The sequence below is a fragment of the Colossoma macropomum genome, unplaced genomic scaffold (assembly GCF_904425465.1).
Source record: "Colossoma macropomum unplaced genomic scaffold, Colossoma_macropomum, whole genome shotgun sequence".
Taxonomy (NCBI): Eukaryota; Metazoa; Chordata; class Actinopteri; order Characiformes; family Serrasalmidae; genus Colossoma; species Colossoma macropomum.
In genome coordinates, this window is record NW_023494798.1 from 34,334,087 (window position 1) to 34,478,265 (window position 144,179).

Genomic DNA, 144,179 nt, shown 5'->3' on the forward strand with positions numbered 1-144,179 from the left:
CTATATTTAAGATAATTTTACTTCACAAGACACCATTTTGCAGTGAAATTTTCTCACTGTATTGGCAGATAATTTTGCTCATTTTAAGAAATATGCTTGAAACAAGAAAAATATCTGCCAATGTCTTGAAATAATTTCACTTAATGAAACTACGTGAAGTAAAATTGCCTGGAAATGTTATAAAAATCTTATAACAGTGTCATAATGAGGAATATTAGCTATGTTCACTACATTCAAGACAATTTCACTTGGTAAGATATTCATTTCAGTTCAGCAACCATCAACACTTAAAAAGATGATTCCTTTGGTGGTTCTGTTTTCTACACAGAACATTTCACGCTTAAAAGGTTCTTTGCATGGTGAAATGGTTGTTCAGACTGGTTGTAGACTGTGTTGTATAATAAAGTAATAAGCCATGCGAGGCTGTGTTACTGTGAAAACTAAAACTCGCCATCTTGTGATAAAATCACTGTAACGCACGGCCTCAAGTGGCTTATTGCTTTAATAAAACGGCAGCCAACGTAAACTATGATCAAGTGCACAATTTTTCAGAAAATAATTTAGTATTCATAATAATCCACATAAACAAGTATTCCACCAAGAAATGTAGTTCCTTTAGAGTATGGTATTGTTGCTAAGCAACCACTGACCGCTGAATGAGGAGAAGAATGTTCGGTCGCCCATCACTGTAAACTGCGGTCATGTCATTAACTTTTTAAGGTTTTGTCGTATAACAATGAACATATGATAACACAGCACTGTTTAATGCAGAAACCTTCGCTTTATAAGTACTTTTTGGTCACCAAATTACAACCGTGAGTCTTATTTAGCACCAATCCAGCGGCGCCTTCTCCTCACGCTGGGGCTGAATCTCAAACAGCTCCCTGCTCCCTACATAGTGCACTACATAGGAGTTTAAATACTGGATCCTGCAGCCCAACAGTGCAAAATATGAGAAGTGTCTGGCTGCAGACATGCACTCTTAGCCTGATGGGCACTGCCAGCCTATTGATGACGTCAGTGCCGCTCTGCCACGACTGTTTCTGTCGGTTTTATGAGGAAAAACAGTGAACCACGTACTGCTGGGCAACAAGAGTTACACTGAATGTATATTAACGTTGTCATACTGATAATAAGGTAATTAAATATGGAAACTTTCAAAACAAAACCACAATGATAAAACATAACATCGGGTTTATTCGCAGAATAAACAAACAGGCTACTGAAACTCATGAAAGCCAAGCTGAAAATCGTTAGGAACAAAACCTGATGGTTTTGTTTCCGAACGGGAATTGGCTTGATGTTTGCCATTAGAGACCATTAGGAAACAGTTAAATGTATGTGGAATTAGTCCAGAACACCTGATTAAATGATCAGAATCCTTTACACTGTGATATCAACCCATCAGGAAAACACAGAATACCATTAGCGACTATTAAAAACCCACAGGAACCAACAGACACTTTTAATGGGTTCTATGACTTTTTTCGACAGGGTGGTACAGTGAATGGAATTCTCTCACTGTGTTATGGACGAAAAATGGATTAAACATCGACATCGCTAAGCAAAAGCAGCCAAATGTTTTTGTGCCGTTAGGCTGCTTCTGCCGTTGTGGCAGAGAGTCCATGTGCATGTGATGTCACTAGAGCGTGCATCTGTCTGTGAGTGCCAGACTCTAGTGCAAAATACAGCTAAGAAACAGTCATTTGGGACTCAGACACATCCACACTCGATACATGATGCACTGTTTGACTGTAGAGGCTAGAATTTCTAAACTTTCATAGCTAGAACACTATTTAGGGAGTACAGAGCCGTTTAGGATTCAGCCTGGGTTTGACGCGACTTCTGACTGAAACACAGATATTTGAAGTGTGTAAAACATTCAAGTGACATTTTTAGAGTTTTATACTGCAGTTTTACAGTTAATCACACTGTAAGGACTTTAATTCAAGCCTGTGATATTAATGATGGAGTTTTTTAGCATGTTTGCTATCTTTTAGCCTGTTACACAAACAAAAAACAGGTTCTTACTTCATCAGTACACTCGGTGCTCCATGCGAGCAGCATGAGAGGCAAAGATTATTCCATTAACAGCTCAAGGTGTTTTTTCATGCGCAGTAATACACAATTCAGTTGCTGTGAGGCGTCATAGGTGTGTGTATAACGTGGATTTTACTCAGCCAGTCAGATTTCAGGACCTTCGCTGATTGAGTACATTAAAGTGTAAACTGTCTGAATCTGATTCTCAGGGCTGCCAGGCTAACCAGCCCCCCCGACGCTCCTCTCTCCCCTCAGACAGCCCACTCTCAGCATCAGCCTCCTGAGCCCTGAGCTGAGGGAGTGATTCGCTTTGACTGTGTTTTGTTCTTATTGCCAATAACGGCAGCCCCCCTAACCCCGCCCACCCCCCCCCACCCCCGTCCTCCCATCCTCCCATCCTCCCATCCTCTCCTCTTCTCATCCTCTCATCCGCCCCTGTCTGCAGAGAGCTGTGGAGGAGCTTTAACACCTCTCCATTCCTCCACACTAAAGCTTCGTGAAGAGATCGCTCTTCACTTCCAATTTACTCCCAGCCTGTTTATCTCCCCAAAATCAACCTCCCACCAAGAGAGAGAGAGAGAGAGAGAAGGGAAGAGAGAGAGAGAGGGGGGGGGGAGTAAGAGAGAGGGAGGGAGAAAGAGACAAAGAAATAGAGGAGGTAGAGAGAGAGCAAGAGAAGGAGAGAGAGCAAGAGAGAGAAGGAAAGAGAGAAAAACAGAGACGGAGACAGAGAGAGAGGGAGAAAGAGAGAGAGAGAAATGGAGAGAGAGAGAGGGAGAAAGAAAGAGAGAGAAATGGAGAGAGAAAAAGAAAGACGGAGAGATAAAAAAACATAGAGGAGGTAGAGAAAGAGACAGAGACAGAGAGATAAGAGAAATAGAGAGAGAGAGAATGAAAGAAAAAGAGAAAAAGAAGAGTGCTAAAAGATAAAGGAGGTAGAGAGAAAAAGAGAGGGAGAGAGAGGGAGAGAGAGAGTAAAAAAGAGAAGGTAGAGAGAGAAAGAGGGACGGAAGGATGGAGATATATATATATATATATATATATATATATATATATATATATATATATATATATATATATATATATACATATATATATATATATATATATGTATAGAGAGAGAGAGAGATCTCAGATGTCATTACCTCCTCTCAGCGATGGTGCAGTCTAAAGATAAAATCTCATATCCCTCCTCGTCTCTCTAACACAGATCCGATCGTGAGTGGAGAGCGCAGTGCAGGTGTGAACGGAGGCACAAGTATGTTAGACACTATGTTGGATTTAGATGTCAGCTTTAGTTTAAATACAGACATTTTAAGCTTGTAACATAAACACAAGCAACATTTTCTTTATTTTGTAAGTTTCAGCTTTAGAGTAACTCGATCTTTAAATCCTTGAACTCAAAGTCTGTATTTTATTACTAAAGTGTTACTAAAGCCTGTTAGTCAGGTAGCTCACTACTCAGCCTAAGGAGGCCAGAACATACCTGGTTAAATCACTGCAGCCATCACATAGATTTGTTCAATTCAGTTGCAGTGTTGGAAGCTTACACTCTGCAAAAATAGTATCTTGTCAAGTAAAATTATATCAAATCTAGCCGATTTATCCAATATTTCTCCTGTTGGGCTTGTCGTAAGCTTAAGTTAAGATTATTTAACTTTTTTCCGAACATTTTTTACTTGTTTTAAGTAATTTTACACAGTACAATTATCTCACTATAATGGCAGATAATTGTGCTTGAAACCAGCAAAATTATCTGTTTATATAGTGACACAGTTAGACTTAGTAAAATTACTTAAAACAGGTGAAAAAAGACTAAAAATAGTCTTAAATTAAGTGCACAACCACCTCAAAATAAGAAATATTAGATATATCAACTACAATTACGATAATTTGACAAGATTCTATTTTTTGCAGTGCAATAGACAACAATAAAACAGTAGACCTGAAACTGCAATATCTTTATAAAAGTTAATATCATAATAAAAGTTCAAGGTCAATATCCTTACATAAAGTTACAGGATGGGTCTTACAGCTCTCTTTTCTCAATCTCATGGATTCTGTTCAAACATTTTTGGCTAGTTTAGCCTTATTTTTATTATTTTGATAAAAGTGGTGGGCTTAACCACAGTGATTTTATTCAGAGAAGATGATGATTTCTGTCATTTTTAGTTGATTTTTATATTCATGTTTGTTGTATATCATCATAATGCTCTTCTTCTATGGTTACAATAGATAACAACGAAAGTAGATGACAACAAAAGGAAAAAAATGAACAAAAAAGAAAGTAAATTTCTTAAAATGCTCAACAGAGAATTGGCCAAACAGCGTTGTTTTACCTGTGGTGTCTAGGTAGATACAGCCAAGTGAACTGAAGGCCTTAAACGTCAGAGTCTGTTTAAGGGAAGTCTGGCCTCTTCCTATTTCCCCTATTATATCAAAAGGACTGCAAAACGCCAGAGGGCGCCCACGAGCGAGTAGTGAATGAATGGGGGTGAATGGAGCTAAACAGCTAAAAATGAAGTTATAATAGACCACTGTAGTTGTGTCATCATTTTGTAGTCGGCGTCATGCTCTTATGCCCATGTAGCGTGTAAGCTAAAGCTACTGAGCACTGAATTCAGGTCATTAGATCGGCAGCACGCTTTGTCAATATGGTAGCATATTTCCATGTTCAGACTGAGGGCAGATGACAAGAAATCAGAACAAAAGCTGGTTTTCCTGCAGGTCTCTGTTCTTCATTTGATCCTTACTGAAACACGATAGATCTTTCCTTTTAGCTTGATTTGAAAAGATCTACAAACTGACCTGCACTCAGGCTGATCCAGTACAGACTCAGATGGTGCAGCAGATGCATTCTGAACTGCTGCGCCATTTAAGGTAGAACGGGGAAAATTCGAACAAGCAGCCGGCGAAAAAGAAGCTGACTTCAGCTTCATGGAGGGTTGAAAGGCCTGAGATGAGCAGGTTGCTCTGCTTCTGCTAAACAGCTGAGTTACATTAACTTTTTGCTGTTCCACAGAACCGACAGGTCAGTATTTTGTCTTGTTTGCTAATGTTTGTGATAGCAAATCACAACTGCTGCACCATTTAAGGTGGAATCGCAACATTCAAACAAGCATCTGGCGAAAAAGAAGCTCAATTCAGCCTCGTAGTTTTAACACGGGTAGTATTGTTGATAAGGAGGTTTAGCCTTCATCAAAATATCCCACCTAGAGGTTTTATTTACGGGTTTACCTGTATTTATGCGCTACAGTAGACTATTTCAGTAAGGCAGCACAGCTCATCAGAGCACTGCCACAGCCCACCATAGTTTTGTGTAGCTTAGTGACGTCAAATTGATGTGCAGTAGCTTTAGCTCACATGTAGCAATATTAGAATTATGACTCTTTAACAACCTCATACTTCAGAGGATCCAGTGGTATTAGAAAGAAGAATGTTCACAGGACAGAACGTGTCGGGTTCTGAACGTTTTTATTTAACACAGGGGGCGATAGAGGGGATTTTCCTAAAGCCTTGTTCATTCTGGCCATAGAGAAATCCAGCTTAGACCTTCCTAATATGGGCATAATCCAAACTACAGAATGACCAGGACTACAGAGGTCTATAGTTTCTAATCACTCACCCAGAGCTTTCCTTTAATTTTAGAAAGTAGAAGGATATATTTCACTAAAAAATCAAAGAAAACTCACCTGTATGTTATATTTTTCTGAAGAAAATGGGTTTTGGGGAGCAGGACGCCAACATTACTGCTACTGAGTGCTGATTGGTTGGGGAGCGGAGCAGCTCATTGGCTGTTCGCGCTCACTGACGTCATGAACTTACAAGAGGCGCCATATTAAACTCCTATAACTCGAGTTTAAAAGCTCTTAAAAATATAACAGCGGTGTTAAAAGGTTTTATGCTGTTCTGTGTTCAGGAAATGAATGTATTTAACATTAAAATGTTTAAGCATTTGTAAACTATGATTTTGCTCAAATGCTCTATCTTAACCCATTCATTTTGGACTCACTCAGGAGCGCCCTCTAGCGGTTGAGAAACCCAGAAGACATTATAGAGTGGCAAGTTCTCTGTTAAACATTAGTTTAACAACCAATGTGATAGATAGATAGATAGATAGATAGATAGATAGATAGATAGATAGATAGATAGATACTTTATTGATCCCGAAGGACGTTTAGCAGGAATTAATTAATTAGGAAGTGACAGAGGAATCAACCAATCACGCTTTGATTTACAGTGGGACCATTTTGTGAGAAATAAGTCACTGACTGAATACGAGCCAGGATTTAATCAGATTTCGGCTAGTTGTTAGGAATGGAAAAGAGCGGCAGCAGCTCTATGCCATTAACACATGCATTCCATTAGAATACAGTGGGTGACGCTAGCAGAAATTAGCATCATTGTTGAGGTTGTTTTTCTCTTTTTTCAGCTGTGTTTTGTCTTTCATGGCCCGAATGCGAGGCTTGTGGCCCGATGTGTCTGACTAGGTGCTCTGTACATATTTTAAATAAAACCTCCATTTAAAAGAAAGTGTTTACTGGTAATCAAACCGCAATTAAAAACACATTAAACCTATAAAGCAATGAAAATGATTTGTTCTCTCTATTCAAGTGGAGTGAGAGGAGGGAGTTTAATGCGGGCTCTGAATGCTTTAAAACCCATCGTGGAGGACGTTTGAGGACAGAGGGGTGCAGCCACCTGCCAGAAACACAGAGGGGGAAAAAAAATGAAACCTAAAAGCCTCAGTCTTCTCATCATCTATTCAGTCTAATCTTTCTGATGGAGCTGACAGAGTCCCCTCTGTCTGTGTCCTCAAAAGACACCGGCCCGAGTTAAAGCGATAGCTCGGCAAATCAGATTTACACAACTCTTAGCCCAAACGTAGTCCATCATCCAAGACATGCTTGGTCTCTGAAGTTTGCCACTGTAGTTTTAGTCCTGGAGCTACGAGGCTAATGTAGCTAAGAAAGCAAACAGAGCCCCCACCAATAAGCATGGTGCTAACTGCAGGCCTAAATCATCAAACACTCACCTCAAACCATGAGGAGGTGTTCAGGATGTCTAAAAGGCTTGATTATGTGGTTTCTGACACTGTAAGACTCACTGTTTTCAATAAACATGAACAAAAGCAGACTAGCATTGATTATTGATAACCGTGTCAGAAACCACATAATCAAGTCTATTAGAGGTTACCAAACAACTCCACATGGTTTACTTCTTGTTTGACGTGGCAGGTTAAAAAACTATTTATAAAATGGACAGTTCCGGTCCTAAAATCTGATTGGCTGAGCCGCATTCAAAGCCATAGTAAAATCCACAATATACGCACATCTATGACGCCTCACAACAACTGTGTAATACTGCACTACGGAATAAAAAACACCCTCGTGCTGTTAGTGGAATAATCTTTGACTCTCATGCTGCTCGCATGGAGCATCGAGTGTACTGATGAAGTAAGAACCCACTTTTTCGTTTGAACTGAGGGCTGGTGACTTATGTTCTTAACTAGAACCAGGCTGGTCAGCTAGCTAACAGGCTAAAAGAGCCAACAGCCTAAACAGCTCCATCATTAATATCACAGACTTGAATTAAAGTCCTTATGGTTTGATTACCTGTATAACAGCAGTATAAAAGTCTAAAAATGTCATTTGAATGTTTTACACACTTCAAATGTTCATGTTTCAGTCAGAAGTCACGTCAAACCCAGACTGAATCCCAAACGGCTCTGTACTCCCTAAATAGTGTTCTAGCTATGAAAGTTTAGAAATTCTAGCCTCTACAGCCAAACAGTGCATCATTTATCCAGTGTGGATGAGTCTGAATCCCAAATGACTGTTTCTTAGCTCTATTCTGCTCTGTTGGGCTGCAGGATCCAGTATTTAAATTCCTACGTAGTGCACTGTGTAGGGAGCAGGGAGGCGTTTGAGATTCAGCCCCAGAAGAGGGCGCCACTGAATTGGTGCGAAATAAGACTCAGTGGTAATTTGGTGACCAAAAAGTACTATAAAGCGAAGGTTTTGCATTAAACAATGCTTTGTTATAATATGTTCATTGTTATATGACAAAAGTTTAAAAGTTCATGAAATGACTGCAGTGTACAGCGATGGGTGACCGAACGTTCTCCTCATTCAGTGGTCCATGGTTGCTTGCCAATGATACTGTACTTTAAAGGAACTACATTTCTTGGCGGAATACTTGTTTATTTTGATTATTATCCATAATTACGTAAATTATTTTCTGAAAAATTGTGTATTTTATCATACTTTATGTTGGCCGCCATTTTATAAAAGCAATAAGCCACTAGAGGCCATGTGTTACTGTGATTTTATCACAGGGAAGGGAGTTTTAGGCACTGACTGCTAGGGGTCTCGAGTTGCCAACCTCTACAAGGCCTGGGGGCTCAAATTCTTAGAACAGTCCACTGCAAATGTAAACATTATATGAATGAACAGCCCTTGAATATGTACAAATGACTAAATAAATGAAATAAATGAAGAAATCCCAAGTTTTACATTATTATTGAGTCACTGGATTTTGTTGTTGCTATTCAAATTGGCTGTTTGAGATGGTGAGTGATAGCGGTCTTAGTGTTTAGCCTTCCATTTGTGTATGACAACTTATGTTGTTGCATTATGTTTTGGTTTGACTCCGAAGAAAAAGAGAAGAAATTATGGTTCAAGATGAGCTTTTACATACAAATCTTACTTAAAAGGCACAAACTGTCACCATGTAGACACATAGAATAGAATATTCTACACAATAGACTGATTCTGTTTATTTACATTAACAACAAACTTGGATTGCTCATAGTCAACACAAATGTGAAAAATTAGTATAGTTTAATATAAATTAATATAAATAGTTTAATTCCACTTTCAGGACCTGTCTGGTCACACCGTTAAAAACCCAAAAGTTATATTTCTGTGAAATGAGTTATTAAGTTAAGTATGAAAGTGCTGTCTTTTGTTTCTTGGTGTATTTTTTCAGTTGGTTGAGTAAAATTACTGGGATAAATGAATTTTTTTGTGAAACGTTTCCCCCCACTGAGAGCACACCTGACACTGATACTGCACCACCTCGTCTCCCTCAATATTAGCATCACCTGTTCCTCCTCTCCACCAATTATCTCCACAAATAGACCCTTTCATTTGGTTTTAATTTTGTAATTCAGTGCCATTCAATGGATGTGTGAAGTATTTGTATTGTGACAAATTGTTGATTTTCAAGGACAAGAAAGAACAGGAAGGCTTAGGTCGCCATAAAACTAATGAGTTCAGCTCTATTCTTCTAATTTTGGGTCCTTCTGTTCTCCAGAGTGAGAGGAGTGATCAGCGGTAAAGCAGAACAGGAGCTGAACCAACACAACAGAATGAAGTGAAACCCAACAAAAGAAAGAATTTATATATATAATAATTTTAAATTTCTATTGATATTAGCCTTTCTCACAATGCACTACAACCCCCAGCATGCACTGCAATGTAATGTGCACTCTGACCCTCTCACAGCGGTTACACTACAAACAGAAAAGGTGCAGGGTGTCTAGTAAGTCAAGCAAATAGTACATTTGAAGAGGTTTAGCAGTTATCTGCAGCAAATGTAGCCTATTGTTATTATATAACATTTAAATAATATATAAATATTGCAGTTTTGGCCTATTTAACATAAACAATGGCCAGTTTGATTAGATTAAGTGACCCTTATTAGTCCCACAACCGGAAAATTTCACTTATGCATTCTGACCCACCCGTGCAGTGAAACACCACATACACACTACTGAACACACACACTAGGGGGCAGTGAGCACACTTGCCCGGAGCGGTGGGCAGCCCTATCCACGGTGCCCGGAGAGCAGCTGGGGGTTAGGTGTCTTGCTCAAGGGCACCTTAGTCATGTACTGTCAGCTGGGGGGATCAAACCGGCGACCTTCTAGTCACAAGGCTGGGTCCATAACCTCCGGCCCATGAAAATTGAGTAAAAAGGTTGGAGTTCTCTGGTTCATAGATTTGTTGAGATTTTTAGTGTGGCCCTTTCAGTGGTTGAGTTTGACACTCCTGCTCTAGAGAGTTTACAGCCTCTCAAACATAAATCACTGTGACTGTAGGTTTGGTGTTCTGCTGGGTGATAAGACTGCAGGGAAAAGCAGGACTGACATCTGTTATAAATGTATTTCTGCTATTTCATGTATTTGAAGGCCTGGGGTTGAGCAAAAACAACCTGCTAATCTTTATTTAAATACATAACAAAAAGCCCGCAGACCTCTGAAAGAAACAATATGAGAATGAAATGATAATAAACGTCAGGTTCTGAATGTCAATTAAACCCACAGTGACAGTCATAGCTTTGGACAGACTCCTGAAGTGACTCATCATTACCACTTTTAAACTAAAGACACACAAAACGGTTTTGGAAATGTACAAAAACAAACTTTTACTAAGTTATTATAGAGCTGCCAGATATTTGAAGTTATTCTCAAATATTCTGAAACTGATTAAACCCAAAAAAGATTGTTTTGTTTTGTTTAGATACAGTTATTACGTGTATGTTACAATTGTAATTGTTTTAATTGATCATTTATTGACTGTTTGCTCAATGGTTCTTGGTAGGTTTTTGCCTTACTTATCATCACATTCATCACTACTGAGGCCTTTTGCTAGAACATTCATAGCAACAAGCAAATCACATTACGAAATTCAGTGACAGAGTGGAAATAAAAGCCTTCACTGTAACAGGCAGTAAAATCTAATCTCTGTACTGAACACATATCAGAACAAAACATGACATTATTATTACTATTACTGATATTGTTTGACAGTCATATCTTGACAAAAATGACGGATGCTTTTACCCAGAGCCACTTAGAAAAGTGATTTAGAATTCACTCAAAGTATCTTTGTCTTAGTTTGTGCACCTACCTGATATAGCGATCACATAACAAAGGAGTTTCCATTAAACTGGTAAGTGGGAGCACAAGGTAGGTGTTTCCATTATAGTGGCCAGTAAATGGAAGCACAAGGGAGGTGTTGCCATTAAAGTGACCAGTTAGTGGAAGCACACTGTAGGTGTTTCTAATAAAGTGGCCAGTGAGTGGAAGCACAAGATTGGTGTTTCTGATAAAGTGGCCAGTTAGTGGAAGCACAAGGTAGGTGTTTCCAATAAAGTGGCCAGTGAGTGGAAGCACAAGGTAGGTGTTGCCATTAAAGTGGCCAGTGAGTGGAAGCACACTGTAGGTGTTTCTAATAAAGTGGCCAGTGAGTGGAAGCACAAGGGATGTGTTGCCATTAAAGTGACCAGTGAGTGGAAGCACAAGATTGGTGTTTCTGATAAAGTGGCCAGTTAGTGGAAGCACAAGGTAGGTGTTGCCATTAAAGTGGCCAGTGAGTGGAAGCACACTGTAGGTGTTTCTAATAAAGTGGTCAGTGAGTGGAAGCACAAGGGATGTGTTGCCATTAAAGTGACCAGTGAGTGGAAGCACAAGGGAGGTGTTTCTGATAAAGTGGCCGGTTAGTGGAAGCACAAGGTAGATGTTTCTAATAAAGTGGCCAGTGAGCGGAAGCACAAAGTAGGTGTTTCTATTAAAGTGGCCAGTGAGTGGAAGCACAAGGGATGTGTTGCCATTAAAGTGACCAGTAAGGGGAAGCACAAGGGAGGTGTTTCCGATAAAGTGGCCAGTGAGTGGAAGCACAAGGTAGGTGTTTCTAATAAAGTGGCCAGTGAGCGGAAGCACAAGGTAGGTGTTTCTAATAAAGTGGCCAGTGAGTGGAAGCACAAGGGAGGTGTTTCCATTAAAGTGGCCAGTGAGTGGAAGCACAAGGTAGATGTTTCTAATAAAGTGGCCAGTGAGCGGAAGCACACTGTAGGTGTTTCTAATAAAGTGGCCAGTGAGTGGAAGCACAAGATTGGTGTTTCTGATAAAGCGGCCAGTTAGTGGAAGCACACTGTAGGTGTTGCCATTAAAGTGGCCAGTGAGTGGAAGCACACTGTAGGTGTTTCTAATAAAGTGGTCAGTGAGTGGAAGCACACTGTAGGTGTTTCTAATAAAGTGGTCAGTGAGTGGAAGCACAAGGGATGTGTTGCCATTAAAGTGGCCAGTGAGTGGAAGCACAAGGTAGGTGTTGCCATTAAAGTGGCCAGTGAGTTGAAGCACACTGTAGGTGTTTCTGATAAAGTGGCCAGTGAGTGGAAGCACACTGTAGGTGTTTCTAATAAAGTGGTCAGTGAGTGGAAGCACAAGGGATGTGTTGCCATTAAAGTGACCAGTGAGTGGAAGCACAAGGGAGGTGTTTCTGATAAAGTGGCCAGTGAGTGGAAGCACAAGGTAGATGTTTCTAATAAAGTGGCCAGTTAGTGGAAGCACACTGTAGGTGTTTCTAATAAAGTGGCCAGTGAGTGGAAGCACAAGGTAGGTGTTTCTGATAAAGTGGCCAGTGAGTGGAAGCACAAGGTAGGTGTTTCCAATAAAGTGGCCAGTGAGTGGAAGCACAAGGTAGGTGTTGCCATTAAAGTGGCCAGTGAGTGGAAGCACACTGTAGGTGTTTCTGATAAAGTGGCCAGTGAGTGGAAGCACAAGGGATGTGTTGCCATTAAAGTGACCAGTGAGTGGAAGCACAAGGGAGGTGTTTCTGATAAAGTGGCCAGTGAGTGGAAGCACAAGGTAGATGTTTCTAATAAAGTGGCCAGTGAGCGGAAGCACAAGGTAGGTGTTTCTATTAAAGTGGCCAGTGAGTGGAAGCACAAGGGATGTGTTGCCATTAAAGTGACCAGTGAGGGGAAGCATAAGGTAGGTGTTTCTAAAAAAGTGGCCAGTTAGTGGAAGCACAAGATTGGTGTTTCTGATAAAGCGGCCAGTGAGCTGAAGCGCAGAGGTGTTTCCATTATGGTGGCCAGTGAGCAGAAGCACAAGGGAGGTATTTCCATTAAAGTGGCCAGTTAGTGGAAGCACACTGTAGGTGTTTCTAATAAAGTAGCCAACTATTGGAAGCACAAGGTCGGTGTTTCTATTAAAATGAGTATTAAATGTAAAAAAAATTACTGAATGTTGATTTAAATGGACAAGTTAGTCTGAAACATCACATGAGCTCCTTGGTGAACAATATTCTAACCAACCACGTGACGTGAGTACAGAAAATGGGAGCAAACTGCACCCGGCAAGGCCGCGAGCGAAAGGGGGAAAATCTTTTCTTAGTTAGACAAAATGCAAATGCAGCTTTTCTCTTTTCCATATCCATGTGAGTGTTTTTTTCCTTGCAGTGCAATCTGCATAAATTTGAGTCCCCTCAGCTTTCCTTTTCTGATTTAAACTGAAATTCAATTAAATATTTTTTTTTTCCTTCTTTCTCGTCATCCCAGATAAAATTGCTTAATAATAACAACAATAATAGCATCTTATCACCCTTCACTAAGAAGGGGGAGTGGTGGGGGGATCAAAGACTATCTTTGATGCCTGGTTAATGTCGGGCCAGTGTGGAAAACCATTAGGCTTTAGTGGGGGAAATTTTAGCTACATTTATTTATCTCTGAGGATATGGGTGCCTCATTTGGGCTTTGCTGAGATTTAGCGCTCGAGCGGCAGCCGGCAGGAGGAATCATGGGCCAGTTTTGAAGAGATGTTTGTTTATTTGTTTATAATTAAATGCTCAAAGTGGACTCACATACTCGGTTTAAACATCATAACTGCTCCGGCTTCAGCTTTCTGTCAGAAAGCCAAATAAAGGGGACTCCTATGCATGTAGGATGCTGTGAAAAAGTACTGGCCCCCTCCCGATTTCCTCTATTTTTTGCATGTTTGTCACTCTGATTGATTTCAGGTCCTCATATAGAATGTAGGACATGGAAAAAAGTACAACAAAAAATATTAAATGTGCCATAACTCTTGCACAGGGCACTTTTTTGTGTGTTTGTGTATTAAAATGTGTAGAAGTGTGCTCTCTGTAGAGGATGTGTTAACTTACTTTTACTTAGAAAATCAACATGACAGAAAATGACAAAAAATGACAGATAAACAATAAAATATAACAAAACTAAATCTCTTAATCACATCAACAGGTTCTCTGTGCTTCACCAACAACACGGCCATATCTACACAAACATCACACAGACAATACACATCACACTGGATCACTGCGTTCCCTCCGTTATATAATCCTATCCCACTTTCTGAGTGCAATATTATTGAAATAGTGTAATTTTGGACAGTATCTTTCTTAAACTGCCGCTCTGTAATGGTACTGAATGCTGTCCAGCAGCGATGTTGACCTCCCCAAGATGGCGGCGCCATTGACGTGCCTGGCTGGACCCAACACGGCATCTAAGTATGTATATCTATGAGCACCACCATGTTCAGCCATAAATGTGAGTTCCGTTCAAAAATCGGCAAGCAGTGGCGAACATTTGTGGTAAACCTGTTCTCTATGAACAGTTAATGTGCCACTTTTGTGTAAACATTCCATTTCAACAGTAAATCTTCGTCCAGCTGCCCTATATGTTCGCAGAGAACTGCCTCCTGAAACTGCAAGTGGTGGAAAACAGTCAGAGAACTCAAGACAAACAGAAAACTGTTGCAACTGTTTGCAAACGCTTTCCTATGTTCGGCGAATTTGAACGCACAGTTGGCCTCGACGTTAAGACAACGATGCAATGTTTAAAACTTCAAACGTTATTTGGAAAGTGAACAGGGTCGCTGTAAATAATAGTTACTTGCTTCTTCGTTCCAACTTCATCCTTCTGGACCATTTTGACCACTACCTCACCTTCACCTTCATGAACTGACCCTCCTGATGCTGCTGCTGCATAAACTCAAACTATCTAATTAACCATTGCTCCACCTGTTTCTCCCTGTTTTGCACTATAATATTTTATACTAGTGCTGTTTGATATCCGGTGTCGACCAGAGGAGGATGGGTTCCCCTTTTGAGTCTAGTCGAACTGTCTCAAAAGCACAGGAACGTTATGTTCTGTCCAATGGTGTCACAACAGCTCTCTAATGCTTAAAACGATGTTGGAAAATAAATGCTACGAACACAAAGGCAAGCACAGATCAGAATGTCAGTGTCCGAGGAAGACGAGGCCAAAAGAGCACGGCTAACGTCACTGAATTAAAAAAATCCCCCCCGAAATATTCATGTTTTCTCCTTCCATTTTGTGATAAAACATAATAAATGCATAAGAGATACATTCTGATGAACAAAGCGAATGAAGAACGCACACCTGATGGTATTTTAGTCGGTCTACGAAATACTTTGCTACTGCAGTGCTAAACTAATAAACCATTATGCAGTAAATGCATCTTAGCCAGCTATGTATTCTAGTTTCATTTAAAATCCCTAACCTACCTTCCACAAAACAGCAGCGACGTGGCTACAAGATCTGCCCGGACCAGCGATGCAAGACCATCCTGCTGTCTCTACTACACCGTTGTTTTGAACCAGAACCCCTGCTGAGTAGTCAGGTTTCCCGACGCTCTGGCCTGGCTGAACCTCAGCTTTGAGAAATGTGAATTGTTCACAATTGTAACACAGAACTTTTCCAATTTTATTGCCATGTAGATAATAATCATAAACTTCTGTGCTTTTATAATTTCTCAGCTCCTCATCGTCAACACCTTCAGAAAACACAAGGTAGCTGATAATGTCAACATACGTGACATCAGGCCAGAGTTTCATATCGTCAACCCAGACTTGGGGTAGGTTCAGTGGATGAGGAACAGACTGGGTGACACCATTTACAGTTCTTGTTGAACATTCTTGTCCAGGATGCCGCCGCGACACAACTGCCATCTTCTTGTATCCAAAAAACAAAACCTAGCTAGCTACACAGTTTTTTAACTGGCTAATGATAAATCTCTTTGAAGATAATCTGTACACTATGGGTGGTCAACAACAAACGCATACCGGAAGTCGTGCCCATTCTTGTTCCAAAGCTGCGCAAAGCGTAATGGTAATTGTTGCTGTCTAGGAAAACCATAGATGCTGCCCCCAGTGTCGTGGAGAGGCAATTGCCTGCTCCTCATTTGACAGTGTTATTAATGTCATTCAAAAGATGTGGAAGTCAGAAGTTGTTTTGGATTCTGCGTGGTCAGTAAGGGACACAGCTGTTCACATAACCAGTTTAGACTGGCTAGATCTGTCCAAGTGACACACAACAGCTACCAAACGCATCAAGCAGCGTTACGTAATGTTTGTTTGAGATCGAGCTGTTTTTGACTTCAGCTGAAGCTGACGCTACTGAGAAACAGTCAGACTGACAGCAACTCAGCTTAGCCAATTATTTACTCTTCCTGATGAGGACCAGCACCAGTACATCAATACTGAGTGGAAACTAGAGCTGTATGGATGACTTCTATTTTTAGACTGATCAAAGGGTTCGCTCAGTGTGGCAGGTTTGTTATTAGTGTGTATGCAACATACTGTAATACTTCAACATATATTTATACTTTTGGAAAAGGCAAGTTTATTTGTAGACCACCTTTCATATGCAATTCAAAGCACTTCACACAAACACAGAGAAACAAAAGCATTAAATGATACTGAATAGTAAACGTATGACGTCCTGAGATTTAGCGCCTCAAAACACATTTGCAAAGACAGTTACACTACAAAAAATAGCATCTTGTCAAGTGAAATGATCTTAAATCTAGTCAATATATCCAATACTTCTCCTGCTGAGATTGTTGTAAGCTTATTTTAAGATTATGTAAATTTTACCAAACATTTTTTAGTTTTAATTAATAATAAATAATTTAATAAATAATTTAATTAATTTAATTTTAAAATTATTTCACTATGTTGGCAGATAATTTTGCTTGTTTTAAGAAATGTGCTCAAACCCAGCTAAATTATCTGGCAGTATAGGGAGATAATAAATAAACTTAATAAACTTACTTAAAACAGGTAAAAAAATCTCTAGAAATAAGCTAAATAATTTTATAATAAGTGCACAACCATCTCAAAATAAGAAATATATTGACTAGAATTACATTTACAGCATTTGGCAGACGCTCTTATCCAGAGCGATTTACAATTTTAATCATTTTACACAGGTAGGTGAAGGAAGTGTTAGGAGTCTCGCCCAAGGACTCTTATTGGTGTAGTGTAGAGTGTTTACCCAGGTGGGGATTGAACCCCAGTCTACCCACTACACTATACCAACCACTTTAACCAACCAAGATCACTTCACTTTACAAGATACTATTTATTCAGTGAACAAGAAATAAAATCAAAGTGCGAAAATAAAACAGAGGATTAAACGAAATTAAACGTCTTAAAAAAAAAAAAATGACTTTTTAGTCACGTCGAAAATATTAAACAACAAATAAAGTTCTGACTCTACCTTTCCAGGAGAAAACAAGCAACTTTAGTGTCACTCTGAAATCTTCTGTCCTTTCCAGCTTGAAAACGTGACTCCAATGTTTATTCTGCTTTTTTGCTGATGCCGATCTTTTTTTCCTTCACTTATTTGCATTTTTCATGCGGCCTATCATTTCGGCTTGGAAAGAGTAGCGATGATCCTCCATGATGAAGTATTATAAAATGGTTCTTTTAAATGTATAGTTCTGATGCCAAAATCTGACTGGATGAGCCGCGTTTCAAGCCATAGTAAAATCCATGATATACACACACCTATGACACCTCACAACGACTGAACTCTGTATCACTTCACCATGGAACGAAACAATCCTTGAGCTGTTAATGGAATAATCTTTGGCTCTAATGCTGATCGCATGGACCTGCGAGTGTACTGATGAAGTAAGAACCCGTTTTTTGTTTAAACTGAGGGGCTGACAACTTATGTTCTTAACCAGAACCAGGCTGGTCAGCTGGCTAACAGGCTAAAAGATAGCAAACATGCTAAACAACTCCATCATTAATATCACAGGCTTGAATTAAAGTTCTTGATTAACTGTAAAACAGCAGTGTAAAAAGCTAAAAATGTGACTTGAATAACTTATGTAGTTCAAATGTCCGTGTTTCAGTCAGAAGTCACGTCAAACCCAGGCTGAATCCCAAACAGCTCCATACTCTCTAAATAGTGTTCTAGCTATGAAAGTTTAGAAATTCTAGCCTCTACAGCCAAACAGTGCATCATTTATCCAGTGTGGATGAGTCCGAGACCTAATTTCTAAGCTGTATTCTGCTCTGTTGGGCTGCAGGATCCAGTATTTAAACTCCTATGTAGTGCACTATGTTGGGAGCAGGGAGCTGTTTGAGATTCAGCCCCAGTGTGAGAAGAGGGCGCCGCTGGATTGGTGCTAAATAAGACTCACAGTGCTAATCTGGTGACCAAAAAGTACTTAGAAAGTGGAGGTTTTGCATTAAACAGTGATGTTATCATACGTTCATTCTTATATAACAAAAAAAAAATCATGAAATGACTGCAGTGTACAGCGATAGGCAACCAAACGTTCTCCTCATTCAGTGGTCCATGGTTGCTTGGCAGTGATACCATACTCATTCTTGGTGGAATACTTGTTTATGTCGAAAATTATTAATAATAAATTATTTTCTGAAAAATTGTGTATTTTATTTGGCCGCCATTTCATAAAAGTAATAAGCCACTTGAGGCCATACATTTCAGTGATTTTATCATGTATTTGGGGTCATAAACGTTGCTTATTGCCCCTTTAAATACTGTGGAAAAAATATGAAACAAAGTATGAAATCCACTGGTACATACCTGTATACTTTTCATTAAAAAAAAAAAAAATAAAATACGTAAAAATTATATTTTGTGTGTCTCTTGTCAGACATCAGCCCATCATAATTACACTATATTGCCAAAAGTATTCGCTCGTCTGCCTTCACACGCATATGAAATTGAGTGGCATCCCATTCTTAATCCATAGGGTTTAATATGATGTCGGCCCACCCTTTGCCGCTATAACAGCTGCAGCTCTTCTGGGAAGACTTTCCTCAAGGTTTAGGAGTGTTTGTGGGACTTTCTGACCATTCTTCCAGAAGCGCATTTGTGAGGTCAGACGCTGATGTTGGACGAGAAGGCCTGGCTCTCAGTCTCCGCTCTAATTCATCCCAAAGGTGTTCTGTCGGGTTGAGGTCAGGACTGTGTGCAGGCCAGTCAAGTTCTTCCCACCAAACTCGCTCATCCATGTCTTTATGTTCCAACATGACTGTGCACCACTGCACTGGTGCGCAGTCATGTTGGAACAGGAAGGGGCCGTCCCCAAACTGTTCCCACAAAGTTGGGAGCATGAAACTGTCCAAAATCTCTTGGTGCTGAAGCATTAAGAGCCCCTTTCACTGGAACTAAGGGGCCGAGCCCAACTCCTGAAAAACACCCCCACACCATCATCCCCCCTCCACCAAACTTTACACTCGGCACAATGCAGTCAGACAAGTACCGTTCTCCTGGCAACCGCCGAACCCAGACTCGTCCATCGGATTGCCAGATGGAGAAGCGTGATTGGTCACTCCAGAGAACACGTCTCCACTGCTCTAGAGTCCAGTGGCGGCGCTTTACGCCACTGCATTCGACGCTTTGCATTGCGCTTGGTGATGTAAGGCTTGGATGCAGCTGCTCGGCCATGGAAACCCATTCCATGAAGCTCTATCCGCTGTTCTTGAGCTGATCTAAAGGCCACATGAAGTTTGGAGGTCTGTAGCGATTGACTCTGCAGAAAGTTGGCGACCTCTGCGCACTATGCGCCTCAGCATCCGCTGACCCCGCTCTGTCATTTTACGTGGCCGACCACTTCGTGGCTGAGTTGCTGTCGTTCCCAATCGCTTCCACTTTGTTACGATACCCCTGACAGCTGACTGTGGAATATTTAGTAGTGAGGAAATTTCACAACTGGACTTGTTGCACAGGTGGCGTCCTATCACGATACCATGCTGGAGTTCACTGAGCTCCTGAGAGCGACCCATTCTTTCACTAATGTCTGTAGAAGCAGTCTGCAGGCCTAAGTGCTTGGTTTTACACACCTGTGGCCATGGAAGTGATTGGAACACCTGAATTCAGTGACTTGGATGGGTGAGTGAACACTTTTGGCAATATAGTGTACCTTAATGACAATCTAAACAGCTCATAAATCTCCTAGATTTGACTTAGCTAGGCAAGCTGTGCTCACTCCTGTCAAATCAGCTTTACTGACAGCACTTTTCATTGTTTTATACCTAAAATTGAGCTGAAGAAGAGCAAAGTAGACTGTCTAGCTCACAAACATCCAACCTGTACTTCTTCCCAGCTCATTGCATTTTACTTCATAATCATAATTGCAATGTGAACATAAAAGGGATGTTCACATAACACTTCAGCTTGTAGTAGAGAGTAGTGGAGGCAGTAATGTGAGCTCAGAAAAGGAGCTCTACCAGCGGCTCTAAAGGCTTTTAAGGTTAGCAGTAACGCTCCTTTGTAGCATGAGTATCAGCAGAACAGTCGGGCTATTTGCACCAACCCCGCCTGGTAAATCATGTGACTATTGAACACCAAAATGCTTATTTTTACTGTAATTTTCATACTTTCTATGAACAAAAACGAGGCAGCATTAGGAGAAGCTGTGTTCTAAAGAGAATTGGAGGGTAAAGGTATTTATTATGAACCAGAACATATGTGAGTGCAATTTTCCATTCACTTGACATAAGTATTATATAAATAAACAAGATTGCATGTTTGTGTCCTCGTGTTTCTAAATGATTATGCACTCTCCATTATTATTGACTTATATAAAAATAAAAAATACTCCTTCAGATCAACTTAAATTGTTGCAATTAAAATGAAAATGTACTTGTAATAGTTATATGGACCGGTTAGATTTTTAAGAACGCACATACACCGATCAGGCATAACATTATGACCATTATGATCCTAGTTTCTACGTCCATTGTCCATTTTATCAGCTCCACTTACTATATAGGTGCACTTTGTAGTTCTACAGTTACAGACTGTAGTCCATCTGTTTCTCTGATACTTTGTTAGCCCCCTTTTACCCTGTTCTTCAGTGGTCAGGACCTCCATGGACCCTCACAGAGCAGGTACTATTTGGGTGGTGGATCATTCTCAGCACTGCAGTAACACTGACGTGGTGGTGGTGTGTTAGTGTGTGTTGTGCTGGTCTGAGTGGATCAGACACAGCAGTGCCGCTGGAGTGTCCACTCACTGTCCACTCTATTAGACACTCCTACCTTGTCAGTCCACCTTGTAGATGTAAAGTCAGAGACGATAGCTCATCTGCTGCTGCACAGTTTGTGTTGGTCGTCCTCTAGTCCTTCATCAGTGGTCACAGGACGCTGCCCACAGGACGCTGTTGGCTGGATGTTTTTGGTTGCTGGACTATTCTCAGTCCAGCAGTGACACTGAGGTGTTTAAAAACTCCAGCAGCACTGCTGTGTCTGATCCACTCAGACCAGCGCAACGCACATTAACACACCACCACCACGTCAGTGTTACTGCAGTGCTGAGAATGATCCACCACCCAAATAGTACCTGCTCTGTGAGGGTCCATGGGGGTCCTGACCACTGAAGAACAGGGTAAAAGGGGGCTAACAAAGTATCAGAGAAACAGATGGACTACAGTCTGTAACTGTAGAACTACAAAGTGCACCTATATAGTAAGTGGAGCTGATAAAACGGATAACGAGCATAGAAACAAGGATTTAATATCGCCACCTACTGGACTAAGCATTTTCAAATTGTTGTTGCTTTCCAGTGTGGATGGAGAGATTTTTGAAAATGCTATTTTGTGAGTATGTTCTTGTTTGTTTGTTTGCTTGCTTGCTTGCTGGTAAACAGACAGGGGAGGGTTTGAGAAATATCCATATCTTTGCTGTTCAAATAAAACCTCACTTCTCCATAATAGTAACTTTTTTAGAAGTTGGTAAAAACTTTCTTAACTCGTTATGTGAAAATATTTCATTGTAAATAATTTTGGACTTTTTCCTTTTGGTCCATTCATCATGAAATGTAAAATATTAAGTTCAGCTGACATTTTCAAAGGTTAAAAAAAGGCACACAAAGTTTTATCCCAGCTAGTTTAGCCAGTTAAACTCCATTAAGGCCTTCTCCTCCTATTCTACAGCTAAAGTGCTCCTGCTCACAAGACAAATAAGTGAGCCGCACGTTGTAAATAGCAGCAGGAGCAGAAACGCTGCTTATTTAACCATATAACTCAATTTGAAATGCTAATATCAGAACAGGCTCAAGGGCAAACGGTAAAACAGGAAGGTTTTCATACTGCATTTAGAGCGAGGCAGCATCCTACACATACATTATATTCTGTGAATAAAATTAATTGAGAATTTGGGGCTGTGAATAATTTGGAGCGCCTGATTAGAATTTCAGATGAGCAGCGATTCTTTTTATTATTATTATTGCTATTATTATTATCATTCTAGGTGAACGTGCTGCTGCTATTTCAGGCGATCTTATTAATGATAATCGCTTTCCCCGAAGCCATTAACATCCATTGAAAGCTGGTGGAGGGAATCTGCAGACGTAGAGGAACGTATTCAGCTCCTCTGCACTTCCTGACCCCGACACATCATCATAAAACACACCAACTGGAAGGCGGATCATAAGAAAACGGGATAAATGACGGTATATTGGGCCACATGCAGGGAGTTATCATCACCTCAACATACTGCTTGAGTGTGTAGAGGTTCTATAAGGACAAAAGTTTGTGCACACCTGCTCGTTTCTTCTGAAATGAATGTTCCTTTGCTGCAGTAACTCTACTCTCTACTCTCCTGGCTTTACACTAGATGTTGGAACATTGCTGTGAGGATTTGATTGAGCATTAGTGAGGTCAGGTACTAATGTGGGATGGTCAGTTCTGGACACTCCAACTCATCCCAAAGGTATTGGATTGAACCATGTCACACCAAACCTCTCTTAGTTTAGGGTTGAGGTCAAGGTTAGGGTTAGGTGTAGGTTTTAAGTTTAGGTTTAGGATTTGGGTTAAGGTTAGGATTGGAGTAAGTGTTAGGTTTAGTTTTTGCATTGAGTTTAAGATTAAAGTGTTAGCTTTAGATTTAAGGTTAGGGTTAGAGGGTTAGGTTTAGTTTGAGGGTTAAGGTTAGGTTTAGAGTGTTAGGTTTAGGTTTTGGGTTGAGTTTACGGTTAGAGTGTTAGGTTTAGGATTAATGTTAGAGTTAAAGTGTTAGGTTTAGGTTTAGGGTCAAGGTTAGGGTTATAGTGTTAGGTTTAGGTTTTGCGTTGAGTTTAAGGTTAAGGTTATGGTTAGAGTGTTAGGTTTAGGTTTAAGGTCAGAGTTTGGGTTAGAGTGTTTGGGTTAGGTTTTGGATTGAGTTTAAGGTTAGAGTGTTAGGTTTAGGTTTAAGGTTAGAGTTAGAGTGTTAGGTTTAGGTTTAGGGTCAAGGTTAGAGTTATAGTGTTAGGTTTAGGTTTTGTGTTGAGTTTAAGGTTAAAGTGTTAGTTTTAGGTTAAGGTTAGAGTTAGAGTGTTAGGTTTAGGTTTAGGTTTAAGGTTAGGGTTAGAGTGTTAGGTTTAGGTTCAGGTTTAGGGTTAGGGTTAGAGTGTTAGGTTTAGGTTTTGTGTTGAGTTTAAAATGAAAGTGTTAGTTTTAGGTCTAGGGTTAGGGTTTGAGTTAGAGTGTTTGGTTTAGGTTTTGTATTGAGTTTAAGGTTAGAGTGTTAGGTTTAGGTTTGGGGTTAAGATTAGGGTTTAGTATGTGTGTGCAGATTTGTGTTTTGAGATTAAGTTTAGGTTTTAGGTTTAGGGTTAATGTTAGTGTTACAGAGCTAGATTCAGGGTGTAGAGAAAAGGTAATTTAATAGATATTTTGTAAAAGACAAGATAAGAATCTACAAACAACTCCAGCAGAATAAAGTATAAGTATGGTTTCTCCTTTAGAGGTGAGGATGGGTTTTGGTTCCTCTCAGTGTTTTATCTCTTGTTTTTCTGGAAACCTGTCCTGGGACAAGGCCTGAAAAAGCCATACAAATAAATTGAACTGAAAATTAATTGAATTGAATCAAATTAACTGACTGTACAGACAGGGGGCACTTGACACTTCTGCTAGCAGGTCAGGTCACCTTGTCTGTCTCTGAAGAGCTCTAAAAAGCCAAAGTGTGTGCACTTACAGCTGGAACATCTCAGGACAAACACAAATGAAACCTAAACCAAATACAGAGACGTTCAAATGGGGACTGAAGTGCTCAAAGACACACAATGGGCCTTGAGAAGAACTTCTAGAAGTGCAGGTTCTAGACTTTCAGTCCAGACCACATCCTGTGAACATGGAAGAGGAGCTATTTATATGTATTCACTGCTGCTACATCACTGATGTGTTGCTGATATTACTGAAAGTCTATTAAGTGTTTATTTCATCTGAAAAGGAAACACTCAAAATAAAGTGTCATCGATATTTGATTATGATGTGAATTTACATTTTTGCTGTTTTTGTCATTTTTCTGATGTGCAGCTCCAAACATGTCTGTACAGAAGTGAAATTAAACATGAACATAATTTTTTACATAATGTTGTGATTAAATTTGTGATTACATTTAAATATTACAGGAATAGCAGTAATATCTAAAGAAACATCCACGACTGAAACATTTACCCTGTTCTTCAGTGGTCAGGACCCCCATGGACCCCCATAGAACAGGTACTATTTGGGTGGTGGATCATTCTCAGCACTGCAGTAACACTGACATGGTGGTGGTGTGTTAGTGTGTGTTGTGCTGGTACAAGTGGATCAGACACAGCAGTGCTGCTGGAGTTGGAGTGTCCACTCACTGTCCACTCTATTAGACACTCCTACCTTGTCAGTCCACCCTGTAGATGTAAAGTCAGAGACGATAGCTCATCTGCTGCTGCACAGTTTGTGTTGGTCATCCTTCATCAGTGGTCACAGGACGCTGTTGGCTGGATATTTTTGGTTGGTGGACTATTCTCAGTCCAGCAGTGACACTGAGGTGTTTAAAAACTCCAGCAGCATTGCTGTGTCTGATCCACTCAGACCAGCGCAACACACACTAACACACCACCACCATGTCAGTGTTACTGCAGTGCTAAGAATGACCCACCATCCAAATAGTACCTGCTCTGTGAGGGTCCATGGGGGTCCTGACCACTGAAGAACAGGGTAAAAGGGGGCTAACAAAGTATCAGAGAAACAGATGGACTACAGTCTGTAACTGTAGAACTACAAAGTGCACGTATATAGTAAGTGGAGCTGATAAAATGGACAATGAGCGTAGAAACAAGGAGGTGGTCATAATGTTATGCCTGACCGGTGTAAATCATGCAAAGGGTTCTTCGAGTGCTCATGGTTCTATAAAAAACATTTTCTTTACTAAAGAACCCTTGAAGAACCATCATTTTTAAGTGTGTACTGACCAAACTATGCCAACAAATGTGGAAAACAGCTCAATGGCCAGCAGACTGGAAGAGGTCAGTTTACATACCAATACCAGAGAACGGAGACAAGAAAGAGTGCACAAACTATCACACAATTTCCTTAACATCACATCCCAGTAGAATTATGCTCAAGTTCATACAATGCAGACTAGAGCCTTACATCTAAAGAGAAATGTACCAGTGTAAAGTTCAACAAGCAGGTAAAAAAGGCCTAAATCTGATTTTCTCACCAAATCCGATTCGATTGTTTGGCTGTTCACAATATCTTTTAAATGTGATCTGTATGAGACGTCAGTCTGAACAGGTCAGCTCCTAAACTGACCCACATGCGCTAAAGAACAGAGCTTCACGTGGCTCATCCAGATGTAAACGATCAAAATGGAGTCAGCAGCATCAGCCGCTCCCGAAGGTTCAGCTTCATCTTCACAGCATCCCAGGAGCTGATAGGAAGTTCTGATGACCGGCAGCTGGACTCATCACCCAGAATGCGCTCGAGCTCGCTGTGAAAAGGCCACGTTATTCAGCCACGGCCGCTTCTTTGGTTCACGTCCTCGCTTTCCTTAAACTTTGCTTTCAGACTTGTAGCTTTTCTTTGGCGCTGCAGTCTCGTTCTCCTCCGGTAGCGTTCGGCCATTTCTCTCGAAATCTCTTTAAACACGGAGCGGTTATAATATGACCATTGGGCTGTTTTCCAGATTTGTTGGCATAGTTCGGTTAGAACTGATGAATCTTTTCCAGAATCTTAGGATGTTTCTGCAGTGTTATCGATGCCTGTGGCGTTCTTCTTTGGCGATGGTCTCAGGGCCTGTCTGACTTCATCTTCTAGCACTAAAGGTTCTTCTGGGTAGTCAACATCAGTGTAAGTGTCTTGGCAATTGACATCTTTTTTGTAGCGGTCATCGGTTTATTCCTTCCATCTTTGTTTATTTTTGTTTCATCTGTTAGAATTTGCCCATCTCTCAGATTAACGACTCACTGAAATTTGTTTTTGATCTCCCAAATCATAAACAGCAATCCTTGTTTTTCCGTTTGTTCCCCTTTCTAGTGGTGGGATAGGCTCCAGTCCCACCGCCAACAACACAGGAGGATAAGCAGCTTAGAAGATGAATAAATAAATGAATGTTCCCCTTTTCAATATCTTTACCGATGTTGCTGTAGTACTGGTCCGTGTCCCTCCTGGCAGCTCTCTGGAATTCAGTTTGGTTCTCTTAAAAGATCTTTGTCCTTCTTGATTTTGGCTTCTCTTCTTCTTTCTGGAATCTCCACTACATCATCAATCGTCCACTTCAATTTCTTTCTCCTTTTCATTCTCTGCAGGTTTTTCTTTGGTTCTTCTTCGATGGCCATCCACAGCTCCTCTGGTTCTCAATCATTACTGTCCAGCATTTGTAATTGATTCCTGATGGCTTCTTTGAAGACAGATGGTATGTTCTTCACGTCATATTTTGGAAGAACGATGGTTTGATTGTTATTTTTCTCAACTTTACTTGAAGCCTCACCACTGGAAGTTCATCATCAGGCTCCAGTTCATGTTTTTGCGATTGAAATGGAGCTCATCTATCTCCTGCTGCAAAGAATGTTGTCTATTTGGTTTCAGTGAGCTCCATCTGGTGATGTTCAGGTGTACAGACGTCGTTTTGATTGAAAAATGTATTAGTATTGACAAAGTCATTGAACTCACCGAGGTTCATTAGTCATTCTCCTGCTTCATTCTTGCTTCCAAAGCTATTTAATTCCTCCTTCTCGTTTCTGACCTTAGCGCTCCAGCAGTCTCCAGCAGGACATCTTGTTTGCAGGTCTTCAATACGTTAAGAAACAGCTACAAATAAACTGATACAAGATGTGAATTAAATTGCGCAGAAATCAACAAAACATGTCATTTGACCAGGTGTGCCCAAACGCACTATACTGCCACCTCCACACTACACCTGTGAACGTGGACTGGACGTTATTACAGTTATGAATGTTTGGACCTTGAAGTCCGTCTGGACAGCTGAACTGCAATTCTATCCTCCGCTCTGACAGCTGTAAGTCAGATTATTTCAAACCGCAGACGGTTAATCAGAGCTGCTGAATGTACGCCTGCCTGCACAAAGAGCCGATATCTCCCTGCTGTAATTGGCAGTGTGAGAATCAATAGCAGCAGTTTAGTTCATATTATGAGGCGTTCTGAGTGTGAATCCCTACAGCGGATGTGTGTAACGCCGAAACAGTGCAGAACTGCCTCAGTGCAGCCTTTCTGCAGTTAGGGGACAAAAGAGAAGCGTCCTTGTCTCACGGTCAGACACAGGGGAGGTTTAAGGAGTTTGTACGCTTTCATGGTCCAACAGGACTCAAGGCCAAACTGTTCAGGAACAGAAACTGCAGCAGCTGCTTGGATTGGCCTGACAGTAAACAATACAGGTCTGTTTTCACACTTTCACACAAAACCGTCCACATCAGGACAATACCTTTATCTTCATCTTCAGATTGATGGAGAATGTGCTGTATATGGTTCTATATAGAACCTTTTTGAAAAGGATTCTAGATAGCACCAAAAAGTGTTCTTCTATTCTTACAATGTCAAGCCTGACACCACTGAAGAACCCTTTTTGGTGTTATATAGAACCATTTACAGCACATTCTCCATCGATCTGAAGAACCCTTTCACCACCTTAATCATGCAAAGGGTTTTTTGAATGTTCATGGTTGTATACAGAAGCATTTCCTTTACTAAACAACCCTTGAAGAACCATCTTTTCTAAAATTGCATATGTAACTACGCATATATATATATATATATATACACACACACACACACACACACACACACACACACTGACCAGCTTCATCCTTAAGTACACCTTGTTTCTAAACTCATTGTCTCAGCGTCCTGTGACCACTGATGAAGGACTAGAGGACACAACACAAACTGTGCAGCAGCAGATGAGCTATCGTCTCTGACTTTACATCTACAAGGTGGACCGACAAGATAGGAGTGTCTAATAGAGTGGACAGTGAGTGGACACAGTGTTTAAAAACTGCAGCAGCACTGCTGTGTCTGATCCACTCAGACCAGCACAACACACACTAACACACCACCACCACGTCAGTGTTACTGCAGTGCTGAGAATGATCCACCACCCAAATAGTACCTGCTCTGCGAGGGTCCATGGGGGTCCTGACCACTGAAGAACAGGGTAAAAGGGGGCTAACAAAGTATCAGAGAAACAGATGGACTACAGTCTGTAACTGTAGAACTACAAAGTGCACCTATACAGTAAGTGGAGCTGATAAAATGGACAGTGAGTGTAGAAACAAAGAGGGGGACTTAAATAGTGAAGAGTTTTATAAAAAGCACCTCACAAAGTCAGGAGTGTTTAGTGGGTCCTGTAGGTTCGCAGTCATACACACACATACAGACACACATCCGCAACATCAACAATGAAGTAAACATGTACACAGGAACAAAACAACTGATTAATCCTGCGTTTATTAGAAAATAATAATGATGATAATATCTTTGTAAACATCCAGAAAGGTGAGAGAAGCTTCACTTGGCTTTGAATACTCCAGAGGTGCTGGCCTTGGGTTTTCTGTGAAAGAGAAAAAGAAGAAAAAAAAGTTTATTTACAAGGTCAGTCGGTTCACCCGGACCACCATTCATTACTGCTTCCTCTCACTGAAATGCTGGACGGTGCTGAAAAGACTCATTTGTGATCGCTGCAGTTGATCTTTGACCTTGACAACAATATATTCAGTGCGTGTGTTGTTGAAAGGGTACGAGTGAAGCTCGTGATCCTCTCTGATTTGTACAAAAAACACAGAACATTGTTTCAAAAGGATTAAAGTATTTACTTCTGCAATTTGTATTAAACTTTTAATAAGTGTAAACAAGCTGTGTGTGTGTGTGTGTGTGTGTGTGTGTGTGTGTGTGTGTGTGTGTGCGCTCTGCTGTAAGTAAGCTGGCGCGATATGGCTGCCGCTTTACATCGTTTTTTTGTTTGTTTTGAAATCTTTGTGTGTATGTTTTGACGTTTCCCTCCTGGCTGAGGAGTTTACCATCATGTCCACTGAGACAGCGGCCTGTTTGGGTGACGTTACATCACAGCTATGATGCAGCCTGGACCGGCCGCTTGAGAGACGCTGTATTGTGGCTACGAGGCTCTCTGGACTGGGGACCTGATCGACGTGGCATCGCAGCCTGGTTGAGACTGCACAGCAGCTGTGGGGCTGCCTGGACTGGTAGGGTTCGGCTGCTTAGCAGCTCTACGCTGCAGCTATGAGGCCTCTCGGGCCGACTGCCGATGCGACGCTACATCGCAGCTATGTGGCTACCTGGGCCGGCCACTTGGATGACGCTGCACTGCAGCTATGAGGCCTCTCGGGCCGGCTGCCAATGCGACGCTACATCGCAGCTATGTGGCTGCCTGGGCCGGCCACTTGGACGACGCTGCACTGCAGTTATAGAGCTGGCCGGACTGGTCGTGTTCGGACATTTTCGGCCTTTGAGGCTTCCCGGGCCGGCCTCCTGTGTGATGCACTAGAGTTGCGGTGTGAGACTTTCCCTGCTACTAAGGACTCTTTCCAGGCTAGCTAGGTGACTCTATACCACGGTCAATAAAACCCCCCCTAGCTGTAGGAACTGTGGAGTGTGTGTGTGTGTTCTGTGTTATGTATTGCTGATTATGTATGTAGCGCCCCTACACTGGGTCATGGTAAATATATGAACTTGGCAAAATGTCCCGTTAGGGTGCTCTGGGTTCCGTAATTGTGGTTTAGTTGCTCTGAATTAATTTACTGCTAATTTAGGGAGGGATCCCAGTATAATGACTGCAAGAACTATGCATTGGTGGTGCTTTCAATTAATTTGCTGGACAGGAACTATGTTAGTACCCACCCCTGATGAAATACCCAGCACTTAGAATACTCAAATGTAGGATTTATATAGGTGTTAGCTTTAATACACCCCAAAAAGAAAATATAAACACTCTCAAGAAAATGAAAGGGTAAATTCACATAGAATCTGTACGGCTCAGTAACATCTTACTAATTCACAAACCAGCTCTTATAAGAGTTTAAACACAGATGTATAGCTTGAAAATCAGGCAGTTTTAAGACAGTGCTATTCTTCTCAAATGTTGGTAGTAAACAATCCTCAAGCTAAGGCGAACTCAAAGGAGTGGCTAGGCCAGCTGGCTGAGGTGGCTAACGGTACAGACTCCCACGGTGCCAGTGGAAGTTTGGGCTTTCCAGTCACCCAAACTGCTAACTGGTGATGGCTGAGCGAGGGGCTGGACAGGAGAAGGCCTGGTTGAGCTAACCAAAAAGTCCAGTATTAGCAAAGAGGCTGGCTGCTAGTCTGAGCTAGGCTAGCGGGCAGTTCAATGACTGTCAAACTGGTTAGCTAAACTGGTATAAGTACAAGTAATCACACAACATTACCATCACTTTCCTTGTATGACAGTTATTTACATGATATTGAGCCGATAACACGACTGTAATATTTGCACGGTGGTTCCGTTGGCCACAGAATCAACGTGGAACTTTCTCGCTCTCATCTGTAGTGCAAAGCCACTCGCAGAGAGTTTAAGTCACAAACTGAAACCAAATTAAAAGAAGGGAAAAGAAATAAAGATAGAGAATATAACGTGGTTCATCAATATTAAACCAAAATTCTAGGAACTATTTAATGGAACAAAACTCCTGGCTGATTTTTGAGCAGGGTTACATGTATTTTGTTACTTTCTGAATGTAAAGCGTCCTTGAGCATGGGAAAGGCGTTATATAAATAAAAGTGATGATGATGATGATGATGATGATGATGAGATCAACAGGACATTTTGACATGAAGTGCATAAGATTTTTATTTTAAAAAAAGAACTTTGTATATATTCTTAGAAAATGTATGGTGAGACCATAAACGCTCCTCTGTTGGTGGAACGTCTCCCTGGAACTGAACGTTTAACTCTTTGTTTGGCAGGTTTGTGGGTCAATTCCATTACAGTTGATCCGATTCAGGATCCAAGTGGACAATTCCACTCACGTGTTCCTAAGCAGAATTACACCTCATAAAACATTACGGCTCCCTTAGGAAGTGAATGGAAATGGAAGTGACCCTAAGCCTGTTGTTCACTCACTCCTATCTCTGAAATTACCTGCACACAGTCACAGCCAGCATTCAGTGAAATGAAAAGAGAGATTACCCAGGAGGCCGTGCGGGAGAGAAAGAACAAAAATGTGCTTCCAGTAAGGAATGAATGGAAGACAGATGAGAAAAAAGGAACAAAACCACACACATAAACACTCTGACTGATATGAAAACAGATTAAGCTTCAGAAAATCAATAGTAATGGCCGAAATACAGTTCTGTGCAAACATTAAGCCATGTAGAGCCATCTCTGGACAGGTCTGGACAGTACAAACTGATTTGTTCGAGAAAACATAAATAAAAAAATAAATGCAAACAAAATAAAGAGATAAATAATCCTTTGTGACTGTTCTGTGTGATCTAGTTTAAGCATTTTCAGATCTCTCCTTGAGAAAGTCCGGTATTTACAGTTACTATTCGAAAGATTGTCTAATTAATCCTTCATCAGATTAAATCAGTGCTGCTGATGGAATTTAAGCACCTCCACTCAGCCTGCAACTGTTTTAATTGATTTACTTGATTGATTTGCTTGATGAATGGATCAGACACAGCAGTGCTGCTGGGGTTTTTAAAGACTGTGTGACACTGAGGAGTTTAAAAACTCCAGCAGCACTGCTGTGTCTGATCCACTCAGACCAGCGCAACACACACTAACACACCACCACCACGTCAGTGTTACTGCAGTGCTGAGAATGACCCACCACCCAAATAGTACCTGCTCTGTGAGGGTCCGTGGGGGTCCTGACCACTGAAGAACAGGGTAAAAGGGGGCTAACAAAGTATTAGAGAAACAGATGGACTACAGTCTGTAACTGTAGAACTACAAAGTGCACCTATATAGTAAGTGGAGCCGATAAAATGGTACTTTCAAAAAAGATACAAGTTTTTGCCCCCACTGTGATGATAACATATATGTAACAATATAAAGAGACACTTTCAGAGCTTTATCAGCAGGATTTCTATCAACACCAAAAATAATTTAAATTAAATGACCTTTATTAATCCCACAACGGACACATTTCACCTCCGCATTTAACCCATCCATGCAGTGAAACACCACATACACACTAGTGAACACACACATTAGGGGGCAGCGAGTACACTTGCCCAGAGTGGTGGGCAACCCTATCCACCAGTTGGTGTTAGGTGTCTTGCTCAAGGGCACTTTAGTCATGTATCAAATTTAGTCAGGGATCAAACCGGCAACCTTCTGGTCACAAGGCTGGTTCCCTAACCTCCAGCCCATGACTGCCCCTGATAACAACGATAATAATATGTATTATTTTATTTATTTAGCACTTTTCTCATGAAATCATGTCAAATCTCTGTCATCTGATTATATCGGCCAGACTATATATCAGTCAGGTCCCAACAGACACTCACCCCAGACTCCTGCTGATGAACCTCCCATAATTCCTCATCATGCTGACTCTCTGTGCATGACGCTGAGCTCCCGGAGGCCTGTCCACCTGCTCCAACACTTCTTTAGGAAATAGAGTCTTCTCATCAAACGCGGCTTTCAAACCTGCTAGAGAAAGAAAAAGCTTTCATAACGCCCAGATCTGATAATAACCAACATATCTGCACGACCAATATATTAAAACATGATTTTATTGACTTTATCTTGCTTTATATCTTGACTGTAGATGTTTGTAGATGCTGTGTTTCTTTAACTAACATTCAACTAAATATTTATTAAATACAACTGAGCGTGAAGCTGATATAGATTCTGTTAAACCTAATCTTCAACAGAAAACCTACACCTACTCCTAAACCTAACCCTAGTCCTTCATCTACAGGGGACCATCAAAATAAAAAGAGTGCCCGAAGACTTAAACAACACAAAGGTGAAAATACAATATATTAAAGGGTCTAGGTTCCAATGGAATTACATACACACAACCAAAACTGCACTCTTCACTGTAAAGCATGCGTCCGCTCGCCACAGGCATGCTTGTCCAATGAAGACGACATAACCGAGTAATAATCAGCAATAATCAGTAATTTGCAGAAAAAAAAATATGACAATGTTTTTTACATTTGTTTATGGCTTCGAATGGGTAGAAAATATCATACTCTATGGGACAGAATCTCTTTTTTTTTCCCCCAATTTTCTTCCCAATTTACTAATATCCAATTCCACTCACTAGTGGAATTGGACGCACGTGATACCACCAGCACTAGGAGACCTGTGAAGCACCACCACATCTTTTCGCATTGCCGCTAACACGGCAGTAAGTTTTTATGTCTTACCTGTGGTGACTCGATACATTGAAGCAATGTTAAATTTTTTGCTTTGACATTTTTACACAATGCATTTCAGCCTTTGTAGTAAACAGCATAATAAGTACCACTGTAGGTAAATAATTCATAGAAAACTAACTAAGACAATGTTTTTTACATTTGTTTATGTCTTCGAAGGGGTAGAAAATATCATACTCTATGGGACAGAGTCTCTCTCTTCATTTGTTACTCTTCCCCACTAGTGGAATTGGATGCACGAAATACTACCAGCAGTAGGAGTCCTGTGAAGCACCACCACATCTTTTCGAACTGCCGCTAACACAACATCATTGGGCAGCTGAACATGCTTAGAGGAGAGCACTAACCACCAGTTCTGTTGCGTCAGCTAACAGACACCTGCACTGACTAGCATCTTGCTGAGTGATGGGGGAGACAGGGGGCCATCCTACCCACCCACTCTTGGATTCCCAGCCACGGACGGCTGTAGCGTTACCAGGGATCAAACTTTCGCTCTCCTGATGACTGGGCCATCGCTTAGACGGCTGCACCACTCAGAAGCCCCAGAAGCCCCAGAATCCCACTTTTAAATGTCGGTTACATCTTTTTGACTGGCCACTATACAATGACAGCACTCAAACAAATCAAATTTCATTGTCTTAAAATTTCAGCTTATTAAATAAGTAAATGCCCCTTGTTTGATTGTGCATGGCTACACCCTGCTATTTTCTACATTTCCCCTATATTTCATGCTTTATTCTTGCATTTAACTATTAAGCGTTCATAAGGCTTCATGGCGCCTACATAAGCTCATCACGGCAACTGATATAAACTTCGAATTCAATCCACCAATTTTTCATTTTTTTTTTCATAATTTGGCCGTAATGCTGTAAACAGAGCGGTTCAGAGTGGTTTGGGGTGGAACGCTCTGTTCTAGAGAAACTTACCGAGTCAGAACTGTTCACAGTGGTGGTGATAGGAACCAGACGTCCACCTCTAAAAGCTCCCTCACAGAAAGTTACTACATGAAATGGTTATGAATTCCCTGCCTGATGACTGAGACACTGTTTTATGATAGTTTTGAAAAGATTTAGTTCTAAAACATAGTTTTAAAAATACATTTATGGTGGAGAGGCACATGCAGGGCGTTATGAGACTTTTTTTTCTTTGTATTTATCACTATTTTCCATCATCAACATCCCATATAAGCGCAGAAGACTCGTGTAGGTTCACTGGTGGTTCTGGATAGTAAATAAAATGTCCATATTTGTGTTGTAGTCATGGTGACCCCTGGTTCCTATCACCACCACTGTAAAGACATCTGAACCATTTCACACCAAACCTCTCTGAATCTCTCTGATTACACCTCAAAGATTGAATGAAAAGTATTTTCTTACTTTCTCTGGTTTCCGGAGGTGGAGGCGGAGTCGGGGTGGAGGATTCCCACATCATTCCGAAATATAAATGAGGATTGATGACAAAGTCAGGCTTGGTCAGTTCACCAACCGTGTCCAGCTCCTCCAGTCTGAGCTCACTGAATGTACCTAAAATCAGAGACAGGAACAATAACTATGCTTAACACAACAGATTTCCACTCTTACCCCAAATGTAGTCAGTCAGTCAAGACAAGCTTGGTGTTTATTTCTTTAGTTGTAGAGCGATGAGGCTAATTGGAAGCTTACCCCACCAATTAGCATGGTGCTAACTGTATGCCTAAACCATACACTTGTCTCAAACCTGGTACAGTGGGGAAACTTCCAAGCCTTCTAATCCTTCAGATAAAGTCTAATGATTTCTTGGAACTAAAAATATACATAAAGTATTTTAATAATACTGTCGTTTTGTTATTAAGATTCAGTTGGAAACAACAGGGTTAAAATCTTACAATAGGTCCTTTTCACAAGCAACGGAAGTGTGTAAACGCTGGTAAAACAAGTTCCACTGTTCCACAGTTAGTAACTTCAGACATACAGGCGCTCGTATCACTTCAGCCACCACAGAAAGGTGAGTCACTTTATCTTTGTCATATTTGCCAAGATAGAAATTCGAGAATGTATCCAGAACTGTTGGAGAACCAAACACCACAATGAGTCCAAACTAAATAAGGGATGTAAATGACTCATGTGAAACTCCTTTACAGCTAGTAGAGTACAGTAATATCAGCCAAGTTAACATCTACAGAGTGATAAATCGATGGAGGTGAAAATAAACATAACCAAAACTCTAGATTAGCCATGTTAGCTGGAGACGTTGAAACAGCTCCGTAACAGTAGATTAGTTAAAAAGGCAAAAAGCTAAACACGCACATATCCCAGCAGGGGGCGTGCCGGGTCGTCAGGGTCCACAGCGCCACTGTAGACATTTTCTTATTTGCATTTATAAGCACTCAGCTGGTTTCCTAATACGCTAATCTGCACGAGGAACTGTCGAACACTAAAAAGTCGCGAGGCCGAAGTCAGTTTCTCATTCGAATTTTCCCGTTCCACCTTAAATGGTGCAGCAGTTAAATTCTGGTGGCTCAGGCACCACTTAAGGTGGAACCACCGGCTCCAGTGAACGAACATCTTATTTATTTTAATCAATTGTGCGTCTTTGTGTATGTCTGTCTGTTTGTTTGTCTGTTTTTGCACTAAAAATGTTTAATGAAAACATTTTCATAAAAAAGTACCCAAATCACTGCAAATCTGAAGTCACTCATATATTAGAAATGCTTTACTTAACGGTCATCATCATGTTTGTTGGTGGAGGGACTTGAGAAGACTCCATACTTAGTTCACTCGATCTGGAATATGCTATATTTTCTTTTTTATGTAGAGTAGCGAGAATCATATAAATTAACATAAACATTTAATTGCAAAAAAAAAATCTGCACAAAAAAACTGCAATTTCAAGAGAAAAAAAATATCACACTAGACTTTCTAGTATCTCTAGACACATTACTGGCTGTATACGAGTCGCAGTGTAAGCAGGTTTGGGTTAGTTTGGGTTAGCTAGTTGTTAGGAATGCAAAACAGGGGCGGCAGCTCTATGCCAGGACTCTCCACTGAAACTTTACTGTAAAACTACTGTAAAACCGATAAATACAAGCTCAGATATCTGTTAATGTCTGTTACAAGCTTCAAATAAAACATGTAATGTGTTTTACAAGCTTCAACTATATAAACTACTATATATACTATATAATTATAAATACTACTAGAAATCCCTCAAGACTATCAGCACATGGCCTGAACTGAAGGCCTACCTCTAAAGCAGGCATGTCAAACTGGGGACCTTTCAGGCCAAAGTGCTGCGGAGATCAGTGCTTATCCTCATCTAATGCTCTGAATTCAGTTGATGAAGTTCTCGCTAATTAGCTGGAAAGCTGAATCAGGTGTGTTAAATGAGGCAGTGTGCTGAAGTCTGCAGTGTTCTGGCCCATGAGGCCTGGAGCCTGACTCGTGCTCTAAAGGCCACTGCACACTGGAGGCGATGAGTCACGTAACACTGCTTTAAAATACAGACAGAGCCGATAATAGCAGGTTTATTTTCATTTTTATACCCTACTTGTACACATTGAGCGAAATAAGTTGCTCAGTATCATTTATCATGCTTGTTATTGATTTACTATCTATACACAGGCTAGGCTAGCTGAGTAACTCACCATTAGCACCTGTCTGTTCATCTAAAAGACTGGCTGCCTTCCTCTGTGTACAATTTCAAGCCACATGTGATCCACTGTGGTCTCAATATGGCTTTAATTTAATGTAGTTATGGCTAAATGCTGAGTGGCGCGCTGAGGAACTGAACAGTGCTCTGGAGTCATGGAGTGCCGCCACATGTCGACACGCTTTAGCCTTAATAGTTATGGCTCAATATGGGCTGTGTGGAGTTATGCAGTATCTGTAATAGACTTGATTATGTGGTTTCTGACACTATATGACTCACTGTTATCTACAAACATGGAATAAAATATATCACAAAGCTAAAAACAGTGGTGGACAGTAAAGAAGTAAATGTAATTCGTTTCTGTACTTAAGTAGTTTTTTGTGTATCTGTACTCTACTGACGTTTTTCCATTTTGGGCAACTTTTTACTTTCACTCCACTACATTTCAAAGTCAAATATCTCACTTTTTACTCCACTACATTATGAGAAATCTGTTGTTCCTTTTGGTTTATGTGTGAATAAAAACGTAACGTCAAAACGAAAGAAGTGTGAAGCAAGAACACCAATCAGGGCACAGCGGTCACTTTTGTTTTGACCTGTTGGTCATACCGACCCAGTGCAGCACACGGTTCAACATCAGTGCAGCAGTGTAAAAGTTTGGGAGAGTCTATTCAACATAAATGATGGAAGAAACTCCTGACTCTAACCTAACTTTGTGTAAATAGACCACAATAAATTTAAACTTGTTTAAATTTAAACTAATTTTTTTTTAAACTAAGTTGCAAATAAATCTCAAACTGAAACTTCACTTGTTCGCAAAAGGTTATTTGAGAGCCACTCGGTTCTACCTAATGGAAACTGTTTGCCATCAGCGTCACTAATTAATGACCTTCTATTAAAAGACTGGTTTACCAAGAGGGACACTGGAGTATTTTCACCTAAAACTGAGTTAATGAAGCGAGTCTTGTTACAAAAATGATAATAGGACATCAGAGCCATAATTAATCTTTTAGTACTTTTACTTTTGATGCTTAAGCACATTTGAGGGCAAATACTTTAGGACTTTTACTCAAGTGGAGGTCTAAAGGGAGGAACTTCTACTTTTACTGGAGTAATATTTTACCTTGGGTAGCTCTACTTTAACTCAAGTACGTGGTTTGTGTACTTCGTCCACCACTGGCTAAAACAGTCACAGCCAACCAGTAGCATGAATTTGATTTGCATTTCTGTAGATAACAGTGTATGATACAGTGTCAGAAACCACATAAACAAAGGAAGCAAATCCTGCACACCAAACATGCCTCGACTGATGAACTATATCTTGGGTAAGAGAGATAAAACTGTATATTTTTAACGAATTATCACCTTAAAGGCACTGAAACAGAGCTAAGAGTTGAACTGACCGACAGAGCTGTTCTGCACACCGTTCACATACGGACGCCGCTTGCTGTCACTCAGCTGCAGGCCTACGCCACGCCCGTCCTCGGAGTCCTGCCCTTGCTCGCCAACACTGTCACCGAGGATGTGGGGTTGCCTAGGAGACAGGAAACAGGTCAGTGAGGTCTGCAGCTGATAAACACACGCAGATGGAGGACTAATTCACTGAAATTTGCAGGGTTTTAATTTTAATTTGAAATATTGCAAATTTTAACTCAATTATCTAACGATTATGATTGATAGTTTATTCTGGTCATGCCTTGAGCAGCTGCCAGCCTCAGCACCTCCTGCATCGTTTGTCTGTGTCTGTTGTTTTTTGGATATTTTTGCATATTTCTCTTTAAGAGTCGTTCATGTTTGTCTTTCTATTGAAATTTCCTACTGCTTTCTAGCTCAATAAAGCACATCTATCAGTCTAAAATATGCCATTTGTGTAGCTGAATATTAAATCAGGACAGTTTTACATTCTTCATCTACAAAATGCAATATTCTTTATCATGAATACAGTCATATGCCAAGTTTGGACGCCCCTGGTCAAATAGCGCTGGTAATTGAAGGGTTAAGTGAAAGTAATCGAAAACATCCTCTACAAAGAACAAACTTCTGCACATTTTAATGCACAATTTAAATGTTTATTTAACATATTGATAAACAAAATAATGCATAAAATGTGACCTGTGCAAAAGGTATGACCTATTTATACACTTTATAGACAAACGTATTGGGACACCTACACATCACACCTACAGGAGCCTGACTCCCATTCTAAATCCATAGGCATTAATATGGAGTTGGTCCCCCTTTGCAGCTCTAACAGCTTCCACTCTTCTGGGAAGCTTTCTACAGATGTTGGAGAGAGTCTGTGGGAATTGGTTGAGGTCAGGGCTCTGTGAGGTTCTTCCACACCAAACTCACCCAGTGATGCCTTTATGGACCTTGCTTTGAGGCTCAGCCATGCTGGAACAGAAGAGGTTCTTCCCCAAACTGTTCCCACAAAGTTAGATACAAATGTCCAAAATGTCTTGTTCTGCTGAAGCATTAAGATTTCCCTTCACTGGAACTAAGGGTTCTAGACCAACCCCTGAAAAACAGCCCCATATCATCATCCCTCCTCCACCAAACTCTACAGCTGGCACAGTGCAGTCAGGCAGGTAACGTTCTCCTGGCATTCGCCAAACCCAGACTCGTCCATCAGACTGACAGATAGAGAAGCTGATTCGTCACTCCACAGAACACGTTTCCACTTCAGTATGCAATATTTAAGTCATTGCTGTATTTTCATGACATTGAGCCGAATGGTGATATTCCCCATTTTGGTGATGAGTCGCTAAAACACAAGCAGGTTGAGGTGTCCAGAGTAAAAGTGTGGGCAGAGTTGTGGACGATTTCACAGCCCTAAAGTGGCCTAATGTAGTTTTTTAGCTTTATAACTATTTAACTAACTAATCATTAAAACTACTGTAATAGTGTCCCACAATTTTGAATGCTATTTTTCAATCATTGTCTCTCCAGCTTGGTGTGCAATTGAAGACTGAACCTCAGCATGTAGCTTGACTCTGGGTGGGACAGTTGATTACTGTGCAACACATCAATAAGCTCAGCTCATCTGCATAAAGTTTGTCCAGAAGAAGAGAGATCAGAGTGAGCAGACTAAGATCAGAGTGGTTGCTAAGGTGTAGCTAAGCCATTGCTATGGTCTCCCAAGTGGATGCTAGGCTGTTGCTATGTGATCCCTGGTGGTTGCTAAGATGTTGTTGGGCCATTGCTATGAAATCCCAGGTGGTTGCTAAGGTGTAGCTAAGCCATTGCTATGGTCTCCCAGGTGGTAGCTGAAGTCTTGCTAGGCCTTTGCTATGACATCCTTGTAGGTTGCTAAGGTGCTGCTAGGCCATTGCTACGGTATCCCAAGTAGTTGCTTAGGTGTAGCCAAACCATTGCTATGGTCTTCCAGGTGGTTGCTAAGGTGTTGCTAGGCAGTTGCTATGTAATCTCTGTGGTTGCGAAGGTCTTGCCAGGCCGTTGCTGTGACATCCCAGGTAGCTGCTAAAGTATTGCTAGGCAGTTGCTAAGGTATCCAAAGTGGTTGCTAAAGTGTTGTTAGGCCATTGCTATGGTATCCCAAGTAGTTCTAAGCTGTAGCTAAGCCATTGCTATGGTCTCCCAGGTGGTTGCTAGGCAGTTGCTATGCAATCTCTGGTGGTTGCGGAGGTCTTGCTAGGCCTTTGCTATGACATCCCAGGTAGCCGCTAAAGTATTGCTAGGCAGTTGCTGTGGTATCCAAAGTGGTTTCTAAAGTGTTGCTAGGCCATTGCTATGCTATCCCAAGTAGTTGCTAAGCTGTAGCTAAGTCATTGCTATGGTCTCCCAGGTGGTTGCTAAGGTGTTGCTAGGCAGTTGCTATGAAATTTCTGGTGGTTGCAGAGGTCTTGCTAGGCCTTTGCTATGACATCCTTGTAGGTTGTTAAGGTGTTGCTAGGCCATTGCTAAGGTATCCCAGGTAGTTGTTAAGATTTTGCTAGCCAGTTGCTATGGTATCCCCGGCAGTTGCTGAAAGGCCACTGCTATGATACCCCAGATAGTTGCTAAGATGTTGCTAGCCAGTTGCTAGAGTATCTAAAGTGGTTGCTAAAGAGTTGCTAAGCCAATGCAACAGTATCCAAGGTAGTTGCTAAGGTGTTGCTAGCCAGTTGCTAGGGTATCTAAAGTGGTTGTTAAAGAGTTGCTAAGCCAATGCAACAGTATCCAAGGTAGTTGCTAAGGTGTTGCTAGGCAGTTGCTATGGTATCCCCGGCTGTTGCTGAAAGGCCGTTGCTATGATACCCCAGGTAGTTGCTAAGATGTTGCTAGGCAGTTGCTATGGTAACCAAAGTGGTTGCTAAAGTGTTCCTCTGCCATTGTTATGGTATCTAAGGTGTTTGTTTTTGCATTGATATCCCAGGTGGTTGCTCAAGTCTTGCTAAGCAGCTGCTGTGGAATCCACCATGGTTGCTAAGGTGTTTACATTATTACAAAAGTTACACAATTACATTTACATTCTCTATCAGCAGCCTGCGCTTCTGATTTCTTTTCAAAATATCATAAAACAAGGCAAAAATGTAATGGGTCCTTTTTTCTGCAAAACAAGACTGTAAATGTACGTGATATAAAAGTGTTTGGACACTCTCTCCTCCAGGCCTTTGGATCAAGGAACAAAGTAAGAAGGGAAGAAAGTAATACTTTAAAACCTGGGTGAACTTATGAAGGTGAAGTAATGAATATCGGGCAGTAATTTTAGATGCTGAGTTAAGCTTTGGGTCCTTTATTAAAGAACGTGGCAGCTTTTCATCGGAGAGTTTAGCCAAAGTGCAGCTATTCTTCACACGGCCACACAGCCGGCTTTAATGAAGGCATTTATCAGGAGAAGATTACATTCCCGCATTACAGCAGCGCAGTCTAACCCTGAGATACTAAACTCTCCAACACAACAGCAACAGGCCTGCTGACTTTAAAGCGATAGTATGGTAAAGAATAAAATTTTCCCAGCTTCCCTCCTCATACCCCAAATATAGTCCATCAGCAAAGACAGGCTTGGTTACCTTTGCTCTGGAACTATGAGGCTAAAGCAACAAACAAATAACCAGTTAGCATGGTGCTAACTGTATGGCCAAATCAACACGCACTGTTCTTTGGCTGAACTTTTCCTAACCGTATTTAAGAGGCTTTTATTATCATTTGGAACAGATTAAGACATGGAGAGTTAATCACAATATCAACACCAGCCTGAAATTTCAAAATAAAAGTTCAAGATGCTTCTCATTTCTCATCGCTTTAGTAAATATGGGCAGAAGGTTGGGCAAAATTCCCAAAAAAACAAACACGGACAGGCTATTTTAGACCAAGCTGGGGAAAAATGGGATTATGCACGCACACTTCAGACTGAATCTTCTATGATCAGCATCTTGGCCGACCGCACTGCCTGCTAAGATTAACAGAACTGTTAGAGATGATTATGAAATGAGTTTATATCTGTACATCAACCCAATTTCTTCAAATAGAAGTAGTCATAAAGTTGCTTCCAGAAAAAATTACAGATGCAAGGGCAAAAAAAAGGCAATTTTGGGCCATTTTGTCTTATTTTCGATATATTTTTATATAGATAATGAATTGTAATTTTCCAAAGGGTAAACAGAATATATATTAAATATATTGTGATGTATTTCACTTTTTGTATATGGCAATATAGACGGATATGGCTGTATGTTGTCAATATATTCCAGATGTAACTCGAATACACTGTAGTTTTGCAAATGAGAAAGCTGGTGTGAATTAGTGAGTATTATTATTAGCGGATGGGCAAATATTTTCATCAGAATGTGTTTATTAACTTTAATAACTCAACAATATTAATTGGAACACCGAACATGAATGTCATGTGAACACAGAGAGAGAAGGAGAGAGAGAGAGAGAGAGAGAGAGAAAGTGAGAGAAGAGAAAGAGATGAGGGAAGAAAGAGAAAAAAGTAAAAAAGAGAAGAGAGGAGAGAAAAATAAGAGAGAGAAATGGAGAGAGAGAAAACAGAGAGAGAGAAATAAGAGAGAAAGCGTCAGAAGAGAGAATAAGAAACAGATCAAGAGAAATGCACAGAGACGAAGAGAGAGAGAGATTAAAGGGGTAAAGTGGACAGTTTTGATAAGAGGCACTTATTGAACCATTATGTAGAAAAGCAGTGTGTTAAAAGTTTGAAAACTCCAAGTAGAAAAGCTAAAAACTTTTCTATTTGCACCTCATTTTCCCATCAAAAAGAGATTTTTATCAGTACATTATTGGTACTTTGATGAAAGACTAATTTGATGTGTGATTTGACTAAAGCTTTGATTTTAAAAATAAGAGAGAGAATGAAAATCACTATGATAATAATTTTATTATATAATAGTTTTTCAATACTATTATTGCATAATAAACATACAAAGTTCTTCCAATTAATAGAAGATGAGAGCGTTCATCGTAGCAGACAGAGGGACTCCAGTACAGTTTTCCATAATAAGAGAACAAGCAGCTCACTCAGAGCCTCCACACAGATCTGGACTGTTTATTTGTTTTGTTGTTTATTGTTTGTTTACTGACACAGGCTGTTCTACATGTTGTATTATTATTATTGCTGATGTAAGGCTGGGACTGTGGGACAGAGTGGCTCATTAGTACTTCATATAGGCCTGATTTACTTTACAGAAACATTTTCAGGTTGGGTAAAGTGGCTGATTGCTGTTTGATTGCTTTTTCAGTGTAACTGTATTGACTGGTTTACAGGTTTGGGGGGGGCGGGAGGAACAAAAAGAGGGGGATGTAGTTTGGACGACATAAAAAAAGCATTGAAAATATCAAAATGAGTTTCATTCACCCACACCACTAACCATTTCTGGCTTTGAACCTGGGGTCGGCAACATGCAGAGCTGCATGCGGCCCTTTTACTGCCCTGTTGTGGCTCCACAGGTGAATTAGATTTATAGGTAAAAATAAAATGATCCTCCTTTACAGTAAAATATAGCTCTGCTGGTCGTTCAACACAGTTTTAACAATAAATGGTCTTACTGGTCTCACTAAATTAACAATAAATGGTCTTACTGCATTGCATTGGCTCTGTACCTCTACCCTGCACAATGACAATAAAGTTGAATGTAATCTAATTTAATCACTGGAGTTAATGTAGAACTGCTAATTCACCCTTTAACCCTGAAGACTACTGGTCACCATAGCAACGCAGATGACAATCTCGCCTAGCTAGCAGCTAACGAAAAGGCAAAGAGAAAGATTTAAGACGAACATTGATCATTTAGAGACGAATGGACTTATTTGTGTTTATAATCACTCCAGCTGGTTTCCTGATACGTTTAACCTGCAATGAGAAACTGTCAAACACTGAAAAGTCACGAGGCTGAAGTCAGTTTCTCATTCGCCAGCTTCTTGTTCGAATTTTCCCGTTCCACCTTAAATGGTGCAGCAGTTACATTCTGGCACTTCAGGCACCATTTAAGGTGGAACGTGAGAATTTGCACAAGCAACTGACGAATGAGAAGCAACTTCAGCCTCGTAAAAAGTCAAACGTTCAGAGAGATTTTACAAGAAACTGTTCTACTTTTGAGGAAAAGTTTCCTGCCGGAGATGCGAGAAAACAGCTACAGCTGAGCTAAAGCTTAAAGCAGAGCAAAGCAAGTCTGCATTTTATTTTATTTTATTTTGTATTATATATTAGGGCCAGTTGTGGGCTGGAGGTTAGAGAACCAGCCCTGTGACCAGAAAGTAGCCGGCTTGATCCCCTAAGCCGAAGTGCCCTTGAGAAAGGCACCTAATTCCCAACTGCTCCCCGGGCGCTGTGGATAGGGCAGATAGGGCCCACCTCTCTGGGTAAGAGTGTTCACTGCCCCCTAGTGTGTGTGTTCACTGGTGTGTATGTGGTGTTTCACTGCACAGATGGGTTAAATGCGGAGGTGAATTTCCTCGTTGCAGGATTAATAAAGTGTGAGAACTAACTAAGAACTAAGAAACGGCCCTGAATCCAATTGATCCATGCTCTGCTCACAAATGTACGGGGTTCGACAAGCTTTACAGAAAACTTGAATAAGTCAACAAATGTGTCACCATGCATTTAAAATAAGTGCTTTAAAATGTATAACTGATTCTAAATGTAGGTATTGTGATATAAACTGAGTCTGTTCTACAGTTTCTCATTAGGCTGAATGAATAACTGACTCTAAATGTAGGTATTGTGATATAAACTGAGTCTGTTCTACAGTTTCTCATTAGGCTGAATGAATAACTGACTCTAAATGTAGGTATTGTGATATAAACTGAGTCTGTTCTACAGTTTCTCATTAGGCTGAATGAATAACTGACTCTAAATGTAGGTATTGTGATATAAACCGAGTCTGTTCTACAGTTTCTCATTAGGCTGAATGAATAACTGACTCTAAATGTAGGTATTGTGATATAAACCGAGTCTGTTCTACAGTTTCTCATTAGGCTGAATGAATAACTGGCTCTAAATGTAGGTATTGTGATATAAACCGAGTCTGTTCTACAGTTTCTCATTAGGCTGAATGAATAACTGACTCTAAATGTAGGTATTGTGATATAAACCGAGTCTGTTCTACAGTTTCTCATTAGGCTGAATGAATAACCGACTCTAAATGTAGGTATTGTGATATAAACCGAGTCTGTTCTACAGTTTCTCATTAGGCTGAATGAATAACCGACTCTAAATGTAGGTATTGTGATATAAACCGAGTCTGTTCTACAGTTTCTCATTAGGCTGAATGAATAACCGACTCTAAATGTAGGTATTGTGATATAAACTGAGTCTGTTCTACAGTTTCTCAATAGGCTGAATGAATAACTGACTCTAAATGTAGGTATTGTGATATAAACTGAGTCTGTTCTACAGTTTCTCATTAGGCTGAATGAATAACTGACTCTAAATGTAGGTATTGTGATATAAACTGAGTCTGTTCTACAGTTTCTCATGAGGTTTAAAGAGATTTTTCCCAGTGTTCTGTAAAGCTTGTCCAACCTAACAACATTAGCTAAGAAAGAACACATTTGTGGGCGGAGCATAGGTAGGTTAACTGCTGCACAGCCCCCAAACTCACCGAGTGCTAGACTCCTCTTCAATCCCATCCTCCTCCAGTGTGTGGTGGTCAGTTCCTGCAATCTCTGGACTTTCTGGATTGCAGACAGAGTTTTCGCTGGACTTTCCTGGACTCCTCTGTCTCTCGACTCATCTCACTTTTCACCTCCTTCACTTTCTCCAGCAAGCCTACACCAGGTCCACCCAAGTGCCAGTGCGCCTCCTGGTGGATAATGATGGGGATTCATTTCAGTTTAATGAACAGATTCCTTCAAACTATCCATTTTGTTTGATTTACTGATTCACTGATTCATTGATTCACAAATAAAGTCAGTTTTTTTATTTATATATTCTGTTCAGTAAAATCTGATATTACTACTTCAACTTACTAACACACAACAGAGTCTACAGAAAGGAAATATGAGCAAATTCAAAGAGTTTACTGAACAATTTACAGTAACTACCAAATCATTTATCGTAATTACTGAATAATTTATAGTAATTACTAAATTATTTACAGTGTTTACTAAATCATTTTAGTAATTACTGAATAATTTATATTAGCTGCCAAATAATTTACAGTAATCACTGAATAATTTATGGGATTTATGGAATAATTTGCAGTAATTACTGAATAATTTATAAGAGTTGTTGAATAATTTACAACAGTTACTGAATAATTTACAGTAATTACTGAATAATTTACAGTAATTACTGAATAATATATAGGAGTTATAGAATAAATTATAGGAGTTATTGCACAATTTACAGGATCTACTGAATCATTTATAGGAGTTATTGAATCATTTATAGTATTTATAGAAACATTAATAGTAATTACTGAATAATTTAGAGGAGTTATTAAATAACTTACAGGAGTTACAGAATAATTTGCAGCAGATACTGAATAATTTTTAATACTGAAACATTTACACTAGTTACTAATTAATTTACAGTAGTCATTAAATAATTTATAGCAAATCCTGAATGTATAGTAGTCACTAAATCATTTATAGTAGATACTGACAATTTCTTAATTAATTAAGTCTTAACTTAATAAAGTCGGTACTGAATATTTCATAGTAGCTACTGAATAATTCATAGGAGGCGGGGCCACATTGGCACATCTGAACAGCCATTTATAAATGTGTTGGTTTTCGTGACATCACAAAAACAATGAACTCTACATGGGCTGTTTTCTCAGCTTATTGTAAATTTAATGTAAACGATGTTTACATACTACATCAAACTTATTTTAAAAAAAGCGAAAGTTTGATGTTCCTTTAAAGTTAACTGTGATTATAGATGCAATTAAATGAGATGCTACAAAATCTTTAACTCAGCTGGAATTGTGAATCAGTGGATCTGATGTACTGAAAGGACTCAGTTGAGAAGGATGACTGGGTGGTGAGCTGGACGTGGCTGCTGTTTTAGAGTAAAGGCTGAAAGCACTGCAGATGCAGCTCTGATCTACAGCACATCCGCATGGCCCCAGGCTTCAACAACAACAACAACAACAAGAAAGGAGGCAAAACTTTACAAACATAGCCTTGAGCTGCTGTAATGCGGGCCACGGCTGTTTGAGATGTGCGTGTTCCTGTAACGAGCTTTGTTCAGCGAGTTTCCCCGTCACTCTCAGCGCTCTGCTGTCCGGCACTAGAGAAGAAGACCGAGCGCTTTTATCACAGATCAATACAGACTAAAAGTCTGACAGCCTCTGTACATACAGCAGGACAGCAGCATGAAAACAAGATACTTAAAGTGATAGTTCAGAAAATTTCCACAATTTCTTTCTTACCCCAAGTGTTTTACACTGGAACTACACTTAACACTTTAGTTTTAGCACAGGCTAATGAGCTACGAAATAATGGAAGCCTGTACCCCACCAATTAGCACTGTGTTTTAGCCATGCTGATGTGCTTTAGTCCATGTTTATAGAGAACAGTGTGGCATATAGTTAGGAAACCACATAACCACAAAAGTCTATTAGAGATTATTTAAAGTCAATCTGAAATCAAAATAGACCTTATTTAGTTCATGTCTTTGGTCAAATTAAGCGCAGGTCACTGTGTCATATCATTCAAGAGACAAAAATCTTGTTTCTCCATGATCTTTGATCAAAGTGTAGTGACTTTTTCTGCCTCTAAACACCATCTGACATTGGGTTTCGTCACCGCGTTCCAGCGCCAGGGAATAATTATACTAACCAATGCAACCTTGCAACTCTGCAAGGCTGAGACACTGCAAGGCTGTGATGCTACAAGGTTGTGAGGCTACAGCGTTATGAGGCTGCGAGGCTGTGATTCTGTGAGGCTGCAGGATTGCAGGGCATTTTGGTTGTAATACTGTCAGGCTGCAAGGCTGTGGTTCTGTGGGACTGTGAGGCTGTGGTGCTTTGGGGCTCTGAGGCTGTGAGCCTGTGGTGTTGCGAGGCTGCCGGGCTTTGATGTTGTGAGGCTGCAGGGCTGTGATGTTGTGAGGCTGTGATGTTGTGAGGCCGCGGGGCTGTGATGTTGTGAGGCTGTGATGTTGTGAGGCTGCAGGGCTGTGATGTTGTGAGGCTGTGATGTTGTGAGGCTGCAGGGCTGTGATGTTGTGAGGCCGCGGGGCTGTGATGTTGTGAGGCCGCGGGGCTGTGATGTTGTGAGGCTGTGATGTTGTGAGGCCATGGGGCTGTGATGTTGTGAGGCTGTGATGTTGTGAGGCCGCGGGGCTGTGATGTTGTGAGGCTGTGATGTTGTGAGGCTGCGGGGCTGTGATGTTGTGAGGCTGTGATGTTGTGAGGCTGCGGGGCTGTGATGTTGTGAGGCTGTGATGTTGTGAGGCCGCAGGGCTGTGATGTTGTGAGGCCGTGGGGCTGTGATGTTGTGAGGCCGCGGGGCTGTGATGTTGTGAGGCTGTGATGTTGTGAGGCCACGGGGCTGTGATGTTGTGAGGCTGCAGGGCTGTGATATTGTAGAACTTTATTTATGACAACATTTATTTTTTTATATTTATTTATTTTATTTTATATTTCTGTAAACTATTTTTCTGTAAGGACTTTTTTTTGCTTTCCTTTTTGGTTTAATTTCAACCAATTAATTTGGTTTAATCTCAAAAATGTAGGGCCAAACTCAAATTATAATGGTTTTCACTGCTGGTTTTGGCTGGTCAGAGTCCAGATTTAAGCCCTACAGAGAACATTTAGGCCCAATCCCATTTCTTCTTTTTACCCTTACCCCTTGTTTTTGAGTGTCACCCTAACCCCTTGGAACTGAGTTACAGGGTAGTGGTTGAAATCTTCCCTCTGAAATGGGACCCTCAAATAAAAAGAGCATCACTTCATTAACAGCTACCAGCGCTGCTCTGTAGGAGACCCTGCCAGTCTGCAGTGACAGCAGAGGAGGTTAAAGTTCAGCTCCTCACTGCTGGGCTTTAGTTACATTTAGGGCATCATATGACTTCAAAGAGGGGGGCAGTTATTTATTATCACCCACCGCTAATTCTTCAGTGATACGAAGCTGAAGTCAGATATTCGGCAGCTTCTTGTTCGAATTTTCCCGTTCCACCTTAAATGGAAACAGCAGTTACATTCTGGCGCTTCAGGCGTCAGAACTGCTGGACTATTTAAGGTGGAACGGGAAAGTTGGCTAGCTAGCTACCGAGACATTAGCATGCTATTAGCGATTTTTTATGCCTGTTATGAAGAAAACGACCAAAATACACTGAAACGATATTAAACTAAGATAATACAGTGGTTATCATAATTTTAACAGAGAAAATTCTCACATTTGTGGGTTTCTTTGGTCTCTTGTTCTCCATCTTGCTGTTCTCATATCACTCAGTTTGAAGTGTCTGAAAAACCTCTGTTTGGAGGGTCATGTTGCCCCAACACTTCACCCTACCCCTCTATCTCAACAAGAACTGGGAGACCATACCCCTAGACGTGAACGTGCAAAACAGAGAGCAAAGGGCTCAGTGGTACGGGTGAGGGGTGAGATGGGACTGGGCCTTAGTCTCACATTAAACATAAACTAGCTCTGAATTGTTTTCTAGCTGTTTGAAGCCGTCAATGCTGAGTGGAAATACAGAGTCTTTTTTCTGTAAAAGGTCTGAAAGTTTATACACAAGACTTACAACATTTAAAGAAATCGAAGGGAAAAATATCCCGTACTAAGTTACTTTATCTACATGTTCAATGATTTGTTGTTAAAACCATTAAAAGCTCAATGTTTTGCAGTTTTGGGCTTGGCCCATTAGTTTTTATTTATTTTTTTGCCCAGGAGTGCATATCCACCTATTTAGCCTACAACGCTTTAGCCACGCCCACTCACAATGAAGTTCTAAGGAGAGTTTTAGTTTGGACAGCTTTCTGAATGAGGACAGCCAATCAGAACAGAGCTTATATACATATATCAGTCTTAAAGGCAGGGTTATTATTTGAGGGATAAAGAGAGGTTGGAATTATTATTATTCGGACTATTTTTGGTTCATAAAAGCACACAAACATTATAAGTGGACCTCAGAGAAAATGCAGCACAAGAAAAATGCAGGATGTGGGCCCTTTAATAAGTATTGTATTCTCTCAATGGTAACTTCATAGGAGATGGAAAAACCCACCTGACCGAAGATCCCAATGGTGGGTCCAGGCAAGAAGCTGAGGGCCAGGCTGCAGTCCGTCGAGGCGCTGAGGAGGAAGAGCTGGTCACCATGAACACACGTCTCAAGGTGGGTGACGCAGTCGACATGAGGCCGGAGACTGGAGAGCAGCGCTGGAGCCTGACTGGTTACGGTTTCAGTGGGGTGGAGGCAGTAATCCTGATAGAAAAGGAGGAACCATTACAATCTTTACTCTCCCCTGGCCACTTTATCAGAAACTCCTCTCCTGTAGCTCCACCATGCTGGTGTAGAATGTGAGTGTGTTTCTAATAAAGTGACCAGGTAGTGGAAGCACAAGGTAGGTGTTCCTAATAAAGTGGCCAATGAATGGAAGCACAAGGTAAGTGTTTCTAATAAAGTAGCCAGTTAGTGGAAGTGGCCAGTTAGTTGAAGAACAAGGTAGGTGTTTCTGATAAAGTGGCCAGTGAGTGGAAGCACAAGGTAGGTGTTTCTAATAAAGTGGCCAGTGAGTGGAAGCACAAGGTAGGTGTTTCTAATAAAGTGGCCAGTTAGTGGAAGCACAAGGTAGGTGTTTCCAATAAAGTGGCCAGTGAGTGGAAGCACAAGGTAGGTGTTTCTAATAAAGTGGCGAGTGAGTGGAAGCACAAGGTAGGTGTTTCTAATAAAGTGGCCAGTTAGTGGAAGCACAAGGTAGGTGTTTCGAATAAAGTGGCCAGTTAGTGGAAGTACAAGGTGTTTCTAATAAAGTGGCCAGTGAGTGGAAGCACAAGGTAGGCGTTTCTAATAAAGTGGCCAGTTAGTGGAAGCACAAGGTAGGCGTTTCTAATAAAGTGGCCAGTGAGTGGAAGCACAAGGTAGGCATTTCTCATAAAGTGGCCAGTTAGTGGAAGCACAAGGTAGGCATTTCTAATAAAGTGGCCAGTGAGTGGAAGCACAAGGTAGGCGTTTCTAATAAAGTGGCCAGTGAGTGGAAGCACAAGGTAGGCGTTTCTAATAAAGTGGCCAGTTAGTGGAAGCACAAGGTAGGCATTTCTAATAAAGTGGCCAGCGAGTGGAAGCACAAGGTTAGGTGTTTCTAATAAAGTGGCCAGTTAGTGGAAGCACAAGGTAGGTGTTTCCAATAAAGTGGCCAGTTAGTGGAAGCACAAGGTAGGTGTTTTGAATAAACAAGTACTAAGATGTGTTTGTGCTATAATCTTACAAATATGCAACATAATAATGTGTATAGATAGATAGTTAGATGGATAGATAGATAGATAGATAGATAGATAGATAGATAGATAGAGACTGACCTCTAACCTTGCCTGCAGCAAGAAGAAGACAGAGGGAAAATAAAGCTTTGGGCAAAGTGATTTGTGCAGAAATCCACAGGGGTAATTAGGTTATAACAGTGGAGGTTTAGTAGACACACAGTGGATCAGACAGACGCTTGAATCAAAGCCATGTCCTCCTGGAGAGAAACCATGGCAATCCATTAGACTGCCTGTAAGGCAATTACATCAGACAAGTGGGCCGTCCAACGGCTAAATGTGAGGCCACAAATTATCATGAGTTGTTAAAGCGGTAAAATGAAAACGAACACCCAATCCATCCTCATCGGAGCGAGCGGTTATATTTCGGGGGAAAGTTATGGGGGAATTGACAAACACCCCCCTCTCCCTTCATCAATCACTCTGTTTCGCTGTCAGCCTCCCTGCGTATCTCAAGGACAAAAACGTGCTTCTGACAGCTGCAGTGACGACTGCAGGAGGCAGTAAATCTCCCCTCAACACACTGCAGAAAACAATGTTTTACTGAGGAACAGAGGGATTTAAAAAGTGACACCGAGTTTAACTTGAAGACTTGAAAAAGTATTTCAGTCTTGACTTGAAAAGCCAGCTAATACTTTTAAAAAGTTAAAACAGTTGTAGACACCTTTTCAAGTTTTGGCCATACCGTGTACGTGTGTGTTTTGGGGGGGTAAAATTTTGGGGTTTTAAGCTAAATGTGTCACTGTCATTGTTTGGTAGCGTAAACAGTGGTTGTTATGGAATTCTAGGTGATTGCAAAGATGTTGGAAGTTGGTTGGCTGATTGCTTTGTTGTTGCTAAGCCATTGCAATGTTGTCCCAGGTGGTTGTTAAAGTGTTGCTATACTGTTGCTATGGTGACCCAGATGTTACTTGGTGGTTACTATGGGGACGCAGGTAGTTGCTAAAGTGATGCGAGGTAGTTCCAATGGTATTCTAGATGGATGCTAAGGTGTTGGTAGGCTATTGCTATGGTATCGCAGGTGGTTGCTAAGGTGTTGGTAGGCTATCACTATGGTATCCTAAGGCTAAGGTATTGCTAGGCCATTGCTATGCTATCCCAGGTGGTCGTTTAGGTATCCCAGGTGGTTGCTAAGGTGTTGCTAGGCCATTGCTGTGCTATCCCAGGTGGTTGCTAGGGTGTTGCTTGGCTATTGCTATGCTTTCCCAGGAGGCTGCTAGGGTGTTGGTAGGCTATCGCTATGGTATCCCAGGCGGTTGCTAAGGTATTGCTAGGCCATTGCTGTGCTTTCCCAGGTGATTGTTAAGGTATCACAGGTGGTTGCAAATGTGTTGCTAGGCTTTTTCTATGGTATCCCAGGTGGTTGCTAAGGTATTGCTAAGCCATTGCTATGGTATCCCAGGTGGTTGCTTAGTTGTTGCTAGCATACTTTTATGATTGTGACATAAGAGAAGTGCCCAAAAAACATTTGTGTATAGAGTGTATATTGACTGTGGTGGAATGAAAGATAGAGGTATGGGCATTATATAATATATATGGAATGCTGCGCATTCCCCCCAATTCATTCCTATAGAAAAAAAATGTATTTGAATGAGTGCTGTACAAACACCTGCATCACTAATTGTTGTTGTGAAGCTGCAGAGCTTATTAAATTCATCTTTCAGAATGATTCGATATTATACCCCTATATTTCAGGCCAAAATGTGCAGAACAATCTCAGCTCTCTCTAAAGAGAAACCACTGCAGCAACTTCAGCAGCTGTAAACTCTCTGCAAACCATTTCTCATGTGTCTCCAATGTGGACTGAATGAAGAATGAAGGGTTTCCGGCGTGATGGTCAGTCTTTAGTGATCTCCTGAGTGTCCATTGGTCAGATTCAGACAGAATGTAGACGGACTCACGAATCCACCAGTTCCACACTGTGAGAGGCAGATGATGTGTATCTCAGCCCCTCTTCATAGGCTCATAACTCCGGATGTGAGTCTCGTATGATCTCGTGATAAGATGGAATGGAAAGGGCGACTCTACAGATACAGGAAGTGTTTGAACTGGATTTCTGAGCTGGATCATGACACCTGGCTGAGCTCGTGAACCCCAGAGGGTTAAATAGCTGAGTGTTACTTACTCACACCTGTTCTCTCTCACCTGTATGTCCCACACCTTCACCCTTCCGGCCATGTCTGCTGTGGCCAGGTAGCGTCCACTGCTGTCCACTGTCAGAATGATGGACCCCGAATCTTTGTGGGCCACAAACTCACCCACAAGACGACTGCTTACGGTGTTCCAGAAACGGACAACACCTGAACCCCCACAGGATACGAGATCGGCCCCACCTAGCATCAAAACCATGTAAAATCATTAAAGGGCCCATATCACTGAAAACCCTACATTTTTAAAAATAAAGCAGCCTAAAGAAGTATGTAAACATGATCTAAGTTTCAAAAACTACCCACTGTCCAGTCCATGTATGGAAAATAAGATGTTTTGAATTAATTCGCATATATATACACTTTTCCAGTCTATAGCAGTTTAGCCCCGCCCACTCACACTGAAGTTATAAGGAGTGTTTCAGCTCTGAGTGCTTTTTGAATGAGACACAATATAGGACAGTCAGAACAGAGCTCATTTACATATGTCAGGTAAATTCTAAGGGACAAAGAGAGTCATGCAAAAATGAATTACACAAAACCGCACAAATGTTATAAACTGACCCCCAGGAAAAATATAAAATACACGAAAAATGTAGAATAAGTGTCCTTTAAAATCATATACACACTTAACACTAAAGGGTTGTTTGACCTAATCCACAGAAAAACACTGTCAGGTCCCTAAAGAACCATGTATGAAAAAGAAATGCAAGTGAATAACCTCTTAAAGGTTTAGGGAACCTTTACACAAAGTAAAGGGTCCTTCCTAGAACCTTTACATTACATATAGGATCTTCAAAAGGTTCTTCACATGTGCACATCTCATTTACATCCCTTGAAAAGTTCTTCAGAGAACGAAAAGTGGTTCTTCTCAGGTTACTTTACCTGATGCAGCTGCTCCCTTTCGGCCTTCCAAAAAAGCCAGTCTGGTGATGCCATAACTCTCTGAGTCCTCCTCGTCACAGAGGGCGCTACAGAGCAGCTTGGAAGCAGAGTTTGTGGACGGTCGTCTAGCATGTGAAATGCTAGTTTTATGCAAGGTGTTATCTGCAGTGAAAAACAAAGCGCTGTCCTTTAATGTAGCCAGTCTATACTAATGTATACAATGTATACTGGCCACTTTATTAGAAACACCTACCTTGTACTTCCACTTACTGGCCACTTTATTAGAAACACCTACCTTGTACTTCCACTCACTGGCCACTTTATTAGAAACACCTACCTTGTGCTTCCATTCACTGGCCACTATATTAGAAACAGCTACCTTGTGTTTCCACTCACTGGCCACTTTTTGAGTTACACAGGGAGTGCAGAGGTCGATGCAGATGGTGGGAACTTGACAAATTTAACTACACAGATCAGCCATAACATTTCTACACTCACTGTCCATTTTATCAGCTCCACTGACCACATAGGAGCACTTTGTAGTTCTACAATTACAGACTGTAGTCCATCTGTTTCTCTGATACTTTACTACCCTGTTCTTCAGTGGTCAGGACCCCCATGGACCCTCACAGAGCAGGTACTATTTGGGTGGTGGGTCATTCTCAGCACTGCAGTAACACTGACGTGGTGGTGGTGTGTTAGTGTGTGTTGTGCTGGTACGAGTGGATCAGACACAGCAGTGCTGCTGGAGTTTTTAAACACTGTGTCCACTCACTGTCCACTCTATTAGACACTCCTACCTTGTCAGTCCACCTTGTAGATGTAAAGTCAGAGACGATAGCTCATCTGCTGCTGCACAGTTTGTGTTGGTCATCCTCTAGTCCTTCATCAGTGGTCACAGGACGCTGCCCACAGGATGCTGTTGGCTGGATATTTTTGGTTGGTGGACTATTCTCAGTCCAGCAGCGACACTGAGGTGTTTAAAAACTCCAGCAGCACTGCTGTGTCTGATCCACTCAGACCAGCGCAACACACACTAACACACCACCACCACATCAGTGTTACTGCAGTGCTGAGAATGATCCACCACCCAAATAGTACCTGCTCTGTGAGGGTCCATGGGGGTCCTGACCACTGAAGAACAGGGTAAAAGGGGGCTAACAAAGTATCAGAGAAACAGATGGACTACAGTCTGTAACTGTAGAACTACAAAGTGCACCTATATAGTAAGTGGAGCTGATCAAATGCACAATCAGTGTAGATACAAGGAGGTGGTTTTCATGTTACGGCTGACTGATGTAAATGTTGAATCCCTGCTGAAGTTTGAAGGCACATTAAAGGCCTAACCTGACTTGGATGTCAGGTCCTGGGGTCGAGTGTCCGAGTTGAGCTTGCGAAGGGCATTTTCAGTGCTGTTGTTCCACACAATAATTTCACCATCACTGCTGCCTGCAAAACACACCAGAAAACAAAATTCACCAATGAAATTAGAAAAAAAAATAACAAAACGAGATCTTTCGAGAACTTTCTCCTGTGTTCTTTTTATTGTTTATGAACATAGTAAGGTATTTTCATCGGCTTCTCTCTGGAAAATATGGTGCAGTTGTTTTGATTAGGTAATGTTGGCTAACACCGTTTAGGCGTCACTTCCGTTCTCAATGCACAATCAATCCAGACATATTTGCCTTTTAATTTGTTATTCTATAATGTCATTTTTTTAAGAACACAATCTAACAAAGCTGAAAATCCAATGATTTACCTTTGTGAACAATAAGCACATGAATAAGAATATATGTCATAATTTATATACCTGATCTGTATCCCTTGTCAAATACATTTACTGGCACTACCAGTAATGCTGGGTTAGCATGCTATCCTGCTATGGACTGTTTATCAGTAAAAGCACATAGCTTTAGGGCATTTTCACATTTGTCCCAAATAGTCTGCACCCAGGACCGATTCTGAGCTTGGGGGAGGGACTCATTATCACTGGGTTGCTTTCAAAAACAAAAATTGCATATGAATGTTGGATAAAACACTCCAGCAGCAAGGAACTGTTATGGGACGGCAGGGAGGCGGACCCAAGTGCAAAGAGGAAAACCAGTGAGGAAGGGTGTTAAATAAATTTATTGAGGCAATGGAGTGTGAATTTGGCATGCTGGGGTTGAGGTGACCCAGAGCCAGGCTCGAATAGCCAATGCATTGATCGGCAGTCCATGGAGTTACCGCTGTGCCACCAGGAAGGTGCAGATGATAATGGGAAAAACACCTCAAGGAACGGGAAATAAAAAGGTGGGGAAAAGGGCAAACAAAGGGGACGCTGAAAACAGCTCAAACAAAGGCTGAATTAGAAACATGAAATAAAAGATACTCAGAAAACAAAAATTACTTCCTCTGTAATTATGAGGGGAAGGCAGACTTTATGTTCCACTTGTTTGCTCTTTGTGGAGCAAACACCTTTTGTATGGCTTGGAGCCGTTTGTAGCTCAAGCCTTCTTGTGGTTTTGAAGTAGTTTTGGGGAAATTTCTCTCTTTTGTTTTTTCCAGCACTCTTTCCCTCTATTTTCTTTTCTTTTCTTTTTGTTTAAATACCCACCTGGGCTAAGTACCGTACCGGTCACCCCTCTACAAAGGTGTGACAAAGAGCTGCTGTTTGCCACAGCCTTGAGTCCAAAGGTGTGTCAGCTTGGGCCTAATCAGCCCGAGGGCTTCTGGGAATTGGAGTTCCCTGAAGTTATGGCAGCGCAGGCTGGGTCCTTACAAGAACAGTGCTTTTTTTCCTCTGCTGTCCGCAACAATCCTTTCCCCACCATCATGAAACTTGAAAAAAAGGGAACTCTTTAAGTCAATATAAGTCAGACAGTCCTTTTACAAAATGAGCCAGTAACGCAGCCCCACATTTGGCACTGGGAATGGATAGCTTCCACACGTGCCGCAGGCCACACCAGAGGTCGGTGGAAGTGAACCCCTAAACCACCGTTTTCAGGAGGACCAGAAATCGGTTCTCTTGACCGTTCTTGAGCTCAAAAACAGCTATTATCTCTACTATGCTCCTCCATCCATAGATTTTATCCTTTGCAAATGAACCTACAGCACATTCCATATTCATAACTACTGAATAAACTGACTTCCCCATGACCAGAACGTACCTATGGCTAAATGTATCCTAATGTTAACATTCCTTAACAGGCTCCTAGTACACTGAGCTTCTTTACTCAGTCCTTCTATGAAGACTTGAATACCCAAAGGTTAAGTCTTTGTGGCGGCTTAGACTGCCTCTGTGGATAGCTTGCGCTTCCTGAGTTGGGTCAGGATGATCATGATTGTCAGATCCCATCTGAACTCCACAGTTAGGTGAACAGTCCAGAAAGTCACTGTTGTTCCCTTTACTCAGCTGTTCTGAAGACCCAACATGTGATCTACATGTCCTCTAACTTGCCATTGGCAAACTTGCACAAGGAATGTCGAAGGTCCTCTTTACTGCAGGATAGTTGTTGGCATCACACACCAACATCTCTCCCAGACCAAACATCCGAAGTGGTCGTGATTGCTAGCCATGAGCTTTCTGTTGTTGTAGTTGGTGCTTGGAAACGACCTCTGACACATCTGGCTTTGGCAATGACAAGAGTGTGTGAGGTTGATGTTTCAAGAGCGATTCTGCTGGCGTGCATTCTGTGACTGTGTGTGGAGTGTTCATGTATATGAACAGGAAATGTGTGAGTCATTGATTGAAAGGCAGTGACTAAGCCTTCAGTCACGTCTGTATCTTCTTTAGAGTTTGCACAGCTCGTTCTGCTGCACTGTTTGATGCTGGATGGAATGGTGGCATCAGTATGTGATGTCATTTTTCTTGAGAAACTGTTCAAGCTGTTCAAACCCAGGTGCAGTAAACTGGGGGCCACTGTCTGACACAAGTACCTTTGGCAGGCCATATGATGCAGAGAGGGTCCTGAGAAGACTGGCTGTCTTTTCAGCAGTTGTGTGTTGGGCCGGAAGAATTTCAATCCATTTTGAATAGACGTCAATCACCAACGATTAGTCCCATCAACTCCACTTTCCAAGCCGAAAGCAACGTCACAGGCTTTTTCAAAAGACGGATCCTTCTCTGACAGTAGTTGTTTATGATAAGCCTCACCTGAAAGACCACAAACCATCTGGTCCCTCAGAGCGTCATTAAGAAAATGGCCAAACTCACATTTGCCTGCCAGTCTTTTCAATGCAAGAATGTAATCAGCTACTGTTTCGCCTTCATTTTGATGTCCTCTGTAGAACCTGAAGCGCTCTGCGATCAAAAATCGTTTGGGCTTGAAATGCAGTGACAGGGTTTCAGTGCTTTCTTTATATGTCAACTTGACTACTTTCTTTTAGCTGACTTAGGCTTTTAAGAAGCCCAAATTCCATGGGACCCAACACACTCGAAAAACATCAGCTTTCTTCCCTTCTGCAATTTCTTGTGCAGCTAGCCATCTTTCAAAATGTTCTAAGTAGGAATCAAATTCCTCTTTCTTGCTGTCATATTCTAGAACATGCCCTATCATTGTCATTTTTCCTTCAGAGGCTTCCTTGTGTGAACTTTCTGTTTCTTTCTGTTTCTTTTTTCTTCTTTTTGTTTCTGTTTCTGATCCTGTTTTATTTCCCTTTTTTTCTTCAGCACATTTATATTACTGGCACGTTTTTCTTGTATCTGTGTCGTTTTTCCTCTGCCTTAAGCCCATTTCACAACAGAGGCAGTAACATGCTCCTATATTAATCAGTGTAGCCTTTCGCACCAGCCGCGCATGTCACACCGCACCACGGCAGTAACACTTGCGCAAAACGCAAAAATACGCCGTGGGTCTATTTTTGACGCATGTCGTGCGCAGCATGCTAACAGTCTCTAGGCAGAAACAGTAAAGAAATGCAGTGAATGCAGAAATGCAAATGACAAAGTGATAGAAATCCCTTGTATGGGCTTTTATTGTTGATCTCTTTATATCATCTACGTAAAGTTTATTTAAGCAATAAACAGACAACATAGACATTCGTATTATGTTAGAGGCTACGTTCACATTACAAGCCTCATTGCTCAAATCTGATCTCTCTGATTCGATGGTTCACACTCGTTTAGGTAAGTGATTCAAATCTGTCATTAATGTGACGAACCGGCGTCCTGAAATGACCCTCATGAGCTCATCCTACTCAGTAACGTCACGGGAATGAATCACGTTCATCATCAGCACAAACTAACGAGCAGAACGAGCTTCGCTGAGAAGATAATTAACTCTGATCAGCTCTCAGCTTCATTATTAGAGCGAGACGAAGGAGAAAAAGGTGAGATGAGCTGCTTTTCCACCGTTTACAGGCTTTAACTTCTGTTTGGCGCTGCTGCCATGGTAACGCTGAATGATGGCGCAGTGGAAATAAAGCACATGAATTCAGATCCGAGCTTCACATTAAGGTCGCATGACCACGAATCGGATATGTATCCAATCTAGGACCACATATGAAAGTGGCTCAGGTCGAATTTGAAAAGATCAGATTTGCCTGTCCACACAGCCCTGAAAACATCAGATCTGAACCACATTAGGGCAAAAAATCTGATTCATACGTAGTCATAATGCAACACAAACAGCCTTGCGATGCACCCAGGGTGAAATAACAAGCGTCGTGGGATGGTTCCGGATTACCAAACACACGATGTCACATCTGGTGTGAAATGTTTATTATGCTATGACAATGTCCTGCTGTTCGTGACATTCACCACCTGAGGGCGCGCTTCTGATATGCAGGAGCCATGAACAGACTGACTATAGAGTAAATACGCTGTGCTTAGCAAGTTGCTAGCAATCTCCTGTTCACTAATCCAAAATGCAAAACGTCTGTTACACTTGAAAACCAACAACAGCAAAGCCGATTCCGTACTACATTCAATATAATGGCAAAAATAGACTAAAGATAAGTAGAAAGTAGTACCTATACTAAGTACTAAGTATTTGTAACTAAGAGCACTGTTAGCTTGATGCTTACGTAACTTGGAAAAGCGCTAGGTGGAATTGGCATCATCACAGGTGGATAAACTGCTACTTACATCATAATTTCTGCATTACACACTGGTTTATAATGTTACAGATGGCTGTTCATGATTTGCTAATAAACAGAAGAGCTGATGTATGTTTTCCTCACTAATCTGGTAATGCAATGCTTAAGCAATAGAACACAAGAGGGAGGGTGTTATTGCGAAATAACATCACGGCTGTGATTTGGTCGCAGACCTCGAGTGTTCTATTGCTTTAATACAACAGTTAAATAAATAAAGTAATAAATTAATAAACTGGGCCGTGAACGCGGCGTTTAATATGTTTTAATGTTCGCAGTTCCTTCACCAAATTATAGTTCCTTAACGAGCAGCTCGTTGCTAAGTCAGAGTAATGAACTCCGCCCACTCGCTGCTCAGTCTGCTGTAAGCCTCAGGTTTTGAAGTATAGACTGAGCCATAAAACTGCCGCAATATCAGGTTTAGCTCAGTTTTGTCAGTTTTTGCCAGATCAGTATTAATGTTGTTTTGTTCCAGCCAGTCTGTAAAGCATCTTACAGCCCATTTAGTTTGGCGAATGGTGTTGGGTTCATTTCTGGCTGATTCCAGGTTGTTTAGCTGTTCTTCTGTCACAGCTGCCGACTGAAAAGCTGCTCAGTGGTGATGACAGTTTGCGAATTTAGTGTAGTCTCATCTTCAGAGTCAGCACGGTTAGAACGCTTCTCAACAAATCAGCTTGCGTGGCCGGAACTAACTGTTGTATAAAATATAATAAAAATTCCAATCCCAAAGGCCGCTGCTCTTTACATTCAGAACATAAAACGTGCACCATCACAGCTAAGTCGCGTCAAAGCCGCCGAAAGCTGGAGATGGGAGCGGATTATAAAGAGGAATGTTTTTAAGCGCTGTGCGGGGAGCTGAGGGTCCAGAGGAAATGAGAGGCAGTGCTGGACCTCCATTATTCATCTGCCCAGTGGCTCTACTTATCCAAGACCGCTAACAACATCCACTCTGACGCCGGCTGCAGCCCATTCTAATCACTGCTCTAATGGGGAAGCTGAGGTGAGCTCCGATGGCCAGAGGCACCGCCCGCTCTCTCCCGACTGACCGCCACATGCTCAAAGACTGCCCCACTTACACCGGCCGCGACAGGACTTCAGAGGAGATGATGAAACTAGCATTACTGTGTTACAGCATTCGACAAAAAACAGATTCACACGATCTTAAACCAAAGGTGATCAATCAGCCGAGACGTGTTTGGAGTCGTTAGTTTGCTTCTTTACATTTAAACTGGAGCTATGAAGCTGATTAGAAGGGGAAACGTTGAGAACTTTAAGTTGGCTTGACAAAGATGTTGCTATGGTTTTCCAGGTGTTTGTTAAGGTGTTGCTAGGCCATTGCTATGGAATCCCAGGTGGTTGTTAAGGTGTTGCTAGGCCATTGCTATGGAATCCCAGGTGTTTGTTAAGGTGTTGCTAGGCCATTGCTATGGAATCCCAGGTGGTTGTTAAGGTGTTGCTAGGCCATTGCTATGGAATCCCAGGTGTTTGTTAAGGTGTTGCTAGGCCATTGCTATGGAATCCCAGGTGGGTGTTAAGGTGTTGCAAGGCCATTGCTATGGTTTCCCAGGTGGTTGTTAAGGTGTTGCTAGGCCATTGTTATGGTTTCCCAGGTGATGGTTAAGGTGTTGCTTAAAGGTGTTGCTATGCCATTGCTATGGTTTACCAGGTGTTTGTTAAGGTGCTGCTAGGACATCACTATGGTTTCCCAGGTGGTTGTTAAGGTGTTGCAAGGCCATTGCTATGGAATCCCAGGTGGTTGTTAAGGTGTTGCAAAGCCGTTGCTATGGAATCCCAGCTGGTTGTTAAGGTATTACTAGGCCATTGCTATGGAATCACAGATGTTTGTTAAGGTGTTGCTAGGCCATTGCTATGGTATCACAGGTGGTTGCTAAGGTGTTGCTAGGCCATGGCTATCGGTTGCTAGGCCATTACTATGGTATCAGAGGTGGTTGGTAAGGTGTTGCTAGGCCATTGCTATGGAATCCCAGGTGTTTGTTAAGGTGTTGCTAGGCCATTGCTATGGAATCCCAGGTGTTTGTTAAGGTGTTGCTAGACCATTGCTATGGAATCCCAGGTGGTTGTTAAGGTGTTGCTAGGCCATTGCTATGGAATCCCAAGTGGTTGTTAAGGTGTTGCTAGGCCATTGCTTTCACACTAAACCACTCTGCATCACACTCTGTTTACATCTCAAACACTGAATTATGGAAAATGTACAAAAGTTGCTGGAGTACATCATTAAACTGCCCTTCAGAAGTTTGGAGACACTTCACTTTCTTTAGAAATTTGAGATTCTGTTGACAGGCAGTGTACTTTGCCTCTTTGGCATTCTGTGTCAAACACCTGGCATCTATTGCAAACATGTATTATTTAATCTGTTTGGAAGTTGTGTTAATGAAGATTCTAGGAGTTTTTAAGATGTTGAAATATTAACCATCGTATTTGACACTGAATTTTGATTTATTAAAAACGAACGTCAAACTGACATCTAACTGAGAGGTTCTTCGTCCTTGTCAATCACACATCACCCTCTCAAAGCTCCTGTTTCAATATTTCATGCTGTTAAAATGTTTAATTTAGAAACAGTAGATCCCTCATGATGTATATTCCAGGAAGCATCTCTTCTACACTTTGTTTAATCATTTCTGACTTGTACACACTTGAAAAGCAGGTTTGCATACTTAAATGGTTCTTGAATGATGGAAAATGTGTTGTATATGATTCTATGTAGAACTTTTTTGAAAATGATTCTATATAGCACCAGAAAGGGTTCTTGGACTGTAAACCGATCAGGCATAACATTCTGACCACCTCCTTGTTTCTACACTCAGTGTCCATTTTATCAGCTCCACTTACTATATAGGTGCACTTCCACTTACTATATAGGACCCCCATGGACCCTCACAGAGCAGGTACTATTTGGGTGGTGGATCATTCTCAGCACTGCAGTAACACTGACGTGGTGGTGGTGTGTTAGTGTGTGTTGCGCTGGTCTGAGTGGATCAGACACAGCAGTGCTGCTGGAGTTTTTAAACACCTCAGTGTCACTGCTGGACTGAGAATAGTCCACCAACCAAAAACATCCAGCCAACAGTGTCCTGTGGGCAGCGTCCTGTGACCACTGATGAAGGACTAGAGGATGACCAACACAAACTGTGCAGCAGCAGATGAGCTATCGTCTCTGACTTTACATCTACAAGGTGGACTGACAAGGTGGGAGTGTGTAATAGAGTGGACAGTCAGTGGACACAGTGTTTAAAAACTCCAGCAGCACTGCTGTGTCTGATCCACTCAGACCAGCGCAACACACACTAACACACCACCACCACGTCAGTGTTACTGCAGTGCTGAGAATGATCCACCACCCAAACAGTACTTGCTCTGTGAGGGTCCATGGGGGTCCTGACCACTGAAGAACAGGGTAAAAGGGGGCTAACAAAGTATCAGAGAAACAGATGGACTACAGTCTGTAACTGTAGAACTACAAAGTGCACCTATATAGTAAGTGGAGCTGATAAAATGGACACTGAGTGTAGAAACAAGGAGGTGGCCAGAATGTTATGCCTGATCGGTTTACAGTCCAAGAACCCTTTTTGGTGCTATATAGGATCATTTTCAAAAAAGTTCTATATAGATCATTCAAGAACCATTTAAGCATGCAAATGGTTCTTTGAGTGTTCATGGTTTTATATAGAACCGTTGTCTGTACTAAAGAACCCTTGAAGAACCTTAAGCGAAGTAATATTTGAAGGTGAAGTAGCAGTCCAAAGACAAGTTTCAGTCAAGTGGCTCAAGAATACGTCCGTGGCTCAAACTTAACAACAGTGAAATGAGCTGCTCGATTCCTAAAACGTGTGATGCTGCGCCTTTTACCAGCCGACGTTACAAAACATCAAATTAAAGTCGCCACTTAGATGACGTTTCTCGCACAGCAGCCTTGAAAGGAAAGCGTGAGGCAGAATCAGCAAAGAATGTGATGGCTAATGCTACTGAAGTTGCACAGCTGCAGTGTGAGAGGAAAAGAAGGGGCTTCTCAAAACGCCTGCTTTATAGCAGAAAACTAATTGGCTAATTTGAAATTGTCATCTGGTTAAATTCATGAAAGAGATGGAGTGTCCTTCTTTCAAAAAGCTGAATACAGACACCAACTTACGGAAGCTACCTTAATGAGAAATGTCTGTCAGAAATGCACCAAGCTATTGCAAGTACACTTGTGGAGGATGTTGACAAGACTGTGAAAATTCAGAAATTCACTGAGTAATACAAACCTCACCAATCTGATGCTCATTTCAGAGCTTGGCCCTCACCTAGAGTCTGAGTGGAAAGAGAAGAAGCAGAAGAAAACAAAGGACAGGGAAAAAGCGGAAAAGGGAGCCACCAAAAGAAAGAATGGAGACACTGATGCAGCTCAAAGAGAGGACAGGAGAAAGAAGCAACAAATTATAGCAAAGTATATAGTTCAGAGAATCCCATACACTCTCAGAAAAGCAGGTACTAAACTGTCACTGGGTCAGGGCCCCTCTTGTCACTGGGGTGGAACCCTCAAGGCTCCATCTCAGTACCTTCAGTCAGGGAACATAACTGAACCATAATCCACTGAAATGATATGTTCTAAGCTGTACTGACTCCACACACCCCGTCTCGTCTCCAGGCTTTTATTTTACTGTTCTGTTTAAAACACTCGGTTATGAAAAGGTATAAATACGAACTTTTCACCTGGAAACACTTATTTAAGGTTCACAATCAGACCTTAGAACCACTGTTGGAGCTTTGAGGGAACATTTACACTGTTTGTACCTTGATGAACAAAAATGTACCTGAACAGAACCTTTCTAACACCGTAAGTTGGAGAAGAGTGACAAAATGTAAGAACAGGACATGGTAAGACCTACAGCTCTTACCTCACAAGGAGGATCCCCTCCAAAAGTGTATAACCCCCCCATGTAACACATGTTAAAAAATTAGTTTCAGTCTCTGAGAGGGAGTTGCAATAATCAATGTGGGAGAAAATGAAGATGTTAATAAAGCAATAAGCCACGAGAGGCTGTGTGTTCTTATGCTAGGCGGAGTGCCTTATGATAAAATCACCGTAACGCATGGCCTCAAGTGGCTTATTGCTTTTATAAAATGGAGGCCAACATAAAGTATGATAAAATACACAATTTTCAGCAAAATAATTGTTATTGTTATTAAAAGTTATTTTTAATAATAATCAACATAAACAAGTATTCCACCAAGAAATGCCATTCCTTTACAGTATAGTATCATTGCCAAACAACCATGGACCACTGAATGAGGGGAACGTTCGGTCGCCCATTGCTGTACACTGCAGTCATTTCATGAACTTTTAAACTTTTTGTCGTATAACAATGAATATATGATAACACAGCACTGTTTAAGGCAAAAACATTTGCTTTAAAAGTACTTTTTGGTCACTAAATTACCACCATAGTCTTATTTAGCACCAATCCAGTGGCACCCCGTTTTACAGTTAATCAAACCGTAAGGACTTTAATTCAAGCCTGTGATATTAATGATGGAGCTGTTTAGGCTGTTGGCTTCTTTTAGCCTGTTATCTAGCTGACCAGCCCAGTTCTAGATAAGAACATAAGTTGCCCCTCAGTTTAAACAAAACACGGGTTCTTACTTAGTCAATATACTTGGTGCTCCATGTGAGCAGCATTAGAGTCAAAGATTATTACATTAACACACAAGGGTTTTTCATGCTGTGGTGCGGTGATACATAATTCAGCTGTTGTGAGGCGTCATAGGAATGGTATATTGCGGATTTTGCAACAGCTTCGATCGCAGCTCAGCCAGTCAGGTTTTAGGACCAGAACTATCTTTTTTTTTAACTGGCATTTTGGCATCTGTGTTGCTGAGCAGAGGGTGGAGGCGTGCAATATTACACAGGTGAATGCAGTCTTAGTAAGTGACTTAATATGAGGCTCAAATGGAAGTGAAGAATTAAAAATGAATCAAAGGTTTTTACTGACTTGAACTGATTTAATAGGAATAACATCTACATTCACAGAGAGACCGGAGAAGTTGGAAACCAGCGTTTTAGAGCCGACGAACAAGACTTCAGTTTTGTCTGCATTTAGTTTTAAGAAATTACTATCCAACCAACCTATCTAGCCATATAATTAGGAGACATTTTTTGGTCTTTTATGTTTTATGTGCACCTCACTGTAAGTCAAGTTTCCCACTGGGATAATAAAATGACTGAACTGAACTGAACTTTACTAAAGAACCCTTGAAGAACCGTCATTTTAAGAGTGTAGCGGAAGAACTAAAAAAGATAAAGGCAAGCAGTTTTGGCTTATAAAGAGAAAAACACATCCACTGTTTTGTTGTTTGTTTGTTGAGTAAGCTCAACTTAAACTGTTTTGTTGACCGGACTGAGACTTTGCTGCTTAAAAACGTAAGTTTTTAAAAAGACGAGTTTTGATTAAAGAGAACTTTGACTGCACTAAGTTGAGCACAATCTATGCAGAAGGCTGACAAAGTTTTAACTTGACCTCACTTTAGTTGTTTTATAGTGTATGGAAAAAAGACTGTAGGCCTCTAAGAGTTAAAGAGCAGAGTTGAGTTCTTGTACCTGAACAGAACCTTTCTAACAGTGTAAGTTGGAAAAGAGTGACAAAATGTAAGAACAGGACATGGTAAGACCTACAGCTCTTACCTCACAAGGAGGATCCCCTCCAAAAGTGTACAACCCCCCCATGTAACACATGTTAAAAAATGAATTTCAGGCTCTGAGAGGGAGTTGCAATAATCAATGTGGGAGAAAATGAAGATGTTAATAAAGCAATAAGCCACGAGAGGCTGTGTGTTCTTATGAGAAGCGGAGTGCCTAAAACTCCCTTCCCTATGATAAAATCACTGTAACGCATGGCCTCAAGTGGCTTATTGCTTTTATAAAATGGCGGCCAACATAAAGTATGATAAAATACACAATTTTCAGCAAAATAATTGAAGTTATTTTCAATAATAATCAACATAAACAAGTATTCCACCAAGAAATGCCATTCCTTTACAGTATAGTATCATTGCCAAACAACCATGGACCACTGAATGAGGGGAACGTTCGGTCGCCCATCGCTGTACACTGCAGTCATTTCATGAACTTTTAAACTTTTTGTCGTATAACAATGAATATATGATAATACAGCACTGTTTAAGGCAAAAACATTTGCTTTAAAAGTACTTTTTGGTCACTAAATTACCACCATAGTCTTATTTAGCACCAATCCAGTGGCGCCCCTCTTCTCGTGCTGGGGCTGAATCTCAAACGCCTCCCTGCTCCCTACACAGTGCACTACGTAGGAATTTAAATACTGGATCCTGCAGCCCAACAGTGAATAATACAGCCAGGGAACAGTCATTTGGGACTCAGCCACATCCACACTCGATAAATGATGCACTGTTTGGCTGTAGAGGCTAGAATTTCTAAACTTTCATAGCTAGAACACTATTTAGAGAGTACGGAGCCGTTTGGGACTTAGCCTGGGTTTGACATGACTTCTGACTGAAACACGGACATTTGAAGTGCGTAAGACATTTAAATGACATTTTCAGACTTTTATACTGCCGTTTTACTGTTAATCACACCATAAGTACATTATTAAAGCCTGTGATATTAATGATGGAGCTGTTTAGGCTGTTGGCTTCTTTTAGCCTGTTAGCTAGCTGACCAGCCCAGTCCTAGTTAAAAACATAAGTTGCCCCTCAGTTTAAACAAAACACGGGTTCTTACTTAGTCAATATACTTGGTGCTCCATGTGAGCAGCATTAGAGTCAAAGATTATTACATTAACACACAAGGGTTTTTCATGCTGTGGCGCGGTGATACATAATTCAGCTGTTGTGAGGCGTCATAGGAATGGTATATTGCGGATTTTGCAACAACTTTGATCGCAGCTCAGCCAATCAGGTTTTAGGACCAGAACTATCTTTTTTTTTAACTGGCATTTTGGCATCTGTGTTGCTGAGCAGAGGGTGGAGGCGTGCAATATTACACAGGTGAATGCAGTCTTAGTAAGTGACTTAATATGAGGCTCAAATGGAAGTGAAGAATTAAAAATGAATCAAAGGTTTTTACTGACTTGAACTGATTTAATAGGAATAACATCTACATTCACAGTGAGACTGGAGAAGTTGGAAACCAGCGTTTTAGAGCCGACGAACAAGACTTCAGTTTTGTCTGCATTTAGTTTTAAGAAATTACTATCCAACCAACCTATCTAGCCATATAATTAGGAGACATTTTTTGGTCTTTTATGTTTTATGTGCACCTCACTGTAAGTCAAGTTTCCCACTGGGATAATAAAATGACTGAACTGAACTGAACTTTACTAAAGAACCCTTGAAGAACCGTCATTTTAAGAGTGTAGGGGAGGAACTAAAAAAGATAAAGGCAAGCAGTTTCGGCTTATAAAGAGAAAAACACATCCACTGTTTTGTTGTTTGTTTGTTTGTTTGTTGAGTAACCTCAACTTAAACTGTTTTGTTGACCAGACTGAGACTTTGCTGCTTAAAAACGTAAGTTTTTAAAAAGACGAGTTTTGATTAAAGAGAACTTTGACTGCACTAAGTTGAGCACAATCTATGCAGAAGGCTGACAAAGTTTTAACTTGACCTCACTTTAGTTGTTTTACAGTGTATGGAAAAAAGACTGTAGGCTTCTAAGAGTTAAAGAGCACAGTTGAGTTCTTGTTGTGAAGTATTTGGGATAGAGACACATGTTCTGTCAGTTTTTATCAGGTTTCTATCCTCTCTCGGTGTGGGCGTGCAGTAGTGAAAGTTGAAGCTGAGTTCAGTGTTCTGCTGGATGTGGAGCCGAGCGCCTCTGAGGAACACAAAACACACTCCGGTGAGTGAGAATAGAGATGTGTGTAAGAGGGAGACTTTGATAAAACACGCACACACTTTGATAAAAGAGGCACAGATACTAATAAAGTTTTAATTATTCCCTGATGATTCGAGCACCAATGCGGAATCACCAAACTCTGCCTTTATTATTTAATTCTCTTGCTTTTGCTTTATGTAATTTTCCCCCATTCCTCTCTATTACTGTTCTCCAAGGACTCATACACTCATCGTCCACATTATAGAAGCAACTCTTTTTTGCTTCCGCTCACTGGCCACTTTATTGGAAACACCTACCTTGTGCTTCCGCTAACTGGCCACTTTATTGGAAACACATACCTTGCACTTCCACTCACCATAACTCTCACTTGGCACTAAGCATTCCAGTAGGTAACGTTCCCCTGGCATCCACCAAACCCAGGTTCATCTATCAGACTACCAGATACAAACGTGATTCATCACTCTACTGCTCCAGAGTCCGGGGCGGAGGGTTTACACCACTCCAGTCGACATTTGGCATTGCACATAGTGATCTTAGGCTTGTGCACAGCTGCACGGACATGGAAACTCATGTCATGAAGCCCCTGATGCACAGTTTGTATGCTGATGTTGCTTCCAGAGGCAGTTCTGCAGTGAGAGATGCAACAGAGGATAAACTATTTTTAAACACTACACGCTTCAGCATGGTCTACCACTTAGTAGCTGAGCTGCTGTTACTCCTAAACACTTCAATTTCACAAAATAGCACTTACAGTTGTCTGGGGCAGATCTAGCAAGTGCAGAAATGTCTGACTTGTGGCAAAGATGGCATCCTATGACAGAGGCACATTTAAAGTCACTGAGCTCTATGTGTATTTTATACTTTATACATCTGCGAACAATGGATGTGGCTGAAACACTTGAGCTCAATAGTTTTGGCCATGTAGTGTATGTCGGACATTTTGATCGGTTGTCTTACAGTTTAAGCAGATCTCACAAATCAATCTGCAGTAATAAAGTTTGTATAGCACTCGTATATTGTTTTTCAGTTTTCGACATAATTTGAAAGTACTCACGGTCCTATATACTGTGTGTATATTTAATAATGAATGGACCAACAAAAATGACCCAAAATGCCATAGATGCCATAGATCAGCCAAATTCGGGCCGGGTCTTCATGCTATCTGGGTAGTATTGTAGTGTTCTGCTGCTGGCTGGTACCGGCGCCTGAGACTTTGGAGACGTGGCTCTGCAGATTACCTCAGGCAAAGGCTCATGGTACGCCTGCGGCTTCCTGAAAAAGGACTATTTATGTTGTTTATGTTGTTGTCTGTTAGTTTAAGTTGTGTATGCATGCTGTTTGTGTTTTTTAGTGTTGGGGGCTGGGGATTTTGTGTGTGAGGGGTTGGGGTGAGGTGTCTGGCTGGCGGTGACCTCCCGCGCGAGTTCTGTGTTGCATATGTGCCCCTTTCTGCTGGTGTGTTCAATAAACAGCACTTCTTGCAGCAAATCTTGGCTACCCCCGTGTTTCTTCTGCTGATGCTACAGTTTTATACACCAAAAATAAAAGGGTACAGAGCGTCCTCCTGCCTCTTCCCACCATAGACCGCCTCTTGTCAAGAGAAAATATCTTAAATACAGTCAAAAAATCCAATATTTCTCCTGATGATATTCTTGTAAACTTAATTTAAGATTACTTAACTTATTTGTACATTTACATTTTTTACTTGTTGTAAGTAATTTAAGTAAAATTCTCTCACTATAGTGGCAGATAACTTTGATCGTTTTAAGAAATGAGCTTGAAACCAGCAAAACTATCTGCCAGTTATCTGACCCAAAATGACATGGAAAGAAGTCTGGTTCCATTGAAATTAGAGTATGTTTTTCCTTTTCTTGTAAAGTTATCATTCTGGAGATACAAGGTTTTGATTTGACAACAGTGATATGCAGATTTTGCTCTGTTTGACTGGAACTGGGAGGTACAAAAGTTAAAGAGGTAATGTTTTTTTGCAAAAGAGGCCATATAGAGACGGTATATTCCTGGCTTAACCCAGCGCAAATTCAGCGCAGGTTAGAGAAGGAAGAACATTAATACCTTTGCAGAACAGGGGCACTCCGAGACCAGGGTTGGGAACCGCTGCCCCCGTTCTGCAGCCACCAAATGAAGCGTGAGAAGGTGGAGGGCAGAAGAACAGGAGAAGGATGGAGAGTGAGGAAATGCAGCAGTGTACCTGTAACCAAAGTCTGAGGGGATCTGAAAGCTGCACAGAGAATATCGTCCCGGTGCTGAACTCCACCCTTCCACTCCGCCGGCTGGACAAAATACTGAGAGAACGAGTTCAGCCTGAACACTGTGATCATCCTAACCAGAGACAGGGAGAGATGAACATGAGGAGATGCCAAATATCCATTCAGAAAGATTCAGAAAGATGGAGAAGAACGAGAGATAATCAGAATCACGTTTAGCAGTGTTCTCAAACCCTCAGAGCCCCCAGAAGGTCCCCTTTCAGAAGACCAACTGCTGTATATGAATTTGTCCTGGTGATGGTGACTCTTACATAAAAACTTTCGCTGTTGACCGCCGCAGTGGAATTAACCGGATGTTGATGTTTTTTGGGAGTCATGGACACCAAATGTCTCGTTGTATGTTGAATTCCAGACGAACACGTATCGGATTGCGCACACCTGGCTGAATCCCAGCTGGCTCTTTTTTAGACATATTATGCACCGTTTTGGTTTCCAGAGCCTCTATTTGAAGATCTGCATCTTAAGCACTACAGCACTACGCAGGAAGCAAGTGGCAGGAAGCCATTTGAGACTTAACCATAATCGGCATGAACCTATTGATGCCTGGGCGGTTTGAGCACGTATGGGAAACGGTCCGAGCTCCTTTTGCCACCTCTCCAAGAGGCCGAGTGTAACATACACTTGGCCCAAACCTAAAAATGCTCACTGGGGCCACATCAGCACATTTGGGAACCGGCCCAAGCTCCTTTTGCCAACTGCCAAGTGAAACTGACAACTGGCCCGAGCCTATGAATGCACACCTGTCAGTACATATGGTACATTTGCAAGCTCTTCGGTTGCTGAGTGTCACCCGCACTTGGCCCGATTCAGGCTGGCCGGTGACATAGATCAGCCAAATTCGGGCTGGGTCTTCATGCTATCTGGGCAGTATTGTAGTGTTCTGCTACTGGCTGGTGCCGGCGCCTGAGACTTTGGAGACGTGGCTCTGCAGATTACCTCAGGCAAAGGCTCATGGTACGCCTGCGGCTTCCCGAAAAAGGACTATTTATGTTGTTTATGTTGTTGTCTGTTAGTTTAAGTTGTGTATGCATGCTATTTGTGTTTTTAGTGTTGGGGGCTGGGGATTTTGTGTGTGAGGGGTTGGGGTGAGGTGTCTGGCTGGTGGTGACCTCCCGCGCGAGTTCTGTGTTACATATGTGCCCCTTTCTGCTGGTGTGTTCAATAAACAGCACTTCTTGTAGCAAATCTTGGCTACCCCCGTGTTTCTTCTGCTGATGCTACAGTTTTATACACCAAAAATAAAAGGGTACAGAGCGTCCTCCTGCCTCTTCCCACCATAGACCGCCTCTTGTCAAGAGAAAATATCTTAAATACAGTCAAAAAATCCAATATTTCTCCTGATGATATGATATGATGAATTTAAGATTACTTAACTTATTTGTACATTTACATTTTTACTTGAAAGTAATTTAAGTAAAAGTCTCTCACTATAGTGGCAGATAACTTTGATCGTTTTAAGAAATGAGCTTGAAACCAGCAAAACTATCTGCCAGTACAGTGAGATAATTTTAATCAATAAAATGATGTAACACCAGTGAAAAGTGTCTAGAACTAAGCTAAATAATCTTATACAAAGTCTAGAACCGTCTCAAAATGGGAAATATTAGATATTTAGATTGACTAGATTTAAAATCATTTCACACGTCAAGAAACAATGTAGATAATTTTGCTGTGGAACTAGATCTCTGCATTTAACCCATCCGTGCAGTGAAACACCCACATACATGCACACTAGTGAACACACACACTAGGGGGCAGTGAGCACACTTGCCCGGAGTGGTGGGCAGCCCTATCCACGGCGCCCGGGGAGCAACTGGGGGTCAGTTGCCTTGCTCAAGGGCACTTCAGTCTCGTAACCTTCCGGTCACAGGGCTGGTTCCCTAACCTCCAGCCCACGACTGCCCCCATAATAACACACTTATAACACACTTTCGTAAGATAAAATCACATAAAACAAGTACAGAATGTCCAGAAATAACCTAAAGAATCTTACAGTGTTCTTACAGCAGTCAGATCAGTGCTACCTAACTAGATTCAAGATGTTTTCACTTGCTAACTTATTTCTCAGTGTGTGGGTTTAACATTTAACATGCCTCACTTTGAGTAGTATTGTGAGGAATGTAATGTATTTGAAGCATTGCACTGACTATAAGCAAAGTTTTTTGTTTATTTACTCTACTGTTCAGCTTGCAGCTGTTCAAGCATTCTCACTATAAAAACATTTAACCAAATGAGGTTTGGGGAAAATGTTAAAATCAAGAATTCTATGCTAAAAAGAGCATCAGATCAGATCGATGTTACTTCCAGACACAATGCCTTAAACCACAGAAATAGTTTTCAAGATTATAAGATCATTTACAGCACTTTTTCTCTTATTTCAAGAAATCTCATTAAGTTTCTCACAATATTGCCAGATAATTCCGCTTCAAGAGCTTTTTTTTCTTGATTTGTTTTTATTTTTCTTTTATTTCTCTTTGGATTTTGTCGCTGTGTGTACGTCCAGCGCCGAGATGAGGAGATGGGATCTGACTGCAGGAACCAAAAAGTGTCTGAGTCCATCTACCAGAGGTCTGGGTTGGTTTGTGTCTGCTAGGACACACACACTCCCTCCCTCTCTCTGCTCTGACTGCTCGCAGTGTTTTTTACAGCTTCCAGCAGCAGCAGCGCTCTCGGCACATCAGCGCTGACGCTAACCAGCGACGAAGGGCTCGCTAACAACAGCGTGTGATGAAGAGAGAGAAAGACACGCGCGTACAGACGAGGACATTCTTGGAAGGATGAGAGGAGGAACTGCAAGAGATGAGAGATGGAGTGCGTTAACCTCAGGCAACATAAACTAGAAGCTGGAATGTTAGTAATGACAGCAGTGACAAACACCCAGCACGCTGTCATCTTTCAAACGGTTGTTTTCTCTCATTATCTTTCTCTCTTTCTCCATTCAGCGCCTCCAGACCTTGTTGTGCTGAAGGAGCTTGTTTCTTTAAGGTTCCCTCACATCCCATCTCCTTCTCATCTCTTACCGGACACGCACCGCCCATCAGCACATCATTTTTCGAATTGGAAATGGCTTCGTTTTTGTATTCATCTTTTTAATTTGATCTGTTATTGTCTACGTTTATATTAGCTATATTGTCTCCGCTTATTTATAATTTGGGGAAAAGAAATTAGAGGTAATTTGCATTTTGTTGCCATATGGCAACAGCATAGGAAAACGGAAGAGTAACAAAGAATAAAGAAACGTGTTAAAATAATTACACCGATCAGGCATAACGTTATGACCACCTCCTTGTTTCTACCCTCATTGTCCATTTTATCAGCTCCACTTACTATATAGGGTCACTTTGTAGTTCTACAGTTACAGACTGTAGTCCATCTGTTTCTCTGATACTTTGTTAGCCCCCTTTTACCCTGTTCTTCAGTGGTCAGGACCCCCATGGACCCTCACAGAGCAGGTACTATTTGGGTGGTGGATCATTCTCAGCACTGCAGTAACACTGACGTGGTGGTGTGTTAGTGTGTGTTGTGCTGGTATGAGTGGATCAGACACAGCAGTGCTGCTGGAGTTTTAAACACTGTGTCCACTCACTGTCCACTCTATTAGACACTCCTACCTTGTCAGTCCATCTTGTAGATGTAAAGTCAGAGACGATAGCTCATCTGCTGCTGCACAGTTTGTGTTGGTCATCCTCTAGTCCTTCATCAGTGGACACAGGACGCTGTTGGCTGGATATTTTTGGTTGGTGGACAATTCTCAGTCCAGCAGGTGTTTAAAAACTCCAGCAGCACTGCTGTGTCTGATCCACTCGTACCAGCGCAACACACACTAACACACCACCAACACATCAGTGTTACTGCAGTGCTGAGAATGATCCACCACCTAAATAGTACCTGCGCTGTGAGGGTCCATGGGGGTCCTGACCACTGAAGAACAGGGTAAAAGGGGGCTAACAAAGTGTCAGAGAAACAGATGGACTACAGTCTGTAACTGTAGAACTACAAAGTGCACCTATATAGTAAGTGGAGCTGATAAAATGGACAATGAGCATGGAAATTGCGTAGAATTGTCTCTCTCTCTCTCTCTCTCTCTCTCACCTCTCCCAGCCGAGCACCAGCACTGTCCTCTTCAGCACCAGTATCTGAGAGATCTCCACCGCCAGGCCTCTGCCTGCGTTTAGGCTGTGGTGACAGTGTCCGTTAAAGTCCCACACCTGCCACACACGGACGGAAAGATAACAAGATATTAGCATAATGTAAGCAAACAAAGCCGGGAGGCAGCAAATATAAGCACAAATGCAGGAGGATGGATCTACGCAGAGAGTGGAAGAGTGCAGAGAGAGAGAGTTACGCAAACATCCTCGCTCACCTTCTACACACTTTCTACCAACAGAGGGAAAAGTGATGCTTTGGGTGGTTTTTGTGTGGAGAGTCAGGCGTCCACACTTCACACTACAAGATACCTCAGTTAAACAGACAACTTCAACTGAAAGTCAGGCTGGACCCCTCAGCTGAGGAATGTTTCCACTGGCCAGTCCTCACTTTGGGCTTAAGTTATCTGGATAACAATTACAACTACTATCACTACTGCTGCATTTACTACTTCTACTACCACTGCTGCTGTAACTGCTACTGCTATTACTGCCACTACTACTGCCACTACTACTGCTATTACTACTACTACTACTATTACTGCCACTACTGCTACTACTACTGCCACTACTGCTGCCACTACTGCTATTACTACTACTACTGCTATTACTGCCACTACTGCCACTACTACAGCTACTACTACTGCCACTACTGCTATTACTACTACTACTGCTATTACTGCCACTACTACTGCTACTACCGCTATTACTACTGCCACTACTGCTATTACTACTACTACTACTACTATTATAACCACCACTACTACTATTATAACCACCACTACTACTACTGCTACTGCAACTGCTACTACTACCACTACCGCCACTGCCACTGCTACTACTACCACTACTACTACTGCCACTACTGCTACTACTACCACTACTACTACTGCCACTGCTACTACTGCAACTGCTAGTACTACTACTGCTACTGCTACTGCTGCTACTATTACTACTGCTACTGAGAATAGTCCACCAACCAAACATATCCAGCCAACAGCGTCCTGTGGGCAGCGTCCTGTGACCACTGATGAAGAACTAGAGGATGACCAACACAAACTGTGCAGCAGCAGATGAGCTGTCATCTCTGACTTTACATCTACAAGGTGGACTGGCAAGGTAGGAGTGTCTAATAGAGTGGACAGTGAGTGGACAGTGTTTAAAACCTCCAGTGGCACTGCTGTGTCTGATCCACTCAGACCAGCACAACACACACTAACACACCACCACCACGTCAGTGTTACTGCAGTGCTGAGAATGATCCACCACCCAAATAGTACCTGCTCTGTGAGGGTCCATGGGGGTCCTGACCACTGAAGAACAGGGTAAAAGGGGGCTAACAAAGTATCAGAGAAACAGATGGACTACAGTCTGTAACTGTAGAACTACAAAGTGCACCTATATAGTAAGTGGAGCTGATAAAATGGACAATGAGCGCAGAAACAAGGAGGTGGTCAGAATGTTGTGCCTGATTGAAGTGTATAGCTGAAATGATAATAAAGCCTACCTCTGCTGTTTCTACTACTACTAACATAAGTGAATAACAGAAAAAAACAATAAAAGCAGAGAAACAGACTCAGAGAAAGACAGAAGTTTAGTGTTGAGTAAGTGAAAGTCCTGAAGAAGTGAAGTCTGAAGTTTTAAATCGCTGTTAAAAAGCACTGAGAGAAATATGTAATGGAAGATTATGCAGTTTGCTCGAATGCCTCCGGCTCCACATCTTAAAAATCAATGAAGTGTCTTTGTCTGGCCGCAACCTCTGACCTTGACCACGCCGTCCGTGCCGGCGGTGAAAAGTCTCGTCTGCGTGGCGTCCAGCACCATGGTCGAGATCTCTGCATCGCCGTGACAGCGATGAAACTGCTTGACCTTCTGACCTGTGTCCATGAGCCAGCAAGTCACTGCTGAGCTGGCGTCACTGCTGACGACCTTGAATGAGAGCAGAAGCAGGAACGGCGTTACAGGCACAGTCTACTAACACCCTGCACTCTTAAAATGATGGTTCTTCAAGGGTTCTTTAGTAATGAAAATGGTTCCGTATAGAACCATGAACACTCATAGAACTCAATGCATGATTAAAGGGTTTTTTGCTTCACAAAAGCGTTCTTCAGATTGATGGAGAAGGTGCTGTAGATGGCTCTATATAGAACCGTTTTGAAAAGGGTTCTATATAGCACTAAAAGGGATCTTCTACTGTTACGATGTCAAGCTTGTACCAGTAGAAGAACCCTTTTTAGTGCTATATAGAATTCTTTGCAAAAAGGTTCTGTAGAAAAAACTATATGCAGCAGCTTCTCCATAAATCTGAGGAACCATTTCATGATGCAAAGAACCCTTTAATCATGCAAAGGGTTCTTTGAGTGGTCATGGTTCTATACAGAACCATTTTCTTTAAGTTAAGTGACCCTTATTAATTTCACCTCTGCATTTAACCCATCTGTGCAGTGAAACACTACATACATACTAGCGAACACACACACTAGGGGGCAGTGAGCACACTTGCCCAGAGCAGTGGGCAGCCCTATCCCCAGCGCCCAGGGAGCAGTTGGGGGTTAGGTGCCTTGCTCAAGGGCACTTTAGTCATGTCCTGTCAGCTCAGTGGATCAAACCGGCGACCTTCCAGTCACAAGGTTGGTTCCCTAAACTCCAGCCCACAACTGCCCCCGTAGAACCCTTGAAGGACCATCTTCTTTAAGACTGTACAAAAAGCCCAACGTGCACTTTCCCAATTTGATAACTTATATTCAAATAAGTTTAGCACTTAAACAGAAAAAAAGAAATAAAAAATGAGAAAAAAATGCCCCTCATTACAACCGACATAAACCTACATAAACATTCATAAACACTTATTCCAGTAGGCCTCAAGCTGACACAACCTCTACGTCAGGTGACTGATTTTTATCAGACATAAGGTTGTTGTGACACTTTCTGGGGTGAAGTGACTTAGACTTTGTAGCTAAGTACACTTTGTACACTATATGGCCAAAAGTATGTGGACAGCCCTCCTAATTATTGATGTTCAGGTGTTTCAGCCACACTCATTGCTAATAGGGGTATAAAATCAAGTACATAGCTTTGCGGTCTCCACAGACAAACACTGGCAGTAGAAAAAGTCGTACTGAAGAGCTCAGAGACTTTAACACGGCACTGTCATAGGATGCTGCCTCTGCCACGGGTCAGTTTGTGAAATTTCTGCCCTGCTAGATCTGCCCCAGTCAACTGTAAGTGCTATTATTATGAAATGAAAGCAACAACAGCTCAGCTATGAAGCGGTAGACCACACAAACTCACAGAGTGCTGGAGCACATAAAATCACTCACTACCAGTTCCAAACTGCCTCTGGAAGCAACATCAGCACAAGAACTGTGAGTCAGGAGCTTCAAGAAATGAGTCTCCATGGCTGAGCAGCTGCACACAAGCCTAAGATCACTATGCACAATGCCAAGCGTCGGCTGGAGGGGTGTAAAGCGCTGCCACTGGACTCTGGAGCTGTGGAAACGTGATGTGATGAATCAGCTTCACTATCTGTCAGTCTGATGATGAATCTGGGTTTGGTGGATGCCAGGAGAACGTTACCTACTGGAATGCACAGTGCCAGCAGTAAAGTTTGGTGGAGAAGGGATAATGAGGTGGGATGTTTTTCAAGGTTTGGGCCCCTTAGTTCCAGGGAAGGATGATGTTATTGTTACAGCATAAAAAAAGACATTTTACACAGTTATATTCCTTCAACTTTCCTGCCCAAACAAATTTTTCATTCTCATGTTGTCAGGTGCCTAAAATGTTTGCACAGTAGTATATAAAAAAGTGTCATAGCACAACCCAGTGTTAGAGTGTCACCTGACAACTTGACATCAGAGTTGACATAAGCAGCCATTATGATAGACTACGGCTATTGGAAAGCCTTAATAAATGTTTATGTAGGTTTACGTTTTAATGACGAGCTTATGCAGCCTTATGAGCACTGCTCTCCAGTACAGTGTTAGCCAGTGTCTCAGTGATTCACTGTGTGCCTGTCTGTGACAGCCACTGACTGGAGGTACTTAAGCATTCCCTGCGCACTGTCCTCTCCCCTACCTGTCCTCATTTTTCAATCTGACAGATTAAAGAGGGAAAATCTGCTCCTTTAAAATCTCACGGTAAACAACAAAGCAACAGATGCAGAACCAGTTTGGAGCGTCTCAAACAGCAGATATCTTCCAAACACAAGAGCGCAAGGTGTCTTTCCGTCTCTCTCAGCGCTGACCCAAGAGACTGAGAGAGTGGCGGTGCGGTTTGGCAGCACCACACTGCCCCCACCTGTCTGAACAGGGAGTTGTAGAGGACGCAGGTGACAGCGCTTTCGTGACTCATCACTCTCTTCCCCGACTCTTTCTTCGCCTCCAGCAGGAGCAGAGCACTGTTGAAGGAGAGGAAGAGGCGCGATCGCTCCTCGTGGAAGAAGAGGAGGGTCCTGCACTCCTGAGTTTTAGGGAAGATTCCCGCAATGCGCTGGACGCACAGCTGAGTGGCCACATCCCACACCCTTAACACCTGAGGGAGAGAGACATTTTAAGGGGAAATCCACCAATCTCTCATAAATTCTAAATAATTTAATGGTTAAGATGTAGACAAAGTCAGAGTGGTTTGGTGCGAAACGCTCTGTTCTAGATAAACTTACCGAGTCAGAGCTGTTCACAGTGGTGGTGATAGGAACCAGACGTCCACCTCTAAAAGCTCCCTCACAGAAAGTTACTACATGATTGATTATGAATTCACTGCCTGATGTCTAAGACACTGTTTTATGATAGTTTTTAGAAGATTTTGGACTAAAATATACTCTTTTAAAATCCAGTCATTGTGGAGGGATACATGGAGAAAATAGTCCCCAAAGTAAACTCATTATTTTCAGATTTTCCTCTATTTTCCATCATCAACATTCCATATAAACTCAGAAGACTCGTGTAGGTTCACTGGTGGTTCTGGATAGTAAATAAAATGTCTATATTTGTGTTGTAGTCATGGCGACCCCTGGTTCCTATCACCACCACTGTAAAGACATCTGAACCATTTCACACCAAACCACTCTGAATCACTCTGTTTACAAATCAAACACTGATTTATGCAGAAATTTTGAAAAAACTAGTGGGATTTCCCTTTTAAATGAACATGAATAAAAGAAAAATCATAACTGATTCTTCTTCCGCATCACAACATATTTTTAAGTGAATTTGTAGCAAGCTGAGTGTTTTCTGTCCATGATCGGTGGGGGTGGTGATATATTTTGACTCTAAGTTGACTTGAAAGGAGTAGCTGGCTAAAAATCAAACTGTAATCTATCAGCCAATACACGATTGATCTCTGAAGCTCTTTAATCGAGGATAATAAAGCTAGCAAGTAATGGAAAGACTGTCAGAAGTACAGACGAAATTCAGGCTTCACTACTGTCTTTGTCTATGAGAACTTCGCTAGTCCGTGTTTATAGATAACAGTGAGTCGCGGTGTCAGAAACCACATAATCAAGTCTGTTCAAGACTACTGAACAACTTCACACGCTTTGAGGTGAGTATGACAACTTATGCTGTGTTCAAGTTTGCATTGAAAAAAAACTTCTGCACCTCATAACGATATGTGGCTACAGCGGCATGACGCCATGCAAACACTGGTATGGTAACAGCATTGCCGGTGAAAACAGATGATTATCAGAGTAGAGCTTTAGCAGTGTACATCGTTTATTTAAGGTGGAGAAAGTCAGGAGGGGCTCTGTACTCGTCTACTTCTATATTAATACATTCCGATTACAGATTAAGACTGAGGTGTTTATTCTCACTCTACTCAACAATCTGATGGAAAGTCTCTGTTTACATGCTCTTTACATGCGCTTGTGTTTTTAATTGCTTTAAAATGATGTCAGACTCAGGAAAACGTCCTTCACATGTCCTTATTAAAGATGGCCGAGAGGAAGACGTCGTGTTCTGAGACACATAAGCTGGACGTCCGTCCCACCGCCGTCTTTTAAAGATCAGAGCATAAACTTCGTCTCCTCTGCAGACCAGTTTCTGCTCCACCATGTTGAACGGTATAAACTTTCACTATGACATGACGAACATGATCAGAACGGACTTAAACTTTCCGATAGGGAATGTAATCAGATACAGGCGTTTACACGGATATTATTCTTCTATTTAACAGATTATTTACAGGATTACCCACCTCGATCAATCAGATAGAAACTGTATTCCAAACGGCCTCAATCAGACTAGACTATTCCGATTGAGCTATTAATAAGATTATTAATGGATTATTAGGCTGCACGTAAACATAGCTACTGTAAACATTACCATGACAGCGAGCATCACGTGAGGTCCAGTCAGAGTGAGACGAGTTTTCAGCTGGCTTGCTTGTGTTTTTAATTGCTGTAAAATTATGGCAGAAAATGTACTTCACATGTATTAAGGAAGCAACGAGAGGAAGATGTCATGCTCTGAGACACATAAGCTGGACGTCCGTCCCACCGCCGTCTTTTAAAGATCAGAGCAGAAACTTCGTCTCCTCTGCAGACCAGTTTCTGCTCCACCATGTTGAACGGTATAAACTTTCACTATGACATGACGAACATGATCAGAACGGACTTAAACTTTCCGATAGGGAATGTAATCAGATACAGGCGTTTACACGGATATTATTCTTCTATTTAACAGATTATTTACAGGATTACCCACCTCGATCAATCAGATAGAAACTGTATTCCAAACGGCCTCAATCAGACTAGACTATTCCGATTGAGCTATTAATAAGATTATTAATGGATTATTAGGCTGCACGTAAACATAGCTACTGTAAACATTACCATGACAGCGAGCATCACGTGAGGTCCAGTCAGAGTGAGACGAGTTTTCAGCTGGCTTGCTTGTGTTTTTAATTGCTGTAAAATTATGGCAGAAAATGTACTTCACATGTATTAAGGAAGCAACGAGAGGAAGATGTCATGCTCTGAGACACATAAGCTGGACGTCCGTCCCACCGTCGTCTTTTAAAGATCAGAGCATAAACTTCCTCTGCTTTCACTGTGACGCGACACACATGATCAGAACGTACTTAAACTTTCCGATAGGGAATGTAATCAGATACAGGCATTTACATGGATATTATTCTTCTATTTAACGTGTTATTTACAGGATTACCCACCTCGATTAATCGGATAGAAACTGTATTCCGAATGGCCTTAATCAGACTAGACTATTCCGATTGAGCTGTTACTGACGTTAGCAGGCTCGCTTATTGTTAACAATACTAGCTTTACTGGAAGATACTACTGCACAGAGGTCGTAATTCAGTGCTTTGACTTCTCACTTCCAAGTTAAGTCAAACACAGCTGCAGCTACAACTGCTACTTTAAGCTCTGTTATGAAGGCCTCACTGCTCTCATCAACCATCTTGATTCTGTTCTTCCTTCTCACCTTGTCTTTTGAAAAGCTGATCAGTTGCTTTTTTCCCAGCATGAAGCGCACTGCCACCACGCTGGTCACATGACCTCGGAGGACACCCACAGGTTTGGAGATGAGGTAGGGGTTCCAGAGGCACACCTGGTTATTCACACCTGCTGTGGCTACAGGTTTGAAATGAGAAAACAGAACACAGCTCTACTTCAGTATAAACTCATCTCATAGACACAAAACACTGGGCACTGACTGTCCACTTTATTTTACTGTAGCTCCGCCGTGCTGGTTTACAGTTAGAGACTGGACATGTTGATATATTTAGCTGGACAGTCCACTCTCAACCTAGCAGTGACACTGAAGTGTGTAAAAACTTCGGCAGCACAGTTGTGTATGATACATTCTTACCAGCACCACACACTACCATCAGTGTCACTGCTGTGATGAGAATGGACCACCCAAACAACATCTGGACAGCAGCAGCCCTGTGGTCAGAAACTGACCAGTGAAGAATAGGGTGGAGAGGGGCTGTTAAACTGTACAGCAACAGACGGACTACAGTCTGTAACTGTACACCTACATAGTGGAGCTATAAGGTAGGTGTTCCTAATAAACTGGCCTGTTAGCGGAAGCACAAGGTAGGTGTTTCCAATAAAGTGGCCAGCGAGGGGAAGCACAAGGTAGGTGTTTCTTATGAAGTGGCCAGTGAGTGGAAGCACAAGGTAGGTGTTTCCAATAAAGTGGCCAGCGAGGGGAAGCACAAGGTAGGTGTTTCTTATAAAGTGGCCAGTGAGTGGGAAGCACAAGGTAGGTGTTTCCAATAAAGTGGCCAGCGAGGGGAAGCACAAGGTAGGTGTTTCCAATAAAGTGGCCAGCGAGGGGAAGCACAAGGTAGGTGTTTCCAATAAAGCGGCCCGTGAGGGGAAGCACAAGGTAGGTGTTTCTAATAAAGTTACCAGTTAGTGGAAGCACAAGGTAGGTGTTTCCAATAAAGTGGCCAGTGAGGGCACAATTAACTTCTAAAATCTGTTAAAACTAGTGAGTACCAATGAAGTTGAGTCCAGGATGGTAGTCCAGATCAGTGATTCCATTCTCTGTGTGGAAAGCAGTAACTCTGAGAGGTCTGGTCTCACCCTCTCTCCAGGCCAGTACCATGCTGGTTTGAGCGGAACTGCTGCAGGACACAAAGGCTTCCAGAGATCCCAGGAACTGCACTGAGGAGCAGAAACACAGCACAATACAATTATGATACAAAAAGCAACATAAAGCAGTAACTGTACCTTCGTTAAGGTGCGCCTACTGACACAGAGTTCAATTGTGCACACATAGCCTATTTAATCTCCATAGAAAAGACTGACCATAGTATGAGACCCTCTGGAGCAGCCGCACATGAGCCTAAGGTCGCCATGTCTAATGCTAAGCGTGGTCTAGAACGATATAAAGCCCCCCAGCATTGGGCTGTGGAGCAGTGGAACTGTGTTCTCTGGAGTGATGGAGCTTCAATATCTTTGGGATGAGTTTGAGATCCACAACTGACCATCCAACATCAGTACCTGACCTCACCAATGCTCAATCAAAACCTCACAGCAATGTTCCAATATCTAGTGTAAAGCCTTGCCAGAAGAGCAGAGGCTCTAATAGCTTATATCGTCACTGTTGTATAAATATCTCATTGAAAATAGCAGCTTAATTTTTATACTGTTTAAACATTTCATGATTAATGGGCCAAAATGAATCGTCCAAAACTATTTAGAAGTATTTAATGTACATTACGTTACATATTTTGTGTACATTGTCAGATGTTACCATTTTTGACAATATTTGCTTATGACAGCAATGGTGTATACACTTCATAATGCAGTTTATTGGAAGTAGGGCTGGGATGATCAGCAATTTATAGATGTATGATTTATAGGATGTATAAACAAAGTGGCAGTGCAATATGCAATATGTATGGATGTATAAACAAAGTGGCAGTGCAGTATGCAGTATGTATGGATGTATAAACAGTTGCAGTGCAGTATGTATGGATCTATAAACAGTGGCAGTGCAGTATGCAGTATGTATGGATGTATAAACAGTGGCAGTGCAGTATGCAGTATGTATGGATGTATAAACAGTGGCAGTGCAGTATGCAGTATGTATGGATGTATAAACAGTGGCAGTGCAGTATGCAGTACTTATTGATGTATAAACAGTCGCAGTGCAGTATGTAGTATGTATGGATGTATAAACAGTGGCAGTGCAGTATGCAATATCTATGGATGTATAAACAGTGGCAGTGCAGTATGTATGGATGTATAAACAGTGGCAGTGCAGTATGTAGTATGTATGGATGTATAAACAGTGGCAGCGCAGTATGTATGGATGTATAAACAGTGGCAGTGCAGTATGTAGTATGTATGGATGTATAAACAGTGGCAGTGCAGTATGCAGTATGTATGGATGTATAAACAGTGGCAGTGCAGTATGCAGTATGTATGGATGTATAAACAGTGGCAGTGCAGTATGCAGTATGTATGGATGTATAAACAGTGGCAGTGCAGTATGTAGTATGTATGGATGTATAAACAGTGGCAGTGCAGTATGCAATATCTATGGATGTATAAACAGTGGCAGTGCAGTATGCAGTATGTATGGATGTATAAACAGTGGCAGCGCAGTATGTATGGATGTATAAACAGTGGCAGTGCAGTATGCAGTATGTATGGATGTATAAACAGTGGCAGTGCAGTATGTAGTATGTATGGATGTATAAACAGTGGCAGTGCAGTATGCATATCATGGATGTATAAACAGTGGCAGTGCAGTATGCAGTATGTATGGATGTATAAACAGTGGCAGTGCAATATACAGTATGTATGGATGTATAAACAGTGGCAGTGCAGTATGCAATATCTATGGATGTATAAACAGTGGCAGTGCAGTATGCAGTATGTATGGATGTATAAACAGTGGCAGTGCAGTATGCAGTATGTATGGATGTATAAACAGTGGCAGTGCAGTATGCAGTATGTATGGATGTATAAACAGTGGCAGTGCAGTATGCAGTATGTATGGATGTATAAACAGTGGCAGTGCAGTATGTAGTATGTATGGATGTATAAACAGTGGCAGTGCAGTATGCAGTATGTATGGATGTATAAACAGTGGCAGTGCAGTATGTAGTATGTATGGATGTATAAACAGTGGCAGTGCAGTATGTATGGATGTATAAACAGTGGCAGTGCAGTATGCAGTATGTATGGATGTATAAACAGTGGCAGTGCAGTATGCAGTATGTATGGATGTATAAACAGTGGCAGTGCAGTATGCAGTATGTATGGATGTATAAACAGTGGCAGTGCAGTATGTAGTATGAATGGATGTATAAACAGTGGCAGTGCAGTATGTAGTATGAATGGATGTATAAACAGTGGCAGTGCAGTATGTATGGATGTATAAACAGTGGCAGTGCAGTATGCAGTATGTATGGATGTATAAACAGTGGCAGTGCAGTATGTATGGATGTATAAACAGTGGCAGTGCAGTATGTAGTATGTATGGATGTATAAACAGTGACAGTGCAGTATGCAGTATGTATGGATGTATAAACAGTGACAGTGCAGTATGTAGTATGTATGGATGTATAAACAAAATGACAGTGCAATGGTAATGAGTAGAAAGATTTTATAACATATTCATATTTTACACTGCAGCTACATATTCTGTATATCTAGGGAAGTTTCCATTTGTGCCAGAGAGCTTTAAGGTCTTTTCACACTGAATCTGAGTTTTACAAAGAGGGTCAGCGGAACTCCTGGTGATATTTGTTGAACTTATTTAGCAGAGTGGACCGTAATCCAGTGTCCATGTTACTACTCACTAAGTCCATGTTTTCATTCTCTGCGTCTCCTTCCTGAATTAGAAACAGAATCAATGTATGAGGCATAGGGAGGAAATGAGGTCACAGCTTACTAGTTACCTGAGGAATGTGTTTAAACTGAGGCGACACGAATCCACTCAACATACTCGTCATAACAATTTGTGCTCCGTGTCGTCCTTTTTACTGGGAAATTAGGAGAGGAGCAGAGCTGCAGGCAACAAAGCCAACAAAACATCCCTCTCCAAGGATCAAACGCAGGCACTTCACGCTCGAGAGGCCACGGATGCCTTTTTGGGTAACAGACACATACCTTTTAACGGCGCTACCACCAGGCCTGAAGGCCAGCGTGCCACCAAGATAGAGGTTTTTAGTCTCTCTCGCACAAACACACGAGCGCCGTGTCTAATCCTAAACACTAGATGACTCTCCAGGGTGGGAAGAACTTCAAAAGGATCCCGCCTACAGCCGGGGAGATAAAGCACCCAGCAATTTTCAATTAACAAGTCCTTTTCATGTTCTGTTGTGTTTCCTTCTGCTCTCTTGTGTTTGTTATTCTTGTTTACTTCGGCTCCTATTCTCTCTGTCATCCTCCGCCGTCTCGGAGGAGCCCGCTCACCCACACATACACGCCGCCCTCATCCAGCGGGATGTGGAGATCGCTGCCATCAGCTTGAGGTTGTATATCTCTGAGACATAAAGCTGCCGATAATATTTCCACAACAGCTGTATACTGTCGGCAGGAGTTCTGTACGCTGGAAACGATGTACAAAACTGTTCAACAGTTTCTAGTAGCGCTGGGCGATTAATCGGAAAGTAATCGAAACCGACATTCAGAACCTCTAACCGACGTAATCTTTCCCATGTCGGTTATTTTTTTAAAATTCTGCAAATCCTTTCCCCGCTTTGTGTGTTCATGTACTGTCCCCTTAAAAACCTACTACCGCGCATGTTTCATGTGACTCCGCCACGTCCAGTCTGCGACGTGGGAGCTAAGGCTGCGTTCTCACAGCAGGTAAAAGTGGCCCAAATCTGATTTTTTTGTTTGTCTGTTCAGATTATCTTTTAATTGTGATCTGTATGTGATTATCAGTCTGAACAGATCGGCTCCTAAACTGACCCACAGAGCAAAAGAACAGAGCGTCACGCTGCTTCACGGCTCATCCAGAGGCCAACATTCACAACGGCCAACGAACGCCAGTCGCTCCCGGAGGATCAGCTTCATCTTCACCAGCATCACAGGAGCCATCATGAAGCTTCACTGACTGACAGCTGGGCTCATCACCCAGAATGTGTTCAAGCCGTAAAAAGGGCGCGGTCACTTCTTTGGTTTGCGTCCTCGGATTCTTTAAACTTTGCTTTCAGACTTTTAACTGTTCTTTGACGCTGCAGCCTCGTTCTCCTGCGGCCGCGTTCGGACATTTCTCTCTAAATCTCTTCAATCATGGAGGGTTCTGGATGAGTCTCTTCTCATTTTTGGAAAGAAATATCAGCCCAAATGTTTTTGAGTCTCAGCAGCACGAAATTATGACGAATGTCGAGTTGGATTGACGTAAAAGCTGCGGAAATTCTGATCTGGCTGTTCAGACGATTTACATTAAGATATGCGGAACATATTTACAGCACAAACCTTGTCAGTGAACTATGAGGGCAAAAAAACAAAAATAAAATAATCGTTCATTAATCGTAATCGAGGTAAAATATTCAATTAGTCGTGATATTGATTTGAAGTCATATCGCCCAGCAGTAATTTGGAGTCATTATTTTCACTAAGACAGGGATGAGGACTCAAGTCAGCTTCTCGGACTCATGCAGACTGACTTGTGACTCGAAGCCTCTGTCTACTCATTTTTGTGGTTTTCTTCTGTTATCTCTAGTTTTTGTGATGTTTTTACTCTGAACTGGCAGAGAAAGACTGACAATCTTCTCTGTAGAGAGATTTATGAAATAATTTTTCTTGCCATTTTTCTCGCATTTTTCGCAGTTCGATTAGAGTTGGGTGGGGCTACATTTGGCACAGGTGATGTCAGGTCTGCCAAAGTACTAATGAGAGTTAGTAATGTGTATATCGCTGCTGTCCAAAGGAAAACATGTATCTCCATTTTTGTTGATTTTTATTTTTCTATGTCATTTTGCAGTTCTCCTTTTTTCATTTCATGATGAATGGACCAATAGAAACGCTCCAAAATCAATTAGAATAAAATCTCTTTACATAAACTTACATTAAAAGTTAAGGGCAGTTTTGCCCTCTACTGTAAAGTTACCATTTTGGAGAAGCTCCTCTCTTGCTAAGGACTTCAGGAGCTGAAGAGAAGTCCTAACACCTTAGATTAACCACCAGCATAATTAGGAAGTGAGAGTGGATCACGCTTTATTTTGTATTTTCCAGTTTTGTGAAAAAACTCCCCTCGGCTTTCTGGAAGTTCTAGATACATCACTGACTGTGAACATGAGCCGTAGTCTATGCAGGTTTGGCTTAGTTGTTAGGAATGGAAAACAGTGGCAGTGGCTCTACGCCAGGACTCTTTACTGTAAGAGTCACTGTAAAACTTGTACACAGTCAAATATAGGCCAATATGTGTGTTACAGACTTAAGAAGAAAAAAATTTAATGTTCTGCAAAGTTTCTGTGTTCAATCTAGAACAGCCCAAACACATTAATGAGAATTGCGTGAAGGTTAGTGCTAACAAACTACTAGAATCCTACAAGGCCGCCAGCAGAAGTTAGAATTATTGTGTAGAGCTGGGTTTTGACAGAGTTTTCACATTCATATCTCGAATTAAAGGCCTAGTTCTAATATTCACGGTTCAACACTGGTTAGTGCTGAGTAATGCTGGTGCACATGAGCATCCAAAAGACATTAGCATATGTCTGACCTTGTATGTATCAGTTTTACAGTGATTCCTTCAGTAAAGAGTCCTGACATACAACGGACCCTAAACCTGCTTAGACTACGGCTCATATTCACAGTCAGTATGCAGAACTTCCAGCAGGACTAGACTAGTTTTTTTTTCAAAAATGGGCCTCACCCATTGGTGACTGCTTGATCTCTTGGTCACCTCATTACCATGTTGATGGTAAAACACTGAGCATTTCAAGATTTTAATTGTTTTGCGCCCAACCAAAACTTAACAATGAAATAAAAGCATTGTGGCAATGGTGTAGAACAGAGGTCACTAATAGGCGGACCGCGGTCCGAGTCCGGACCCAGACACTGTCCTATGTGGACCTGGATCTATAACTGATAAACTATGGAGAATTCTTTAATTTCGACGGGGTGGTCCTATTTTATTCAACATATCAATTCTAGTCATTCTAGTCTACTCAGCCAATCAGATCTGTGCATTATGATGAGCACTGAGGCTGGAGTGAGTGACGCACACACAGGGGAGGGACGAGACACAGCAGTCAGAGAAGAAAGTGAGCCAGATTATTTTACATGACTCTAAAAAAAGAGAAACAATAAATGTTGTTGAAATATGACTGAACTGTATTTTATTTGATTTGACATTCAGTTGTCGACTGTATAAGATGTTGATATAACTACTAGGCTACTTCAGTAAACAGTATATGGCACTGAATCATGATGTAGTTAGACATTATGATGTTCTGGACCTTTGCTTGAGGATATTTTCTTTAACTGGACCTTATTGAATTGTAATTAATTAACCTCGGTGTAGAAGAATACATAGGAAACACTGCATTTTAAATGCAAATGCTCTTTTATTGAACAGGCAGGAATGGAGAACCACCATTCAGCACTGCTGAAACGGCCAAGATAGCAGACAGGTCACTTCTAGCCATGCGCTTTCTAGCGACAGTAGGCACTAACACTGCACCAACTGCCCCACAGCCCAGCACAGAACTGCACAAACAACACATGTGCACAACATTAAGCTAACAAATGACGCGCATGGCCACGCCTCCCACGCTTCCACGGCAGCACAAGCCAGTATCAGGACGCTACAGCTTTGCTAAGATTGCGGTGTTTCAATATATCAAACATGATTATTCTATTAAATAAAAATAGGCTAAAAATAAAAATACAGACATATATTTTTTAGTTTCTAGAAATCGTTAGCCCTTCTCTATAAGTCTAATTAATAAATAAGTCTAATTATACCTCAAACTACACCACATGAGTTATTATTGAATAAAATACCCTTTTTTTTGTTGTGTATTTGTGTGTGATGGTCCGTATCTCAGCATGCAAAGCCCTCCTCTAATCGCCCGACTGAAACTCATTGGGTGTGACATCAAAAAGAAGTGAAAAACTGGCGAGGCGTCACTTTGATGGCCTTGAGTAAGCACTTACTAAACTGTGCTGATTTGCATATTAATTGATACGAGAGTAGCGGAGGATGGCAAAGCTGTCTGAACACAGCAGAAAAACCCTGAAAATCCAGCCAGACTCATCCTCCACACGCCACATCCTGCAAACATCACGCTCAAATATGACAGTCTTCCCTGATGTGTTCATTAGCACAGGCAGCGCGCCGTCGGTGTGGCGCACTGCACCTAAAAAGAGCAAAGGGCTTCCAACCTGTTTCAAACACAGAGAAAGAGCATCGCTCAGAAACCCGTCACCCAACTTCTACATAACCACAGGCAACTGTCAGCTGAATCAACCTCAGGATCCTCGTGCACAGCGCTTTTCAGCTTTCGGAAACTAAGACATCTACAATAGAGAGTAATAACTGACTGATTCCTTTGGTTCCACAAACTGAAAAACAACTGCAGTGTTCAGTTTTATAACATTAAAGTGTTTCATACAGATAAGAAAACAATTAAAGCGAGCATCAGCCTGGACACTGTAAAGGCTTCAGTCACAGTCATGATGTGGTCTGTGTGGCACATAAGAAAACATCAACTACATTTAGGTTTGGAGTGGAGGGGCGGGTAATTTAGATTTTTTGCCAAACTAATCCTGTAAAGTAACTGTATCTGTAACACTACAGATCTGAATGTGGGTCCATTAGCAAATGCATAATAGTTACTGAATAATACACAGAATTCATAGTAGTTACTGAATAATTCAAAGTAGATGCTGAATAATTCAAAGTAGATGCTGAATATTTCATAGTAGATACTGAATAATTCATAGTAGATACTGAATACTTCATAGTAGATACTGAATAATTCATAGTAGATACTGAATACTTCATAGTAGATACTGAATAATTCAGAGTGGTTCCTGAATAATTTGTAGTCGTTACAGAAAAAATTAAAGCAGTTTCTGAATAATTCATAGTAGATACTGAATGATTTATATTAGATACTGAATATTTATAATAGTTACTGAATAACTTACAGTGGTTATTGAATAATTTATATTAATAACTGAATTGTTTACAGCAGATATTGAATAATTTATATTAGTTGCTAAATCATTTGTAGTAGTTAGTGAAAAAATCAATAATAGTTGTCTATTTTATTAGATTATATTATATATGTTACTAAAACACATGCCCAGTGACCGCTGGGATAGGCCTAATGACCCAGAAGGATAAATAGTGTGGATAATGTGTGTGTGTGTGTGTGTGTGTGTGTGTGTGTGTGTGTGTGTGTGTGTTATGTTAGTTATGTTTGTCTAGTTACTGAGTCATTTACAGTACATAGCAGATTAGATTAGATAAACTTTATCCGTTGGCTCCGCCCCCATGTGTGTGGTCGTGTCAGACTCACCTGTGCGTACCCAGTGTCCTGTGTGCGCAGTGTGTGTGACGGTGTAGCAGCAGTGATGGAGACCCTGCTGGAGCTCGGCCCAGCTGATACTGACCGCAGAGTCTTGCTCCACAGCTGCACTCGGCCGCCCGAACAGAGAGATCAGCGCAGACCTGAAACACACACCACTCACCTCAAACACACACACATACACACACACACACACACACACACACCACATACTGTAACACCAGCAACTCACTGATCAACTGCACACCAGCTTTAATGCAAACTCCCATCACCGCTCTTTTAAAGGGCCCATATCCTCCACTTTTCATGTGTTTTATTTTTTCTCTGAGTTGCACTTATGACCTCAGATCAGCTTTATGTGCCAAAAAAAAACAGTTCTAATTGTTTTTTTTGGGACGTTTTCCAGCTTCTCGTTTCCCTTTAGAATTAAACAGGCTGTTTGTGTTACGGGCGGCACGGTGGCGCAGTGGGTAGCGCTGTCGCCTCACAACAAGAATGGCCGGGGTTCGATTCCCGGCCGGGTGACCAGGGTCATTTCTGTGTGGAGTTTGCCTGTTCTCCCCGTGTCTGTGTGGGTTTCCTCCGGGTACTCCGGTTTCCTCCCACAGTCCAAAGACATGCAGTCAGGCTGATTGGACACACTAAATTGCCCCTAGGTGTGAATGTGTATGTCTGTCTGTCTGCCCTGCGATGGACTGGCGACCTGTCCAGGGTGTATCCTGCCTTCCGCCCAATGACAGCTGGGATAGGCTCCAGCACCCCACCCTGACCCAGAAGGATAAGCGGTTTAGATGATGTATGTATGTATGTATGTTTGTGTTACTGTGCCTTTAAGACTGACATATGTAAATGAGCTCTGTTCAGATTAGCCAGTCTGTATTGCGCCTCACTCAAAAAACAGCCCAGCAAAAACACTCCTCAAAACTTCAGTGTGAATGGGCGGAGCTAAGCTGTTGTAGGCTGTGTAGGAGGCTATATGTAAATGCACTGTTTTTCATGAGATCACAAAAGCAAGTGATTTAAAAATGGGCTGATTTCCATAAATGAGCTGTACAGACTGGGGTGTGATTGGTATGTTATCTCTCAGCTTAGCTGTTGAACGTTACCGTGACAAACCAACTCAGATTAACCCTTGAGTGGTGTTGGTTTGTGTGTTACTCAGTGGTCTGCTGGACCCACCGCATTACTGTTTATTTAAATCAATACAGCCATAACAATTTATGTAAAAATACCAGATGTTTAAAATATCACAAGTGTCCAGCGTAGGGTTCTCCTTTAGCAGCTGTAGCCAGTCAGCAGCCTGTCCATGAAGAAGTCACTGAAAATGGGTTATTTTATATGTTCTTCACAATAAATGAGCAAAGGCCAAGAATCTGAGGTTGAAATAACAATAAATCTCATCACTTTTTCTTTTGGTAAACACTGAAAATGGCTCCCACAGACCTGAACACCACACAGGGTTAAACAGGACTGTGAAATAAAAAAATGTTTTATAAAAGACCTCAGGTTTAAAACGTGTTCTCAGCGTAACACTGCACCAATTAGCTTTAGTGTTAGCTTTAGCATCAGCTCATCTGATGGACCTTACATTCATATTTTCTTAATTCTCAGACGTACATGTGCACTTATATATTAACATATACTCCTCTTCATGCTACTGGACTACTTAACACAACTGCTGTGGATGCTACGGACTCCACGCTGTCTTATGCACTTCTCATATTTTGTCCTTGCCATAGTGCTTAATATCCAAAATATCCACCAGCTGCCACTGTTATGATCTCCGACATCAAGGCACTCTATTTATCAGTGTTTCCACCCACATATTCATCCACAGTTTGCGTTTTTTGCTGCGCTTTCTCTGTGTGCATAAAAGTACATACAGGTGTCTGGCTCCCTTTCAGCATTCAGCTTGGTTTGTATTACATGATATCAGGGAAATGTGGGATTTTGAGTGCTTATTTGTAGCTGAAACTCGTTATGGGTGTGATGTACGAAATTCTGTAAAAGGCTGATGCTAAATTTGGGATGCGCTCCGTTTCAGGAATCTTTCAGGATTTTAAAACACAACCAGCCCCAACTAGCTATCCTCCGAGGAATTTTAGACAACAGCCTTCAAACCCAGGGCTTGAATCTCTGTAAATGTACCTATGCACTAAAATTGTGTGAATCCAGTTAATTTTTGAATAATAATAAAGTCGTTTAAAATCTACACCTTTTCATGCTACTGGGCTGCCTAACACAACTACTGTGGATGCTACAGACTCCATGCTGTCTTATGCACTTCACATATTTTGTCCTTGCCATAGTGCTATAATACCAGCTGCCACTGTTATGATCTCTGACATCAGGGCACTCTCTTCATCCACAGTTGGTGTTTTTTGCTGCGCTTCGTCTGAGTGCATAAAAGTACAAACAGGTCTGGCCCCCTTAGCATTTAGCTTGGTTTGTATTACATGATATCAGGGAAATTTGGGATTTTGAGTGCTTATTTGTAGCTGAAACTCAATATGTGTGTGATTCTCTAAAAGGCTGATGCTACGCGTGGGATGCTCTCCATTTTAGGAAACTTTTAGGATGTTAAAACATAACCAGCCATCCTCCGGGGAACCGGATATAACAGCCTTCAAACCTGGGGTATGAATCTCTGTAAATCAGTGGAGAAAATGCAAATCAAATTGAAACTCTACCAGCCGGTAGTGTTTCGGGCCATTTTCCAGCACTGCCAAACTGTCCCGTGAACTCCTCAGAGATTTAGTTACAGGCCCTCAAACTCTGTATGTTTGGAAACTCATAACTTGAGCAGGAGAGTCTGGATGGACACAAACTTTGCACTGAGGTAGTGCTGATGGTTTATTTCCAGTGAGCCAAGTCTAGTGGTTATGGCCACTGGGGGACCTGAGATATGGAGGTTCAAATTCAGATAGAGGGGCTTGAACGTGTTTTGGAACCCCGTCAGCAGGTGAGGGAAGCTCCAAACTTAGTAAATAAGCCCTCTCCCTGCCATCTGACCCCCAGAGAATTGGGCATACAGGGCTACAATCCTTGAAGTTTGAGGCTCCTGGATTGACGAGGGAAGGTTGGACCAACTTCAAAGGTTTCAGAGGGGGCCTCAGCCGACTTTCTAACCCCCACAGAACCAGAAATACAGGCCCAGACTTTAGAGACACATCTCCCAGAGTGGAAAAGACTACAGGCACCAAAGTCTTCCTGGTAAGACGTGCTGAGGGGCTCTTCCAAAACACCAATTTTTGGACCCATATGACCTTCCAACTGCTGTGGGCCTCCAGCTCGATAAGGTGTCTGGTTGGTACTATTGACAAACAATCAGGCTAGAAAAAGGCTAAAAACGTTAACAACAAAACATTAAAACATGTCTTGCTATGTAAGTGTAAGATGTGTAACAGTCTCTCTGTAACTGAGACAGGTAAGAATGGCGGTCACTCACCTGTCCCCCTACGTCCCCAAAGCTAAGCACGGCCTGCTCTGGACGTTGGGGATGATGCCAGTAGTGGAGGCTGATGGGAGTGTAACGCAGGCCATGGAGCTTATACTGCAGACTGAACTCCTGCTTAGAGAGCAGGTCATAGAAACAGATCTCCTTACTGGTGAAGGAACAGGCAATCTGGAGGAGGGACAGGAAGAGAAGGGACTGACCAGTCAGTATCCAAATATATTATATGGCAAGCAAAGATCCAGAACATCATAATGTCTAACTTGCATCATGATTCAGTGCCATATACTGTTTACTGAAGGAGCCTAGTAGCTCATTGTCCATTTTATCAGCTCCACTTACTATATAGGTGCACTTTGTAGTTCTACAGTTACAGACTGTAATGGACCCTCACAGAGCAGGTACTATTTGGGTGGTGGATCATTCTCAGCACTGCAGTAACACTGACGTGGTGGTGGTGTGTTAGTGTGTGTTGTGCTGGTATGAGTGGATCAGACACAGCAGTGCTGCTGGAGTTCTTAACACTGTGTCCACTCACTGTCCCCTCTATTAGACACTCCTACCTTGTCAGTCCACCTTGTAGATGTAAAGTCAGAGACGATAGCTCATCTGCTGCTGCACAGTTTGTGTTGGTCATCCTCTAGTCCTTCATCAGTGGTCACAGGACGCTGCCCACAGGACGCTGTTGGCTGGATATTTTTGGTTGGTGGACTATTCTCAGTCCAGCAGTGACACTGAGGTGTTTAAAAACTCCAGCAGCACTGCTGTGTCTGATCCACTCAGACCAGCGCAACACACACTAACACACCACCACCACCACATCAGTGTTACAGCAGTGCTGAGAATGACCCACCACCCAAATAGTACCTGCTCTGTGAGGGTCCATGGGGGTCCTGACCACTGAAGAACAGGGTAAAAGGGGGCTAACAAAGTATGCAGAGAAACAGATGGACTACAGTCTGTAACTGTACACCTGCATGGATGATTCTACCAAACTGGTCCAAAGTCAGAGCTGAAAACACATTTAGGACTTTTAACTGAATTAGACTAAATCCTTTTGCTTTGAGTGACTCTAGTCCTTAATCATGCTTATTTTATTAAAACAAATGATTAAAGATTCCATTTTGTCTCTACCAAAACAGTCATAACTCTACCCAAACTTTACCAAGTGTTTTATTAGTGACTGTTTCTGTGACGATTTTAGCTCATGTTGAGCTCAAAAACACAGCCAGTACATGACCAGAAACACAGCTTTGAACAGCTGTTCACACAGAAAATTATCATTTTTCCATTAAAATGCAAAAAAGTCACTTAATTGCAGAAATTCTGTGTTTCGGTAGTGACAATTCTTAAGATTTTCAGTCTTTGGGACACATTTACTTCAAAACAATGGGATCTAACTTCTCACCATGTGGCCTTGAGGGACAGGGATGCAGCCTCACTTTTGGCTCTAAAGTGCAGGGGCGTGGCTAAAATAAGGCTCCGCCCACATACTAAAACTCTGTTTCGGTGGTGATATAAAACATGGCACAGCATTTTTTGAACGTTTTGAGGTTGTTGTTTTTTTTTAATTTAACTCATGATCAAACTAAATCTTTCCACTTTGAAAGAAATCAAAAAAAGATCTTTTAAAACATTGAAAAAAAAAAACAAAAAATTGTAAGCATCATTTTCACAAGTGTAAATTTAGATGTTACGGTTTGGGACAGATGCCTTGCAATAGAAAGCTCCCTATAAATAATAATTTTGTATTTTTTTCCCTCTTTGTCGTTTTTCAGTTTTTGTCATAATCTGTAAATGCCTGTTGCTGTTTATGTTGTGTGAAATTTCATGATGAATGGACCAAAAGAAATGGCACAAAATGATTTGGAAAAAAGTCTGGTTCCACTGATTTACATTAAAAGTAAAGCATGTTTTTTCCTTCTCCTGTAAAGTTACCATTTTGGAGATACGAGGTTTTTTTCTGACAACACGATACATTTAGCTTACTAGTATCTTTATTAATGCCTTGGGTTTCAATAGATCTGAATATAATCCTTGTAAGTATCTAATATCGAATACTTCATTGTTTATTTAAATAGTTTTTTACTGTAGAAGTGCAGTTTGAACTAATTCAGTAAAACGGTCCATATAGGTTTCATCTGAATGACTGATGCCAGTTTACCTTGTGCACGTTGGGCAGCACCACCATGCCCGTTACCCAGAGGTCTTTGGGTTTGACTGAGTCATTGCTGAGACGGTGGTTCCGGAGCAGTGTGAGGCTCTTCTCGTCCCACACGGCCAGTGTGCCCTCTTTACTCACGCTGAGGTACCGTCTGCTGGTGGGCAGGTGGGTGATGCTGTGTATGGTGTCTCTGTGCGGTGCGGGCAGTGTGCGGGCGGGTCTCCAGCGGGGCACGGCCGCCGCCCTGGCGTGCTCCTCCTTATTGGACAGGCCCAGCAGAAGGAACGAGGCCAATCGCTCCCAGTCCACCCATCCCTCTCTGGACACGTCCACACTGTCAAACAAGCGGCCGTACTCTTCCTGAGAGCCACAGCCAATCACAGAGCAGCACTGCTCCACAAACTCTGCCCGCTGCATGGACACCGGCAAACCGGAGCTGTCAGACAGCTGCAGATGGAAATAACAGGTCAGTAAAGGTCAGTTTTCTCAGCAAAATCCAGAGGTGGGTAGAGAAGTCTAAACCCACACTCACGTAAAAGTACTTTCCTAAACAACAACTTGAGTAGAAGTACAAAAGTATTGGGTCAACAAACTACTGAGTAACTTATAGAACTACATTGAAAGTTCTTGCCAAGTCCAGCATCATCAGCTCTGGCCCTGATTTGTTCAGCTCTATTGTTCTCTTTTTTGGGATTCTTTTGGTCTAAAATAAAATGCTAAAACTCCCAAGTCAGAGATGTGACCAATCACAAAGCAGTGTAGGAGGTCAGCAACAGAACAGAATGAAATTAAACACAAAAAAGGAATTAGTAACTAAATATGAACGGCTAAAATGTAGCTGAGTAAAAGGCAGATTCCTATAATCATTAATAAACTGGAGTAGAAGTAAAAGTTTCTCTTTACTTCAGCTGATCTGTAGATGTGCTCTCAGCGAACAGTCTGTTAAAATGCATTTCTCTGTTTAAATGTGGCCTAAAACCAGGACAGAATATCAGTGGGTCCAAAATCAGAGCATAAAACATCAGCTTCATTATTTAATTTGCCTCTTTCTGAGCTTTAATATCTTATAGCTGAATTTTGTTTGAATTATTAATCCTTGTCCATACTCATATTATTTTATTTTCACTTTTACCTACAATCTTAAATGGCTTTTAGTTTAATTTTGTGATTAATTTATTTTTGTGGTTTAAATCTTGTTTTATTTGCACATTTCTTTATTGTTAAGCATTTTGAGCAGCAGCTGTATGTGTAAAATGTGATTTACAAATAAAATGAATAATAATAATAATAGTATTACAGACTACTATCTATTATTATTATTACTTTTATGTGCATATTATTTTTTATTATCTTTTTAGTGAAGCACTTTGAGCTACTTTTTATGCATAAAAAGTGATAAGTAAAATTAATAATAATAATAATAATAAATTCTAATGTGTGCTCATGAATGGTGCTCTCTCTCCCTCCTCCAATTTCTCTTCCTCCTGTCTCTTATTCTTTCTCTTGCTCTCTCTTTCTTTCCCTCTCGCTCTTTCTCTTCCTACTCCTACCCTTTCTTTCTCTCTCCCTTCTCTCCCTCTCTCTTCCCCTCTTCATCTTCTCTCTCTCTCTCCCTCTTCCTCCTCTCCCTCTCTTCCTTTTCCTCTCTCTTCCCCTCTTCATCTTCTCTCTCTCTCTCTCTCTCCCTCCTCTCCTCTCTCTTCCTCCTCTCCCTCTCTCTCTCTCTCTCTCTCTCCCCTCTCTTCCTCCTCTCCCTCTCTCTCTCTCTCTCCTCTCCCCCTCTTCCTCCTCTCCCTCTCTCTTTCTCTCTCTCTTCCTCCTATCCCCCTCTCTCTTTCTCTCTCTCTCTCTCTCTCTCTCTCTCTCTCTTCCCATCTTCATCTTCTCTCTCTTTCTCTCTCTCTCTTCATCCTCTTCCTCTCTCTCTCTCACCAGGAACAGACTCTGCATCTTCATAAAGTCCTCCATGCTCAGACGGCTCTCCAGCAGCTCCGCCTCCACCTCTGTCGCCATAGTTACACTTCACAGCAGCTGTCAGTCAGGAGCTAGAAGAGACGGCTGTGGGGTCCTCTGGGGGGACACAGAGGGAAAACTTCTGTCACACTGCAGCCCAGAACTGAGAGACACTACAGCTGTGATTACACAGTATAGACATCTAACGCAGCACTCAGAGACGACAAACACGGCTGTATGCAAAAGTTATGGCGCCCCTGGCCAAATTACATATACTTTCTATTTACTTGATAAATACCACAAAGAAAAACATAAAATATAAAATGTGCCACTTTTGCACAGACCAGATGTTACATGTGTATAGAATTCAGCCAATAAACAGCAACTGTGAATTAAAATGTACAGAAGTGTGTTCACTTAATTACGCTTAGAAAATCAATAACAGGCCGTTCAGCCAGAAGTGCCCAAACTTTTGAATATTACTGTATATATCAAAATGGCAACTTTACAGGAGAAGGAAAAAACATACTTTACTTTTAATGTAAGTCAATGGAACCAGAATTTTTTTCCAAGTATTTTTCTGGCAATTTCTTTTGGTCCATTCATCATGAAATTTTGACACAATATAAAGGGCAACAAGCACTTTCAAATTAAGTTAAAACTGAAAAACAAGATTCAAGGTTTTGTTCCGACAGCAGTAATTAATATATATATATATATATATATATATGTATATATATTATATATATTATATATATATATATATATATATATATATATTATTAGTACAATACTCCACCAATTTTTCTAACATGTCTACATAATTCACCCATTGAGATGTAAACAGAGAGATTCAGAGTGGTTTGGTGTGAAATGGTTCAGATGTCTTTACAGTGGTGGTGATAGGAACCAGGGGTCGCCATGACTACAACACAAATATAGACATTTTATTTACTATCCAGAACCACCAGTGAACCTACACGAGTCTTCTGAGTTTATATGGAATGTTGATGATGGGAAATAGTGGAAAATCGGAAATAATATGTTTTCTTTGGGGACTATTTTGCCTCACAACACCCTGCATGTATCCCTCCACCATAAATAGATTTACAAAATAGTTTTCAAAAAAAACATCTTCTTAAAACTATCAGTCATCAGGCAGTGAATTCATAACCATTTCATGTAGGAACTTTCTGTGAGGGAGCTTTTAGAGGTGGACGTCTGGTTCCTATCACCACCACTGTGAACAGTTCTGACTCAGTAAGTTTCTCTAGAATGGAGCGTTTCACACCACCCACTCTGAACCACTCTGAACCGCTCTGAACCACTCTGAACCCTCTGAACCGCTCTGTTTACATCTTAACCATTTAATTATGCAGAAATATTTGGTGGAATTCTCCTTTAAGGTCACCTGTTGCTGACACAGACATTCAATTGCACACACAGCTTGTCTAAACTCCATAGGAAAGCACTGAATAGAATGGGACACTCTGGAGCAGCTGCACCTGAGCCGAAGGTCACCAGGCCCAATGCCAAGCGTGGGCTAGAGGGGTATAAAGACCCCCAGCATTGGGCTGTGGAGCAGTGGAGCTGTGTTCTCTGGAGTGATGGAGCTCCATCCAGTACCTCTGGGATGAGTTGGAGTGATCTAGAACTGACCATCCAACATCAGTACCTGACCTCGCTAATGCTCAATCAAATCCTCACAGCAATGTTCCAACATCTAGTGTAAAGCCTTCCCAGAAGAGTAGAGGCTGTTACTGCAGCAAAGGGGGACAAACTCACTACACACTTAAAAATTTAAGGGTTCTACAGTAAAGAAAATTGTTCTATATAGAACCATGAACACTCTAAGAACACTTTGCATGATTAGGAGGTTCTTTGCATGGTGAAACTGTTACTCAGATTGGTGAGGAATGTGCTGTAGATGGTTCTGTAAAGCATCAATAAGTGTTCTTCTATTGCTATATCAGGCATGTTACAATAGAAGAACCCTTTTCAATAAGGTTCTATAGAGAACCATCTACAGCACATTGTCCATCATGGTGAAATTGTTCCTCAGATTGATGGAGAATGTGTTGTGTATGATTCTGTATAGAACCTTTTTGAACCTTTTTTCAACCTTGTAACAACAGAAGACCCCTTTTTGGTGCTATATAGAACGCTTTTCAAAAAGGTTCTGTATAGAACCATCTATAGCAAATTCTCCATCAATCTGAAGAGCCCTTTCATGATGCAAAGAACCACTTAATCATGCAAAGGGTTCTTTGAGTGTTCACAGTTCTATATAGAACCATTGTCTTTATGGTAGAACCCTTAAAGAACCATCTTTTTTTAAGTGTGTAGTGAGTTTGTCCCCCTTTGCTGCAGTAACAGCCTCTACTCTTCTGGGAATGCTTTACACTAGATTTTGGAACATTGTTGTGAGGATTTGATTGAGCACTAGTGAGGTCAGGTACTGATGTTGGATGGTCAGTACAGGTACAGGATGGAGCTCCATCAATACTACAAAGTGCACCTATATAGTAAGTGGAGCTGATAAAATGGACAATGAGCGTAGAAACAAGGAGGTGGTCATAATGTTATGCCTGCTTGGTGTGTGTTTCATATCTAAATGCTCCGTTATCTTCATCACTACTTTCCAAAACCGCTGCAGCAGCTTCAGCAGCTGTAAACTCTCTGGACGCCGTTTCACATGAGTCTCCGATGTGGACTGAATGAAGAATAAAGGGTTTCCGGCGTGATGGTCAGTCCTTAGTGATTTCCTGAGTGTCCATTGGTCAGTTTCACACAGAATGTAGACGGACACACCAATCCACCAGTTCCACACGGTGAGAGGCAGATGACGTGTATCTCAGCCCCTCTTCATAGGCTCATAACTCCGGATGTGAGTCTCGTATGATCTCGTGATAAGATGGAATGGAAAGGGCGACTCTACAGATTCAGGAAGTGTTTTAACTGGATTTCTGAGCTGGATCATCACAAAGATACAGACACAGATATAGAAACAGAGAATTTGACATGTGGGCACATTCGTGGACGCCAGAAGTTTAAAGATCTAAAATGTAGAGCAAAATTACACAAAGAAAATGGTCAATATGACAACGAGCGGCTACTACTGGAGATATTGTGCTAAGTATTTTTAGAAATCGCTCAGGCCAAGTTTGAAGACTGGTTTCAGTTCTGGCCATGTTGAAAATTAAAACTCACGTTATGTCTCAGATGCACAGGCGCAGAACACACTTAAACTTTCTGTCTAGGAATGTAATCTGCACACACATTTATATGGCTGTTATTCTTCTATTTAACAGATTATTTACAGGATTACCCACCTTATTCGATCTGATAGAAACTGCCTCAATCAGCTAGTCAATCCTGATTGAGGTGTTTACATGTACGCACTCAATTCCGATTGAGCTGTTAGTCAGATTATTACCAGATTATCATGCTGCATGTAAACATGGCTACCGATCAACAAGCCACAGTCATGACATAAACCAGACAGACTGGTTCCACAGCAGAGAAGGTGCTTGACAGGGCTGCCCACTGTCACCATATCTGTTCAACTAGTATGCTGAACATGTAATAGGAGTAGCAGGACTGGAGGAAGATGACTGAGCATTCAGTAGGAAGAATAATCAATAACATTCGATATGCAGATGACATGGCACTTATAGTAGAAAGCCAGGAAGACCTGAAGGCCCTCAGTCTATAAGTCTAGGCTAAAAACCTACTTGTTTAGTGGAGCCTTTGGTAATTAGTTTTCCCTGTTAGATACTGGGAGTGTTGGTGCTGTCGTCCCGCTGCTCTCACTCACTCACTCACTCACTCAGGTTTGTTGACAGTAGAGCAGAGGGGCGCTGACATCTCAGGGAGCCTCATGACTCTGTTACCTTTCTGGCTCTCTCTTTTTAGTGATGTTGAAAATGAATGGGAGTCTATGTGAGAAACGAGGGATGAAAAAACAACACATAGAGGAGTGCAGGTCAGTGTGGCTGTGGATTAGAGCCTGGGGACCTGCACTGAGTTAGTACATTTTGGTTGCTGTTGGGCAAAGGAAATAATAGGGCTGGGGTTTGGGAGGAAATGAATGGGACTCTATGGGAGGAACGAGAGATGAAAAAATAACACTAGAGGAATGCAGGTCAGCATGGCTGTGCAGTAGAGTTTGAGGTCCTACCCTTAGTGAGTACATGTAGTTTGGTGACTGCCGGGCAAAGAAGTAGTAGAGTTTGTGTGCTGGAAAAAAATGAATGGGACTCTATAGGAGAAACGAGGGATGGGAAAAGAAAACACAAACAGATGAGTGCAGGTCAGAACAACATTGAATTCGTGCTCGGGAGTCTGCCCTGAGATAGTATGTAAAACAATGTTTTTCAGGCAAGCAGAAGTACAGTAGATGGTCATGCAATTTTGCACCCCATTCATTCCTATAGGAAAAAAATTCGGAATTTAACGAAGATTGTACGAAAACCGCGCGTCCGATCAAAAAGCTGTATATAAGCCTGAATCACACAATCAGGCTGGACAATCTGGAGTTGAAACAGTGTTGATACCTCAATAACTGCAGGGCTGCTTTGCAATGCGTTTACAGATATATTACACTTGAAAAACATGTTAGAGTTACAATTTATTTCATATTTTAAAATAAAACAATAAGTTATTTTAACAATTACACCTTCTTGAGCCTCAATTTAGTAATATTGTTTTTTAAATCAATTATATAGAATTCCATGCACCACACAAGAGCTTGTCCTCACAGTCGTGTGTGAAGGCTGAGGCCATATTTTGAGATAAAAATCACATTTTTCTGCAATTCTAACTGCAATAATCTATACATGACTATGGAACATATAAATTAAATGACATAAAGAATACAAAAGCCAAATAAATATTATAAAATATATAATGAAAGTTGTCCCCAGGAGTCGTGTCACTGGTGTTACTGCATAACAAAATATCCCTTATTTTGAAATAAAAGTCACACTGATGACATCACTTCACTTCCTTTTACCTGTTTTCTGAGGATCTATGAAGAAAAGCTCATGGTGAGTCCACTGTGTCTTTCAGTTATCAGAGATTTTCTCATTTAGCTCATGATTTCATATGAAGCTTTTAGCTGACGTCACTGGTGTGACCGACTTTATTCTGAGGTAACTGTGAAAAAACAGAACACAAATGGATTAAATTCCATATTTTAGTGGATATTCCATGATTGACAGCATGTGGTTTGATGCTCTGCAGCAGCCATTTAGTAAAATGTCTCTGGTGTTTCCTTTATTATGTGTAACACCAGTGAGGATCAGTAACACCAGTGACTCCTATGGACAGATAGAAAAGTGGACGTTTCTGTAGAATGACCCAGATGCTATTGGGTGGAGTGCCTTGAGAGCATCGACAAGTCTGAGACATAACAATCGCGAGTAAACAAGCAAATGATTGTCGTTCACTGATCACACAACGGTAAACAACAACAAGAGTGAGTGGAGGAGAAACCAGCAGAGGAGCAGAAAACTAAAGAGCCGCAAGACCACAGTAAAAAACCTACCCATCATCCTTTGTGTAAGGCAGGTCCAACACTGTTCAGGGTCTTCAAAGCTTCCCACAAGGAGTTTCTGTGAACGTCTTCTTTTTATTCTTTAAAAAAAAAACAAAAAACTCAAGTTCAAGTGCTGGCCAGGAGGGAGGGAGGGAGGGAGAGAGGGAGAGGGAGAGAGAGAGAGAGAGAGAGAGAGAGAGAGAGAGAAAGTACAAAAAGAAAGGGAAGAGAGAGAGAGAGAGAGTACAAAAAGAAAGGGAAGAGAGACAGAGAGAAGATACAGAGAGAGGAGAGAGACAGAGAGAGAGAGTACAAAGAGAAAGCTGAAGAGGGAGGGTGAGACAGAAAGAGAGATGGAGAGAAAATGAGAGAGTGAGAGAGAAAAGAGATTTAAAGAGAGCTAGAAATTGGAAAAAGGAAGTGATTTAAAGAGATAAGAGACAAGATTCAGAGAGAGGGAGAGAAAGAAAAAAGAGAGGGAGAGAGAAGTGAGAGCGAGAAAAGGGACAGTTGTTGAAGAAAAATAAAGGCAGAGTACAAAAAGAGAGAGCAAGAGCGAGAGAGAGCAACAGAGAGAAGAGAGGGAGAAAAATAGAGAGAGAGCAATAGAAAGAAGAGAGAAAGCAAGAGAGAGAAAAAGAGAGAGAACAATAGAGAGAAGAGAGAAAGCAAGAGAGAGAACAAGAGAGAGAAGAGAGAAAGCAAGAGAGAGAACAAGAGAGAAAAAGAGAGCAATAGAGAGAAGGAAGAAATAGAGAGAACAAGAGAGAGAAAAAGAGAAAGAGCAATAGAGAATGAGAGAGAAAAAGAGCAATGGATAAGAGAGAGAGAAAAAGTGAGAGCAATAGAGAGAAGAGAGAGAGAAAAACAGATAAAGAGCAACAGAGAGCTGAGAGAGCTTTGAGAGTAAAGCTGAGTGACCACCAGCAAAGAACACAGACGCACATCGACACAGTCCTTCTTTATTATCCCCTCTTTTAAAGCCTCGGGTGTGTCTCCTGGCAACGGGCGAGCGAGACGCGGCCGTGTTTGTGCGTCTGGCCCGTTCCTCTGTTCACAGATTGGACACAAGAGAAAAGCTCATCGAAGCCTGGGGCACTTTTTCCCCCGACACACACACACTCACACTCACACTCACACACACTCACACACACTCACACACACTCACACAGCGTTTTATTACAGTTTCCACACCGCTCTCAGCTCGGCCTCCCCTTCCACCCGCTCGGCCGCTCCACAGGCCTTTAAAACAATAGTTGTTGAGGTGTTGAGGGATTTAGACCAAAGGCTTTATTCTCACACCTCCTGCTTCAGCCACAACAAACCCCGTCACCATGGGAACTGATTACTGCCCAATTCACTCCATAATAACTCATCTTACAGCACATTTCATGCCCTACCTACACTCTCAGTCTCTTAGGATTGAAAAAAGATCTAATAAATAAACAAGAAAAGACATTTTAATACTCTGCTGTGGCTGGTCCAACCAGTCTGAGGGCATACAGTGCTGTGAAAAAGTAAGCACACCCCATGGATGGGCCACTTAATTAGAAGCACCTACTTCGTACCTACGTTCATTGGCCATTTTATCAGAAACACCCCAAATTTATAGACCTATATACTCTAGGCAGCTGCTTATCTATGAGGTGCAGCGCCAGTCAAAGGTTTAGAATCAATGTTATCAAAAAATCTAAAATAAGTCAGAGTCTGAGCTCAAAACACATCTAGGGCTTTTAACTGACTTTAGACTAAAATCCTTTTGGTTTGAGTGACCCTAGACCTTAATTATGTTTAGTTTATTAAAACTACATACATACATCATCTAAACCACTTATCCTCGACTGAATAAAAGTGTGAAAATTACATTTATCCAAGAAACTTCATATGTGCAACCTTAGATTCCTCTCAGGTACAGCTATACAACATTTTCATCACTTTCGACCAATCAGAACAGATTTCTCAGAGAGAGAGAGAGAGAGAGAGAAAAATTTAGCATGGCCAATCAGGACATTGGACAGGCTGATTGGACATGCTAAATGCATGTGACTGCATGTTTTTGGACTAATAAAACTAATGATTGAATTTTCTTTTTTGTCACTTTTTTGTCAAAAGTCATAAAACTACCCAAACTTTACTAAGTGTTTCAGTAAAAGATTTAAAAATTTAAAAACATATAAAATAATACCAAAAGCAAGTATGTATAATTTTCATTACTGTAAACTTAGGGGCTGGGTTTGGGACAGACTCCTCCCACAAGAAAGCACCCTATAAATGATGATTTTGTATAGATTTAGCTTATTGCTGTCTCTATCAAAGCCTTGGGATTAAATAGATCAGAACATAACTCTTATAAATATCTGATATTATATTTAATTGTTGAGGATTCTGGGTAATTTTCTGTTAAATATGTTTTCCACTTTTTCTTGACATTGGAAAAAGAAGAAAAGTGGACAGGGACAGTGGACAGTGAGCGTACACAGGGTATATGTGTCTAATAAAGTGGTCAGTGAGCGTATGCAGGGTAGATGTGTCTAATAAAGTGGACAGTGAGCGTATGCGGGGTAGATGTGTCTAATAAAGTGGACAGTGAGGGTATACGGGGTAGACGCGTCTAATAAAGTGGACAGTGAGCGTGTGCGGGGTAGACGCGTCTAATAAAGTGGTCAGTGAGCGTATGCGGGGTAGACGCGTCTAATAAAGTGGTCAGTGAGCGTATGCGGGGTAGACGCGTCTAATAAAGTGGACAGTGAGCGTATGCGGGGTAGACGCGTCTAATAAAGTGGACAGTGAGCGTATGCGGGGTAGACGCGTCTAATAAAGTGGACAGTGAGCGTATGCGGGGTAGACGCGTCTAATAAAGTGGACAGTGAGCGTATGCGGGGTAGACGCGTCTAATAAAGTGGACAGTGAGCGTATGCGGGGTAGACGCGTCTAATAAAGTGGTCAGTGAGCGTATGCGGGGTAGATGCGTCTAATAAAGTGGACAGTGAGGGTATACGGGGTAGATGCGTCTAATAAAGTGGACAGTGAGGGTATACGGGGTAGATGCGTCTAATAAAGTGGACAGTGAGCGTATACGGGGTAGACGCGTCTAATAAAGTGGTCAGTGAGCGTATGCGGGGTAGATGCGTCTAATAAAGTGGACAGTGAGCGTATGCGGGGTAGACGCGTCTAATAAAGTGGACAGTGAGCGTATGCGGGGTAGATGCGTCTAATAAAGTGGTCAGTGAGCGTATGCAGGGTAGATGTGCCTAATAAAGTGGTCAGTGAGTGTATGCAGGGTAGATGTGCCTAATAAAGTGGACAGTGAGTGGACACACACCTTATTGTACCTACGTTCATCTCTGAAGACTAAAATACAGAAATAAACTCATATTAATTTTCCACTGCAGCTTCTGTGGCTCCCTGCAGTAAAAGCCCTGCGCAGCTTTAGTCCCCAGACTCCCCATAAATAACCTCATCCCTCCACTGAGATCAGCTGTACTGTACACTTATACTGTAAATGTACAGCTCCCTCCAGAATCACCAGTGCCTTGGCTAAAAATGAGCAAAAAACACTTTGAACCATTCAAACTTAGAACAAAGTAACAAATTCTCAGAACTTTTCACTAAGGGTGCCAAAAACTCCAAATCACTGTACATCTACCCACTGCTGTAACTGTTATGGTTATATAACTGTGTATATATAACATCATAACTGTACATTTACTCCATGTTTACACTATTTGTATGCATAACACACTGATTCTGTATATCTTATTCATAGACGTATACAGTGTAGTTCATTAATTTATGCACCAGATAGACAGATGAAGACAGATATACAGATAGACAGACATAGATAGCAAGACAGACAGATAGACAATAAACAAGCAGATAGACAAATAGAAAGACAAAAGGGATAGATAGGTAGATAGGTAGATAGACAGAGATAGATAGATAGATAGATAGATAGATAGATAGATAGATAGGTAGATAGATAGATAGATAGATAGATCGTAAACAAGCAGATAGAAAGACAAACAGACAAATAGACAGAGATAGATAGATAGATAGATAGATAGATAGATAGACAGTAAACAAGCAGATAGTAGACAAACAGATAGAAACAGAGATAGATAGACAGGTAAGTGCAAAGACAGCCAGACAGATAGAAAAACAGCTATACAGACAAAAAATACATCACATTGTGACCTTAACTGTACTAAACCTACGCCTGTTATAATTCTCAATTAAAAGTATTGATTGATTAAAACCTCTCCTCTCAGTGAATCTGCAGTGATTAGCTGTTTGTGTGGTGCATATTTTGAACTCCTACTTACCTTCTCCTTTAAAACAGAGCCTGACGGACACACACTTACATGCATGTTTTTACGTATATATTCTACAGAACTTTTTAAAAGCTTTGCTTATCGTTTTCCAGTAAAGCGTCTTCAAGTAAACGACCCTGAAGTATCTTTGAAAGTCCTGCATGGTTTGTGATTGTTCATTTAAATAAACTGTATTGTTTGAAACACTCTTTTTAAACTGCAGCTACGCAAATAATCGTTAAAATAATCAGTGGGCTACTCCATTACTAACATACACTGCTGCTACATAGGACAGTGGCCTGTGCGAGTTGCGCCCCCTAGACTTCATATTGGTCTGAAAGGCCACATCACAGACTTCAGCCCAACTGTTGACATGCTGGACCCTGATTGCAGCAGCGAGGCCTTTCCACTCGTCGTCCATTGCTTCTGCTACCGTTGACCCACAACCGCAGGCACCTGCGGCTGCAACTGTACCAGGTATGTTGCCAAATGTATTATGGCTGGCATTGCTTTCTTTCTGGACAAGTCTCACTTCAGTTTACTGCACCACGATAGGCGAATCAGTGTATGGAGGCACTGCAGCGTAGGGCTCATAGTGGAATGTATTCCACAGCACCATACAAGTCCAACACCAGCGGTTATTGTTCAGAGTGTCATTGGGTTCCACTCCTGTTCACGCCTACATCGGAGAGGCGTTGGAGCCTAAGATGGTCTCCCGATACCATAACCAACAGGACAATGCTTGACCATGTGGCACAAAAAGTCAGACAGTTAATGGATAACCACCATGTGCCAAGATATGTAATGAGTTCAGGTGTCTGCGCTGAAGCGCAGTGTCTATCCTCTGTTGCATCACTCAGTAAAGTGTTCCAAACTGCCTCTGGACGCAACATCAGCAACAGAACTGCACATCTGGAGCTTCATGAAATGTGTTTCTATGGCTGAGCAGCTGCACACAAGCCTAAGATCACTATGCACAATACCAAGTGTTGGCTGGAGGGGTGTAAAGTGTCGCCACTGAACTCTGGAGCAGTGAAACGTGTTCTCTGGAGTGATGAATCAGCTTCACTATCTGTCAGTCTGATGGATGAATCTGGGTTTGGTGGATGATGGAATTACATTACCTACTGGAATGCACAGTGCCAACAGTAAAGTTTGGTGGAGGAGGGATGATGGGCTGGGCTGTTTTTCAGGGTTTGGGCTCTCAGTTCCAGTGAAGGGTGATGTTAAAGTTACAGCACAAAGACATTTTACACCATTATCTGCTTCCAGCTTTGTGTCAGCAGTTTGGGGAAGAGCCTTTCCTGTTCCAGCATGACTGAGCCCCTGTGCACAAAGCAGCTCCATAAAGACATGGTTTGACGAGTCTGGTGTGGAGGAACTCCAGTGGCCTGCACAGAACCCTGACCTCAACCCCAGTGAACACCTTTGGGATGAACTGGAACATCGACTGTGAGTCAGGCCCTCTCGTCCAACATCAGTGCCTGACCTCACAAATGCTCTTCTGATTGAATGGGCACAAATTCCCACAGACACTCTCCAACATCTTGTGGAAGATGTAGTGGAAACTGCAAAAGGGGGCAACTCCATATTAATGTCCACAATTTTGAAATAGCACAAGCTCATATGGGTGTGCTGCATAGTTGTCCACATACTTTTGGCCACAATAGTGTATATTAAGCATGGCCAGTGGTGCAATCGACAGTGACAACTCTATGAACAACAACGAATAACGCCTATCCAGGGGATGTACTTACTTTCTCACAGCACCGAACCGTCCCCATGAGTGGACGTAAAATGAGCTCACTGCCCCGTGTGGAGAGCAGAAGAGGGCTGAGATTTTTTCATTTTCTCATGGTCCAGAGTTCCTCAGGGATAGTTGAGTGACCGTGCCTGATTTCCTCCACATCGCTTAATGGCTCGAAATAATCAGAATTAGCTGATTGGAGCCTCCGCCAATGGAGACGGGGCTTTAAAATCAGGTCACAGCCATTTAATTAATATCCCTTTCAAAACACAGGCTTTTAGAAGGATTAAAAAGGGTCGAAACAGATACGGAGCACATATTAGCAAAATCCTCAGGGTACAAAAAAAAAGAAAAAAAAAGAAAGGTTTCTAAATGAAGGCAAAGAAAAGAAACCAAAACATGTTCCAGTGAAACCTTTCCAACATGTGCGGTGCATTTATTTGAATATTTCTGCTACCAAATATTTATTAAATATACAACACCCATCTGTCCACTCTGCGGAGTTGAGCGCGGTCAGATGGGGCAGGAAAAGTCCAGTATTTACAGAGAAAAGGAGGAACGAAGGGAGGAATAGCTGAGAATAAAATGACATGAAAAACTCCAGGCCTCTTAACTCAGCTACAGGAGAGAATTAGGGATTAGATGAGGGGGAAAAAAGAGAGAGAGAGAGAAAGAGGAGGAGGAAAACAGATCAGGCCTGAAGTGTTTGCCCCATTAGCCAGGATTCATAAATTACACAGTCCAAAAGTTTGTACATGTTCATATAAAGGTTATATTAAAGTTACAAAAGAAAAGAGGGAGAAAAAAAGGCAGATTTTTATGCAACTGTTTTAAAAGTCTGAAGAATCAGGTTGGTTTGGTGGATCAGCCGGTTGGCACTGATGAACACGTTTATTGCCCTGAAGAAAGAAAAAAAGATATTGGATCAATATAATGTCTGTATATAAGTAGGTACATGCATCATTATTATTATTATTATTATTATTATTATTATTATTATTATTGTTATTATTATTATTATTATTATTATTGTTATGAATGCACAGAACATATAGAATTTATAGGCCAATAAGGATAATCAGTAATGACTACCCTCACCCAAAATCAATAACTGATAATTGTACTTTTTTGTGCACTGATCTTAAAACTAGATTATTAAATTATTCACCAGTTTATAAAGCCATGATAGCACTACATCAGACATGAGTTACTGTAAACATCTGCATTATTTTATATAAATATTTTACATTATTCATCAGAACATATTATTGTTGTTATTATTATTATTATTTTTTTTTTTTTATGTAGGCATAACATTATGACCTTGTTTCTATGCTGTGTGTTGCGCTGGTCTGAGTGGATCAGACACAGCAGTGCTGCTGGAGTTTTTGAGCGTAGAAACAAGGAGGTGGTCATAATGTTGTGCCTGATCGGTGTATATATGAAGTGCACTGATGTTAAAACTGATTATTTACTAATTAATACATTACGTTATAATTTTGTAAATATATCATTATTTATCAGAGGCTCTTATGCAGAGCCACTTACAATAGCGAATCTAACATTAGGAATTATTAGTAACAGGTATTTTAATCATTTCATCAGCACATATAGTGGCCAAGTATACATTGTGACCATCTAATTATTATAATTATTACTATTATCATCAACACTAATACTGGTATTAACTGTATGACTACTACACCGTGTGTGATGGACTGTGTTTTTGCAGCTAATTGAAACTAGACAGGTTGGAAAGACTAACAAATTAGCCACGATGGTAACGTTAGCTTGATTACATGACAACACTAAACCTGATCTAGTCTAAAAAACTAAATAATTTTCATTTGAAATGAATAACTGACTCTAAATGTAGGTATTGTGATATAAACTGAGTCTGTTCTACAGTTTCTCATTAGGCTGAATGAATAACCGACTCTAAATGTAGGTATTGTGATATAAACTGAGTCGGTTCTACAGTTTCTCATTAGGCTGAATGAATAACCGACTCTAAATGTAGGTATTGTGATATAAACCGAGTCTGTTCTACAGTTTCTCATTAGGTTGAATGAATAACCGACTCTAAATGTAGGTATTGTGATATAAACTGAGTCTGTTCTACAGTTTCTCATTAGGCTGAATGAATAACTGACTCTAAATGTAGGTATTGTGATATAAACTGAGTCTGTTCTACAGTTTCTCATTAGGCTGAATGAATAACTGACTCTAAATGTAGGTATTGTGATATAAACTGAGTCGGTTCTACAGTTTCTCATTAGGCTGAATGAATAACTGACTCTAAACGTGGATATTGAGTCCCATTATTGATTTCTTTTCTTATGTGTCACTGCAAATGAACTGATAATGTACTTTGTAAAAGAGCGGTCATGTTATTTCAATGCCGTGTCAATGAGCCTGTCATGCTTTGATCGCGACACGCTCTCAGATCACGCGTTATTGACCAGGAAAGAAAGTCACTTTGAGGATTCATATTAAAGCAACATGGCTTGATACATTAAGGAGTGAAACTAAAATGCCCCATTAAAAAAAGCAGATTAAATATGCATGGAGTTCTGAAGAGCTACTTACTTTCCATCTTTGAAGTATGTTTTCAGCGTGTCGCTGAAGCTTTTAGAGTATTTCACAAACTCTTTCTTCTGATGCTCTAATGCCTGCAAAACAAAAAGGAACTTTAACTTATTGGCCACAGTGACGGGACTTCACAGGCATGTGTTAATGATGGGAATTATCACTTATTTTATATTCGATTCAGGATCAGAATCACTTTATTCTACCAAGCATGTTACACATACAAGGAATTTGCCTTGGTGAGTCACACATATTAACAAGTATTTAACTAACGGCAAAAGTAAAATAAAATACAATATAAAATAAAGAACAATAATGAAAAACAGAAGCTCAGGGAATGTACATATGAGATGTGTGGATATCTATACATATGCAGATATAAACTGTCTAGTAGACATGTACTATAAAATATACTATAAAAACTATTATATCACTGCTGTCGGAACAAAACCCTGCATCTCCATTTGTGTCGTTTTTCAGTTATTGACAATCTGAAAATGCCTGTTGGCCTTTCCATTGTTTCTAAATTTCATGATGAATGGACGAAAAGAAGCGGCCCAAAATGACTGGAATATTGAAAAATATTTGCCCATTTTGAATTTGATGCCAACAATATGTTCCAAAAAAGTTGGGACTGGGGCAACAAAAGGCTGGTAAAGTTGTGTAATGCTACATAAACACCTGGTGGTTAATTGGCAACAGGTCAGTAACTTGACTGGATATTAAAACAGCATCTCAGAGAAGTTGTCTCAGAGTCTTTCACAAGTTAAGACAATGTCAAACCACATTCTGCATGTATTACAGCAGCATTGCTCCGTATTAAGAGTCCGGGTGCTGAACTGACCTGTCCGCAGTCCAGACCTGTCACCACTGAAAACATATGGCGCATTATGAAATTAGAAATACAACAAAGGAGACCCTGAACTGTTGAGCAGCTGAAATCCTGTATCAAACAAGAACAGGAAAACATTTCACTTTCTAAACTACAGCAGTGTCTCCTCAGTTCCCAAACACTTACAGAGTGCTGTTAAAGAAGAGGTGATGAAACACAGTGGTAAACAGGCCCCCGTCCAACTTTTTTGGAACGTGTTGTTGGCATCAAATTCAAAATGGGCATATATTTTTCAAAAACAATACAATTTCTCAGTTTCAACATCTGATATGTTGTCTTTGTAGTATCTTCGTTTAAAAAATATGGTTCACTTGATTCGCATATCACTTAGCAAACTGGCTTACTGTCCAAAGAAGGAAACACAGAAAGACTACTGCAGCTACCTGAAGGCTAATGCAAAAAAACAGATACATAAAGATCAAACTCATTTCACACTGTACAATTTTTGATGTCCACATTTAACATTTTTCACTGTAGATTTCACTAAGAAGACTTGTTTAACTAGCTGTATTAGGGGTGGGTGTTCCAGTCCAATTTGTAAAGCATTATTCCAAAACTAGTATACAAATACGTACAGCTACAGACCACAAATCCATACTAGGTGACGTGGCTGGAAATTACACCAAGAAGGTGTCAATCCAGTCTTGGAGATACCACTTACCTCAGCTAACGTTACCAGCCCACTGACATCACAACTAATTTCATTTTGTATCTTTCAGCTGGAAAGTTTAATTTCATTATATCTATATGAGCAGAGTAGGGTTCAGTAACAAGAAAATGCTGAATGGACGCTGCGTTTTGCCGGCCTGATGTGTCCGGCGTGCGGTCGCCTGTAGCCTTGCATATTTTACAATTATTACATTATTTTTTGTAAATAATGCCCTACAAATTCATATAGCAAACTCTCATACTTAATACAGATAGTGTTACAAGTGATATCTACAGTGAAAACAGTTAAAAGTGGTCATGAAAAATGTATTTGAGCTTTTGCAGAAGTATTAAATAAATTTAAAATCAAACTTACCTAAAGGAGTAAGATAACTCCACTAATTCAAATTCAAAAATCAAAAATAAATAAACACAAAAAATCATATTTTGTTTTTACTGTCTATACTTCATCACTGTGTAAACAGTTCTTCCAGTTTCATTTGCATATTTAGAATAAAACAAGGACAGTGTCATTGATGTAAAGCAACGCTGTTATGAAGCAAATTCTAATGGCGCCCCCTTGTGGAGATATTTTAGCCTGCTAAATGTGAGTGAGTTACAAGGCAGTTCCATGAGGTGCTGCACATCTAAAAATAATTATAATTGTGCCAGAATGATTGTAATGAATTGAATTGTGATGAAATATGAGATTTCATGATGCATTGAATTGCTAAAGAATTGCAACAGCATTAAATCAAGATCATAGATCTGCATCCCCAGTGAGGATCAACTCTCAAGTGGAAACGGTGTGGAAGGAAATGGATTAGAAATATCAATACTTCAGTATTGATCCGCCCACCACTAGAGTGTGTGTGTGTGTCACTCACTCGTCTGTTCTGATACTGGTATTTCTTAAAGACGTTGTTGACTGTATCCAGCAGCTCTTTGATGGCACTCGCTATGTCTCTGTGGGAGGCAATAAAAGAGCGGTTAGATAAAACTACTGTTTCAGACACTTCACACTCGCTGCTCCACCTGAAACAGAAGAGGAGCTGACAGTCTCTCACGTCTCACTTTACTACTGTTTTATCAACTTTCACAACTAATTACTCAACAACTGGTCGCAGAACTGGGAAATACTGAGGGAGATAGAAAACCCACAAGAGAGATGCAGGAAAATAATACTGTACAATTAAAAAGGTTGCATCCTACATTTTTCTTGCATCTCTGCTCCACTTATGATGTCTGTGTGGGTTTATGTAACAAAAATAGCCTTAATTAATTTTTACATGACCATTTTCCAACCTCTCTTCATTCCAATATGCTGTATATCCCTTTGTAACAACTTCACATTTAAGAAGTTAAAACAGCTGACAGATCAGCAGCTGACAGATCGTCAAAAACACGTTTTCATTTTTCTTATTAGAGATGGTTTTAATCATAATACATCGCTAACAGCTCTTGTTTGTGTATAACCCACTCCCAACAACGTGTATGATAAAATTCTTTAAGTAGTCTGTAATGCGTTTTGAAATAAAACGCTCAGACCATTGCAATGATATTCCAGCTAGGCTGTTGCTGTGGTACCCCAGGTGGTTGCTAAGATGTTGCTAGACCATTGCAACTGTACTCCAAGTGGTTGCTAAGGTGTTGCTAGGCTGCTGCTATGGTGGCTACTTAGATGTTGCTAGGCCATTACTATGTTATTCTAGGTGGTTGCTAAGGTGTTGCTAGGCTGTTGCTGTGGTATTCCAGGTGATGGCCAAGGTGTTGCTTGGCCATTGCAACGGATTCCAGGTGGTTGCTAAAGTGTTGCTTGGCCACTGTTATGTTATCCCAGATGGTTGCTAAGGTGTTGCTAGGACACTGGTATGTTATCCTAGGTGGTTGCTAAGGTGTTGCTAGGCCATTGCTGTGGAATCCCAGATGGCTGCTTAGGTGGTGCTAGGCCATTACTTTTTATCCTAGGTGGTTGCTAAGGTGTCGCTTGGCCACTGCAACGGATTCCAGGTAGTTGCTAAGGTGCTGCTAGGCCATTGCTATGGTATCCCAGATGGCTGCTTAGGTGGTGCTAGGCCATTACTTTTTATCCTAGGTGGTTGCTAAGGTGTTGCTTGGCCCTTGCAACGGATTCCAGGTAGTTGCTAAAGTGTTGCTAGGCCACTGTTATGTTATCCTAGGTGGTTGCTAAGGTGTTGGTTGGCCATTGCAACGGTATTCCCGGTGACTGCTTAAATGTTGTGAGGCCATTACTATGTTATACCAGGTGGTTGCTACGGTGTTGCTAGGCTATTGCCATGTTATCTCTTTGCTAAGCTTGCTTAGTAAGACTAGTTATTCCACACTTTTCAATGGCTTCTTTAAATGGCTTATGCGTGCTTACTTGATGGTCTGCAGGAAGCGCACTCTGTCATTGATTTCGTCTGGGATTTTGCTGAGAATCTGCTTCAGTGCTCGAGCTCTCTCATTCAGCTCCTGAAACTCGCGCTCCGGCCGGTCGATCATGTACTCTGCAGACACAAAGTCAACAGTCATGGCTGTTATAACACACGGCACAACATTGAAACTATGCACTGTGTTTATAAATCCAGAAACTAATTGTGACAGCCCTTTTCAGCTTCTCTAAAAACCCCCAAAATAATGGCGTAACTGTGATATGAACATATCAATATATCACTACTGTTGGGACAAAACCTTGTATCTCCATTTCTACATTTTCATTTTTTGATATAATATAAAATCACCCGCTACCATTTAAATCGCCCCAAATCTGCATGATGAACAGAGCGATAGAAATGGTCCAAAAGGAATAAATCATTTCTCCATTCACGTCCATTAAAGGTAAAAAGTTTTTTTCCTTCTCCTGTAAAGTTACATTTTTGGAGATACAAGGTTTTGTTCCAACAGCAACGATGTTCTCATTAAGATTAAATGTTATTTGGTGTCTTTTGAGAAGTGCTTCCATTTGTATATGAATTTCAGTCAGTGAGTGTGAATATTTACACCCTTAAAAATAAATATACACTAGTATTCAAATGTTTGGGATCACCTGGCAGATTAACGTTTTTTATTGTCTATGCAATTATAAATTATACAGTGTGGATATAAATATTACAAGCTATTTAAGAATATGTATTTTCAGGGATGCACAATGAAATCAGAATCATATCAGTATCTGTAGATCAATAAACCCTTTAGGACAGATGATTAGATCTGACCAATATTTCAAACTGATATTTGATGACAAATATCTGCATTTTAATAATTTTACTCCATTTGTAAGCCAACATAAATTAACGTTGTATTTCTCTGTAATGCTGATACGGGTGGATTTGGTTAATTTATACAGTTTAGAGATGTTTATGTATCAAAAGTAACACATCCAGTCAACTGATATGTTTTGTTGATTTGATAAAGTGTAAATAAGTGAACACATCCTGTACAGAGAACACACTTCTGCACATTTTAATGCACAATCAATGAGTGCGTTTACATGCACTCAATAATCTGATAACTGCAGAAATCTCAGTAATCTGATCAACACGTTTACATGCACTTGGGTAATCAGATAATGGGGAAACTCCAGGTCTACAAGAGTCAGACAGCAATCAGATTTCTGCTTTGCAACCAGCCAATAAACTCACAGAAGACGACGCGACGTAAACGTAATGTAAAACTCAAACATCATATTGTGGCTTTTTTTTTTAAACATTGCGCCACTTTATCTGAAAATATGAACAAACATCGTCCAGAAGATGAAGAATATTTAAATCCTTTATTTCGTGTTTGGTTTCAGCGCCACTCCAACAGTGTTTTGCTGCATCTTGCGACATCCACCGTCTGATCTCACCATGCAGAGACTGAGAAATCCGATAGAAATCAGAGTAAGAGTTTACATGCACTGAGAAATCTGATTACTGAGCTAAAACCCAGCTCTCTTTATCGGATTTCTAGATCGGAATGTGGTGTTTACAGCACCATTTGAATAATCAGATAACTGCAGAAATCCGATTATGATCGGATTACTGAGTGCATAACAGAGTTTAACATATTGGAAAAAACATAAAATGTGGCCTGTGCACAGAATTTATGTTTTATTCTTTTCCGAAATGTTAAAGTCAGTGTAAACGAGCAGAACAATGCCATTTTTAAGTGTGTTCTCTGTAGAGGATGTGCTCATTTTTTTTTTTACACTTAGAAAATTATCAAAACGTCACATGACGGGAGGTTTTAAACATTTGCATCGGCCCACAATTTCCATAACAGTGCACTCTTCTGTATTTTTAAATGTTTTAGTTAATATATACTTCAAAAACAAGAAGTTAAGAAGTTATAAAATGATAAATAGATAAATAACACACTGTAAATACCTATTTATGTTGTTTTTTGTCCAGTTTTCTGCCTGGAGATTTGATATCTACTTTTGAGTCATTCTATTAAAACTGCATTCTGAATGTTAATTTAATCAGAACTTCATTCTTGAGGTTCTACATTGTTCTCAGTTATCTTAGAACAATCTACAGCTCTGATCATCATACTGGACCCATCTAGCATTTACTCACAGCTCACTCGTGTCCTGCTAATGATGTGAAAGCTGTGTATTTGTTCATGACGAGCAGATTAGGATCATTTTATACATTTATCAGCCACCAAATATTTTTTAAATGCTTTAAAACAGTCATTCCAAACTTTTCAATGGTGGTGTATCTATTAAATATAACATCAGCTACTCATTCTCATCATAACGCAGAGTGCGATCCCTCTCCCACACAGCGGAGGATTACAGTTGAGAGAGCAAAGATGGGCTTAAGGTATGAAAACGGGCCTGGCTCAATGATGGAGGTAAATTTTAAATTCAAACACAAGCCATTGCCTGGATTCTCTCCGTGTGCCTGCGAATTCATTAGCAGCATAAATCTGAAGATGTGACAAAAATGCTTGCAGAGAGGAGGAAATTAAATTATGAGGAGAGAAAAAAAATATTAACACACAACACAGCTTTACACATTTGTGGGGAAACAGCTCCACCCAGAGGCCAGCAGGTGTATGACAAGAGTCTGAACTTTAAGCACACTGAGCAGTTTTTCATCACAAAAAGACTCTTATCTTCTAAAAGGCAACTTTATAAAGAAAAAAATCTCAGAATTTATTTGTATAACATTTTCTGACAGTTTATGCAGCAAAAAAAACAGTCATAACTAATTTTTTATCCCTTAGATTTAAACAGGCTGTTTTTGCTACTGTGTCTTTAAGATTGATATGTAAACGAGCTCTGTTCGGATTGGCTGCCCTGTATTGTGTCTCATTCAGAAAGCAGTTCGGGCATAAACACTCCTTATAACTACAGCATGAACAGGGAGTCTAAACTGCTGCAGGCTGAGCAGATGAACGTATGTAAACGTGCTGTTTTTGTGACATCACATTACACATATTTACATTTATAGATTTATACATCCACAAATATTGCATATTGCAGTGCCACTTGTTTATACACCCAGCCATACTGCACAACTATTATCATATGTTATCGTTTACAGTGTTTAGTCACTTTGTTTATCCACTGGGTGTGATATGCAGCACTGCATTGTCACCTGCATAATATTTATGTGATTTAACTTATTTATTTTTGTACTGCAGACTATATTTTATGGTTGTTGTAGTATATTATACATCTCTACTTCTATCTATGCATCTGTATAATAGCGTACGACAATACTTTTGCTCTTGTTTTGCTCTTTACTGTACTCTGGGACTAATAAAGTGATCTCTCTCTCTCTTATTAAAAAAAAAAAATGTTGGTTTGCCACTATACAGGCCCTTTAATGTTACTGTAGTTAAAGTTTAAAGTTACTGTAAGTTGATTGTAGTTTTGGACCATTTCTCTTGGCCCGTTCATCATGAAATGTTCACACAATTTAAAGAGCAACACTAGGGATGAACTGGTATGGAAATCTTGGGCAGATACTGATATCCGATATTTTTTATATGCATATCTGCCGATCCTGATGCATAAAGACCTATAAAATGTATGAAAATGTAAAGAAATTGGGAATAAATCTACCTGGACTAGCATGACACCTATTTCAGTTTGGTTTCAAATGCAGTTTAACCTCTTACTCTCCAGGGTATATTTTGGTTTGTCCATCTGAATTTACATGACCAAATCATAAGGCAAATTATTCAGCAACTGCATGAAATAAATGTACATTTTTATTTTATTTATTTTTTGTAAAAGCTCCCCTCAAATTAACAGTTTTATGTTAAGTTTTATGATCATACACATATTGCTATATGCTTACAATTCACTGCTGAAAGCCAAAAATCTTAGACGCTCTTTGTATTATTTTATAAAATAATGTTTACAGAGCAGATCACTGAAGAGACGCCATCTGTTTATAGTTTACAGCCCAGATCTGTGGAAAAATGGGTCGACTTTCAGTAGAAAAAAAACTGAGTTCAGCTTCTTTTATTATAAGGGTTTAAAATTACATCACCCATCTATTTGACTGGAGAGAAGACAGTTACAGCTCTCATACGACCCCCACCTTTAGAATGTAGCTTATGAAATATGAAAGTTATGAAGAATATGACGAAGTGCGTTTTGGAACCACCGGTGGTCTCAAGGAGTTGCAGAGGTTAAAATGATTTAAATTTGGTTTAAAATGAAAAAAATGCAGATATTTTAGAGCAGTAACCCAGTATCACCTATTTAATTAATTAATAAATACATCACACATCAGTTTGAAATATCAGTTATCTGCCGATACTGATATGATTCTGTATCATCGTGCATCCCTAATAAAAACAACATAAATAGAGATAAAAGGGTTTCTTATGACACTGACGATATGCATTACACATCACTCTTAAAGATGGTTCTTCAAGGGTTCTTTAGTAAAGATAATGGTTCTATATGGAACCATGGACACTCAAAGAACCATCTGCATGATTAAAGGGTTCATTGCATCATAAAATGGTTCTTCAGACTGATGGAAAATTTGCAGGAATGTGCTGTAGATGATTCTACATAGAAACTTTTCAAAAAGGGTTCTATATAGCACCCAAAAGGGTTCTTCTATTGTTATGATGTCAAGCTTGTATACACACTTAAAAATGAAAAGTTCTTCAAGGGCTCTTTAGTAAAGAAAATGGTTCTATATAGAACAATGAACACTCAAAGAACAATAGAAGAACATATAGGGTGCTATATCTTCTAGTATCTAGTAATTCTTTACTAAAGAACCATCATTTTTAAGTGTGTACAGTAGAAGAACCATTTTTGGTGCCATAAAGAACCCTTTTCCAAAACACTGATGTTATTATATAGAACTGTTTTCAAAAAGGTTCTATATTAGAACCATATACAACACATTCTCCAACAATTTGAAGAACCCCTTTGCGATGCAATGAACACTTTTGGGGTGCTATGTAGAACGATTTTCAAAGAGGTTCTACATAGAACCATCTACAGCAACCCTTTCATGATGCAATGAACTCTTTAATCATGCAAAGGGTTCTTTGAGTGTTCATGGTTCTATATAGAGAACCGTCTTTAAGTGTATACACCCATACCGACCTTCTACGTCGTCTGCAGCCATGCGTAATAAAGACTCAGTGAAGTTGATCTCCACGCTCTTCTTCTCTAAGATCTTCATGATGATTTCCTGCGTCAGACCAGGGTTCTCCTTCTCCGCCTGCGCAGACAGACAAATATCTGATTACTGCAGACATGAGCAGCGGAAAAACACATCGATTCATCGGTCTGAAAGTGGCAATTCAACAGCATTGATCTCTGAACGTTAGAACCCATTTTCAGACAAATCTGTTCTCAGCATCAAATAATAAATGCGATAATTTGTGGTTAAAGAAAACACTCGGGGCGGTTTCTCAGACAAGGACTGTAGAACCCAGTAATGTATTAACTGCCCTATAATGTGATAAAAAGCAGAACTGTACTAAGATTTTTCACTTAACTTAGTCAAAAATGTAATAAAACCCAGTAATGCAGGGGTTCTTAACCTAGGGGTCCCAACGTGGTTCTGGGGGGTCGCAAGAGTGGTGCTATAAAGATAAAGATATCGCTGCTGTCCCAAACTTTCCGATAGGGAACGTAATCAGATACAGGCGTTTACACGGATATTATTCTTCTATTTAACGATTATTTACAGGATTACCCACCTCGATCAATTGGATAGAAACTGTTCTGAATAGCCTCAATTGGACTAGTATAATCCGAATGAGGCGTCTACATGGACGTATTCTATTCCCATTGAGCTATTAGTCGGATTATTAACGGATTATCAGGCTGCATGTAAATGTGGCTACTGTGTCTTCACTGGCTGCATGCAAAGACTTTTGCCAATCCGATTGAATACATCCTGATTACAGATTAATACTGAGGTGTTTATTCTCACTCTACTCAACAATCTGATGAAAACCTCCGTTTACATGCTCACTACAAGCAATCCGATCCAAAATTACGCTCATGCATATAGAACCACTCAGTGTAGACGTTACCATGACAACCAGCATCACGTGAGTCCAGTCAGAGTGAGATGAGCAGCAGTGAGCAGTGCTTGTGTTTTTAATTGCTTTAAAATGATGTCAGACTCAGGAAAACGTCCTACACATGTCCTTATTAAAGAAGGCCGAGAGGAAGACGTCGTGTTCTCAGACACATAAGCTGGACGTCCGTCCCACCGCCGTCTTTTAAAGATCAGAGCATAAACTTCGTCTCCTCTGCAGACCAGTTTCTGCTCCGCCATGTTGAACGGTATAAACTTTCACTATGACGTGACGAACATGATCAGAACGGACTTAAACTTTCCGATAGGGAATGTAATCAGATACAGGCGTTTACACGGATATTATTCCTCTATTTAACGGATTATTTACAGGATTACCCACCTCGATCAGTCGGATAGAGATTGTATTCCGAATGGCCTCAATCAGACTAGACTATTCCGACTGAGGTGTTTACATATTATTATTAGGCTGCATGTAAAAGTGGCTACTGCTAAGTGATGTACTGATGACGTTAAACCTCATTACGTCATTGAGAAGAACAGAAGGTACCACTGTGAGCTCTCTGGCTGTGCTCGGGTCAAATCTGACCGATTTGCTGTTTTCCCTCAAACATTAATATTATTTATTTTATCTGATACTCATAAGACTTTATGACTTTGTTCAGACCAGGAAAGTTACAGAGCAGAAGTCTTAAAACTGGAGGCTCTTTCTGAAAGAAGAATAAAAACTTCTAAATGTCATAAATTGCCAATGTTGTAATAAGGTATTACATTATCAATAAAAGGATGATTCCATTATCAGTGAAGACACTGTACTACATTCTTGGGTTTTATTGTGGTTTCTGGCCAACTTAAGTGCAATTTTTATTACATTTTATTACATTTTTGAAGTTACATTACTGGGAAGTTATTAAACTACTGGATTCTACATGGATCAAGGCTAGTCTCTGAATTGCAGTGCCAATGGAGAAACACCGTTGGAAAATAATTTTTAATCTAGGGTTAGGCTTAAACTTGGTCCAGAAAGCAGGGGCAGTCTTGTTGAACCATCCCTTCAAAAGGACAGTATCACCAAATATTCAATTTCAAACTATGTCTGTCTCACTCTGCACAGTTGTATAGTTTTTCAGGCGCTTATTTTTAGTTAATTACTATCCTCTTACTCTATCCACTTACTGCAGTGAGACCAAAGCGGTAAACAGCGTTTTAAGTTGATTTTATTCCAAGCCGTGAAAGAAATCCCTGGATGGAATAAAACGTTAAATATTAACACCAGCACAAATGTCGGGTAATTATGCTCTAATCGTTTCCTTTCCGATCTAATCTATCCCTTGTCGTTCGTTATAAAAATAAATAATGTGCAGATGTCGTAAATACGTGCAGGTCCTTCTGTCCTCTATTTTAATGGGTCATGAGATTAGTCAGTTATTGGGCCTGCTATTGGAGTGCATGACCACTGTAATACACTACGTTCAGTCAGTTATTCATTCATTCACTCTTTCTTTACTGCCTCATAAGGAAGAGGCTGGCTTACAGCCATGCTACATACATGAAACCAATAAAAATACTAAGGGAAAGTTCACAGTTCATAAAAAGGAACAGGAACACATTCCTGTATTCATATTCACATGTACAAAAAGACTAGAGCTTTAACAATACATATATTTTCAGACTGAGTACAATTTTCTGATTCTGAGGTCAAGATTTTATTAGATTTTTCAATATTTTATGTGTTAAAAGTATCTTGATTCCCCAGTACTGTAATTATGTCAAATTTTATTTCAAAACAAACCCTTTTTATGTTTTACAGCCAGGGGATTTTATTTTGGTCAAAGCATAATGTTAATTAAATGTTAATTTGCAACATTTCATTGAAACAGTTCAATTATATGCAGGGATGCACCAGTTATGAATTTTAATGTCCAAATTTAATGTCTGATTTCGTTACAGACAAATTTACAGATTTTTATCAGCATTTATTTATTTATTTATTTATGGCTGAATGAACACAGGAACCACATGAGCACGTTTCCAGCACTTTCTATCAGCCAAAGTCACAATATAAATGTCTAAAAAATATAAATGATTTTAATTGTGTAATAATGATAAAAAAATTCCTTCTTTCTAGAAATAAAAGAGTTTAAAGTCTTATGTAAACTCAAATAATGTTTCAGAAAGTATCATTTAATCCACAGTATATACATATAAACTAAGGAGCAAAACCAGCCCATTTTTAATTCACTGTTTTTGTGATGTCAGAAATTTGACTGAGACCGCACACAACTGTATATCCACCTATTCAGCCTACAGCTGTTCAGTTCCGCCCAGTTACACCGAAGTTATGAGTAGTTTTTCAGCCCGGACTGCTTCTTGAGTGACACAGTGTACAGCGCAGCCAATCACAACAGAGCTCATTTACATATGCGAGTCTTAAAGGCACAGTAACATAATAAGCCTGTTTAATTCTAAGGGACAAAGAGACTTTAAAAAACGGTCATGTAACAATGAGATATGGCAGATTTACAGTACATAAACTCAGAGGAATCAGAGGAAAAACGGTATGAGGCATAATGGTGGATATCACTGGAGTACTCTGCCTCGTCTAGGCTGCCTCAACTGGAGAAAGCTGTTCAGTATCTCTACTAGACTTGATACTGTGGTCTCTGACACTGCATGACACACTGTTATCTATAAACATAGACTAAAGCACAGACACAGAGCTAAAACACTGACAAAGGCCCGGTCCCATGCTCCATTTAAGGTGGAACGGGAAAATTCATACAAGAAGCTGACAAATATCTGACTTCAGCTTCATATCACTGAAGAATTAGAGGTGGGTGATAATAAATAATTGCCCCCCCCTTTGAAGGCATACGATGCCCTAAATGTAACTAAAGCCCAGCAGTGAGGAGCTGAACTTTACCCTCCTCTGCTGTCACTGCAGACTGGCAGGGTCGCCTACAGAGCAGCGCTAGTAGCTGTTAATGAAGCAAGTTTTATTTGAGGGTCCCATTTCTTAGGGCAAGATTTCAACCACTACCCTGTAACTCAGTTCCAAGAGGTTAGGGTGACACTCAAAAACAAGGGGTAGGGGTAAAAAGAAGAAATGGGATTGGGCCAAAGCCTGAATCTGTTCTCTAGTCTATTATTATACAGGTTCAGGCTCTGGCCAGGTGTGTCTCTTACCTTTATGAAAGCAGCCCGCAGGGTCTGTGCTGCAGACAGGTTCACTCTCTCCAGCTGCAAACACAAACAGAAGCACTGTTAGACTCCTCGCTGCACACATTACACACAGAAACCTATTACAGCAGAGAGACAAACACCAGGCTGTACTGGAAACAGCTACTACATACTGCTCACCTACTGATTCTGCCCAAACACAGAAGGTAATATGCAGGATGTGACATACATAAATATCTATTTCAAATAAGAGTAAAAAATAAAGAGTTAAAAGTGCTACAGAGCTCTGATTGGTTAGCATTACTGCTACTGAGCGCTGACTGGTTAGTATTACTCCTACTGAGTGCTGATTAGTTAGCATTATTGCTACAGAGGCCAGATTGGTTAGCATTACCGCTACTGAGCTCTGATTGGTTAACATTACTGCTACTGAGTGCTGATTAGTTAGCATTACTGCTACTGAGTGCTGATTGGTTAACATTACTGCTACTGAGTGCTGATTAGTTAGCATTGCTGCTATTGAGCGCTGATTGGATGGCATTACTGCTACTGTGTGCTGATTGGTTAACATTACCGCTACTGAGCGCTGATTGGTTAGCATTACTGCTACTGAGCGCTGATTGGTTAGCATTATTGCTACTGAGTGCTGATTGGTTAGCATTTAATGTTACTGAGTGCTGATTGGTTAGCATTACCGCTACTGAGCGCTAATTGGTTAGCATTACTGCTACTGAGTGCTGATAAGTTAGCATTAATGCTACCGAGTGCTGATTGGTTAGCATTACCGCTACTGAGTGCTGACTGGTTAGCATTACTGCTACTGAGCGCTGATTGGTTAGCATTATTGCTACTGCGTGGTGACTGGTTAGCATTTAATGCTACTGAGTGCTGATTGGTTAGCATTACTGCTACTGAGTGCTGACTTGTGAGTAAATGAGTACATTTTTCTGTATTAAAATGATTCATCATCTACAAATAGCAGTTTTCAACAAAAGCTTCACAGAAACCCATTAATGCTGGACTGTCTGAAGGCTTTACTGAGTGGAAATTCTCCTCACTACACATTCCTTTACCATTACGTTAACATTAGCTAACAGTTTGGGTCCACACTGTGGTTTGGAGGATATCCTTACGCAACACTGTGCAAGTTTAACCAAATGTAACATCAGTGACAGCCAGTTAAGCAGACGGGGATTTTGTGAAAAGTTCTGCAGCTGAGTTTCAGACATTTTTAGGATTAATTCAACACCAAACGTGTCTCGGCTGACGGGTTAAATGTGGGCGGAGTGAGGAACGATGTGTGAACTGCATGTGTTAGACCTTATCTCTTTAGGACTCATGGTTATCAGTCTGTTCACCTCATTGAAAACAGGGTACATCACAGCATAGAGCGTCATGGAAACCATCGAGGCCGTCTCCGCTTCATTCTTAATCTCTTCCATTGTCATCGTCGTCGTGGTGATGAGAGGATGGGCGGAGCGTCATTCACTCCCGAAGACGCGCGGTTGGAGCCCAGGTGAGTTCTGCAAGCAGGAAGAACAGATCAGACAGATTAGTCCAGCTAGACGAGCGACATTTTCAAGCGAGCTAGATAATCACGAGAGATACACGGCCTGGACACAACCTGCTTTCTACAGCTCTGACCTTATTAAAGGGCCGGTATCATGGAAAACAGAATCCTTCTTTAAATAAGAGAGTTTGATGTAATATGTGAACACTGTTAAAATTTTCAAAATGTGCTGCTCATTCAGGCTATTTTGAATTCAGTTTTTGTGATGTAACAACACTCAATACATTTACACATAGCCACCTATTTCAGACTACAGTACTTCAGCCCCGCCCTTTCACACTGAAAAGACTGCTTTCTGAATGAGGTACAATCCTTGATGGCCAATAAGAACAGAGCTTATTTACATAAAACTGCCTTACCTCTTATGCCTTGTGGTATATTTTGGTTTGTCCATCTGAATTTACATGCCCAAACTGTAAGGCAAATTATCCAGTAACTGCATTAAATAAATGTGAATTTTTATTTTATTTTTTATTTTTTGTAAAAGCTCCCCTCAAATTAACAGAACGTGTGTTTTATGATCATAAACATATTGCTATATGCTGATTAGTTAGCATTACTGCTACAGAGGTCTGATTGGTTAGCATTACCGCTACTGAGCGCTGATTGGTTAGCATTACTGCTACTGAGTGCTGATTGGTTAGCATTACTGCTACTGAGCGCTGATTGGTTAGCATTACCGCTACCGAGCGCTGATTGGTTAGCATTATTGCTACTGCGTGGTGATTGGTTAGCATTTAATGCTACCGAGCGCTGATTGGTTGGTATTAACGCTACCGAGCGCTGACTGGTTAGCATTACTGCTACAGAGGTCTGATTGGTTAGCATTACTGCTACCGAGCGCTGATTAGTTAGCATTACTGCTACTGAGCGCTGATTGGTTAGCATTACTGCTACTGAGGTCTGATTGGTTAGCATTACCGCTACTGAGTGCTGATTGGTTAGCATTACCGCTACTGAGTGCTGATTGGTTAGCATTACTGCTACCGAGCGCTGATTGGTTAGCATTACCACTACCGAGCGCTGATTGGTTAGCATTACCGCTACTGAGCGCTGATTCGTTAGCATTACTGCTACTGAGGTCTGATTGGTTAGCATGACCGGTACTGAGCGCTGATTGGTTAGCATTACTGCTACTGAGTGCTGATTAGTTAGCATTACTGCTACAGAGGTCTGATACTGCTGAAAGCCAAAAATCTTAGACGCTCTTTGTATTATTTTATAAAAATCATTTTTACAGAGCAGATCACTGAAGAGACGCCGTCTGTTTACAGTTTACAGCCCAGATTTGTGGAAAAATGGGTCGACTTTCAGTAGAAAAAAAATATCGAGTTCAGCTTCTTTTATTATAAGGGTTTAAAATGACATCACCCATCTATTTGACTGGAGAGAAGACAGTTACAGCTCTCATACGACCCCCACCTTTAGAATGTAGCTTATGAAATATGAAAGTTATGGAGTAAAAGATATGAAGTGTGTTTTGGAACCACCGGTGGTTCCAAGGAGTTAAAAAGGTTAAAGGTACAGTAATAGAAACATTCTATGTAATTCTAAGGGAATAAACACACTTAAGGTTGGAAAATGGTCACGTTAAAATGTTTCACAACCGGTTTGAATACAGAAACCCTCACAAACATTATAAGAGGAACTCTAGGAAAAATAAAATACAAGAAAAATGTAGGATACGGGCCCTTTAAATAAATCTGATTAGGCTTCAGAGGAAAACAATAATCACATGAGTAAATATTTGTGTCAGTATTAGTGACAGTGCCACTTTGGGAATAAAACCAAAGTAGAACCTGAGATATTTGTCCAAACTCGAAGGGAACCGACTGCAAATGTGGGCTTTCATTGGAATTTCTCCAATGCGTCCCGGCTGGAGTTCACACTGGGGTTCTGACAGGCCCCTTCCACTTTTAACAGACTTTAACCTGCATTTCCTCCTATTTTCACTCCTTACTTTATTCTTCACTACTTTCAGCACCGTAAATGTTCTGAACCCACTCAGCACCACGAGGCCCACACTCGAGAGAAAACAAGACACAAACTCAATCCTGTAAATCCATACAGGAAAGTGGAGTTTAGTGCAGCCAAAAGAACTTTTAGTAAAAGTGTTTTAACGTTTCATGTTTAGTAAGTGAAACATCTCACTGCAACAGCACCGACGAGAACAGCTGGAAAGTCTATCCAGACTGAAAAATGTCTCACATACTGTTCAACGGCTTTATTTGACAAATAAATTAAAGCAGAATTTATAATTAATTTTGGACAGCTGGTAATTTAATTAAAGCATTATATTTAATGTTGTTTATATTTTATTTATCTGTGCTCTAATAACGCTATTTTTGTCACTACATGGCATCCAGCACCATCCTGCCAGGATTTAGTTTATTAATAATAATAATAATACATTTTTATTTATAGAACACTTACACAAAGCAGCTCAAAGTGCTTTACACTTAAACAATAAAATTAATACATGAGTAAAATTAAGTAAGCCAAAAGATGAATAAAACTAAAATGATAAAAAAATAAAATAAGGTAAATTGACAAGCAAATAAAATAAATGACAACAGTATTTTAAGTAAAAAGTGATTAAAGAAAGATTTTCAAATGATTACTGGAAGTAAGAACTCAGAAAAACAAGAAAAGCAGCAAAACAAAAGGAAGAAAACTAAAACTATTGAAAACTAAAGTAAAATAAAATAACGAGCAGATAAAATAAATAACAGTATTTTAAGTAAAAACTTGGTTAAAAAGATACTTTTTCAAATGTTTCTTAAAAAATGTGGACTGAACTCGACTGCCTGGTTTTAAGAGGTGATCAGTTCCACATTTGTGGCAGCATAAAAACAGAAGGAAGCCTCTCCACCGTGTCTATAGTTTACACAGTGTATCTGCCAAATTTAGATCATTTGGGTCAGTTGGGGTCAGTTTCAGACTGAACTTTGTTATACTCAGGTCAGCTTTGGACTTTGGACTCGAGATCGGACGGGAAATCCTTGGGTCATATTTGGGTTCGGACCAAAATGTCAGGTCCAATTAAAGCCGTTTACGCCCTTCGTAGTGATGTCAGTGTTCGTCAGCACTCAGACCTTTCAGGAGTTTAAAGCACCTTTGGACCAAAACAACAGACTGGAAAAGAAAACTGTCAAAGCTGCTCTTCATACCCAGGAAGATCCTTTGCTGAACATGAAGCTGAGTGCTGAAGATAAATATACCCAAAAACATTACTTCAGAGCTGCTTTATGATCAAAATAACTTTCGCTGGCAACCAAGTGTCAACAGAAGCAGCACAAACACAGCAGGATTAGTCTAAACTAAGTCCACCTTATCAGCCACTTCCCTTCCTGCGCTAAGATGACTTTTCTCTTGCTGGTGTGGTCAGAGCCAAAGACGTCAACACGGTTACTTATCTTGATGACCGACAGTATCTTGCTTTTAACTCCCAGTTTACCGAGCTGGTCTAACGGCCTTCAGGGTATCTGAACCACATACAGCACACGACAGTCCAGGTGTTGCATGATGTATCGAAATTTCAGTGATTTTTAAAAACGTGCAGCACGGTAAACAACTCAATGACTTTTCACAGTTTCCGTTCTCTAATTTAAAGGGGAATTCCACTGATTTTTCAAAATTTCTGCATAATTTAAGGGTTAAGACGTAAACGGGCAAATAAAATCACAAATCAGCGATTAATCGCAGTATCAGCACAGAGCAGGGGCTTTTAACCTTTTTCTGGTTAAAAATATTAGATCCTATTCGGCACGCGGAATTTTAATTTTCCATTCTTTTCTGCCCGTTTCAGTCTGAGATGCACTACAGTCCCCAGCATGCACTGCAACATAGTGTGCATTCTGACCCCCAACAACAATCTATGGGGCAGCACTTACACAAAAAAAAGACCACCCGAAACAATTCATTTTTATTTAGAATTAGATTTGAATAAGTATTCAGTGCCTATTTTGCTGTATATATATATATATATATACACACACACACACACAGATCAGGCATAACATTATGACCACCTCCTTGTTTCTGCGCTCATTGTCCATTTTATCAGCTCCACTTACTATATAGGTGCACTTTGTAGTTCTACAGTTACAGACTGTAATGGACCCTCACAGAGCAGGTACTATTTGGGTGGTGGATCATTCTCAGCACTGCAGTAGCACTGATGTTGTGCTGGTACGAGTGGATCAGACACAGCAGTGCTGCTGGAGTTTTTAAACACTGTGTCCACTCACTGTCCACTCTATTAGACACCCCTACCTTGTCAGTCCACCTTGTAGATGTAAAGTCAGAGACGATAGCTCATCTGCTGCTGCACAGTTTGTGTTGGTCATCCTCTAGTCCTTCATCAGTGGCCTCAGGATGCTGCCCACAGGACGCTGTTGGCTGGATGTTTTTGGTTGGTGGACTATTCTCAGTCCAGCAGTGACACTGAGGTGTTTAAAAATTGATGACTGATCCACTCAGACCAGCGCAACACACACTAACACACCACCACCACATCAGTGTTACTGCAGTGCTGAGAATGATCCACCACCCAAATAGTACCTGCTCTGTGAGGGTCCATGGGGGTCCTGACCACTGAAGAACAGGGTAAAAGGGGGCTAACAAAGTATCAGAGAAACAGATGGACTACAGTCTGTAACTGTAGAACTACAAAGTGCACCTATATAGTAAGTGGAGCTGATAAAATGGACAATGAGTGTAGAAACAAGGAGATGGTCAGAATGTTATGCCTGATCAGTGTAGCTGACAGTGTCAGTGTACATAACAGATGGACCTTGTAGTCCACAACATTGGAGTGAGCTACATTCTCCACCTACAAGAAGCTCAGCACCTATTAAAACTATGTCTTAGTCATGCCGTTTCTACACAACGATTGAGGGGAAATGAGTCATGATCTCAGATCCACAGGCATAATCTAACAGTTCCAGGTAGTCTAAAGGCCACTGCCCCAGTGGAAAACCTTCTTATCTCCCTGACATTCACACAGTCCTCTGAAGTCACCACTTAATGACCGGACTTAGTGGCTCCTCTGATGTCATACAAATCACACAATGATACAATGGCCACTTTATTGGAAACCCCACCCTAGAAGTGTGAGGTATGGCCAAAAATGTATCACAATATAATTCAAATTTCTGATGGTTTGAATACGCAGGAGGGTCCAAAAGACTGACAGCACTAGTGAAAATGCTTCCATTCATCACTATTTCCTAATTTAATAAAAAACTTTCTATTGCAAACTATTGTGCTGGTCTGAGTGGATCAGACACAGCAGTGCTGCTGGAGTTTTTAAACACCTCAGTGTCACTGCTGGACTGAGAATAGTCCACCAACCAAAAATATCCAGCCAACAGCGTCCTGTGGGCAGCGTCCTGTGACCACTGATGAAGGACTAGAGGATGACCAACACAAACTGTGCAGCAGCAGATGAGCTATCGTCTCTGACTGTACATCTACAAGGTGGACTGACAAGGTAGGAGTGTCTAATAGAGTGGACAGTGAGTGGACACAGTGTTTAAAAACTCCAGCAGCACTGCTGTGTCTGATCCACTCGTATCAGCACAACACAAACTAACACACCACCAACAAGTCAGTGTTACTGCAGTGCTGAGAATGACCCACCACCCAAATAGTACCTGCTCTGTGAGGGTCCATGGGGGTCCTGACCACTGAAGAACAGGGTAAAAGGGGGCTAACAAAGTATCAGAGAAACAGATGGACTACAGTCTGTAACTGTAGAACTACAAAGTGCACCTATATAGTAAGTGGAGCTGATAAAATGGACAATGAGTGTAGATACAAGCCAGTTAGAGCTCATAGACTGGAAGCTCAGTGTGTGAGTGTTGCCAGGTTGCCAGGCAACAAACACCATGACTCACCATCTGCATTTCCTCGTCACAAAGGTAGGCCAACACCTGATTCCTGAAACGTTCCTTTGTGATGACGCTGCTCGACCCGAACAGCCAACACCCTGAAGCTCAGATCAGCCTCGTTCCAGCCTTCACTTTAAGACAATGGCACTATTTTAACCTGAAATAACTCTGCGATTCGAACGAACGGCGGCATAAAAAGTGATTAGACTAATGCAGGAGGCCTCGAGGCCGACAAGTGATGAGGTTTGGCGCACAAAAAAAGGAGGGAGACGTTATTATATTGTGAAATTACGTTCTATCGCATGCGAGTACGTCAGGCTATTTCACACAGACGAAAAATACTTTACCGCATTGTTTAAATTAAGTGGCTTATTGCAGGCCATTAAATCTCATTTTACGTCCTCTCTGTATTTCATAACTCACATTAATTATAAATGAGGAACGAGGGGCTCTGCTGGCACGAAGCCCCGAATACTATAAACACGCTCAGCGGTTCGAAAAGCTCCGGTCCAATCTGTCTCGGTGATGCATGGCAAGAGCCTCCGGGCTATTCGTCAGCAGGCCTTTTCATCTGCATCCTTTATTACACCACAAAATATTCACAGGAACGTCCATAAATATCCCAGGAGGTCAGGAGCTCGTGTCATCTCATTACGGCGCAAGAAAATACGCATCCCGCTAATGTAAAAATGAGAATTTAATCACCACAATTTCATTTTCTGTAGACCTTTTCCTTCACTTTATCTCGGAGACTATTAGACTATTGAGTAACTGGGTCGTTCTCACCAAATCGCCTCAAAACATGGCCAGAGTTATTAGTTTCGTGCAGATAAACAATATTCATATAATTTAGTAGATCAACTGGAGCTCTATATGATACAGCGAAAAGTTTGAGGAGTTTAAGTTTTTGGCATTTTTAATAATTCTCATCACTGCAATGTGTCCACGTTTCCCATTACCGACACAATTAGACACTTAATTAGAAAAAATGTGCATTATATTATATTATTACTGTTGAATCTGTTGACTTCAATATTTTGCATGTAAACTGTAAGAACATGAACAAAAACAACAAAGTTTTGTAACACAAGACAAAAGAAAAACCTCAATGGCTGTCAATGTGTTGCGATAATGAGCTAAAACATGAAAAATGCAATATTTATATTTTTAAAAACACTAGCTTTAAAATGCTTAGTCTGACAGCAGTGTACACACTGTGAATAAGACAATTAAAAAAAAGAAGAATTTGGTCACTGAAACTGGAAAATATTACTAAAAATCTAATTAAAATCAAGTAAATCATTTGTGTTTGTTATTATTCAAGTCATTTAATTTTTTTCAAGTTGGGTCCTAGTATTTGCTCATGAGAATAACCCAACTAATCAATAGTTTTTAAAGCAACGTAAATCTGAGATCTTGTCAGGCAAATAACGACTATATTCATTTAAGAACTGCATTAAATATTATATTCAGATATTCAGTTATTTTTTGTCATCTGTTTAGCGATTTCACTGCGAACATTATACGTTTTTTTCCACTCTACATCCAAAAAAACAAAAATGGTACTAGTTCTAGTTCATTTTCATTTCCCATCTGCTTGAAAGACAGCTGGAACCTTCATAATAACCACAATTAACGATTTAATTTTCTTTATAGTCATTTTACGCCACTCTAAAGCATCTAATCTGGCTAGTTAGCTAATCTGCTTACTAGTTACCTAAGCTTATCTCTAGCTGTGTTGACATTAAACAATACTGCACACTTATACATTCACACAAACGTCTACAGTTACCCAGAATCGTATGTAGAATCAAACAAAACAGAGAATTTTCTCTGTTGAGTGTGAAAATATGAGCAAAAACACTAAGCAATCTGTGGAGTCTAACATTAAAGCTCATAACATTAGCTTTCCAAGAGGATTAAGCTACTCTAGAGATCTATTTGTGAAGTCATAATTCTAAAAATAGTGATTTACAAGTCAAAATGCTGTCCTAGTTCATATTCTGGTGCTCTTACTGGTGACGTAATAGTGCTCTGTCACCATTATTACACAATCATCCGACTGCAACTATTTAAGACGACCGCAACTGTTTTCCACACAGCTTTTTCACAATCACATCACGTTGCAACAAACAGAATGTGAATTGGCTCTGTTTTCAGTGTGTGTTCATTTGCTGGACTGAGGCAAACACATGTGAATGAAACAAAGCAGAACATGTTTGTTTATCCACCACATCATGGGTCTTACAAAAAAACAACAGCTCTAACTTCTGACTGGTGCTATGTGACCTATAGAGGGCGGCAGTGAGCAATGTTTGTTTATTTGAGTTGGAAGCCGTTGAGTATCTTAAGCCGGGAAGCAAAACAGCTAATCAGCCAATCTGGCAAATTCAAGCTTATACTTTAACCTCTTCAACACCTTGAGGCCACCGGTGGTTCCAAAAAGCACTTCGTCATATTCTTCATAACTTTCATATTTCATAAGCTACATTCTAAAGGTGGGGGTCGTATGAGAGCTGTAACTGTCTTCTTTCCAGTCAAATAGATGGGTGATGTCATTTTAAACCCTTATAATAAAAGAAGCTGAACTCAGTTTTTTGTCTACTGAAAGTCGACCCATTTTTCCACAAATCTGGGCTATGAACTATAAACAGATGGCGTCTCTTCAGTGATCTGCTCTGTAAACATAATTTTATAAAATAATACAAAGAGCGTCTAAGATTTTTGGCTTTCAGCAGTAAATTGTAAGCATATAGCAATATGTGTGATCATAAAACACACGTTCTGTTAATTTGAGGGGAGCTTTTACAAAAAAATAAATAAATAAAATAAAAATTTACATTTATTTCATGCAGTTACTGAATAATTTGCCTTACGGTTTGGTCATGTAAATTCAGATGGACAAACCAAAATATACCCTGGAGAATAAGAGGTTAATAGTTGCATACAGAGGACAAACAAAGACAACTAACTAGTTTATGGAGTATTTATATGGCAATTAACCGCCTCTAACATTTCATGATCACGAAAGACTTGTCGGTGAACAGAGGTGGGTAGAGAAGCCTATATCTATACTCAAGTAAAAGTATGTATACTTAGGTAAAATAACGATTCAGGTAAAAGTACCTTGCCGACACACAACTTGAGTAGAAGTACAAAAGTATCAGGTCAAAAACTACTTAAATACTGAGTAATTTAGAACTGCGTGGAACTGTTTTTATAAATCCAGCATCTATCAGCACAGAAACTAAAGATTACATGGCTCTATTCTTCTCTTTTTGGGATATTTTTGGTCTAAAATAAAATGCTAAAGCTCCAAAGTCAGAAATGTGACCCATCAAAAAATAGTACAGATGTTGTCGCCTTCAAAACATAACGGAATTGAACACAAAAAAGTAACTAAATATGAATGGGAAAAGGTAAATCAGTAAAAAGTACAGCCCTTTACTCACTACTATACTGGAGTGAAAGTATTCTGATTTAAAAATACTCAGGAGAGGACAAATCCATCAGTATTTTACTTAAGTACATGTACTCAAGTAAATGTAACTACTGTAACTACTGTGTTGGTGGTTTTTTTAAATGAAACAGTAGAAGCTATATCGCCCCCTACACTTCCTGTAGTGTATTACAGTCTGTCAGAATGACTGTGTGGATCATATGAACATTATAGAGCTTTTTAAATGAAACAGTAGAAGCCATATCGCCCCCTACACTTCCTGTAGTGTATTACAGTCTGTCAGAGTGACTGTGTGGATCACATGAACATTATAGAGCTTTTTAAATGAAACAGTAGAAGCCATATCGCCCCCTACACTTCCTGTAGTGTATTACAGTCTGTCAGAATGACTGTGTGAATCATATGAACATTTTACAGCATTTTCATTTTTAAGTTAGTGACATATCAACTTTATATAATCATGTCAATGACAGCTAACTGTCTTTATTGACTGATCATTAAAGAGCAGAGCAGAAGCCTTGTCCCCAGTGTATTCAATATTTCCCAGTCAGGGCTCTTAGTCCTCTGTACTGGAATGAACAATATGGCAAACAAATTATAATTTACTGCTCTAAAATATAAATATTTATCATCTTATAAATGAGCAAATGAGGACCGAAACACACTAACAGGACAGTAGACTCCAGAAACTGAATAACAGCCATTACTGAAGGTTTCATGCAAAATAGCTACTTAACTCGTTAACCGTGTTAGTCAATTGACAGTGGTATTTGAATATAAGCTAAGATCTCTCATAAACCAAACGCGTTAATGTTTATCTTAATATTCATTCCAACCACAGAAGCAGAAACCCATTCTATAGAAAACGAACTCTCTCAAAACAAAGAGAATCCCACTGTCAGAACAGATGGACGTCCATTCCATTCTCTACATATAGACTAAATTCACTCACTGAGCACTTTATTATGACCACCTCCTTGTTTCTACGCTCATTGTCCATTTTATCAGCTCCACTTACTATATAGGTGCACTTTGTAGTTCTACAGTTACAGACTGTAGTCCATCTGTTTCTCTGATACTTTGTTAGCCCCCTTTTACCCTGTTCTTCAGTGGTCAGGACCCCCATGGACCCTCACAGAGCAGGTACTATTTGGGTGGTGGATCATTCTCAGCACTGCAGTAACACTGACGTGGTGGTGGTGTGTTAGTGTGTGTTGTGCTGGTCTGAGTGGATCAGACACAGCAGTGCTGCTGGAGTTTTTGAGCGTAGAAACAAGGAGGTGGTCATAATGTTGTGCCTGATCAGTGTATATATGAAGTGCACGGATGTTAAAATTGATTATTCACTAATTAATACATTATAATTTTGTAAATATATCACATTATTTATCAGAGGCTCTTATGCAGAGCCACTTACAATAGCGAATCTCACATTAGGAATTATTAGTAACATAGGTATTTTAATAATTTCATCAGCACATATAGTGGCCAAGTATACACTGTGACCAAACACCTCAGTGTCACTGCTGGACTGAGAATAGTCCACCAACCAAAAATATCCAGCCAACAGCGTCCTGTGGGCAGCGTCCTGTGACCACTGATGAAGGACTAGAGGATGACCAACACAAACTGTGCAGCAGCAGATGAGCTATCGTCTCTGACTGTACATCTACAAGGTGGACCGACAAGGTAGGAGTGTCTAATAGAGTGGACAGAGAGTGGACACAGTGTCCAGCAGCACTGCTGTGTCTGATCCACTCAGACCAGCGCAACACACACTAACACACCAACACCACGTCAGTGTTACTGCAGTGCTGAAAGACGGTCCTGTGGGGGTCCTGACCACTGAAGAACAGGGTAAAAGGGGGCTAACAAAGTATGCAGAGAAACAGATGGACTACAGTCTGTAACTGTAGAACTACAGAGTGCTCCTATGTGGTCAGTGGAGCTGATAAACCGGACAATGAGCGTAGAAACAAGAAAGGCGTGCTTTTAACGTCAAGTTACCATTCTGTTGAAATAAAACTACATTTAAAAGAAGTGAAATTTAATTTCTAGATATGGAAACCCGTTTTCCTTCGATGACTTCTCTCTGCCACCGCCAGCCCAGATAACATCAACCAAACACGAATGCTAAGCTAGTTTAGCCGCTTTGGACGCTCGACCAGCTTAGCTAACACAGCTCGGTGGCTTCTAATGTACTTTCGTCAAGGTTTTGTCGTTGAACGCGTCTTAAACATCGCAGTAAAGCCAAAAAGGAGTCAAAAACGCGGTTACAGCGAGTGACTTTGTCACTGTGGGGTCGTGAAGCTAAGTTAGCCTACTGGCTAACAAAGCTAACCGGCTACCTTAAATTTAAATTAGTGCCAGCTGATGCAGCTCTAGCCGCGTTTACTAGCTGAGCTCAACCGCTACGTTAACGGTAGTTCATACCTGCTGTACTGAGCTGAATCCTCCTCTTGTCCCCCGTTTATCTCCAGAAACTCTAAACCTTTTCTCTCTGACCAAAGACGGAAGTTTTCTGCATGACCAAAATCCACAAAATAAGGGAGGATCTGTTTTTTTCTATGAATACCGTTCGCAAGGTGGAGACACAGAGGGGTGTAGTTTTTCCGACGCGTACAAGAGCGACGCATATAGGGGAAAAGACTACAACTCCCAGCGCTGGCTCTCATTGGCGTGACTAAAGTGATTGACGTGCCGTTCGGCCAATCATAGCTTTCACCTTGTCAGCGCCTTCTTTTGTTTCAATTATTTGTCATGCGAAATGAGCGCGATTGTCTTCAGGAATGTTTACATTTAAAATAAACGTGTTCATTTTTCGTCTGTCGTAGATAAAATTGTACGTTTTGGCGAGTAATTGTGTTATTTCCGTGGACCAATCGGTGCGGAGGGGCGGGACGGAGCGCCTCTGAAAAATATAATATAACAGCGTGAGCAACGTGTGGTGAAGGACAAGCTGAGGAGCAGCCTGGAGCTCAACATCCACCTAGAACAACACGGTAAGGATCTGAAAGGGTTTTTCCTTATGATTTATGCTGAAAATAGACCATCCATATGTTTTAAAAGGTCTTAGTTATGCTCAAAAATGATGCTGTTGTTGATGAACTCTAAACTGAGCTACTTAATGGGTCTATTACTCATCATCACTGATGATATGAGTGGTAAACAAGCAGTAATGCCTTTACATGGACATACAAATGTGGGAACATGTGCTTTGCTTTAATGCGTGGTTCACTTGTGTGGGCTGCCTACCTTTATAAGCCACCTTTGTTTATTAGCATTATATCAGCAATACAGATGTGGTACCCATATAATATTGATAAGGCTGGCATGCAACTTTGCATGTGCAGTCATATAAATAAAGCAGTTATTTTTATAATTGTAGGTCTGGGTTAACGTGACTGGATGGGTTGGGCCACTGAAAACAGCAGATGCGGCCAGATTTGACATTTGTGGGCAGTCCAGTGTTGCACTATTCCATGTAATTTATATATAAGCCTATAGAAACGAACATCTGCCTGCGTATGTATGAGTAATATTAGAGTATATATTCGTTTTCATTCATGGTTGAGCAAGTTATTGGTGTCATGATGTTGTGCTGTGTTGTGATAATGTATTTCAACATGGGAAAGCCTGAGATGTGCCTGGATTCAGGATCACTGGAGGATCCAGCTGCTGCAGGCTGCTCACATCTGGGTGCCGGGGAGCGTCACCTTCAGAAAAATCCCATTTCATGTTTCTGTAAATGAGGCGGTGTGGAGGAACGAGAGATTTCTGATTGGTTGCTGTAGACTGGGATTATTCATCATGGCTGTGTGAAATGGCAGGTTTGTCTTTCTGTTTCTGATGTGTGCACATGGGGCTTAGCTGAGAGAGAGAGAGAGAGAGAGAGAGAGGTGTGGAAATAGAGAAAAACTGGTGGAAAGTGTGGATGAAGTGGAGACAGTTGCAGAGAACGAGATCAATAATATAACAGATGAATAATTGATGAGGTGGTCAAAGGAAAGAGTGAAATACGAAAGGTGTGGATGGGCTGTGATGGAATTACACTGCATCACTCTATTTGCCGTCTCCAGCGCAGGCCTCTTTAGGGTGGTCTTCTCCCACTGGCGTATGTATTGATCCTTTAGATTGATTGGTGCTCCGTGGAGGCGGATTGCGTGCTAATTTGCAGCGATGACTGATAGCGGCTGCTCCAAAGCTGTGCCTTCATTATCATTCCACACATATACGCGTGCGTACAGTGCAGCTGCATGGGCAGAAGTGCAGCAGAACATGTTTATTGGGATTATAATGTATTTATAGAAATGTATCTTTTCAAAAATGGATCTAAATGCAGATTTTAATCAGGCAAAGAAACATTTTCTATGTTACCAGCCTGAAATTTATGCCCACATAGCTTCCATGCTTTTGCTTAAATATGAATTTTTAAGAAGCATCTGCATAATTCAGTGTTTGAGATGTAAACAGAGAGATTCAGAGTGGTTTGGTGTGAAATGGTTCAGATGTCTTTACAGTGGTGGTGACAGGAACCAGGGGTCGCCATGACAACACAAATATAGACATTTTATTTACTATCCAAAACCACCAGTGAACCT

General features: G+C 40.9%; 3 protein-coding genes across 4 annotated transcripts in view; 1 reads left to right on the forward strand and 2 right to left on the reverse strand.

Annotated features, from left to right (window-relative positions):
• Nucleotides 1–28,872: 28,872 nt before the first annotated feature.
• Nucleotides 28,873–106,881, reverse strand: LOC118817847 (WD repeat-containing protein 49-like). The gene is given in 21 exon segments (XM_036584803.1): nt 28,873–28,946; nt 32,885–33,026; nt 35,140–35,286; nt 38,794–38,924; nt 41,965–42,001; nt 46,509–46,650; nt 51,027–51,224; nt 54,422–54,609; nt 55,309–55,378; nt 56,651–56,757; nt 72,462–72,592; nt 76,630–76,745; nt 78,447–78,611; nt 80,979–81,212; nt 84,119–84,267; nt 85,144–85,311; nt 93,645–93,816; nt 97,102–97,278; nt 99,272–99,718; nt 101,204–101,341; nt 106,773–106,881. Coding segments are annotated over 20 exon segments (3,045 nt in total). The 5' UTR covers nt 101,285–101,341; nt 106,773–106,881; the 3' UTR covers nt 28,873–28,903.
• Nucleotides 106,882–113,222: 6,341 nt separating this feature from the next.
• Nucleotides 113,223–142,138, reverse strand: LOC118818226 (programmed cell death protein 10-like). Its single transcript, XM_036585432.1, has 8 exons — nt 142,012–142,138; nt 130,013–130,177; nt 128,661–128,714; nt 124,526–124,643; nt 119,333–119,459; nt 117,837–117,915; nt 115,410–115,492; nt 113,223–113,719 (listed from the first exon to the last, which is right to left on the reverse strand). Exons 2-8 carry the CDS (start codon nt 130,100–130,102, stop codon nt 113,638–113,640), a joined length of 633 nt encoding a protein of 210 aa, XP_036441325.1. The 5' UTR covers nt 130,103–130,177; nt 142,012–142,138; the 3' UTR covers nt 113,223–113,637.
• A 218-nt stretch (nt 142,139–142,356) lies between these two features.
• The window catches only part of serpini1 (serpin peptidase inhibitor, clade I (neuroserpin), member 1), a 43,850-nt gene continuing 42,027 nt past the window's right edge, over nt 142,357–144,179 (forward strand). Inside the window, exon 1 of one of the 2 annotated variants that reach the window (XM_036585738.1) lies at nt 142,357–142,580. The gene's annotated coding sequence lies outside the window, so the exon portion shown is untranslated. Of the gene's footprint in view, nt 142,581–143,352; nt 143,409–144,179 lie in introns of those variants that run through there. The other variant, XM_036585739.1, reaches the window with a different exon arrangement.

Bases quoted from the DNA above. Each gene is read 5' to 3' on its own strand.
- LOC118818226 (XM_036585432.1), bottom strand. From the start codon at position 130,102: ATGACAATGGAAGAGATTAAGAATGAAGCGGAGACGGCCTCGATGGTT. The intron at 128,715-130,012 runs GTGAACAGACTG...TTGTGTTTGCAG, and splicing joins TGTACCCTGTTTTCAATGAG to CTGGAGAGAGTGAACCTGTC. The intron at 119,460-124,525 runs GTCGGTATGGGT...TTGTGTCTGCAG, and splicing joins GGCTGCAGACGACGTAGAAG to AGTACATGATCGACCGGCCG.